At 40.4% G+C, this 144,179-nt stretch overlaps 3 protein-coding genes, 1 long non-coding RNA gene and 1 pseudogene across 5 annotated transcripts; 4 read left to right on the plus strand and 1 right to left on the minus strand.

Annotated features, from left to right (window-relative positions):
• Window positions 1–18,218: 18,218 nt before the first annotated feature.
• LOC104447750 lies at window positions 18,219–19,945 on the minus strand. 2 transcript variants are annotated; one of them, XR_726126.3, is made up of 3 exons: window positions 19,607–19,945; window positions 18,876–18,958; window positions 18,219–18,788 (listed from the first exon to the last, which is right to left on the minus strand). It is a non-coding gene; the product is annotated as an uncharacterized LOC104447750 (long non-coding RNA). The 2 variants fall into 2 exon arrangements; XR_005552083.1 differs by having other exon boundaries at window positions 18,219–18,958.
• Window positions 19,946–47,649: 27,704 nt separating this feature from the next.
• Window positions 47,650–48,180, plus strand: LOC120294878. The gene has a single exon (XM_039315712.1). The coding sequence runs from the start codon at window positions 47,650–47,652 to the stop codon at window positions 48,178–48,180; it is 531 nt and encodes a 176-aa protein (XP_039171646.1).
• A 32,020-nt stretch (window positions 48,181–80,200) lies between these two features.
• LOC104451161 (patatin-like protein 2) lies at window positions 80,201–114,191 on the plus strand. Its single transcript, XM_039315713.1, is given in 9 exon segments — window positions 80,201–80,329; window positions 80,421–80,602; window positions 83,645–83,647; window positions 87,976–88,162; window positions 88,663–88,824; window positions 88,921–89,223; window positions 89,584–89,651; window positions 89,653–89,748; window positions 114,104–114,191. Coding segments are annotated over 9 exon segments (1,218 nt in total).
• Window positions 114,192–117,543: 3,352 nt separating this feature from the next.
• Window positions 117,544–120,184, plus strand: LOC104451160 (patatin-like protein 2). The gene is made up of 7 exons (XM_039316101.1): window positions 117,544–117,752; window positions 118,131–118,312; window positions 118,408–118,594; window positions 118,705–118,866; window positions 119,103–119,402; window positions 119,527–119,702; window positions 119,824–120,184. Exons 1-7 carry the CDS (start codon window positions 117,618–117,620, stop codon window positions 119,900–119,902), a joined length of 1,221 nt encoding a protein of 406 aa, XP_039172035.1. The 5' UTR covers window positions 117,544–117,617; the 3' UTR covers window positions 119,903–120,184.
• A 17,144-nt stretch (window positions 120,185–137,328) lies between these two features.
• Window positions 137,329–144,179, plus strand: part of LOC120294880 — a 7,131-nt pseudogene continuing 280 nt past the window's right edge.

The raw sequence follows: 144,179 nt of genomic DNA on the forward strand, positions 1-144,179 counted from the left end.
GTTTCTTTTAATCAGTGCAGAGCAGAGTGTTCAGAACTTCAGTTGGTTGAGTTGAAGTCAGAGATCATAAAAGTCGCAGGTCCAGAGTTGGTTCAGAAATCAGTGATTCAGTTGCAGTTATCGGTGTCAGATTAGGGACCTCTCAGAGCCGTCGGGAAATTTACGCGGTTAAGCGTCAGAAATTTTTGAATTTTCAGGTTGAGAATCCTGTTTATCCTTGGATGTCGCCTAGAATAGGGACATCTCGAATTGTTAAGAAAGGAGAGCCGGAACTGTTTAAATGGCGGAATAGTTCGAATTTGAGATCAAAGGAGAATTTTGGCTTTAAATGGAAAAAGAAAGCGGTTTGGGACACCTTCGGCGCCTCTAGCCGAGTTGGTATCCGGGTGTGAAGCAAAGGTTCGAAGTCGGGAGTTCGATCCCGACGCGGCGCTTAGCCGCTTTGTGGAAAAATAAAGAAAAAAAAAAAAAAAAAAAAGAACCAAAACTTTTGCAACTTTCATTTTTGCAAAGATGAACAAGTGCTTAGCCTTTTTGGGAATCAAGAATTGGTCTGGTTAACTCGGAAATGTTTCGTCGGCACCGAGGATCTTGGATGGCAAAGACGAAGCGTAATGAAGGAGCGTAATCGATGAGACAACTATACCCCACCTTTTTGTTTAAGAATTGGTAAATGTTTAAATTTCGAGGACGAAATTTTTATAAGAGGGGAAGAGTTGTGACATCCCGATTTTCCGATTCTATTTTCAATAAATTGAGACGGGCATTTCGTTGGCACGCATATAGTTCTTTTCCCTGGAGTTGGCCACTCATGTGGAAACTAGTCTATCGGGTGAAGCCGTTAAGAGTTTCTAATGCATCGACTCGAGAATTTGACCCGTAAGCGACCTTTCGACCGAGCTAGTCCGCAAGGGTCATTACGGCACAATTAAAATCGATTAAAGATTGGAGATAGGTCGACTCGACAGAGGCATGTGATCGTGTGGGTGATTCCACCAGATCGCACAATTTTGTCGATTGGCACCGGACCGACTTTTCTATCGATTAGGTACCCCGTGTTCGTATTTGAAACCTTGAGATTACCTCGACAACCGAAAGTCGCCAATGTTTCAAAGATGTACATTGTGGCTTGAGATGATCAACCACAGGTCAAATGCATAAAAATATCTAAAGGCTACCCGGTAGGTTGGGCCGCGCTAGTATCGTGCCAAAGTGAAATTAACCGTGGAATTAAGATCGAATTCAGTAATTGGAAGTCTGGGTGTGTCACAAATCATTTCAGGGTCATTGAATCATCTTTGGAAGATTTTTCATGTAATCAGAATTTTCAGCAAGTAAATCGTAAAATGGCTAATTGGGCTCGAGAAATTAGTAGGCCCGCTTTTTGGTTGTGCTTTTGGGACTCAAGATGGTCTATGGTCAAGTAATTAGGTGAATTGAAGTGTGGTGACATTGGATTAATTTTATGAACTTCAATTTGATTCAATTGGAAGAGAATCAAGTGGAATTGAAGAATTGGTTGTACAAAATTTTATGCCCCTACGGAAAATGAGATTTGCAACCATTGGAAAAGGTTGTGGGGGATTGGGTGAGTGGAGTGTGATGTCACTCATGAGGTCATGTGGTGGGCCAATTTGTTGGATTAAAGAAAAGGGAAAAAGGAAAAGAAATTGGCCTCCCTTCTTCTCTCTCCTCCCTCTCTTCTTCCTCTCCCGTGCGATTCCTCCATGGTTGGTGTGCGAAGACCAGAAAAATTGCAGAGGAAGAAGCCGAAGCAGCCCCTCGCCGTCCGCCTCCTTCGCCGCTCGTCGCCGGCCGTCCCTCCGCTCGCTCGCCGTCGCAGCCCCGCGAGCCGCTCCGCCCGGCCGTCTCGTCGTCCCCTACCTGCTCCGCGAGTCCAGCAGCGATTCCAGATCTGGGGAAGCTCACCGGAGCCGTCCAGCTCACCTCCGGCCACCGTGAGGCCCCGCCGTTGGCCGTGCAGACCGCCGCAGCTCATCCGCCCGTTCTCGACCTAAGCCGGCGCCGGATTCGCCTCTCTCGCCTCAAACCGCCATGGACAGCAGCTGCAGAAAATGGGTATGGCAGCCCCTTCTTGGCCCGTTTCGCCGCCTTCCCGAGCCCGGATGCTCGGCCCGCTTTGAGGAAAGTCGATCCTCGCGTCGTCCTCGTCGTTTTGGTTCGCTCGGCTCGCTAATCCGGTGAGTTTAACTCACTAAACCTCGCTTAGAGGGTTAATTATGCTTAGGAGGTTTAGTTTATGTCAAGTATTATTAGGTTGTTAGTTTAGGTTAATTAAGAGTAGATTTGATTAAGGTTGTGGTTTAATTTAAAGTGTGCTTAATTAAGGGTAAGTAGGTTTATTTAAAATAAGCCTTGATTTGACTTAAATGAATTTACTTTTGATTTATTTAAATGTCTCGAAATTATTATATAATTTAATAATATATTTTATTCGAAATTAATAAAATATTATTATTTAATTATTTTCGGAATAAATTAAATTATTTATTAAATTCGAAAATTTTGTCGAGACCTTAAATTCTCGAATTTCGTGCCGGTCGTTGCTATGTAGTCGGATTTTGAAATTGATGATTGGATGTTATAAATTGAGCGTGGAAAGTGAAATATATGGATATTATTATTTAATTATTTTTGGGAATAAATTTAATTATTTATTAAATTCGAAAATTTTCATTGGGACCTTATTTGCTCAGAATTTCGTGCCGATCGTTGCTGTGCATTTAGAATTTGAAATTGATGATTGGTTGTGATGAATTGAGTGTGATTGTGATTTATAGGGATTCTTTACGAAATCCTAAGTGTAGAAATTGATGGGAGATTGGCTGAAATACCACCTATTAGAGGTCGTGCCTGTGAGAGGCCGTGATAAACCACCTGTGAAAGGTCGTGCCTGTGAGGCCGTGATAAACCACCCGTGAAAGGTCGTGCCTGGAGAGGCCGTGATAAACCACCTCCGAGAGGTCGTGCCTGAGAGGCCGTGATAAACCACCTCTCGAGAGGTCGTGCCTGTGAGAGGCCGTGATAAACCACCTTGGAAAGGTCGTGCCCGATGAGGCCGTGAAAAACCACCTACAAGAGGTCGTGCCCAGTGGGGCCGTGAATTGCCACCTGTTAAAGGTCGCGCCGAGTGGGGCCGTGATGCCACTGATTTAAATTTGCCGAGTAGGGCCGTAGTTGAGAGCAATGATTGATTTGCTAGAATGACATGAAATCGGCCGAGTCGATTGATCGCTGAGACGATCCAAGTGGTTGAATGGTTTGATGATGTGATTGTGCCATGGTTGTTTGGTTATCATAATTGCACGTGGTTGGTTTATATAAATTGTGCTAACCTGCAGATAAGGGCTGAGGCGAGGTAAGTCTTCCGTGTGATGTGGCTAGGCCACCCGGGCGTATTTTCTTTCTAATAGGGGTTTAGGGGTTGAACTTGCCGAGACATCGTCTCATCCCGGTTGTGGGATTAAAATTTCAGGTCCCCGGTGGACGGAGCGGCCATATAGCTTTGGTTGGCCTTGAGGAGTTGCGAGGTGAAGTCATAAGGGTTGAAGAGCGTGTCCCGCTAGTTGGTTGTAGGATAATCCCTCTTTTGTCGAGCTGGTCTATTTTGTAGAAAGTCCAGTGTTGTATTTAAACCCCTTTTGTGTTTGTAAATGAGTGTTTGGTATTGTGATTGATTGCCTGCTTTTCTATCCCAAGTTAAATGTTGTCAGGGGATTTGTTTCGCTTCCGCATGCGTAAAGAAATGAATGGGTCGGCGACATATCCCGGGATGTTGCATTTTTTGATCGACCGCAGTGGGATGTGCGCGCGGGTCCGGGCGTGACATCCCCGTTTAAGTGGTATCGAGCATGGTCTGTATATGGAGTGATAAGGTGCGATGAGTCTTGGGATAGTTAGTAGGAAAGGCTTTAATATGCTGATGCATGTGGTTGATAGTTGATTGGTAGTATGTTTGTGGGGTCACTCAAATTCTAACCTGGTGTTGGAATTGAAAAACAGCGTCTATATAGAGTCTCGTAGCATGAGTGACTAGGAGTGGAGAACTCCTTGGAGAAGGTTGGTAGGACCTATACCTCGGGGTAGGATGCGACAAGAGTCGGTACTGAGGTAGAGCGCAGCTTAGACCAGCGCGAGTGTGAGAGTACCGCCGCAAGTCGGTGCCGAGAATGTTATAGCACCGAATGATCCTAGGTTTAATAGGATTGTTAAGGCGCTAGTGTTCCTTGGAAGCTCGTTGGGCCGCAAGTTCAGATCGAGCCGCCGCTGTTGCCGCTGTTTCTATTGCTGTCAGTGTTTTGACCGCCGTTGTTATTGTCACGCCTGTTGAGGCCTAAATTGGAGTTGTGATCGAGGATCAAGTCTTCATATCTGAGTCAAGGTTCAGTTTAGACAGAGATGAAAAATCGGTTGGGGGAGAAAGGCCAATGCCAGAAGAAAAGTGCCCTGTTTCACCCAACTGAAAGAGTGGAGTTGGAAAGTCAGAGCTCAACTCGATCGATGCGTGTCGTGTCTCCGTAAGAAAAGACAGGGATATGTTCTGTGCTGTAAGAGAGAAATGACTTGTTACAAAGTCACTAGTAAAGCCATTTGATCAAAGATGGCTCGTATAGATGGATGGAACTATAGCCGTTTCGCACCGCCGTTGATGAGACGAACGAGGAATCATGCTTCGGGACATTTAGTGGGGTACTTAGAACAGACCCTAGTGCAAGGAATGGTGCATGATGTTCCTTGATGGGAAGTAAATGACTCCCTGATTGTGTGCCGAGTCAGTGGAAAAGAGAGTGAGTCAGCCCAATGTCAGGGTAAAAAGAGAGCATGCTTTGAATATGGCCAGCACGATCATTGGGTTAGGAATTGTCCGCGTAAGTCCATGAGAGCGTAAGTACCGTTACTGCATATAGGACGCCACTAGGATGGCTAGAAGAGCATGAATGGGTCGACCATGCATTAGTCAAAGGGAAAATGTTCTTGAGGGAATCTTATCATAGTAGTGCAGCAGAATTTTCGATGAAAGTTGTAGGATCTTTTGTTGTGGTAATAAAGTGATAGAAAGGTGGATCTCTGACTATAGTTGTACCTGATGGGTTTGCTTATGTATGACTTGGAAGTCATTTATGAAAAGGTTTGGCTCGAGGAGCTTTCTTCTGTTATGAATCGTGGCAGTGATATAATTCAGTTTGTTTAGTTAGCGGGTGAAAGTTTTGAATCACTGAAAGTTGAAGAGGAACTTCAATCATTGTTATTCGTCATTGAAGGTGACCTGGTTATGGTTGTTGGTTACCGAATCTACTTGGCAACTATAATGGATGATGGATGTGTCAGTTGAGGAGCCGAATATGGAAAACTTAATCGTGGTACATAAGTTTTCTAAGGTATTTTCTGAAGATTTGTCAAGTTGCTTTGTCGTCGAAAGAGAAATAGAGTTCGCGATTGAATCAAGACCCGGATCGAGCCGCTCCTAAGGCTCCTTACCGGATGGTGTTACCCAAGTTAAAAGGATCAAGGTGTAGATGCAGAAGTGTTGGATAGGGGATTCATACTTTCCAAAGGCATAACCTTGGGAGCACCCGCCTGCTCATGAAGGAGAAATGTGGTTCGTTGTGGTTGTGTATCGATATTCCTCAAGATCGACTTGAGGTCAGGGTATCATCAGTTGAGGATCAGGAAGAAAGACATACCAAAGTTAAGACCTCGCACTCGATACAGTAGTTATGAGTTCACTGTAACGCCGTGTGGTTTGATGGATACCATAGCTATTTATTTGGGTCTGTTGAGCAGAATGTTTAAGGACACTTGAATCAATTGTGATCGTGTCCATTGAAGTTATCCCGGTGTGTTCAAAGAGTGCTGAGGAGCACGAGAGACATTTGGGGATGATACTTCAGACCTTGAGTGCTTTTGGATTTTACAATAAGTTTAGCAAATGCGAGTTTTGGATGACTCGTGTTGTGTTCCTAGGTCATGTGATTTCGGAGAAGGAATCTCCATAGACTTCGTCCAAGATTGAAGCAACGATCGCCTGGCCGATATTGACTATAGTGACAGAGATTAGCAGTTTATGGAGATTAGCGAGGATAGTACATAAGTTTTATGGAAAGGTTTTCTGCGTCGGCGTTGCGGTGATTCGACTACTGAGGAAATAAGAAAAGTTCGTGTGGACGGATAAGTGCGAGCGTAGTTTTCAAAGGCCTAAGAAGAGGCTGACTACCGCACTATGCTGATCATTCCATCTGGTCCTGAAAGTTATGGGATCTGCAGTGATGTGTCGTTTAAAGGATTTAGTTGCTTGTTGATGCAAAGATGATAGAGTTATTGCATACGCGTTCCGTCGCTGAGACCTCAAGAGTTGAATATGAGACAGCGTCGCCGGATGGAACCCCTTAAGGATTATGACTATGATATTTTGTATCACTTTAGAAATGTGAGCAAAGTCACAGTGCATTGAGTCGAGAGTCCTTAGCTGCACAGCTTGGTACTCAAGGAGTGAATATTATTTGAGAAAGTTTGAAATTCAGTTTTCAAATCTAAGGTATGCCACATTTTGAATCTTATGATTGCCCTCAAAATTGAACCGAGAGTACAGATCAGAATCAAAGCGCTTCAGTGGACAGATTTAGAAATTCAAAAGACTCTATAAGAGAATGCATATGAGAGAGAGGTTGATTTTCAGACTCTGATTTCGATTGGTTAAATTGGGCATTTCATCGACGCGATTACGTGTGTTTTCTCTCGAGTTGGCCACTTGCGAGATAACTAGACTAGTTGGGTGAGTTATTAAGGACTTAAGGAAAATAGACTTGACAATTCGACCAGAATCGACTTCGACCGTGCTCATCTCGTAGAGATCAATACGGCACAGTTAACGAATTAAGATCAGAGATAGGTCGGTTTGACTGAGATGAATGACCGATCGTGGGTGACTCCACTAAATTAGAAAACTCTCATCGACTGATACTAATTTGATTTTACTGTCGTTTTGGTACCCTGTGTCCGTATTTGAATCATTGAGATTTTCACGACCCTCGAGAGTCGCCAATGTGTCAAGTGGGTTCATCGTGGCTCGAAGAAAATCGACCACGGGTCATTTGTCCTAAAGAGCTATGAGAACTACCTAATAGCCTAGGTCACACTAAAACCGTGTCGAAGTGAAATTAACCGTCAATCTAAGTTTGATTTCAGAAATTGAAGATTTTGTCTTGTCACAAAGTGGGTATACCGAAGTGTGTGTGCATAAGATAATTCACCGGCATGGAGTGCCGAGATGAATTGTATTTCAAATCTAGATCGATGTTCCAAGTTGGTAGAGCTTTCATATGGTTCTTTCTTAAGCAAAGGCATAGCGTAGAGTGCAGAATTTCAATTGCCGAGATGAAGTCGGGAAAGAAAGATCACAGCCGTGGTCCGTACAAAGGGTCGGATTGCATTTGCCGAGATCGGTCGAGTTATATCGATCTTGACCGAGGTTCCCGCCAGCATCGCTAGATAGTTTCTTTTAATCGGTGCGGAGCAGTGTTCGAACTTCGCTGGTTGAGTTGAAGTCGAGATCATAAAAGTCGCAGTCCGAGTTGGTTCGAAATCGCTGATTCAGCTGCGCTTATCGGTGTCGATTAGGGACCTCTCGAGCCGTCGAAATTTACGCGGTTAAGCGTCGAAATTTTTGAATTTTCAGGTTGAGAATCCTGTTTATCCTTGGATGTCGCCTAGAATAGGGACATCTCGAATTGTTAAGAAAGGAGAGCCGGAACCGTTTTAAATGGCGGAATAGTTCGAATTTGAGATCAAAGGAGAATTTTGGCTTTAAATGGAAAAAGAAAGCGGTTTGGGACACCTTCGGCGCCTCTAGCCGAGTTGGTATCCGGGTGTGAAGCGGTGGTTCGAAGTCGGAGTTCGAATCCCGACGCGGCGCTTAGCCGCTTTGTGGAAAAATAAAGAAAAAAAAAAAAAAAAAAAAAAGAACCAAAACTTTTGCAACTTTCATTTTTGCAAAGATGAACAAGTGCTTAGCCTTTTTGGGAATCAAGAATTGGTCTGGTTAACTCGGAAATGTTTCGTCGGCACCGAGGATCTTGGATGGCAAGATCGGGCGTAATGAAGGAGCAGACGATGAGACAACTATACCCCCACCTTTTGTTTAAGAATTGGTAAATGTTTAAATTTCGAGGACGAAATTTTTATAAGAGGGGAAGAGTTGTGACATCCCGATTTTCCGATTCTATTTTCAATAAATTGAGACGGGCATTTCGTTGGCACGCATATAGTTCTTTTCCGGAGTTGGCCACTCATGTGGAAACTAGTCTATCGGGTGAAGCCGTTAAGAGTTTCTAATGCATCGACTCGAGAATTTGACCGGAAGCGACCTTCGACCGAGCTAGTCCGCAAGGGTCATTACGGCACAATTAAAATCGATTAAAGATTGGAGATAGGTCGACTCGACAGAGGCATGTGATCGTGTGGGGTGATTCCACCGATCGCACAATTCTTGTCGATTGGCACCGGACCGACTTTTCTATCGATTAGGTACCCTGTGTTCGTATTTGAAACCTTGAGATTACCTCGACAACCGAAAGTCGCCAATGTTTCAAAGATGTACATTGTGGCTTGAGATGATCAACCACAGGTCAAATGCATAAAAATATCTAAAGGCTACCCGGTAGGTTGGGCCGCGCTAGTATCGTGCCAAAGTGAAATTAACCGTGGAATTAAGATCGAATTCAGAATTGGAAGTCCGGGTGTGTCACAAATCATTTCAGGGTCATTGAATCATCTTTGGAAGATTTTTCATGTAATCAGAATTTTCAGCAAGTAAATCAGAAAATGGCTAATTGGGCTCGAGAAATTAGTAGGCCCGCTTTTGGTTGTGCTTTTGGGACTCAAGATGGTCTATGGTCAAGTAATTAGGTGAATTGAAGTGTGGTGACATTGGATTAATTTTATGAACTTCAATTTGATTCAATTGGAAGAGAATCAAGTGGAATTGAAGAATTGGTTGTACAAAATTTTATGCCCCGGCGGAAAATGAGATTTGCAACCATTGGAAAAGGTTGTGGGGGATTGGGTGAGTGGAGTGTGATGTCACTCATGAGGTCATGTGGTGGGCCAATTTGTTGGATTAAAGAAAAGGGAAAAAGGAAAAGAAATTGGCCTCCCTTCTTCTCTCTCTCCCTCTCTTCTTCCTCTCCCGTGCGATTCCTCCATGGTTGGTGTGCGAAGACCAGAAAATTGCAGAGGAAGAAGCCGAAGCAGCCCCTCGCCGTCCGCCTCCTTCGCCGCTCGTCGCCGGCCGTCCCTCCGCTCGCCGCCGTCGCAGCCCCGCGAGCCGCTCCGCCCGCCGTCCTCGTCGTCCCTACTGTTCCGCGAGTCCAGCAGCGATTCCAGATCCGGGGAAGCTCAGCGGAGCCGTCCAGCTCACCTCCGGCCACCGTGAGGCCCCGCCGTTGGCCGTGCAAAGACCGCCGCAGCTCATCCGCCCGTTCTCGACCTAAGCCGGCGCCGGATCTGCCCTCTCTCAGCCTCAAACCGCCATGGACAGCAGCTGCAGAAAATGGGTATGGCAGCCCCTTCTTGGCCCGTTTCGGCCGCTCTTCCCGAGCCCGGATGCTCGGCCCGCTTTGAGGAAAGTCGATCCTCGCGTCGTCCTCGTCGTTTTGGTTCGCTCGGCTCGCTAATCCGGTGAGTTTAACTCACTAAACCTCGCTTAGAGGGTTAATTATGCTTAGGGAGGTTTAGTTTATGTCAAGTATTATTAGGTTGTTAGTTTAGGTTAATTAAGAGTAGATTTGATTAAGGTTGTGGTTTAATTTAAAGTGTGCTTAATTAAGGGTAAGTAGGTTTATTTAAAATAAGCCTTGATTTGACTTAAATGAATTTACTTTTGATTTATTTAAATGTCTCGAAATTATTATATAATTTAATAATATATTTTATTCGAAATTAATAAAATATTATTATTTAATTATTTTCGGAATAAATTAAATTATTTATTAAATTCCGAAAATTTTGTCGAGACCTTAAATTCTCAGAATTTCGTGCTTGGGTCGTTGCTATGTAGTCGGATTTTGAAATTGATGATTGGATGTTATAAATTGAGCGTGGAAAGTGAAATATATGGATATTATTATTTAATTATTTTTGGGAATAAATTTAATTATTTATTAAATTCCGAAAATTTTCATTGGGACCTTATTTGCTCGAATTTCGTGCCGATCGTTGCTGTGCATTTAGAATTTGAAATTGATGATTGGTTGTGATGAATTGAGTGTGATTGTGATTTATAGGGATTCTTTACGAAATCCTAAGTGTAGAAATTGATGGGAGATTGGCTGTGAAATACCACCTATTAGAGGTCGTGCCCAGAGAGGCCGTGATAAACCACCTGTGAAAGGTCGTGCCCAGAGAGGCCGTGATAAACCACCTGTGAAAGGTCGTGCCCAGAGAGGCCGTGATAAACCACCTCTGAGAGGTCGTGCCCAGAGAGGCCGTGATAAACCACCTCTGAGAGGTCGTGCCCAGAGAGGCCGTGATAAACCACCTTGGAAAGGTCGTGCCCGATGAGGCCGTGAAAACCACCTACAAGAGGTCGTGCCCGTGGGGCCGTGAATTGCCACCTGTTAAAGGTCGCGCCGAGTGGGGCCGTGATGCCACTGATTTAAATTTGCCGAGTAGGGCCGTAGTTGAGAGCAATGATTGATTTGCTAGAATGACATGAAATCGGCCGAGTCGATTGATCGCTGAGACGATCCAAGTGGTTGAATGGTTTGATGATGTGATTGTGCCATGGTTGTTTGGTTATCATAATTGCACGTGGTTGGTTTATATAAATTGTGCTAACCTGCAGATAAGGGCTGAGGCGAGGTAAGTCTTCTGTGTGATGTGGCTAGGCCACCCGGGGCGTATTTTCTTTCTAATAGGGGTTTAGGGGTTGAACTTGCCGAGACATCGTCTCATCCCGGTTGTGGGATTAAAATTTCAGGTCCCCAGGACGGAGCGGCCATATAGCTTTGGTTGGCCTTGAGGAGTTGCAGAGGTGAAGTCATAAGGGTTGAAGAGCGTGTCCTGCTAGTTGGTTGTAGGATAATCCCCCTTTTGTCGAGCTGGTCTATTTTGTAGAAAGTCCAGTGTTGTATTTAAACCCCTTTTGTGTTTGTAAATGAGTGTTTGGTATTGTGATTGATTGCCTGCTTTTCTATCCCAAGTTAAATGTTGTCAGGGGATTTGTTTCGCTTCCGCATGCGTAAAGAAATGAATGGGTCGGCGACATATCCTGGGATGTTGCATTTTTGATCGACCGCAGTGGGATGTGCGCGCGCTCGGGGTTCGGGGCGTGACAAGAAGGGTCATGAGCATGGGCGGCTCAGAAGTTCTTTTGGAGATGGACCTCCTGTACTTAGATCCTAGGCTTGGCCTCTGTTTGTAAACTAGATTGTGGTTTTTAATAATGTGTTGATTTGAAATTTGTTGTCTTATTTGTCTATCCCATGTTTGTTGTGGTCAGGGGATTAGTAATTCGCTTCCACATGCACATTAAAAGGAATGGGTTGGTGACACGTCCTAGGATGTCGCTATTTAATCGACCATAGAGCGATGGACATGTGCTCGGAGGATCGGGGTGTGACATCCTCGTTTAATGGTATTAGAGTAGGTCGATAGTTAGAGTGATAAGGTGCGACAAGTTTATGGGATAGTTAGTAGGAAATGCCTTTATTTCATGCTGGTGCATGTGATTGATAGTTGGTTGGTAAATTATTTGGTGTGGGTAACTCAAATTCTAATATGGTATTGGAATTAGAAAAACATGTTTCTATAAAGATCATGTAGCATGAGTGATCAAGAGTTGAGGATGCTTAGTAAGAGGGCAGTAGCCCCTGTGATTCGGGGTAGAACGCCAACAAGGATCAGCGCCCAATTTGGTGGTGGTAGAGCACTAGCTTAGGCCAGCGCGAGTGTAAGAGTACCGTTGCAGGCCGGTACTACAAGTGTAGTAGCACCGAGCAATCCTAGGTTCGACGGGATTGTTTAGGTGCTAGTGACCCTAGGGAACTTGTTGGGTCAGTAAGCTCAGGATCGAGCCACCGCTATTGCCATTATAACCATTACCACCAGTGCCGTAACTATTATTGTTGCCGCACCTGCTGAGGCCAAACCTTGGAATTGTGATCGGGGAGCAAGCTATTGCACTTAGGTCAGGTAAAGATGGAAATCGATTTGGGAAAAAGTCAATATCAGGAGAAAAGTATTCTATTCCACCCAACAGGAAAGGTGGGATAGACAAGTCAGCATCGAATCATAATGGAGTATGTCGTTCCTGCGGGAGACGACATGGATTGGCCTCGTGTTTTCCTAGAACAAGAATTTGTTACGGATGTTGCCAACATGGCCACCTGGTCAAGGATTGTCTGCACAAGCCAATGGGACCATAGCTGCTACCGCCGCCGATAGAACATAACAGAGGGAATGTGATTCTAGACATTCGGTGGGGTACTTGGGACAGGACTCCAGTGCAAGGAAGGGCGCATGTTGTCACCTGATAGGAAGCATCGGACTCACCAGACAGGTGCCGAGTTGTAGAAGGAATCATGGGCCAACCTCGTGTCCCGGAATGACTAGAGCGTGCTTTGAATGTGGCCAGCACGGCCATTAGGCGAGGAATTGTCTACGTAGGTCCAAGGGAAATCAAGCACTGCTACCATAGATAGGACACCACTAGGATGGTGAAAGGAATATAAATGAACTGACCATGCACCGATCAAAAGAAGAATGTTTTTGGGGTGATTTTATCAAAGTAGTGCAACAGAGTTTTGGGTTAAGTTTGTAGAATTCCAGTTGTTGTATTAAAGTAGTAGAAGGAAGAATCCCTAACTATAGTTGTACTCAACCGATTTGATTATGTATAACTTTGAAGTCATATGTGAAAAGAGTTGGCTCAAGGAGCCTTCTGTTGTGATGAATTGTTGTCGTGACGTATCCTAGTTTAATCAGTTAGCATATGAAAGTTTTGAGTTACAGGGAGTCGAAGAGGACCCTCAATCCCTGTTATTTTGTCACTTAAGAAGACCAGGATTCTGGATGTGGATTGCAATGTTACTTAACGATTGTCATGGATGTGATAGCTGAGGAATTGAAGATTGAGGACATCTTAGTGGTGCAAGAGTTTCCAAAGGTGTTTCCAAAAGAATTGCCAAGCCTATCGCTAAAGAGAGAAGTAAAATTTGTGATCAAGTTAACACTCGGAACATAGCCAATCTCTAAGACTCCTTACCAGATGTTGTTGTCTAAGTTGAAAGAATTAAAGGTGTAGATGCAAGAATTGTTGAATAAGAAATTTATACATCATAGTGCATCACCTTGGGGAGCACTGATTTTGTTTGTGAAAAAGAAAGATAGTTCATTTCATCTGTATAGCGACTATCGTCAACTCAATCAGGTGGCGATCAAGGATAAGTATCCATTTTAAAGGATCGAATACTTGGTTGACCAGCTAGAAGGAGTGTTGATATTTTCAAAAATCGACTTGGGGACAAAGCATCATTAGTTGAGGATTAGAAAGAATGACATACCAAAGTCAACGTTTAGTACTCGAGATGACCATTATGAGAGTACTGTAATGCCATTTGGTCTAACGAACGCTCTAGCTACTGTCATAGATTTGACAAACCGAGTGTTCAAAGAATATCTAGATCAGTTCGTGATCGTGTCTAGAGATGATATTCTGGTGTATTTGAGAAGTGCTGTGGAGCACGAGAGACATTTGAGAAGAGCACTTTAAACTCTAAAGAATCATGAGTTGTATGCCAAGTTCAGTAAGTGCGAGTTTTGGTTGACTCGAGTAGCATTATTAAGTCACGTGATTTTAGCCGAATGAATCTTCGTGGACCCGTCCAAGATTGAAGCAGTGATCAGTTGGCCAAGATTGACGACCATAATAGAGATTAAAAGTTTTTTGGGTTTGGTAGGATACTACAGACGGTTTGTAGAAGGATTTTCAGCATTAGCATCGCCGTTAACTCGACTTTTGAAGAAGGAAGAAAAGTTTGTATGGACAGACAAGTACGAGTATAATTTCCAAAAGCTTAAGCAGAAGCTAATTACTACACATGTGCTAACCATTCCATCTTGTCCTAGAGGATATGAAATCTATAGTGATGCGTCGGTGAGAGGATTAGGTTGCGTACTGATGCAACATGGTAGGATCGTTGCCTACACATTCTGTCAGTTGAGACCTCACGAGCTGAATTACCTGACGTATACTTATAGCTCGCAACAATCATTTTTGCTTTGAAGATTTAGAAACATTATTTGTGTGAAGAAAGATTCTAGATCTTCACTGACCATCGAAATATCAAGTATCTATTCTCTCAAAATGAAACTTCAAAAGAACTACAATTGTGGTATTCTGTATCACCCTAGAAAAGTGAACAAGATTGCAGATGCTCTGAGTCGGAAGTTCTCAGTTGCATAGTTGATGGTTAAGAAATGGATTTTACTCGAAAAATCTCAAGATTCGGTTTTCAAATTTGAGGTAGGCCACTTTTCGAATCTTATGGCCACCCTGAGAATTGAGCTGGATGTGTAGATTAGAATCAAGACGCTTTAATTGATAGATACATATATTCATAAAATCCTACAAGAGGACACCGATAAGAGAAAGACTGATTTTCAGATTTCTAAGGACAGAACACCAAGGTTCCGAGGACAATTGTGTGTACCTGACGATGCAGAGCTTAAGGAGGAGATCTTATCAGAAGCCCATCGTAGCAGTTACAGCATTCATCCAAGCAGTATGAAAATATATCAGAATCTGCGTCAACACTATTGGTAGTTTGGTATGAAGGCGGACATTGCTAAGCATGTTGCCAAGTGTCTGACATGACAGCAAGTGAAGGCACATCATTGTAAGCTGGGAGGACTTCTGCAACCTCTCGAGATCCTCAAATGGAAATGAGAATATATCACAATGGACTTTGTGATGAGTTTATCGAGGAGTCAGAAAGGTAATGATTCCATTTATGTAGTGGTCGACAGACTAATGAAGTCAGCTCACTTCATTGAATTAAGAAAGAACTTGATTTTGGGCAAGCATGCAAAGTTGTGCGTGCATTAGATCAATCGTCTGCATGAAGTACCGATGACGATTATGTTAAACTGAGACCCAAGATTCACAGCTATCAGCAGAGCATTCATATGGCTCCTTTCGAAGCTTGGTATGGTAGAGCATGCAGAACTTCAGTTTGAGGATAAAGTCAAAGAACGAAAGATCACAAGCCCCGAGCTAGTTCAGTAGTCAGTGGATGCAGTTACCGTTATTAGAGGCATATTAAAGACCATTTAGAGCTGCCAAAAAAGTTACGCTGATAAGCATCAAAGGTCATTAGAATTCCAAGTTGGTGATCACGTCTTTTTGAAGGTGTCGCCAATGAAGGATACTTCGCGCTTCGATAAGAAAGAGAAAGCTGAGTCTGAGGTACGTAGGTCCCTTTGAGATTCTAGAGAGAATCGAGATTCTAATGTATTGTCTAGCATTATCACCAAGGTTGGTGCAAATGCGGTACGTCTTTCACGTGTTGATGTTGAGGACGTATAAGCCTGACCCTGACTTATGTGTTTAATTTTGAGGAATTGAATGTGAATGACAGAGTGTCATACGTGAAAAATCCAGTTCAGATTATGGATCGGAAAGAAAATATTCTACATACCAAGATGAATCTAGTAGTCAAAGTGGTCTAGCAACACCACAGGACTAAATGAGAACTTGGAAAAGTGAAGATTTAAGGAGACGATTGCACCCTCACCTTTTTTTTTTAAGGATTAATAATGGTTTAAATTTTGAGGATGAGATTTTTATAAAAGGAGAAGCGTTGTGACATCCTGATTTTCAGGTTTTGATTTCGATTGGATAAGTTGGGTTTTTTTATCGTGCCTATAGTTCTTTTCTCTGAGTTGGACACTCACGAGATAACTAGCTTATCAAGTGAAACCGTTAAAGGATATAAACACAATAGACTTGAAAATTCGATTAGGAATCAACTACTCGACCGTGCTCATCTGTAGAGATCATTACAATACAGTTAAAAATCGAGCAGAGAGTAGATATAGGTCGATTCAATTCAGATATGTGATCAAAGTGTAGGTGATTCTACTTGATTGCAAAATTCTCGCTAATCAACACTACACCAATTTTTTTGTCATTTTGATATCCTGTGTCTGTATTTGAAACCTTGAGATTTTCACGACAATTGAGAGTTGCCAATGTGTTGAAGATGTACATTGTGACTCAAAAATAATTGACCACGGGTCAAATGCGCTAATGATTCCTAAAAGTTATTAAGTAGGTTAGGTCATGTTAAAATCGCATCAAATTGAAACTAACTGCAAATTTGAACCCGATTTTAAAAATTGAAAGTTTTGTCATGTCACGAATTATTTTAGAAACATCGAATCATCTTCCAAGGAACTTTCGGCAAATTTGTGATTTTTACGGAAAATTGATTTTGACGATTTGAAAAAGAATGGAATTTTTTTTTTTTTTTACTGTAAAAGAACGGAAATTCGGATGGGCCAATTTGATAGGATTTTTGGCCTCCTATGTGATCTACTTTCTGAAAGGAAATTGTGTGGACTTTTTCTTCAACAAAATTGGACATCAATTGGAGATTTTGTTAAGAAATCAGATTCCGGAAAAAATGAAATAGAATTAGGAATTGATGGAAATGACCAATTTTGCGGTCCAAAGTTGGTTATTTGAGGAAATTCGCATATAAGAAAGTAAGTGGGGACCGAGTATATTGACATGGAGATTTTTGTGGGACAAAGATTGGATAAGTATAGGATATCTTGATTTACTTTTCTTCTCCCTCCTTCGGTCTCATTCGCTCACACGTCTCCCCACTTCGGTCTCTCTCTCTCTCTCTCTCTCTCTCGTGCACGCGCTTTCCTCCATCTAACAGCCCCTGCATTAGTCTTCATTTCCTTTTTCTCTCTTTGACCGTGGACTCTCTCTTATCTCCCCCCCTGGTCGACATATTTCTCTCTCTCTCTCCTTTTCCTTTTATTTCCTTGCATGTTTCCCCTCTTGGCCGACAACTCACTGCCCTCTTATCCTTTCCCCTTTCTACTTGCATTGCACCCACGCGACCAAACTCCTCTATTCCCCCCCTTCCTTCTACTAGCGTCTTCATCCCTTTGCCATCTCTACTGAGTTTTCCCTTTCATATTTTGTTCTGTCGAAGACTCCAGCTGCCACCTCACCAGTCTACCTTCCTCCCTCAGCCAACCGATGTTGACACTTGATTTTTAGTGAATGCATTATTAAAAGGTAAAAAAAGAAAAAAAAGAAAAAGAGATTTAAGTTTCTAATTGCGACGGAGACTTATCTCTTGACCAGGAAGTGTTGTTTATTTTTTCATTGTTGTTTTTAAGCAGTTTTTAGCTTGTTTTAAAAAAAAAAAAAAAAAAAAAACCTAAAAAGTCAAACGATTGACTTTTAGGTTGACTTTTTGGTCAACCCTTTGACTAAAAGTCAACTTGAGTCAAAATTGACTTTTTACAAAAAAAAAAAAAAAAAAAAAGAGTTTTAATTTCACTTTTTCAAATCAATTTCTTGAAAATTCAAATATTTGATCAAAAATCAACCTTTTAGGAAAAGTCAACTAAATAATTGACTTTTGATCAAACCTTTGACCCAAAAAAATAAAAAATAAATATATAAATATATAAATATATAAATAGCACAAATACATTTATTTTAATGCCAATTTGACTTTTGCGTTAAAAATTTCACAAAATTCGATTAAAAACCTTGATTTCTGAATTTTTCAGTTTTAGGTTCTAAATCGACCAAAAATAAAATTAATTTTATTTTAGTCATAATTAGATGTAGTTCTGTCTTTGACATTTGGTTTAGGGATTATCTAAAATCTGTTTAAGCATTCAATTTTGCGATTTATCGTAGGGTTGTAAACGGGTCGGGTCGGGTTGGGTCTTGATGTTACCCGACTCGACCCAAAACATACGGGTCACATACTGTGACCCGACTTGACCCGACCCGAAACACATTAAACTCGCATAGGAAATTCGGGTTGGGTTGGGTCGGGTCGGGTTACCGGGTCTTTTTTTTTTTTTTTTGGGTGAGATTGGCCATTACTTGTCCTATAATTGATCCGAGACACCAAAGATACACAAAAATTAACAAAACTAGATTCTCCTCCCAATGTAGTCTTTCACGCAAGAATTTTAAGAAGGCAAACAAAATTCACTTTGTTTGCAAAGACCAGAATCTGAACAACCCTGAAGAACTCAATGTAATGAAGGATAAGGACTACATATCATAAGAACCAAACACCAACCAGCACTGCCCACTATCCAGGAATACCAGAAAATTAATCTCATTCTCAACCTTCCTCACACAAGGGAGAATCCAACTCAGCCCTTAGTCAAGCAAAATCAAAGCTAAAGCAACAACAGAAGTCCCCACCTACCAAAAGCAACAACCCCCTAAAATCTTACCCACCCCAGACTTTAGTTTGACATCCTTGTTCTTCTTGTCGGTGTTCTTAGCTGAAACTCCAGATGCAAGTGCAATTTTTGCCTCTGGAATGTTTTGTTCTTCAACTAGAGCAGAAATTGATTCTGCAAATTTTCTGGAGCACGTCGTGGGGGTTGAACAGTCGATACCATTTAATTCTGAAAGTGCTTCTTTAATTCTACCAATAGACCAAGAAAATTCTAACCCAATGTCCTTGAGATGGAGTTAAGTGTGTCGCTGGGCTCTGCTCAAAAAGACAATATTATATTGTGACCAAAGCCAATAAAAATCTAGTAATAGAACAAAATTCCAACAATAGAACTTAACCTACTCATCCTGTCTCCCTAATGGTTCTATTGATTTCTCTTGCATTTTTGCCTCTGGAATGTTTTGTTCTTCAACTAGAGCCAGAACCTGCATACGGAAATAGATCAAATTCAAAAGTACATGACAGACAACATCATGGGTAGTCGAAGAAGAAATATTCGATGGCGATGCTAGAAACAGAGCACAAAGAAAGATTGAGATATGAAACCAAAACGCATCTAGATTGTCAAGATGAGAACTTTGCCAAAAAGCAGAGGTTGAAATGGAAGCACAAAAAATGAAGCAGAGAAATTTTTCAGAAGAAGGGAACAAGATGGACACAACAAGACACATGCAAGAGGCGAAAAAAGGCATTAACTTCAGCTCTCCCCAACTTCTATCGACCTCTCTGCGGCCATCACCGCCGTATGGGCCAGACACACAAAATCCTCAAAAGGGAATATGAGCCATAATTCGTAGCTCCCCACAAGTAGAACCATTCGCAAAGATTGGCCGAGACCAAGGATTACACATATCGAGTCAAGAACCCAGAAGGCAAAGAGGACATATCTATAAACTCATCTTGAACCTCCCTTCATTCGTTTCAAGCAAGTGAAAAATCAGAACTAAACGCCAACACAGTCCAAGATACAACCACATCTCTCTATCAGGCACCTGATCAAACACTTGACGCGCGCTCATCAAGGAATCAGAGAAGAATGATCCAAACCCACTCCAAAAATCCCAAGAAGTCACATGTCATTGCCAATGCCGAGGTTGTCGCGAGCGTCGTCCTCACCTCGGAGTCCTCCTTCACGAGCAGCCTCACTTGTCCAATCTCCCACAGAACTCGAACCCTAAACGTCAAAATTTCAGCTAGACCCTTAACATGGGAAGGGGAAGGGGAGGGGTTTTCGGCGACGGACGGCGACGATCGACTGATCCGGCAACGGCAGGGTTCTGGCGTTGAGACGAGGGGTGGCGATGGCGACGGTGAGGTAGAGGCGCGTCGATCGGAAATGGAACTTGTTTGGGGGTAAAGATCAGAACGTGTTTTGGTTAGTTAACTTGTTTGGGATTTGGAACTAACGTGCTTCGGGTCAAACAATGTGCGAACTCTGACCCGACCCGAAACATATTTCTTCACTTGTTTTATATGTGTTACCTGAACAAGTTTAAGACCTGAAACACGAATTCAATATGTTTTGTGTTCGGGTCGTGTTCGGGTCGGGTCGGGTCGGGTTTTTTTGACACCCTTAATTTATTGAGTCAAAATACGAATTATTGTTTTGAGTCCTAATTAGGGGACCAAAATCGATCATTCATAACTTGCGCACAGACAATTGCTTCTCACTCATTTTCTTAAGATAAGCCCAAATTTGAGATCGATTTTGCGAAATTCACACAAGAACTCATCAATTTGAAGAATTTTATCTTCAAAAGCATTAGAAAGTCAAGTAATTAAGCTTCAATTGACAAAATTCAAATTGACCCATTCATGACTATGGTTTAATTTCATAAATCTAAGTCCATTTTTAATAGTAGGCTTAGATCTATTTTTGACCTAAGCTTGAGCACTTCAACTCAAGGTCAATTTGAGTGTGGTAAGTGATCTTACTCATGGGTAGCTCATTAGATAGGGTAATTGTGATGCTAATTGAGTTTAATTTTAGTTAATTTGCAATTTTGCCAATTAAATTGCAAATCTTACCATTTTAGCCCTTTAGGCCCAATTCAAAGAACTTATGGTTTCAACTCATTTTTTTTTCATGATAATCATTTAATTAGGTCAATAAAAGACCACCTAGATCACATTCATAAGGTTTGCTTAGCTTAATTGCATCTTAATTGGTCAATTTCTTCATAAAAAGGATAAAATTCCTCTTCAATTAGGTCCTTTAGGGGTCAAATTGCATAAAATTTTGACCCATAAGGGTCCTAAGTGGAAAAATTGGTGGGAACCGGACCAAATTGGTCAAGAGCCGATCATAATCCAGCCGAACCGGACCGAACCAGTCCAGTTGATTTGATCGGCTGCTGGCGGGACTGGCTGGTTCAGGTCTTTTCCGGCCAGTTCTTGGCTTCCAACCACCGGTTCTAGAACCCTCTCAATCCCAATTTCACTTCTACACCTTCAGTTTCCTAAAATTTTACAAATTCGTTCGCGAATTTCGTCAAATTGCGAATTGACCTCTAATTAGACATTTTGACGCAGTTCCCGATTTTGGCTTGGTTTTTTGCAAATCAAACCCACTAGGTTAATTACCAATATCTCGAGATCATAATGAAGCCTTCGAAATGGATTTTTGACTGTTGGATCAAGATTTTGGCTATAGAGTTGAACCGACGGCCAAAATCGCTCAATATGGGACTATATAAGTGAAATTTCTTCAATTTTCAAAATAGAGGCCTCATTTGCACGAATTTCCTCCCTCTTCAAATCCCTCCAAAAACCCTACCAAAACAAATCTCTCTCTCTCTCTATCTCTCTCTAAGTTTTGGTTCATCTCTTGGATCGATTCTTCCTTTTTCTCTTGAGCCGGTGGTTTGATTGATCCTGATCCAAGCCGTAGTGACTCGATCGACATTCTTGGAGTCTCGATCATGATCCAGTGAATAGATTTGACTAATTGCAATTAAAACCGATGAAAACCTCAACAAAGGTAATGATCTGAAACTCGAATTCGATGAAGCGAGATCGAGTTAGTCGATCGAGACTAGGATTCAAGATTAGAAGCTTTTACATGCTTAATATTGATGGTATGGATATTGCAATGAGTTATTGATGATTTGAATGATTATCGTGAGTTTAAGCTTAATCTGTGATTTTTGTATGCCTGTACATAGGTTATTGTTTTGGCAAAACCGAGGTCTAAAATGACCTCATTTCAGCTTGAGTCCTCTTAGGGTTAGATAGTAGATATCCCGAGCTTCAAAACGATAGGTCACACATCCAAAACGGCTATCATATGGCACTCCAAAAACATCTCTGGAGAATAACGATTCTGTAGTAGTTTAGGTTTTTTTTTTTTTTTTCCATTCTAATTTGGTTCCGCCTTTTGACTTTGTTATTTTTGTGCCGATTTTCATGATCATTATTTGATAAAAAAAAATTCATGAGTTTTGTTCCAAATCATGTCATGCATCTTCTGTAATGTTTTCATGATTTTTGGATGTGTCCAACTAGGTCAAAGTTACTTGGATCTAGGCTTAGGTCAATTTGCTCCACATCGATCTCTGTTTTGCTATTTTTTGCTGATTTTTGGGTTAACTTCTGGAACAACTTTCCTTGATAAAAGTTTCTAGTACAAGTGTTGTGCATCTTCTGTATTTTTTTTTTCAAAAATTTTGGACATGATTAGTTAGGTCAAAAGTGCTTAGATCTTGACATAGGTCAATATGTCATGTATTAGTCTGAGATTTGTTTTAATGAATCTCTGTTTTTACTATTTTTGTGCTGATTTTTGTGTTGAATTATGGAACAATTTTCCTTAATGAAAGTTTCTCGTACAAGTGTTGTGCAACTTCTATATTTTAGTCTAAAATTTTTTTCAGACATGTTTAGTTAGGTCAAAATCGCTTAGATCTAAACATAGGTTAGTCTGTCCTATATTAGTCCTAGATTTGTTTTGATGAAATTGAGTCCCTAAATGCACTTATTTGGTCTCAAATCATTCATGAAAGATGAAATACATTATATATATATATATATATATATGTGTGTGTGTGTGTGTGTGTGTGTGTGTGTGTGTGTGTGTGTGTGTGTGTGTGTTCAATTGATGCATGTTTTGCAATATTTTTACTTTGGCAATGTGAATCAATTGCATGCATTAGAGTAAAAAGTACTGCAGCAACAGGTGTTGGACATATAATATGATCTATTTTTTTTTTTTCCATTTTTTCCATGATTCATATGATTTTAATTGAGTTTCAATCTCTTAATAAGAAATCTTCATCACTGTGTGTGCTATATGTGAGATTTTTGGCAAGTTGTTCTAAATGTTTTGACCTTTTGTTATTAAACAACCGGCCTTTTCAAATTGTATCTTTCAAATAATGTTTTGGTAAATGTGATGTTTCTCAAAAACGATCCCTGAAAAGGTTATTCTCTAAAACTCGATTTGGCTTAAGGAAAAATCATGATTTTGACCATATTCAAAATGTCTACGACGTTTGTGACTTCGAATGCAAAGCCCAGGCTAGCCTTAGGAATTGAATGTGTTCCATAGCCTAGATATTCCTTAATCCTAAATATTTTCAAACATTTTAAAAATCTTGTTTTGACAACATGAAAGTCACGATTTGAATTGTATTCAAAATACCTTCGATGCTTATAACTTCTAATGTGAGGCCCAGGCTAGCTTTGGCAATTGAATGACTTTCATAGCAGAGACATCACGTTGTCTCAAAAATTTACATGAATGATTTTGAGATATGGTTTTTTTTTTTTTAAAAATATCACATGTACCCTTCATATATATCATCCCATCATGCATTAAAAATTGCTTGTGTTTGTGATTGGCGCATGCCCATGGTAATAAGTGACCTACCGACGGTTCACTTTCTTGCTTGATTGGTTGAGAAATAAGGTTCAAAAGACCTGCATGCATGTTTACATCTTTGCAATACATGTGATTTTTTAGATGAATGGTAGGATCGATGCATGATATCGAGGGAAAACCCTAGGATCACATGAATCGTTCAATTATGAGACTTATACGCATTATTAGCCATGTGAGAATACAATTGGTCAACGATTGCTATAAGTCACAAAAATAGATTGGGTAGGTGTCTTAGTGGGGCCTTCGCATGAAAGACAAAGGCCGACCCCGAGACCCCAAAATTTGACTTTTGTATTGCACTTCATTTAAATGATTGATTTTAATATGATATTTTTTTTTATTGTTTTGATGTGTATGCTCGTTTCTTTCCATTGTATGCACCTGGTAATAAGTTTTTTATATTAGGATTAGATTAGAACCCCGAAGATGGAGAAAATGCGAAGACGATGGAAGTCCATGTCCATTCCAGCCATTATTATGTACTATTCATTTCCCGACATATGTCTTGGGTTTCATTTGTTATATAAAACCCGACGAGTTGCGACTTTTTCAATTGTGTTTATATATATATATATATATATATATATATATATATATATATATATATATATATATAGGATTGCATGATAGATTTATTACTTTCCTTGATTGTTTACTTACTGTCTTGCAATTTCAATTCCATTAATTACTTTATTTTCTTGTTTTTTCTAGAAATATAATAGAATGAAAATAACCAACCACTCATGATCAAGTAGTTTAGGACAAATGATCCCAAAAATATAAAAAGAAATGCATTGACATGTTAGGAAAAAACAACATACTGTTTAGATATCGAAAATGCGTTAATAGAAATATTAACGTAACCCAAGTCTTCAAACCTAGATATTTGGTTGCGTAGAAATTGAGGGAACACTCCCGACCCTCGATTGGATTTTCTAGCTGACCCCCAAAATAAGGCTAGTGGCGACTCCAGTCTTATTTTTATGTTGTCTTAAACAACTAATCCGTACAAATAATCTGTCATGCGGGGTATGAGTTTCGATAAAACTCACGATGGTTTAGCACACTCGACACGGGAATAACCCAAAGGATGAAGTGATGCCATCCTTATGGGTGAGCCTAGCGAGAGGGCTACCATGGTAAAGGTACCCTTAAATCCAATATCCACACCTGACCCCTTCTTCTAAGGTGTGCCACTCGTGTGGGTATGGATTGCAACACTCCGTTGTCACGCGAGGTACAAGCTTGGGAGAGCTCGTGGTCTTGTGGAGGGAACTCACGAGAGGCTTGATCCAAAAGGCGAGGTGATGACGAATTTTGGAATGCGAGCCGTGAGAGAACTCTCGTGACCAAGTACCCCTAAACCCGACCTTTCTCCCTTTCCTCTCCTCGCAATGATGAGGGATTCGAGGGCAGTGGGATTAGGTCACGACAATTACCAGCCTCTTTTCTTCATGCTGTCCATTTGCTACCAGCAGCGTCCACGCATCCTCTCATTGAATCAATGCCACTCGACCAACGTCCATCTCCACTAAAGCACCCTTGTAGCAGCCCACGAGGTCAGCCCACCTCGTGTCCATTGTGGAACAACCCTGCCATCGGCTGCCATTTCACTTTCGCGGAACTGAAACAACGTGACTAGCAACGCAAGAGTAGAAACCCAGCTCAACTGTGAGCTTTGCTAGGCCGATTTCAGCCTAGTCTGGGCTCTCGTTGGTGCCACCGCTTCAGAGTTCATCGGCTGCTGTCATGTCGCCATCGCCGTGAACCGGTTTTCACATTAATCTGGTGAGTTTACTCAGTTAATCGTTTATGCATGTTAGGTGGTTAGAGTAGTGCAATTAGTAGGTAGATAGGTCATAGTATTTATCTAGATAGGTTTGGAAATTTTCCGAACCCTTCTCGGCTTTTAATTAGGTTTTTCTGACCTAAGTGTGCTTTTTACTATTTATTAGTATTTATTAATTAATTTTCGTAATTGTTTAATTAATTATTATTTTCCAGAAATTAGACTGGGATAGTCGGTGACCGAAATTTTATGTTGATCGCAATGGTATAATGGTTTATTTAATTGAGTGCTAGTTTGTGCAATTTGAGTGTGAATTGTAATTTTGGGATATTTATCCCAAAATTTCATAATTTCGGTATTTAATTAGAAAATCACCAAGCGTCAGTTTACAGCGTCAAAAATGTTTTCATCGATTATATAATTAGTGGGAGTTTTTAAAGTAAAGATATTATATTTTTGGTGGAGGTTGACCGTATACCCACACATGATTATTTTTATTGGGTCTGATAAAAGTGGCAAAATGATTGGTTGGGTAGAATGGTATACTATATTAGCTTGAGGGCTTTGATATATCAGCTTAGAGTGAGCAATATAACCTAAGTATCACACAGTTTCGGTGAGCAATTAAATATCACACAATATCGGTGAGCAATTAAGTATCACACGGTTTTGGTGAGCATTAGTCGTATACTATATCAGCTTGAGGGCTTCGATTTATTAGCTTAAGGTAAGTAGTATACGTTGATATTAGCTCTTGGCGAGCATTTCTATCTATATTCATCTTAGGGTGAGCAGTTCTTGATGTGATAAGACTTTATAGATAGTATTGAATGGGTTGACCAAGAGATGGTCTTGATGACATGGAATCAACTAGGTCAATATTGATTGATGACTCGATTTGATTTGATGCTTTAATGTGTTGAAGTGATTCGTTGAATTTATAAATTATACTAACTTGCAGGAAGGAATAGAGGTAAATGTAAGTTCTCTAACTTGTGCTTGTGTTTAGGCAGCCCTTGAAGAGAATTTTCTTCCTAGTCGGGACTTAAGGGGTGAACTTGCTAAGACGTCATCTCACCCTGTTGTAAGATGACATTTTCAGGTCCCTAGAATGAAGAACTCAGAGCTTGAGGCGGAAAAGTCAGAAGTATTCTTTTGAAGATGGACCTCCTGTACTTAGACCTTAGGCTTGGCCTCTGTTTGTAAACCAGATTGTGGTTTTTAATAATGTGTTGATTTGAAAGTTGTTGCCCTGCTTTTCTATCTCATGTCTGTTGTGGTCAAGGGACTAGTAATTCGCTTCCATATGCGCATTAAAATGAATGAGTCAGCGACGTGTCCTAGGACGTTGTTATTTAATCGACCATAGAGGGATGGGCACACGCTCGAAGGATTGGGGTGTGACAACTTACAAGGCGTACACATGCTCCACTCGTGCACAGAAGTATATAAATATCGATTGTTTATTTCTTCATGTCGGATATGATTTCATATTAATCATTCTAAATTAATCTAACATGACAAATTTATTAAGATGAGCGGTAGTAACAAAGAGTTGAAATTTTGTTTCCAAGAGTTTTTTAATTGCCTAAGTAATATCAAAATCAAGGTGATCATGAGCCTAGTAATTTAGATATCTACAAAATTTATGCCCCAATCTACAATCCATTAGGACTAGAGGTAACAAAATGGGTTGAAAATCCATTTGTTAACTTACATATTATGGGGCCGATCATATATGTGTTAACTAAATTTTGCCAAATGGGTTGATATGCATTTGGCTAGTAAAATCTAATGCAATATGGGTTTTTAATGGGTCTAAAGCCGAAGCCACCTGCCGTCTCTCTTCACTTGTCTTCAAATTTAGGTCGGGGGTTTTCAGGTGAGGCAACTGTTTTTGCAGTTTTATCATTTACTAATAATCTTCTGCCTTTTTTTTTTTTTTCAAAATTAAAGAATAGTAAAAGATTTATGATCTTTCAAGCTTTAAAAAATCGTGAAAATTAGTATATAAGTTTACTTGTCAATATTTATTGACTTATTGTCTTAAGAGATGTTGGATAATTCATTGTGAAACTTGAAAAAATTGTAATAAAAAAAGTCACAAATAAGTTGAAAATCATTCAAAACCTTATATAACTATCAATAGTTTTTGTTTTCATTTACACATTACATGCATAGCATAAAAGTACTTGTTTTTAAATGTCTATGCGTTTTACTAACAAGGGAATACGAGTTGGGTCAAATATGAGTTACTGAATTTGTATTACATATAAATGGATGAAAATTGATTAAATTAGTTGATATTAAACCATTTAATCAATTTTCGACCCAACACAAACCTAACTTGACTCACATTTTAACAGCCCTAATTAGGACCAAAATCCAACTCATCTGGTTTTGACGATCCGATCATTGATTTATTACATAAAAATTAGGGATTAATTTTAATCCCTAAAAAAATAAAAAAAAAATAAAATTCATCAGAGCAAATAAAAGGAAGAAATGGAGAAAATCAATCTGATTGATTATGCATGAAAGTTGGAAATTTCAAATTTTGTTAAATGCGGAAGCAATTAGAAAATCAGGTGATTTTTTTTTTTTTGATTGGAAGAAAATCAAGTGATTAAAGGGCAAAGATTTTGATAAAATGAAAGCAATCGAAACAAGATTAAGCTGATTGCAAAATCGCACTTCAATACACAGCCAAATTGATGCAACAGAAGAATGGAAACTCGAAAAATACTGTAGAAAACGGCTGATTGGAATCACTATAAAAGAGTCACAATTTTTGTGACCAAGGGGTGGAAGAATTGAAAAAGTTTCGGGAGGGAATTCGGAAAAAGAAAAAATCGAGAGGAAATTCGTGTGAGAAAAAGTCTTCGTCAGAGAAAACCATTTCTCTTTTCTTTCTCTGACAAGAAAAAGGAAAAGTGAGAAGCAGAGAGAAGAGACAGAGGGTGACGTGCGACAGATGAGAGAAAAGAAAAAAAGAAAGAAAAAAAGGAAAAAAGGAAACGCTTCGTCTTCTTCAGCGAGCCATCTGCTGCCTTGTCTCTGCCGCTGCCGCTGCTCCGGTGCCCTCCGACGACCGCGCCCGCGCCACCGCACTCGCACCGCCGCGCCTCCACCTCCGCCGCGCCCCGCCTCGTCTGCTGCCCACACCGACCCGCGACGACCCGACGCCGCTCTACCGATCTCGCCTGCGACGCTCGCAGCACTGCCTCTGCGTGCCTGACCACCGAAACCCGCGATCTGCAACTCGCAAGCACCACCGCCGACGCTCCCTACAACCCGCTGATCCAGCCACCATTCGCCTCCGCCCGCGAGCCAGAACTCGAACCCGCTGCAACGCCGGTTTCCCCCTTCGCCGGAGCCCGACGCCACCGCGCCTCAGCCACCACGCCTCCGCCTCTACAGCAACCGACGCCGCCGCGCCTCTGCACCTGCGAGCTCACTCCGACGCTACTGCAATACCAGTCACCGCTGCAACTCCGAGCGCCGACGACCGCGCGTCTCCCTCCGCCCGTACCTCCTGTTGCCGACAACGCTGCACGCTCGCCGACGCCTCCCGTCGCCGACGCCACAGCATCTCTGCCCTTGCCGGAGCTGCGACGCCGGCCATCCGACCTCCTCGTCGCCGCACACAACCCCATTGCGCTGCTGTCCTCCATGCAATACCCCCTTAGGTGGTTTATTTTTCATTTATTTTATTCTATTTTTATTCATTCATTTATTTTAAGTTTTGTTATTGCTTAAGTTAGAACATGATATATCAATGTTAATTATTTGTATAGTTTAGGCATTAACAGCAGGGGTTTTGCCTAAAATTATTGTAATTATTAATTTGATCCGTAAAATGTCGAATCATTTTTTTAATTATATTAATTTTTGAGTATTTTGATAGTATTTTAATTGTTAAATCATTATAGTTATTAATTTGATTCGTAAGATTTCATATTAGATTTTTAATTATTTTGAACCATTTTTGATATGTAGTGATATTTAGGGTTAAAGTAATCTTTAATTTAACCCGTAAGACACCAAGTTTATTTTTTCAATTATTTTAATCATTTATTTGCTTGTTTAGATGTTATGTTCATATGATAATTGCTTGTCTTGGAAAAACACTAAAAAAAAAAAAAAAAAAATCAAATCTTGCATCAAAATATGTTGGTTTCATAAATTAAGGTTGCATTTTAAATTTGCACATTTAGATGATTTTTGAAATAAATTAGGGTCGAATAAAAATAATCTTTTAACATAGGGTCTTAGACAATGTTTGCACATTTTAATAATTTCATCATTTAAAAATAATAATTTTCTAAGATAGAATAGGGTTTAAGTCATATTAATCCCTAAAATAAATTAAAAAATTATTCATTTAGATAGTTTAATTAGGGTTTTTATTAGTCCCGAATTTCAATAAAAATACAAAAAAAAAAATTAGGTGCATGTTAATTAGTTTGCATAATAGGTTCATTTAATTAGGATTTGTTTGTTAGTAAAATTAGGTCGTGTAGTTAAAAATGCATTTTTATAAAAGAATTCTAATTTCCAAGAAAACCCCAAAAAAATTGTTTGCTTTGATGCAATTTATTTTTATTTATTGAATGTTTAATAATGATTAAGTACCCGTGTAGTCATTTTTTAACATGATAGTAATTTAGCTTAAAATAAATCCAAGCTGCTTGGAAAAATATTTAAAAAATAAATAAAAAATTGTACCGAAAGGGCAATAGAGAAATGTAGTGTAACCAAGTCCCTGTACCTATAGTTTCTAGTTCGTAGGTATAATACTCACATTATTTTACTTAGGCGTCTAATCGATCTACCATAAACCGATTAGTGGTGACTTTTAGTTAATAATCTTTTGTATGTTAAATATTTGAACCTTAAGTTGCGAATTGGTAGGGGCTTGGGAAAGTCTGAGGTAAGTTTGAAAACTTAGTAGGCTATTAATCTAGTTTTAAGTAGTGCACTCAAAATTTAGGTCGTGACAATAGTCATAGCTGGACACACTATTCCAACTAAAGAACCAAAGCAAGCACTGACCTTGATTTCGTCTTTCCTTCAAGGACAACCTCTTATCTCCTAGAAAAACATCTGACAATCTATCAAAGGGACAATATGTGTACACTTGGTTGCATTTCTATATGAATGCGGATTTTTCTTGAGAGAAGTGTCAAAAAAAAAATAAATCTAAACTCATTTCATTGGTGCAAATTTAGTCATATTCCTTTTAGGTAGTCTTTGGTGGGCTGGATACAATACCATATGGGATAACTTTGATCATATCTGGTATTTGGAGTGACACACAATCTGTATATAGCCCAAATGTAGTCTAGATTAAAAAAAAATAAAAAGAAAAAACCCACCTAGAGGGAGGGAGAGACTTGGATAGCATATGTGAAATTTAAAAAATTGATAAAAAATAATCATTTCTTTTTCCATTTTTGCGCTCGGGGATCGCCCTTCCTCTCTTTTGTCAAGCACCATAATCATCAAACTTCAATGGCCACCGCTCATCCCACCGGCGATGACCTGGCCCCACCTTCGGCCACCTGGAAAAGCGGTGCTGGAGCTTGTTGGCCCCTCTCTCCATATGCACCAACAAAGCGTCCTCGCAAACTCCCAGTGACCAGCCAGCAATTGTTGACGATAACTGTAGCAACTCCAACAATCTCAGCAAATCAAGCACTTCTTAAGGAGCCCACTACTTTATTTACTCCTTACAAGTTTTCCCGTTGAATTCCCTAGCAACAACACTCTTGCTAGAGTCAATTGTCTCTCCACTATTGTTGAAGAATTCGTTTTGGAAAGCCTCGACCATCTAAATCGATTTTCACTGCATCCGTGCCTTTTGTTCTTGCTGGCTGCGCCTTTCTCGCTGGTGCGTCCTCAAGTTCGATGGCCACACTCTTCATTGCCTCCTATTGTCGCTCAACTCCATCCTGGCAGGGAGTTTCGTGATCCTGATCAAAGCTTGGGGCCTCCTTCACAAGGAAGATGATCCGATGGAGGCAGTAGCTGGCACGACAGAGCTCCTCAACCGCATCACTTGAAGCGGTGAAGTCAGTGGTAGAGCATGGCAAAATCCATTGGGAAGAGATGGTGTCTGACATGGATGGCAGATTGAGGAAGGATGAATAATTTTTTGAACTTTCATGATTTATTTATAAATTTTAATCTTGCAAATCAAATATTCATCTTGATCAACAAACATTAGATGTGATATTTAAAATCATATCCTATCCTTTTCTTATCCAACGTTATCTTATTCAACAAATATCTTTAGATGACCAAACACAATCTTAATGATGCCAATTTAGTCCTAAACGTTTTGACATAATACCATTAGTCCTAAATTTTTTGATCTAATGCAATTTAGTTTTCCCGGCTAATTTTGGTCAAATATTGTAGACATGGACACCAGTCAGCCTATCTGGCACGATTGGCCTTGATGTGAATAAATTTTCATAATATTTCAATATTATTTTAATTATTTATTTCCTTTTTTTTATCTCCCTTTTTTCCTTTCTTTCCTTCTTCCTCCTGGTGACCTAGAGGTGAGGGACCTTGTCACCCTATGGCAATCCTCACTAGCTACTAGCAAGGTTGACCCAACCTCTAGCGAGCTCGCTAGGGGTCACTAAGGTGACCTCACACTCGGCTAGCAAGACTTGCCCTCATCGGATCTAGCAAGGGTCAAGACTTGCTAGATTCATTGGCCATGGGCCAGTCCCAACCTTGCTCGATCCGATGAGGTTGAGCCTTGCTCAGCCACGATGAGGCTTGAGCCCTCACCAAAGGCCAATCTTTGACTTGACGGCCTCTTGCGAGGGCTCAAGCATTGCTAATGGCTGGGCAAGGCTCGAGCCTTGCCAGCCCAATGTGAGACCACCCTTGTGGCCTCTAGCGAGGTTGGGGCTCACTTAGCCATGGCAAGACTTGCTTTCATCGTTGTTGGCTTCACTAGTGGCTGGCAACCCTCTCTAGAGTCCAACCAGGTTGAGGGTGACCTTGCCAACCCTTGCCTTTAACCAATCAACAAGCGACTAGAGGAAAAAGAAAGGTAACTAAAAAAAAGAAAAATAAATATTATTAAAAGTTGTCTAGTCAATGCTGATCGTGCCACATAAGCTTATCAATGTCTACATCAGCAAAATCCAGCCAAAATTAGTTGGAAGAACTGAATTAACACTAGGTCAAAAAGTTTAGGATTAAATTGACATTAATAAAAGGTTTATGATGAAATTTGTACAAATACAATAAGTTTAAAACTTTTTTGATACTTTTCCCAGTCTTTCTTATACTACTGTGAGACATAATTTGTAATTGCATAACCACAGCGACAATAGTGATGAACAAGTTCCAGGGCATCGTGGAGATTGTCCATAAATACTTTAGACCTTCCGGTGAAAGTAATTTAGCATCTGTGGTATTCTAAAAGTGAGCTTAGAAACATAAAAGACTCGACTCCGCTGTTTCAATTGATGATGCACAAGAATTTTGCTGCAGTTCATAATTAGGCAGGTTGGAGTATTTGTGATTGTAATAGAGGAGTATCATAAAAAATAGAGAAGTGCGGACACAGTTCTTGGCTACTAACCTTTGCCAGCATCGACTAAGATTTTAGCCTTCCCTAAATGATCGCTCCCTCTTGGGAAACAATCTTACACTATCGATGCTATGATCTATGTTGATTTGACGCTCACTTCAACACGAATAAGCTTCAATAGTTTTCCACCTGATTGTATATGTATGAACTGTCATGTTAAGTGGGGTGATAGTGCAATTTCAAATATAAATAAAGCTATGAGAATGTCTTTTAGGATCCCTTGACATTATTTCAGACATACGATCCTAGATAGCTGAAAAGACTAGCATATGACATGGTGTTACATGTCATTGTCAATTGTGTCATCATTAGAACATTTTCATTGGTAGACACATTAATTTCCAAGAAAATCGATATCTCCCATCGACTGTACCAAACAAAACATCCTCCCAATTCATAACTTGCAAAAATAGCACAGAAATTATTGCCTTTGTCATGAACCACATAACATTCAAGTTGGGAATGTTGTACTGGTAGGATCATAAGAGTTGCGGTAGTTCAGCACTTTGCTTCCCAATGGCCATGTGGAACTTCAACATCCTCGGTTTAGAAATACACGAAAACCGAGAGATAGGGGCACTAATTAAATTCTAACAATGCTCTCGATACTTTTTAAACGTCACTTGTGCAAAGAAGTTCGATAGCAGAGACAGTGAGAATGAATTGAGCATGTAAGGAAACTATAGGTACTTGAGACCTCTGTAATTGCAGCTGAGTGAATGCGCAAGACGCATAATTACACGAAAAACAACACATGAGAAAAACCCACAGAAGTGCCAAAGAGATTAGAGAACAAAGCCAGAAGGCTGCCTATGTCCAAGTGCCAAAGAAGCACAACAGCATGAATATGCAGTGAGCAAATTGCAGCGGTGCATATTCCAAATAAAACTGTACTTCATTTATGTCCTCTTCCGCATCACCGTGAACGCATTTCGTATGAACAACTTCTTTTCAATTTCATGGTCCATCTAAGTTGTAGCTTGCTGTCGATACATACTTAAGAGGTGGCTTGACTCGATCTCAATCAACTTAGGCACGATCCATGTGGGTTAAATTCCTACGAGGAGTATTCAAGTGTGATCAGTTAAAGCTCCGACTATTTAGGATAATTTAACTTATAAATCCCTTTGCAAGAACTCTACCCTTTGATGTATAACTTAAAGTGTCAAAGATCTATCCTGCGAGAGGCAAACTTCAGCAATTTAAATATATATATATATATATATATATATATATATATATATATATATATATGTTTGTTCGATATTCTTGAATTCATACTCCATCAAGATCTCTAATCGGAAGGATCACGCAATGACATTACAAAGGATAAGTGGTGGGGAAGCTGGGGAAATGTCTCGAGCCATGTATTGATAATATATGGATTTGTTATATACGTCATGTTTTCAACAAAGGCGAGACGAATCACATCCAATATTGCTGACCTAAAAATTCCCAGTCTCCTTTCTTGATCAAATCTGTTTTCTCTCACGATAGAGGCTGATGATGCAAGTGCTTAAGATTCAGCAGATCTTCTTATTGCATCTTTCAAAAACCAGAATCCTTAACATCCAATCGATCCTCATCTCGCCGATCCTCCCACCATCTCGCCAAACCAAATTTTGATACCAGTTGATAGGAAAATAAATTATTAAAAAGAAAAAATAGAGAAGCTGACACACACATATTAATCAGCAAGCGAAAAGTCATGGTGCCACACACTAGGCAATCTCTTCATCATCACTATCGATTTTCAAAGTTACAACTACAAAAGACGTTGCTCAAATATATAGTAGGAGTCTAGGACACTATAATTACGATAGATTTTACATGAATGCCATGAGCAGTAGTGTTATTTTCTCTGCTTTAACATAAAAATTACATGTATGCCATTAGTAGCAAAAAAGGGAAAATTGTCCAAAAATTCCTAAACATATTGTACATTTGTCAATAAATTTTTCAATTTTGTCAATTGAATGATAAATCTTTCAACATTTTGACTATTGAGTCCATTCGGCCAATTTTGACAAGAAATTGCTAACATTGATAAATTTTATTAAAATAATTTTCAATTTAATTATTTTTAATATTATTTTTAATTTCTTTTCTTCTCCTTTTCTTTCTATTTTTCCCCCTTTTCTTCCTCTGGCTAGTGGCCTAGCCTCCGGTGACCCATCAGAGGCTATGACTGACGAGGGTTTGCCTCACTGAGATCTAATGAGGGGCAACCTTGCTAGAGGCTAGTGAGAGTCAACCTTGCCGAAGGCTAGGGAGGGCAAGCCTCGCCCAAAGCTAGCGAGGTTGTCCATTGCCAGATTTTGATGAGGCTAGTGAGGTTGCCCCTCGCTAGATCCCAACGAGGGCGACCCTGCATGAGGTTAGCAAGGCCAACCCTCGCTGATCGTAGTGACCAACCGGGAGGAAGAAAAGGGAAAATAATACAAAAAAGGAAGAAGAAAATGAAATTAAAATAAAAATTAAAAAATTAAAAAAACAATAAATTTTGTCAACAGCAGTGTCAATCGGGCCACGTAAAAAGACTGACATTCATATTAGCAAATTTTGATCAAAGTTGGTCGAATGGACTCAATTGGCAAATGGTGAAACAGTTTAGGACTTGATTGGCAAAATTGAAAAGTTTAAAAGTGAATTGACAAAAGTATAAAAGGTTTAGAATTCTTTAGACAATTTTTCATAGTAAAAAGCTGTCAATTTTAATATTATTTTTCTCTAACGAACTCTTGATCATGAACTGTATGATCCAAGAGAAGATGAAAGATGAATTATCTACTGTCAGGTTCTTCGCACCTGAAACTTTGCTAAGAATGCTTAAATCGTCATCATGGAGTGTCTCCAGCATCAGTAAGAAATTGGTTAAGGACATTAAGTAATCATGAGGGAAACAGTGAATTAGGATTTTAATGCATATGACATTTAATACAACCATTCAAATCTAATGAAACGCCAATATAATTTGCTACGATGTAAATCTAATGAAACGCCGGTATCATTTATTACGATGTATTATAGTAACATGCTATGACAAAATGGATAAATGCTACTTTAAATTGCCTAGATAATTGTGAAATAACCCCATTTTTACATGTATAATTTACTTTTCAATGTGAAAATTGAATCTCTCATATCTTACAACCATTTAAGTTCCTTCAGGAAATCACATATCTCACACAAAATTGTAAGCTCTAGTGTGGGGGGTCCCAATAAAAAAGTCGGATTCACTTACCAGCAACGTCTTTAATGCGATTCGGTTTCTTTTGACTATAATTCGTTGGATCTGATTGCTTAAAATCATTCTATTCCCATTTCCATGCGATGGAATTCCCTGGGATGACTCTATTTATATTCAAGTGACTTAGCAATTTAGATTCCTGTACAGTGTTAGGCATTCCTCAAGGAAAAAACTTCAAGGCACCTGAGCATGAGGAACTCCATCGTCGCCGCAGTGATCTTGTTTGGTTTCGCTCTGATACTTGCTCCTGGTAATCAGCAGATGGTTTCTGCAAAGCCGCCTGCCGGGAGCATGTGCCGTCTGATCTTCCCCGACTCCCCTTGTGACGAGTCCGATTGCGACACCGCGTGCTCGAATATCCCCGAGCAACCAGCTTTGGGACACTGTGTGAACCCAAAAAGATGCGTATGTTTTTTTCATTGTCTCGATGAATAATTTGTTGATGTCCATCTGACGATCGATCATTTCCTTCTATTGGTCCCAATAAGAAGAATAAATTAATTCTCCTTTTGTGTTAACTTTGAAATTTGGACGGGATGCGCGAATAATCAATTGTCCTACTTTTATGCCCATCTAAAGATGAAGCCTTGACAAATACTCTCTCCCCCTTAAATCATGGTCTACAGTTAGCAATCATAGCTACTGAGTTTTGTGGGATTCACGAGAAATTCAAATGAGTTTCCCATAATGAAGGGTCCCGATAGACCCAATCCATGGGGATCCGAATTTAGTCCTGTCCATCTTCCATTGAAGGATGAAACCTGATTTCTTTATTGGAAATTAAAAATGACAAAAGAGGTGAGTTTCTTTCGTTCCATGTCTCAAAATATACCATAAAAACCTTCTCCGTACTTTTTCACATGTTTGACAAAGAAAGTATATCGATACACTTGACAAAGAAAAGAAAAAAAAAAAAAAAACAAAAAACAAAAGGACAAAACATTAGTCTTAGTACTTGATTGTCCATTGAAGTAGTCAAAATAACTCGACCGTAGTAGTTTTTTTTAGAGTGGGAATAAAAAAAAAAAAAACTGGCCAAATATGTTTAGCGATAATCATTGACTTCATTTCCTTACCTTTCTAATTATTTTAGGAATGAATGCTAGATTGTTAGGTGATTCGTTTCAATTCCTAGTATATAAACTTACAGTATTAAGGTTTTCTAGATTTTGATAGTGCATTTGTTCCCTTGTTAGGCAACTTATCTTTGAATTAATAAATTGGAAACATATATGGCCATTTGCAAATGCGAATTGTCAATCAGTGTCCATTATTACGGTTAAGAACTTGTTTTATTTGTAAGAGAGAAGAAAAAGGAAAGAGACAGTTAGGAAATTGAAGAGAGAGAGATAATGAGTGGGGAAGGGAAAGAGGTTGAACAATGTTGTGGCCTGGTGGTGGTGGCTCCCGCAGCAGCCCAGTCGAGCGGAGGCAGTAACTACTTGTGCAAAACGAGAGATATCGGGTCCTTCGTTTATAAAAATGAGTAATTTAAAAATATTTTTCAAAAAATAATTACTTATACCGTATAGAAAAATTAGTTAATGGAAAATATTATTGTTATCAATAACAATTTATGCCTAACTTTTTTCATAGGCAATGAAATTTTTTTCCATTCATTTATTTTTCTAAATGATATAGACAACCATGTTTTAAAAAATATTTTTAAAATACTCATTTTCTGACTATCAAAATAATATCTAGCATCTAATGTTGACAACGTGTTGACACCTCAATTTTAATTAGGTTAATTTTATTTTATTAAGTTTTTATTTTATTTCGGATAAATAAGATAATTAATAAACAAACAAAAAAAAAAAAAAAGCCCGGCCTTTTTTCTTTTCCCTTTCTCTTCCCCCTCCGCGTGGCCCATATGGCCCATTTTACTTCACCCTTGGCCCGGCCCCTTTTCTCTCTTCTTCTTCCTCCTATCTTCTTCTTCCTCAGTCGCTTGCATCTCACGCGCGGTGGCCGGCGACGCGCGCGAAGGACGGCCTACGGCCGAGGGGAGTAGGCCGACGTCGGCCGGAGAGGATAAGATCAGGCGCCATTAATGCCGAGCGAGCTTCGCTAGAAAGCTCGATGGGACACCGGTTCGGCCGAGCGGAACCGGTGGGTAAGCCGGAGGCCGGCGACCGAGCCCCGCCGACCGGAGTTCCTTCGCCTATAAATAGGTGGCCGCAAGCATCGTTGGAGGGCGTGGCGAGCTTGGAGATCCTTCACCGAGAGACATAGGGAAGGGTTGAAGGGCGAGCGCAGAGAGAGCTCGAGTCGCGAGCTCAGCCCACCTTCCACCGAGAGACTTCGGGAAGGCCGGCGGCGAGTGACTTCGAGAAGGTCGATCCGGCCGGTGGAGGCTCGGATCTAGCCTGAGTGAGGAGGAATCAAGGCCGAGGAGGGTTCGGCCGAGTAGATCTGGTTTTTTTTGCTGCTGTTGTTGCCGCCGGACGCCATGCCGCAGCCGTTCGCCTCAGTCCCGACGCCGTTGCTTCGACGGCTTGTTGCCGTGCCCCACTTGCGAAGCCGTTGCCGTGATCGGTCCGCCGACACCGCGCCAGATCGGGAAACCGAGTTGCCCAGCCACCACCATCCGGACGCCATCGCCACGAACAGGTAGTGTTACCGCCACCACCGCCGTTGCCGTCGCCATAGTTTCCCCCTGCAGCCCAACCCTCGTTGCTACCGTCGGCCGCCGCCATTTGCCGCCGCCGTTGCCGTCGTCCCCCTGTTGTGCCTCGGCGCCGCGATTCGGGAACCCTAGGGTTCCCGATTTTCCGGTCGCGACCCGGGTTGTCGGGTTGGACCCGGATCGGGAACCGGGTAGGGATTCCGCAAATTGCGGGCGCGGCGGAAGACCGGGTCGCGATTCGGGTTGGATCCGGGTAGGGTTCGCAAGGAGCCGGGTCACGGAGCGGGTTGTGGACCCGGGTCGTCGGGCCGGGCCGGGCGTCCCCAAACGCCCGGCCACGGCGTCGTTTTAACAAAATAAAAAAAATAAAATAAAAAAGATGAAAAATCCGAGTCGGGCCCGCAACACGGGCCCATTCGTGTTTGGGTCGCCGACTCGGGTCGGACCCAACCCGCGGATCCGACCCGGGTCGGTTTTATTTTATTATTTTAATATAAGATAATAAATATTTTATTTAAAAAAATCAAAAAGTGTTTTATTTTCAAAAAAATATTAAAAAATGTTTTAATTTCCAGAAAATCAAAAAATATTAAAAATTGTTGAAAAATGTTTTATTTTCTAAAAAATCGAGAAAAATCAAAAAATAATTTATTTTCCAAAAATATCAAAAAATATTAAAAAAATTTTTTTCGAAAAATAAAAAAAATCAAAATTTTTTTATATTTTCCAAAAAAGCCAAAATTCAGAAAAAGCCAAAAAGACTTGTATTTTTCCAAAAAATACCAAAAACCCCAAAAAATCCCTTTTGTGTCCAAGGGCATTAAAAAGTGACTCAAAAATGTTTTCCTCCCAAAATGCATGGAAAATCCCTCAAACATCCAAAAAGCCTTAGGGTTTAAACAAGATTAGGTACCGAAAGGGCATTAGTGATTAACTAGTGTAATCAAGTCCCCGATCCTAATTTCTCTGGTTGCGCAGGAGCGAGTATTTCTCCCAATACTTCGCTTGGGTTTCTAATCGACCCACTCCAAATCGATTAGTGGCGACTCCATTTTAAAAATTAATTTATAGGTTAAAAATTCAAACTATTAAAGTCGTGAATTGGTGGACTTGGGAGAGTCTGGGCTTAATAAATTCAGCCGAGCCATTAGCCTCCTTAGGCGCTCGTACCCGATCGCGGGCGCCGAAAAAAGGTCGCGACAGCTTGGCGACTCCGCTGGGGACATTTGAGGACTTAGGCCTTTTTATCTTGTTTAAACCCTTTACTGATTTGTTTTTTTCCTTTATGCAGGGTAATAGCTTAAAGTTTTTTTATTCTGTTAAAATAAAATGTTTTTGTGATTATAAACTGTTGTGCATGCTTTACTGTTTTAAACACTACACATGGCACACACAACCCGGCCGCCGGACATGGGCCGCCATAGGATTTCTAGGATGGTGTTAAGAAAGATACGACCTCGAATGCGAGACTGCGATGTAGAGGTTGCCTTTCTTTTCCCCGAATTTCTTAGCCGAGGTTAAGAGGGTATGCTGCTAACGCGAGACTACGACGGGCGGATATCCTTTTAATCTCACCAAGCCTTCTGAGTTAGAAATCGAGCCACACATCTCACGCGCATGTTGTTGTGCTTGCCATTTTATTTAAAAGCAAAGTGATTTCTTTACTTTTAGTTAGTCTTTTCTGGCTCATGGCGAAATAGGGTCAGGTTGTGTATTTCCCTTCCTTATATGCGATGGGAAGATTTGATATCCGTTCATTCCTACCCCAAAGGGAGAGCTTCTCGGATGGTGGAAGCAGGTTTGATCAACTCGGCCAAGAGTGCGTCAAATCAAGAATCGGTCATCTCCTCCCATTGCTCCAAATCAATATCCACTCTGGGGTCATGCAAGCACTACCACATTTCTGGTGCCCTAAAACATCCACCTTCATGTTCGGCAAATTTGAACCGACTCCGACTTTAGAAGAGTACAGTCTCGCCATAGGAATGCCCCTGGGAAGCGAGCTTGTCAAGCCAATCGGCATTGACCCTGTGCTTAGTCTATCATGGTTTCTAAAAAATCATTCGGTAAGAGAAATTGTTCAAGCCAACAATAATGCTTTTCTACTATCATCTTTAACTGAATGCTTTGAAAAACAGTCAATGACCCAAAAAGCCAAGATCTTCCTCTTAGCATTCTTTGGTTTTATTATCTTTCCCCATCGAAAGAATGCTATAGATCCTTCAATCACATGGGTGATAAATCAAGTCATTTTTGGAGCAGGATATGTGAATATGGTTTTAGCCGTAACGTTTTTATCCCTTAATCGTTTCAAGGACCAAAAAGAAAAAATCATGAGGGCCGCTCTAGAAATTTTACAAATGTGGTTCTTTTCCCATATCAAAGGATTTGGGCACCTCATGCAAATATTTGAAATCAACGAGTTTAAACACCCATTGCAAAAGTTTCAAATCTTGGAAAAATATTCTCCCAATGAAGAGTATTCTCGATGGATTAACTTGCTAAAAACCCGGTCCCCGAGACATTCCTATGGCGAGCTAAATGGTTCATTGCAGGAGAGGCGCGCTTTGCGCTTAATTATTACAACCCCATCCCGTTCTTTGGGCCTCTCCCGAGATACCTCATATTATCCATATAGGGTGGCTCGTCAGTACAGGGTCCTTCAAGAAATTCCGCCACCGCTCAAATCAGGATTGTTCCGAATCTTTTTCACCCGTACGGACTACAACTACTTGGAGGAGATCTGCATAATTCAGAACGCATGGAGTAGATGTCACACTGAAAAGATCGTCGTGCCCAGAAGGTTAAAGGAACAAGAAAAAGTTCATCATGCATCAACATTCTACATCCTCAACCATATAATTCCCAAGGAGTTGCAACCAGTAATCCCCGATGTAGTTGATAAACTTACCACAAGGGCGAATCGAATCTCTTGAAAAGAGCTTGGAGACCAGCAAGAGACACGTATTGAAGTTAGTACGAAGAAGCAAGCGGCTTCACAAGACTGGAGCTTCTCATCGCATATAAAATGGGCAGCGGGACTTTTGATGTGAATATTCCTAATGTTAATATCTAGGGTCGTTTTGACTTGTGTAAAAAGCCCTTTTGGCATTGTATAAATCTCCTGCTAATAAATAAAAATGACGTGACCCTTACCATGGGCCAGTGTTCCATACGTTTCTGGCTTACGTTCTCTCCATTTTCTTTATGCGGTAATCACACTATAGTCGTATTCGCCAAATCCAAAAGATAGAATGGCCGAAGAAAATGTACCAAGCCGTGTCGAGATTATGGAAAGTGAAATGAAGCAAGTCTTCAATGTGCTTCAGCAACTCTCAAAGCAGATAGATTCCATCCAAGGCAAATTGGCTCCCGCCCCAGCCTCAATCGAAGTATTGTTACCGCAATCGTCTACCCGAGGTGATCAAGGAAGAGATATCAATGATAACATGCTTGAATTGGAGGAGGATACGCACCAAATCGTAGTCGAGAAAGCAAAGCCCAACAGTTTGTCTAAGACTGAACATGACAAACGCCTTGAGAAGCTTGAAGAGAGGCTAAAGCAATTGCAGGGCCTTCAAGATCCTACTCCAACAGACCTCTCCATCTACTCTAAGGTCAAAATGCCGGAAAAATTCAAAATGCCTGAGTTCGAGAAGTACGATGGCACGACCTGCCCAAGAGCTCACTTGCAGATGTACTTGGTTCGAATGACCCAGTACGTTAATAATGAACCTTTAATGATCCAGTTGTTCCAATCAAGCCTGATAGGTCCCGCCCTGAGGTGGTACATCAAAAAGAACATAAACCTCATCGAGACATGGAGTGAAGCAAGTGAAGCATTCCTCAAGCAGTACAAATTCATAATGGACATTACCCCTTCTCGTGAGGATCTTGATTGCACGGAGAAGAAAAAGCAGAATCTTTCAAAGAATATGCTATTAGGTGGAGGAATCTCGCCGCCCGATCGATCTGAGCCAACCGACTTTGAATTGAGAAAATGTTCATCAAAACCCTCCCTTTTGAATATCGCAATCGGATGGTGACTACGATCGCTGAATCATTCAATCAACTCATTCCAAAGTGGGAGAGTAGATTGAGACAGGTTTAAGGGACGGCGGGTTCACCGAGCACACTGCGTCGCGAAGGCTCAACATGAAAAAAGATAAAGAATCCTTGATTGATGTCAATGCCACGTACACTGCAAACACCAGTCACCCCCCGACTGTTCAGACGAGCACATGCCAACAACAGACTAATAGCCGTCCACCCCAGCGCTACAATAACCGAAGACAATTCACTCCGCTTCTTGGATCTCCCTCCCAGGTTTTGGCAATCCTTCGAAACAAGAGCCTCCTTTCAACTGAACCAAGACGACCTAACGTTGAAAGCTTCTCCAGCTATGACCCGTCCAAAAAATGTGACTATCACATGGGAGAAGTAGGCCATTCAACTGATGAGTGTTTCGTCCTTAAGCATCGAATCCAGAACCTGCTGGATACTAAGGCCTTCTCATTCCAAACCGCGAAGCCGAATGTCCAAAGCAATCGCTCCCCGATCATGCGACAAAGTAAACATGATATTCGGTTAAAGCCGGTCAAATCAGAAATGTCAATGCACATATGGTCGACATCTATCGAGGGCTAGTAGAAACCGGGTATTATCCGGGCAATGAAATACCGCCTTTCGCAATAATGGAGGAAAGGGTATTAAGAATGATAGAGGCCGGAATAATTGTGTACGCCGGCCACGCCAACATAGTTTCTACCATATCGCAAGTCCTCATCAATTGGGAGGAAGAATTTGCGACGCTAAATGCGGAAAAGGAGAAGAATGATTCTACCTTACCCGAGAGCGTCTTTGAAAGGAAGGGAGCCATTGTTCAAGCATCAACGCGAAAATGAGCTATAGTCATCGAGATTCCCCAACCTTACAAATACAAATACAACAATGCGGTGCCATGGTCTTATGACCTCGATGTTGGTTTGGTCACAAGATCTGGGCGAACCTATGCTCAAGCAAATACTCAGTCTGCTAAGCCCGTCACTGACGAAGAAGCCAAGGAGTTTTTGGCCGTAGTTAAGGCCAGCGAATATAATGTGGTGGAACAGTTACGAAAATCACCGGCACAGATCTCTCTACTGGAATTGCTTCAGACATCTATCAAGCACCATAAATCCCTCATGAAAGTATTAAGTGAAGTACATGTTCCTGAAACGATTGAGCATGACAAACTCGAGGAATTTGTCAGTACCATCCTTCTAAAGGATCAAATGGCATTTTCGATGAAGAAATTCCTGAGGAGGGTAGAGGACACACCAAGGGTCTCTACATATCAGTCAAGTGCAACGCATCTCACGTCGCTCGAGTACTGATTGACAATGGATCTGCTCTTAACATATGTCCACTAGCGACACTCTGTCGTCTTAAAATAGAGAGATCATGGATCCAGGTACCCAAGACTTCTGTTCGAGCATTCGATGGAACAAATAAGGAAACAGTGGGAGAGATCGAGCTTGACATTCAAATTGGCCTAACCATATTCAAAATTTTGTTCCAGGTGATGGATATCCCCACTGCGTTTAATTTCCTCCTAGGGCGCCCATGGATACACGTCGCGGGAGCAAGACCTTGAGCCTCCACCAAAGTGTGAAGTTTGTGGTCGGAGGAAAACCGATCACGGTCCGAGGAGAAGAAGATCACCGCATCTACCACGAGACGGCCATCCCTTATGTTGAACCTAGTGACAAAAGCGAAGCTAGCTATCAATCATTCGAGCTCGTGTCTACTATACACGAAACTCGAGGGACTTTGCCCCTCGTCCCCGAGATATCAAGTGCTACAATCATGGTAGGAAAAATCATGGTAGAACACGGTTTCCTTCCAGGACAAGGGCTTGGTAGGAGAGGCCAGGGCATTCGTCAACCTATTGAAGCTCGGAGAAGACCCTATACTATCGGTTTGGGATATTCCCCAGATAAAAAAGCAAAGAAAAAAGTCGGCCTTGTATATCCCCGTCTCAAGGAAGCTTTCCCAGGCCCAGCCAAGATGATGCATGAGGAAGAGGAAATGGATACTCCAAAATGGTTCAACCCCGAAAGCGTGAAATTGCCCATAATCCAGGAAGACACAACTTGGTCCTCACTTATAAAAAAGGAGGGGCAGATGACATGACCACCATGCTCGATGATATTTTCATAGGTGCCATTGAGGAAGAGCAATTAGAAGAGACATGCGATAACTTCTCGTTCATCCAGCTTCGACACCAAGTCGAAGAACTACGCGAGACTGTACACCATTTGACAGAAAACTTCGCTCAAGCTACCCATGCATTCTGTTCTCGTCACAATGAGGAGCTGGTGATAAATGAAGAGGACTCTACTGACATGACTTGGCGAGGGGCACGGCTACCCTTATCCCCAAGAAGCACACGACCATATTCGCCTCTTCCTAAATCAATGGCCATTATTTTCCCCATCCTCCTAGAGCAAGGGATAATCGGTAGAGAATTGAACCATCCTACCCCCGAGTACTTCATTGATTATGATCCATCCAAGCAATGCGATTACCATTCAGGGGAATTAGGACACTCGCTAGATAATTGCACCATCCTGAGAGACAAGGTCCAAGATCTTTTGGATGCTGGGGTATTCGCCTTCCGCTCTCCATGGCTGTGTTTTGGCAATGATCACCTCCTCGTGGTACCCAGCACCCGTACCATGCTCCCTGAGCATGCTAAGGAGGCACATAAAGGAGAGGCTCATAGACACTTTGGGCCAACCAAGTGGTAAATTTGACTACTATGTCAATTATTCAATTCCCCAAAGTTTCTATGATCATCATCACAACATCGTCCCTGATGGATGGGGAGACGTGGATGATCTGAAATCCACAAAGTCGGGAGCACAAGGAGACGTGGCTGGCAACTGGTATGAAGACTTCTTCGTGGGCGCTATTAACGAAGGACCGTTAGGGGAAATGGGTGCAGACCCGCTCGAGTAGAATCCTTTTAATCCCTCTGCATACTCCCCTACGTGGGAGCTTGTACATATTTTTTAATGTCTGGCTTGATTTCAACAACAGTTCCACTCAAGGAACTATTTTTTGAAACCACCCTGTAAATCCGTCTACTAATAAATAAAGTTGAAAACATTTTGAGGGCATGAGGAGACACACCAAACCGGCCCGTTGATGATAGCCAGCTGTCAAATGAAAGAAGAAATCTGAGGCCCGGGTCTCCTCATGTTTCCTTGTCTTTAATCTTTAAAAGCGATTTATCACCTTTTCAAAAGAAAGAAGCATGCATGCTACTAACCCTATTTGTTCTCTTAGCCTATCTACTCTATGACACATGAATAATATAGCGGCAGGCGAGGGTATGGGAACGGTCCAAACCAGCACCGTAAGTAGCCATGATAGCAATTCTGATGACTCAGATGGTGATTTTGATGATTCCGATGAAATTCAATGGAATTGGAAGCGTCACGAAGAAGTAAAGCCCCCTACTACTGAAGACACCATCATTGTCAATTTAGGCAGCACAGAAGATCCAAGGGAGATAAAGATTGGTGCGAACCTTCTTGAAGGAGAAGCTGCAAGCTTAATTGCCCTCTTAAAGAGATATCAAGATGTATTCGCATGGTCTTATGCCAATATGCCAGGCCTTGATCCAATGATCGTGGAGCATAGCTTGCCAACCAACCCGATGTGGCCCCTAAGAAGCGCGGCTAAGAAGAGCTAAGCTGAATTGTCAAAAAGATTGAAGAAGAAGTAATGAAGCTCTGGCGGTAGGCTTCCTCGAAGTCTCGCAATATCCTAGTTGGGTGGCAAACATTGTACCAAAAAGAAGAAAGATGGTCGAATCCGGTTTGTGTCGACTACCGTGATTTGAACAAAGCAAGCCCAAAGGATGATTTCCCACTACCTCACATAGACGTTCTTATGGATAGTACTGCTGGATTCAAACTTTTCTCTTTCATGGATGGGTTCTCAGGATACAACCAAATAAAAATGAAGGAGGAAGACAAGGAAAAGACGACATTCATTACTCCATGGGGAACTTTTCACTATAAGGTCATGCCTTTTGGCCTGAAAAACGCTGGAGCAACTTATCAACGTGCCATGGTCACCCTTTTCCATGACATGATGCATAAAGAAATTGAAGTATATGTCGATGACATGATCGCCAAAACCAGACATGGAGAAGACCATGTAAAGACCCTGGAAAAATTATTCGATCGACTTCGCCAGTTCAAGTTGCGCTTGAACCCAGCAAAATGTGTGTTCGGGGCGACCTCTGGCAAATTACTTGGATTCATTGTGAGCTGTAAAGGGATAGAAGTGGACCCGTCAAAAACTAAAGCGATATTTGAGATGCCTCCTCCCTCGACTGTAAAAGAAGTCCGGAGCCTCCTGGGAAGATTAAATTACATTGCGCGATTCATTTCCCAACTTTCTGAAACTGCAAAACCTTTCTTTAAACTTCTCAAGAAAGATGCACAAATCGAATGGGATGATGACTGCCGACCGCGTTTGAAAATTTAAAGCGGTACCGATGAAACCCCGGTTTTAGTACCCCGACTCAGGACACCCTTTGACCCTTTACCTTACCATCAACGGTGAATCCCTAGGTGCAATGTTGGCACGAAAAGGACCCCATGATGGGAAGGAACGAGCCATTTACTATTTGAGTAAAAAGTTCACCACATCAGAACAAAACTACTCCAAATCAGAAAAGACCTATGCTGCATTAGTATGGGTGTTGCACAGACTCCGGCAGTATACCTTGCATTACCAGACATTCCTTGTAACTGAGAGAGTGACCCAATCAAGTATTTGCTTGGTTGCCCGGCCTTGGTGGGAAAATTGGCCAAATGGCAAATCCTAATCTCAGAATTCGACATCCAGGTGATGTCGCAAAAATCAGTTAAAGGTCGGTGATTGCTGATATGTTAGCAGATTGCCCTAAAGAAGTACGCGATGATCATTCCCCAGATGACCGAATTTCAACAGTAGAAGAGGACACATGGACTATGTTCTTTGATGGAGCTGTAAATTTGTTAGGTTCAAGCACTGGGGCGGTCTTGATATCCCCAAATGGGCAGCATTATCCTGTGGCTGCAAAATTGATGTTTCCATGCACCAACAATATAGCCGAATATGAAGCATGCATCCTCGGCCTACAAGCGGCTATTGGAATGGAAGTGTCAAAACTAAAAGTGTTCGGTGACTCCGCCTTAATTATCCTCCAGACTGTGGGCGAGTGGGAGACAAGAGACGCCAAACTAGTGCCTTATCATGACTACTTGGAAGAATTGGTAGAAGAATTCCAGGACATCTCATTTGAATACCTACCTAGAATTTGTAACCAGTTTGCTGATGCACTAGCAACACTATCATCCATGTTACAAGTAGCGAAGGGGTTAGAAGTAAAGCCTTTGAAAATTGAAGTCTTGACAAGACAGGCCCACCTTGCATGACTATAACTAAAGAACCCGATGGGAAACCACAGGTATTACGACATCATGAAATACATCCAAAACAGAATTCCCTAAAGAAAGCACTCCCTCGATCGAAAATACCTTATGAAAATGGCTTCGAGGTTCTTCGTCAACGGTGAAAATTTGTACAAAAGATCATATAACTCAGTCCTGCTAGGGTGTGTGGATGCAAACGAAGCCACACAAATAATGCAAGAAATACATGGGGGAGTATGTGGTCCTCACATGAATGGACGTATGTTGGCCAAGAAAATAATGAGATTGGGTTATTACTAGTTCCCCTTAGAGAGCGATTGTGCTCACCATGTGCGAAGCTGTCATCGTTGTCAGATCCACGGGGACAAGATAAATGTCCCTCCAACTGAATTGCATCAGTTATCTGAGCCGTGGCCATTTTCAATGTGGGGCATTGATGTGATTGGCCCAATCAATCCAAAGGCATCAAATGGGCACCGGTTCATTTTGGTCGCAATCGACTACTTCTCAAAATGGATCGAGGCCGCATCCTATGCAAGCGTAACTGCACGAAATGTTATGAAATTCATCAGACGTGACATAATCGCCCGTTATGGCGTACCGGAAGCTATCATCACCGATAATGGGTCGAACTTGAACAACAAGTTGATTGATCAATTGTTTTATAAGTTCAAAATCCAACATCTGAACTCGTCCCCTTATCGTCCACAAATGAATGGAGCCGTGGAAGCCGCCAACAAGAACATCAAGAAAATCCTATCCAAGACAGCTGAAAACTACCGCGACTGGCATGAGGTTACCCTTCGCACTAACAGCATATCGAACTTCAATTCGAACCTCCACTGGGGCAACGCCTTTTTCCCTGGTTTACGGCATGGAGGCGGTTTTGCCTGTGGAAGTAGAAATCCCGTCCTTGCGAATTTTATCCCAAGCAGGATTGTCCAAGGAAGAATGGACGCAACAAAGGCTCGAACAACTGAATATGGTCGATGAAAAACGACTGAAAGCCCTCTGTCATGGTCAGTGTTACCAGCAAAGGGTAGCTCGATCATTCAATCAAAAGGTACGACCCAAGCACTTCGAGGTAAATGAGCTAGTCTTGAGAAAGACGCTGCCAATCTTTCCAAAGCTCGGAGGCAAGTTCGCCCCAAATTACAGGGGTCCTTATGTAATAAAGAAGATACTCCCTGAAGAAGCCTTGATTCTGACTGAAATGGATGGGCGGGAATTCTCCAAACCAGTTAATTCCGATGCTGTAAAAAAGTACTACCCTTGAAAGATGTTTATTGTCTGGCATTGCCAAGCACCTCTCTATCAGAATGAAAATGCTTATGCACCTTTACATATGAGTGATGTATTTACACCATCATGAAAAATGTGTGTTTGACTCAATGGAGAAAAATGAATGGTGATGACTAGTCTTTAAGGAAGTGTCATAAATCAAGAAGCAAACTCGATGGCATAACTTGAACAAATCAACATTACCCAGGCAAACGCATAAGAGTAATCCTTGTCAATTTTGCCCAGCTCGGTGTAAAGGATGTGTCATTTAGGAACCAGTCTGGTTAAAAGAAACCTTCTGTCCCAGTCAACAATCTTAGAATCTGGAAGCCTCACTTCTTGTTCCAGACACATGCTCTTGCAAGAAGTAATTGCCATTAGAGAATTGGAGGTTTTGATTGTCCATCTCAGATTCCATAGAAGCTTGAGGTACATGACTTTGCCTGATCAAAGGCAGAAGGAAAAATTCCATAGAAGGAATGCGTTGAAGATGAATCAACAACCAGCAATCATGCATACATGGTCACAAGTGAGGAAGGCCAATCGAAAGAAATGTCAAACTATGCCAAGACAAAAAGGCTGTCATCGACATTCAAACATCATTAGGAGTAAGCAAATACAAACTTTGGAGAAGAGTAATTTGGTATCGTTTCCAATACTCCCTCTTCTTTGAATTCACTTTTGACATTTTCCCCCTATTGACAGGGATCATCACAACTCAAGAACCAAACTCAACGGTTAGGCAAATCAATATTGGCCAAGCTAGTACGTGGAAATGACCCACATCAAATTCACCTGGCTTCGTGTAAAAAGACATGTCATCCAGGAGCTAATTCAGAGAATAATTGACTTAATGAAGCAAGGGACATAGGACTTCGTGTCCCCCTCTCACTTCAAGTTCACCTAATCATCTACAAACCAGTGAAGGGTAAAGTTGTATCGATTCCAGTTATTCGACTCTTGAAAGAGTTCATGACTAACACATTCCCTCTTGTTTGTTGCAGGATCACCTGACTGACAAAAGCAAGGATAACGAATCAATGAGAAGCATGTCTTGTTTGTTGTAGGATTACCTGACTGTCAAAAACAAAGATAATAAATCAATGAGAGGCATGACAAACTCTCCTAAGCGAAATGGCGTCTTGAGTAATCGCCAAAGCAAATGACAGAAAATCTTCAGGCCTCAACTCACATTTGATTTTGGCTAGACTAATTGATCTACTTGTACATCTTCTCTTCTGCAGGGGCAAAAGCAGAGATGCCCGATCAGATTTCCAACCCCGACTGATCATTCATGTGTCATATTCCTAATCAATAGGGACAACCATCGACATCCATTTGCGAATAACCCTTTTGATGTTCAAAATCTAACATATTTGGAAACACCATTATGTTAGCTCCTAAAGTTGTCAATAAGGTCTTTTGCGAGTCAAAACCATTCACTTGTTTTGAAGAGTTCAAACTCCATCATATTCAAAATGTTGCATGTCATTTCCAGATGAACTCTGCATGATGATTTTGTCTGTCTAAGTCACTGATTCCACTGAGGATTATTAGAATAGACAGCTAAGTGAAGAATACAAGATTAATTGAGCATGCTAGATGAGGTGTGTCAGAATGATGACAGGCAAGCCATATCCTACACACAGTCCCCCCATCTATACACTTGTGAGATGAGTGCATAAGATTCCATGGCTGCAGGGTAAAGAGTTCTCTCGCGAATGGTACGATAACCAAAATAGTGAGAGGCATTCCATCGCTCACCCCATTGAGCCCCATACATTGGTGAAGCTTCTCTCATACCCCCGTCAAGAACAACCCCTACACTGGGGCAGATTAGAAGCGAAGCAGCATCACGAGGTGAGAAGAGAGATAGAAATTTTCTTGCTCGCACTCGCATCAATCTTTGGGTGTCTTTATTGCATATGAACACTCACATTAATTTAAGTGCCCTAGAATGACGAAGAGCAATTCTTTCTTTACGCACTTGTATTCATTGTATAACCCAATTGAGTCTGTAATTTCACCATCACATGGAGGCAAAACAGAAGTTACTGCCATGAATCAGCATAGCCCAGAGCGCCTACTGAAGATGAAGACTCAAGAGTCTAATAACGGTGCTTCGATTGAACTTGCCTAGGCCAGTTCCTCCAACGACAATAATGAAAAAACATGGGCATAAAAAAAAGCAATGTACCTGGTAAAAGCAAGGTCAATGCCCATAAAAGAATAATTGGAATAAAAATAGGGGCATGAAAAAAGCAGTGTGCCTAGTAAAAGCAAGGCCAATGCCCCCCAGTTAAAAATACAGCTAGGAAAAAGTTGCTGTTGTGGTCCATAGAACCTCCATCTGACAAGAAAGACTAGTGACAAATGCCAAGACAGTCACGAACTCTCACCCTCTTACATGTGAGCCAAATCTCCGTTACATTCCCATTGTAAAAGTCTATTCAGACTAGGGGCACTTCAATTAATGTAGGATTTCATATGTCTATAAACATCGCTTGAAGAAGTATGAGCAAGATTACTTTATCTCTTTTCGCAGGGTTCTTGACTTGTAAACCCGAAGATGATCGTGCAACATTTTCGTCCATCAGCTTCAACCTTGATGGTCCCCTTTGATGAGCCGCTGACCAAGACTTCATCACAGTTTTAACAAAGACCTCTCACATTGGTAAAGTCGTACCATTTGCGAGAATACTCGGACCCCTGTGCGACATGATGACAAAGTGAGATAGTGTGGTCCTTATGAATCCTGCATCAATGGTCGGGATAGCCTTTTCCATGAGAGTGAGCGGAAAGTCCTTTCGACCGAAAGTCCCTCATCGGCATGCTCAAGACATCTACATTCTAAATGAAGGTTGTCTTTCAAAATCTTCCCTAGTGGAAATCAAAAGATGCAAAACTGACAAAATTATCATGCATGAATCTCATTTGAACTCATGAATTTACAGCATATACAATCATGTGTGCATATTGTGCAAATAGTAGACATACTCTCAGAAATCAGAGATATTGCCAGGTAAGCATATCCCTATCCCCATTTGTCTTAAAGTACCTATCACTGTCTAGGTACCCCCCTTCTTGACACTCGACCTATTCGAGTTGTCCCTTGAATTTCGATGCTTACTGTTGTCTTAGCATCCCATTGTTTTTAAGTACCGGCCACCGTTCGGATACTCCCTTTTCCTGACACTCGACCTGTTCGAGTTGTCCCTAGAGTATTGATACCTGTGACTGACTAAGTATCTCTTGGAATACCCACTGCTATCTAGGTATCCCCAAATCGTCAAGTACCCACCGTTGTCCAGGTACACCCTCGATATTTCCCAATTGCCAAGAGGTGGGACACCTTCACAAATATCCAAGGTATCTTCCAAAATTGATGCCCTGAGAAAGGTCGGCGCATCCTCCCGAGAAAGGTCGGGTTCCAACTGGTGTCTTCGACAGAAGCCAGACACCCCACAAATCGATGCCTTGAGAAAGGTCGGCGCATCATCCCGAGAAAGGTCGGGTTCCAACTAGTGTCTTTGACAGAAGTCAGACACCCCAGCAAAACAGATGCTCTGAGAAAGGTCAGCTCATCTCCCGAGAAAGGTCGGGTACCAACTAGTGTCCTTGATACAAATCAGGCACCCCCAAATGAGATGCCCTGAGAAAGGTCGGTGCATCTCCCGTCAAGGCGACCGAAGAAAGGTTCGGGTCCTAGACAAATCATTGATTGTTTTAACAGGCGATCGAAGAATGGTTCGGGTCCTGGAGAAGCGACTTCCCATCACGGCGACCGAAGAATGGTTCGGGTCCTGAAGGAGCAATCTCCCGTCAAGGCGACCAAAAAAAGGTTCGGGTCCTAGACAAATCATGGATTGTTTTAACATGCGACCGAAGAATGGTTCGGGTCCTGGAGAAGCGACTTCCCGTCACGGCGATCGAAGAATGGTTCGGGTCTGAGACAAACCACTGATTACTCCAGCAGGCGACCGAAGAATGGTTCGGGTCCTGAAGGAGCAATCTCCCGTCAAGGAGACCGAAAAAAGGTTCGGGTCCTAAACAAATCATTGATTGTTTTAACAGGCGACCGAAGAATGGTTCGAGCCTTGGAAAAGCAACCTCTTCATATCACCAGGTAAGATGACGCCTTGATACTTGCCAAAACTCGGGGTTCGCACCCTATCTCACTCACTCCCGGTAAGTAACTACAGGTATCTTCTTATCTGTCTTAGTATATGTAAAGTTATATTGCTCTTTTCCTACATAGAATAATAGATCCCAAATAAAATATAATCTGCTACGCATGTATGGATAAAATTGAGGCATCAGTCTATCTTTGAATGCAACCTCTGCGAGCTCATCTTCAAAGAGGGGCAGCTGTTGACACCTCAATTTTAATTAGGTTAATTTTATTTTATTAAGTTTTTATTTTATTTCGGATAAATAAGATAATTAATAAACAAACAAAAAAAAAGAAGCAAAAGCCCGGCCTTTTTCTTTTCCTTTCTCTTCCCCCTCCGCGTGGCCCATATGGCCCATTTTCCTTCACCCTTGGCCTGACCCCTTTTCTCTCTTCTTCTTCCTCCTATCTTCTTCTTCCTCAGTCGCTTGCATCTCACGCGCGGTAGCCGGCGACGCGCGAAGGGGCGGCCTACGGCCGAGGGGAGTAGGCCGATGTCGACCGGAGAGGATAAGATCAGGCGCCATTAATGCCGAGCGAGCTTTGCTGGAAAGCTCGATGGGACACCGGTTCGGCCGAGCGGAACCGGTGGGTAAGCCGGAGGCCGGCGACCGAGCCCCTCCATCGACCGGAGTTCCTTCGCCTATAAATAGGTGGCCGCAAGCATCGTCGGAGGGCGTGGCGAGCTCGGAGATCCTTCACTAAGAGACACCAGGAAGGGTTGAAGGGCGAGTGCAGGAGAGAGCTCGAGTCGCGAGCTCAGCCCACCTTCCACCGAGAGACTTCGGGGAAGGCCGGCGGCGAGTGACTTCGAGAAGGTCAGATCCAACCGGTGGAGGCTCGGATCTAGCCTGAGTGAGGAGGAATCAAGGCCGAGGAGGGTCCGGCCGAGTAGATCTGGTTTTTTCTGCTGCTGTTGTTGCCGCCGGACGCCGTGCCGCAGCCATTCGCCTCGGTCCCGACGCCCATTGCTTCGACGGCTTGTTGCCGTGGCCCACCCGCGGCCGTTGCCGTGATCGGTCCGCCGACGCCGCGCCCGGATCGGGAAACCGAGTTGCCCAGCCACCACCATCCGAGACGCCATCGCCACGAACAGGTAGTGTTACCGCCACCGCCGCCGTTCTGTCGCCATAGTTTCCCCCCTCCGCAGTCCAACCCTCGTCGCTACCGTCGTTGTCGCCGCCGTCGCCGTTGCCGCCGCCGTCACTGTCGCCGTCGCCGTCGTCCCCGCTATTGTGCCTCGGCGCCGCGATTCGGGAACCCTAGGGTTCCCGATTTTCAGTCGCGACCGGGTTGTCGGGTCGGACCGGATCGGGAGCCGGGTAGGGATTCTCGCAAATTGCGGGCGCGGCGGAAGACCGGGTCGCGATTCGGGTTGGATCCGGGTAGGGTTTGCAAGGAGCCGGCGGGTCGTGGACCCGGAGTCGTCGGGTTGGGCAGGCGTCCCTAAACGCTCGGCCACGGCGTCGTTTTAACAAAATAAAAAAAATAAATAAAAAAGATGAAAAATCCAGTCGGGCCCGCAACGCGGCCCGTTTGTGTTTGGGTTGCCGGCCGGGTCGGACCCAACTGCGGATCCGACCCGGGTCGGTTTTATTTTATTATTTTAATATAAAATAATAAATATTTTATTTAAAAAAAAATCAAAAAGTGTTTTATTTTCAAAAAATATTAAAAAATGTTTTAATTTCTAGAAAATCGAAAAATATTAAAAAATGTTGAAAAATGTTTTATTTTCTAAAAAATCGAGAAAAATCAAAAAATAATTTATTTTCCAAAAGTATCAAAAAATATTAAAAAATATTTTATTTTTCGAAAAATAAAAAAAATCAAAAATATTTTATATTTTCCAAAAAAAGCCAAAAATTAAGAAAAAGCCAAAAAGACTTGTGTTTTTCCAAAAATACCAAAAAACCCCAAAAAAATCCCTTTTGTGTCCAAGGGCATTAAAAAGTGACTCAAAAAATGTTTTTCCTCCCAAAAATGCATGGAAAATCCCTCAAACATCCAAAAAGCCTTAGGGTTTAAACAAGATTAGGTACCGAAAGGGCATTAGTGATTAACTAGTGTAATTAAGTCCCTGATCCTAATTTCTCTGGTTGCGCAGGAGCGAGTATTTCTCCCGATACTTCGCTTGGGTTTCTAATCGACCCACTCCAAATTGATTAGTGGCGACTCCATTTTAAAAATTAATTTATAGGTTAAAAATTTAAACTATTAAAGTCGTGAATTGGTGGACTTGGGAGAGTCTGGGCTTAATAAATTCAGTCGAGCCATTAGCCTCCTTAGGCGCTCGTACCCGACTGCGGGCGCGGAAAAAAAGAGGTTGCAACACAACGAAGGAGAGTACACCGGCTAATCGAGTACACAAAGCAAGATATAAAAGCCAATAATAATTAATTTTCATTACAGCTAATGCGCTTTACGCAATCATGTTGGTAGGATATGCGAGGTCATTAGAGCATCTACACCACTACAGTGGCCAGACACAGATACAATGGAATAGACATACACGCTTATCTACACGCCTAAAAATATACACGGACGCAAATCATATCTTATCTAAGTGGAAGGACGTGCATATTCAGTATTCCAACTCCTAAGGTTGACAAACGAAGGTGAGCACCTTGCGCAGTCGAGAATCTTCATCTTACAAAGATAATCTATACCATATCATTATCAATTAGTCTATGGATTTGGATCTTGTCCTCCAGGGCCAGTGGAATGACCTGCACCAGGGCTATGACCCGGTTCCGTGGACCACTGATCCTTCCTTTCGCTTGTGATATGTCCTACACCAGGACTGTGACCCGGATCGGTGGATTCAGAATCAGTTTTACTTAGCAAAATGTGGCGATGACCCATGCCAGGAGAGAAACCACCAGTTCCATCGCTTGACTTCACATAGTCTCCCTTCTTTTCCCACTTCCCTGGCCATAAAATCCTTCCTTTGGCAGAATCGACTTCACTCCAAAGGAGTAAAGCAACAAGAAGAAGACCTGGGAAGAAGAATCCACCAGCTTTTGCCACCATAATTTCGAGAGATGAAGGTGCGTTCAAGAGGGAAAGGACCAGAACGTGATTGAATGGAATGCCAATATGATAGCCAGTGAAGCCTCACTAAGGTGTTTATATAGACCCGTGGAAGCTGGGCCTAATGGCACAAAAGTACCCCATAGCTTCAGTTTCAGTCCATCGTATGTGCGGATGGTATAATGCTGGAATACTAAAGTTTATTCTAAAACACTTCCTAAGAAGTGCGATAAAAAGGAGGGTGGGCTACCAATTCAAGTTTTCTTTTTCCCCATCTTGCTTTCCAACTCAAGATTCTCGGTCCTCCGTTGATACCTAGCTAACTACGACACGTGAATATCCTGCGAAGTGCCATGATTATGTTCCCGAAGATTCTCTCGGGTGGAGGTTAGAGGGGACTGTGGGTGGAAGAGGGTATATTCTCTGCTTCGCTATAGTCGGCATGAAAGCTTGTAGAAAAGCTTGCATGTCCCATGAAACTAGACATTTCTCATTGGGGTTGAAGCAACAGCAACTCCCACGTTCAAGGGAGTCGTCGCCAGAACAGGAATGCGGGCGACATTGACGTCTCTCTCAAAGCAATCCCACACCAGTTAGGTTTTCTTTTTCATTTGGGCTTGATAGACGAGACGTTTCCGGTACGAATCCAACAGGTGCCGAGTTTGGTCCTTACAAGTTACAATCTTGATAGCAAGTTGCTCTTCAATGGCTGTGGAATCCCACGTGCTCGTGTTTCCCAGTATAAGCATCTCACCCCGAAACGGGTAGTGTGCGACGAACATGTATGAAATTACCTAGCCACCCAAACTTTTATGAGGACATGTTCACATGGTTTATAGTATATATTAAACCCACAGTACAAATTAGTTTGTTCCAGCTCAAGTCATGTTTAAACAGTCTGCTCCCCATCAGTCTTTCTTTTTCCTTGTTTCTTAAGAATTTCTTAGTTTCATATTGTATTACGAAAGATTTTGAAGACGAGGGTTTACTGCCCCTCGTGTGGGATTGCTTAGCCATACGAGGTACTTCTGAAACGAAAAAGTGAGATTCGACATCTTTCCCTTAAAGTTCGAGCATATAATATAGAAGATGGAAAGTTCATGCTTTGAGGGTGGAATAGTATGTTCACATTTATTCAATGAGATTTGCTAGTGTATTGGTTGAGTGTCCAACGTGTGTAGATAGCTTAATTATTTTGGTGGACAAATCTGTGAAGATCCCCAAAATGACGAATTGTCTACGCTCGATTCAGTAATCGCCACATCACCAAAGGAGAGGTCGGTCCATCTTTGTTTCTTAGACAAAATGGGCGACATTATGTCCATGGTTAGCATTCAAAATGAAACAAGGTTTAATGGAGCACTTTGTAAATGATCTTATTATTCTTATGTTCACTATAAGAGGATCGAATCTTGGCTCAGTGCTCGCCACTGTGTGAAAAGAAAGGTCTTTAGCTTTTAAAGCCCCACAGGAGCATTTTCCTAAATCCAATTGGGTCCCAATTGCTACGGGTATGATAATTTCAACGAAGAAAAAAAAAATCACCTATCTAATCTTTACCTAGGCCCTTCTCGCAGTTTCTTTTTTTTTTGGCTTAAGTAGGGATTTTGTTTTAGTGCGCTATAATGATTGGCAAAGGAAATTTTTGTTACATTTCATAGCAAAATTATTTTCTTGAGGTGAAAATAGGCATAATTAGCTCTGTTTGTTTCATAGAAATATTTTTGCTGGACTATTTTTGTCTCATTTTTTGACCTTTCGATTGCTTAGTAAAAATGATTCAAGGGAAACTTTTTCGTAGTTATCAGAAAACATATGTTTAAATCAAAATAATGATTTTCCTCTTTTAAACATAAATCATTTTTCTTTTTAAAAATAAAACTAAGCATTGGTGCTTGGACTAGAGATCTCGATACCTAGTACGACAAGTCCAACGTTGATGCGTGAGTCCTTGGTAGCCGAGTTTGAGTTGTAGTGGCTAGTGGACCCAAGTTTGGCTCCCTTGAGACTAGGCCGAGATACCCAACTCCCACATCCAAGTTACAAGAGTCTAGACTCAGATCTATAGAGACTAGGTCTAGGTCTCTTGAGGTCGGGCCAAAGACCTTGACAACCATACCCAAGACCCAACTAGCATTGCCAAGACACTTAACTTCCATGCCCAAGTCACCGACGCATGGCCTTGGGTCCATCAAAGTGAGGCTTGGATCCCCAATGCCTATACTCAAGTTCCTAATGGTTGGGCACAAGAAGCCTCAAGTCCTACAACTAGGACCCCAACGTCTAGGCTTGGGGACCCCATCGACCAAACTCTAATCCCTCGAGGCCACAACCTAGTCCCTGATGATAGAGTCGGAGTCCTCAACACTTGAGTCCAAGACTCTAGTGGTTGGGCCAAGCCCAAGACCTCGCGCTTGTGCTCAATGTGTCCAAGTCCTTGAGACCCCAATGGCTGAGCTCAAGCCTCTCTAGGACCCTGGCACCTAAGCCCAAGTACCTAAGTCCGGGCACATAACCTGGGCAGCCTAGCCCAAGTCCCCTAAGAGAAAATATTGAATTGTTTACAATCTATTAAAACGTTTACATTAGGGAAATTTAAGTCGATAACAATTTATCTAAAATTTAATGTATTGATTGTGTGGCCCTTATATCACATGAATAGCGCATGTATATTTAGGAAAACAAAAGTAAATTTTCATTATCAAATAACGAAAAGTAATTCTCAATTCATTTTCATATTTCAGTCAAATACCAAACAAATATTGTCTTTTTTTTTTTTGAATGCAAAATGACCTTTTGGAGAGTATATTCTAAAAATGCCAAATTTTTCGAAAATAAACAGAGTGGAAAAGAAAATTCTACTTCACCCCTCTCCAACACCTAAAACTTTTACTTCTTACACCAAAATAAAAGCACATCAATTCCAAAACTTTAAATGCTTTTGTCTTTAACCCCCTGAAGGCACACTTCTTACACCGTAGATTTCAGTTCGTTCAGCCCGGCGGACCAACAGTGGCTATTCTAAGTGGGGATTAGAAGATCTTGATTACGTTTTCCCTGCACGCCTTCAAGATACTTAGAAACTGAACATCCCAATCAGTGCACTCCGACTAGTCTAAAGTTGGGATTTCCAAGTTTGATCTCTCTTCTCAAGCTCTCATGATGAGAAGTAGAGATTTTCAAACCTCTCTCTCTCTCTCTCTCTCGTGATGAGAAAATGGTTGGCTCCTCAAGCTATGGAAAAGGTGTCAGAAAGCATATCGCCAAAGGCTCCAAGGTGTTGAAAGTCAAAAGGTCAAATTATACCCAACCAACAGTTCGGACAAGAGTAGCCGTCGATTGACAGCCGGTTTGAAGGAAAGAGAATCACTCCAATCTTTCAGAGATACAAAGAATTGATGGAAACTACAGTCATAAATGGGGGGCTTCCACTTTTTTCTCTAACCACTCAACCCAATTTCCTTGTTCCCCCCCCCCCCAAAAAAAAAAAAAAAAATCCCACTTTTATCCTTGGGACAAAAATAACTTCCTTTTTCAAGCAGAAACGCTCCCAAGTTTCGTTATATACGTCTGTTAGTTTCGATGTCAGCATATACCGACGCGGCATCCTAATATCAAGGAAGCTCCATGGCCTCAACTCATGGTCGTCCACAGTGGATCAAACTATGTTAGATCAAGGTCGACGCTAGCAACCTCAACCCGAGGCCATTTGATCTCATGTTGAATGTAACATGCGCGAGAAGTTGCATAGATTATATAGAGAGAAGGAGAAGTGTTGCACTTGGACAAGGAGAGGGAGAGCAAAAGAGGGAGAGAGTAAACCGGAACTAATTGAAATAGTAACTCATTTTCAAACTACCATGTTTGGTATTATTTGAAGATTATAATGCAATGTTCTTGTAGTAAAATATTGTGATTATAATGATAATATATATAAGTAGATAGATCGGATTTATAAACTATACCAAATCAAGTTTCCTGTATACACATAGGTAGTGCCCGAATTCGAAGCGTGACGATTGGTTTATGCACGTCATTACTATTTCGCTATTCACAACCCATCCGGACAGGCCCAAGTGACGTGCTACAACTGGCAGCCACTTATAATTCCTCCCCATTTTGGGCTTCGGAATTATTACCATCTTGGATTCTTTGAGAGCCTCCAATTAGCTCTTACATTGCAACCTTACTTGTCCAGAGATGAAAGTAGATTTTATCAAAGCTGTAAGCTCTGCAAAAATGGCAACATTAGCATGAATCTTAATTTGAGGAGTGTAAATCTAGCTTCAATTTACAGTCAATTTATTTTCTTTGAGATCGTGAGACTTCACCCATCGCAAAGAAATGGCGATGTCTATTGACCTTACAAAGTAAATTTGATCCGACTAATGATGACGACTTTTAGCGTATGAGTTGGCAACAACATAGAAAAATGGTTTTGAATTTTTGTCCTTGAATCAGCAACGCAACATGTAATATAATGAAATATATTGGTACAAATAAAAATACATATTTTTAGACATAAAACGATAAACTTCCACAATTTTCTAAAGTCAAAAGAGGAAAATGGTTATTTATCGCTATGAAGCCAGATTGAGTACAATTTCATACATCTTTTCAAGTAAACTCTTGATCGTGGGCTATGAATACATCTATTATGAACTAATCTGTTATCTCCATTTGAGATTGTGACATGTGTCCACTTTATTCTAGAACTCATCGCATTCAATCCAAATCCCATCTAACCCTAAACTTTTATCTCTTTTCATCCTCCCTTCCTCGGCCCCCTCCAAATCCAACAGCAGCACCTCGGCATGTCGTCGTACTGTTGAAGACATCAATGTTACACCTTAAGACCAGCCATGACTGCATCGTAGGACCCATAGCCGCCGGCTGCTGTCGCTGCTCCGCCTTCTTTGCCAGATCGCCTCGTCCTCTATTCTCTCTCTCTCTCTCTCTCCCCCCCCCCAAAATTTTTTTCTACTTTCGCGTTCAGAACAGCCGTTTGGCTTTGCCGTGGAAATAACACGGCCATAACTAAGAAGGGGCTACTTATCAGTTTAGGCAAATCTTCAATACCCTTATTTTCTTTTCATGAGACTTAATTAAATGTTGGTCTATTCGGATATTGATGTAACATATATCCCAAAACTGAAAAGCTTGATGTGCTGGAGAAAGAATGTGATATGATAAGGATATGCAAATTATGTGGGACATGTTTGGTCACAGTCACTCTAAAAAGCTCACACAAGGTTACTTCGTCATCTGAAAAGACAATGTCCCACCCTCTCTTCCATGGACCGTGTTGATTTCTATAGCGGCTGTGTCTATCTAGATGCTGTGCTCTCGTGATAAGGGGCCCATCAAGATTGAATTTACATCTTTTGTTTGATGGATTCAGGATTTCAATATTTTCTTCTTTAATTAAATTAATTTACCATATTTATTTAGTATGAGAATACTTGAATTTATTGCTTCCATCATTTTACAATTTTTCAATTTGTCAAGACATCTTATCTTTGGCCGGGAAATACCGTGGGATGGGGTATTAGCTGAGGTTTTGTTTTACTATGCTACATCGGAGTAGGGGATTCACACATATGAATTTGCGCTTTATTTTCATGTAACTAAGTTGAGCCTTGCACGTCTACGCTTCAAGCTCGTGTTTTGCGAGTCACGACTCATGGCTACCCGTCTTCGCCACGTCCTCCCGTTCGTTGAACGCGTAAAATGTTGAGTACGAGAAGGAAACTCGCCGAGGACAGAAGGGATAAGACTGAAGGCGAACAATATTCAATTCGTCGAGATCGGCTTTATCCATTTGACCACCGAAAGTTTGGCATGAAAGCAGAATAACGTGGTCACAAGGTCTTCCTTTCATATCTGGGCCGGACCAGGCTCGGCGCGAAAATGATATCCAATGGAGCGCTATCAGATTATCTTTCTATTGTGCGCCAGAGTTGCATACTGATCAGTGGAAAGGTTCTCCTAGGATGTTTGACATTTCTGAAAAATATTTTTTAAGAAGTTATTTCTCAGAAAATTAATAATATTTTCTACAATTTGGCTGAAACTTGAAAATAAGCTAAAAAATATTTTCTGTCATTTGGCATTGAAAAAATGATTAAATTTTCCCAAGAAAAATTATCAAAAACATACGAATTTTGTTATTATCTTTTATTATCCTTTTTCCTTTTTATTTTTCCTTTTTTTTTTAGCTAGGCCCTGGCTATGGCAACTGGCCACAAGGGAGGGACGACCTCACCAGCCTTGGGTGAGGCTCCACCTTGCCAGGCGAGATGGAGCCTCACCCTTCGTGGATGAGTTCAAGCCTTGCTAGCCTTAGGCAAGTTTGTCCCTCGCCTATGGCTAGCTTGCCTAAGGCTAGCTATCGTGGCCAACGATAGGCCGAAGAAAAAGGAAAATATAAATGAAAAGAATAAAAAAAGAAAAGCATTTTAAAAATCAATTTTCTAAACATATTTTTATAAGAATGAAGGTTTCATTGGAACTTGAAGCCAAGCATCGAGGACTTGCACACAGCCTTTTAGACTTAGGCTTATGTGTTGGAGATTGGAGCTCAAGCTCTAGGGCTTGAGCACTATCATTATGGACCCGAGCTTGGGTGCCAAGGCATGGGGTATGAGGACTAGAGCTTTGGGCTTGGCCTTGGCCTTAATGGATCCAGATGTGGCTGCTAGGTGTGTCACGCCTCGAGACCCCGAGCACTCGAACAACCTGCCATGGTCATGCAAATGTGACATTCCTAGGTAGTGTCGCCGATCCCATTCATTTATTATTGCACATGCGAAACACATTATAAAACCCTTGGCAATGAAATATGTGATAGAAAAGCAGGAAGCAATTTCACAACCAATCACATACATAAACCAACGGAGTTTACAAACATAGGTTTACAACCAAAAGTCTATAAAAAGCCGCCTTATAAAAAGGAACCGTCCTACAACCTACAAGTCAAACACGATCTCCAATCCTTCAACTTCACCTTTGTAACTCCACAAGGCCACCATAACGAACCGGCCGCTCCGTCCTCTAAGGACCTAAAAATGTGAGCTCACAAAGGGGTGAGACATTGTCTTAGCAAGTTCACCCCCCCAAAAAAAAAAAAAAAACCCTATTAGAAATAAAATACACCCAAGGGTAGCCTAACCACACCATCACAAACAATGAGACTCACATTTGCCTCGGTTCCTTTATGCAAGTTAGCACGATTCATATCACTCAATCACATGTTCATATCACTTTATCACATATAGTAATATGAACTTAAACAACTGGAATGCATTCACTTTCATATAACTAACAACTACAAGGGTCATAATTATAAGATTAAATCGTTATGACATGTCCCATACCATGTCACACAATTCCGTCCCATAATCCGACACATCAACAACACTCAACATGCATTCCAATTGTTATTCACCACCACACAACGGTATAGCCTACTTGTAGTTCGGCTATCTACTAACATTAATGTTAGACATCACTCCCCACCTTGGAGTTCGGCTTTGTCACTACGTCGACGGTGTTCCAGAAGGAGTATAGGCCCAGAATCAACTGCGACCCGAGCCCTTTGTAAGGGCCTCCCATATAGGGGCAAGTTCAGCTCAAAAGCTTAGGACAATTTCCTCTTAATTAACACACAACAAATTCATATTCGGCCCAAGACAATTTGCATTTTCTTCAATGCTTCCATTTAAAATAGTGATCCCGGCCTCTTTTCTTCATATTAAAAATATCCAAGAAATTACTTACGTGTGTGGGGGCACGTTAAATTCAAACCAGAAAACCGATACCTCACCTTTTCAAGTCCCATCCTTTGATATAATCCTTAAAATCCAATTTTGGTATCAAAACCTGACACCTGAGATTTTATGAATAAAGTCTTTATATTTCACAATCAACACTCAATTTGTAATATCTAACCATCAAGTTCATAATCTAAATACACGTAGTGATCAGCACGAAATTATGAGAATTTAAGGTCCCGACAAAATTTTCAGAATTTAATAAATAATTAAATTTATTCCGAAAATTAATTAAATAATAATATTTTAATAATTTCAAATAATAATATATTATTAAATTATTAAATAATTTTGAAATATTTATTTAATCCAAAAACAAATCAATAATGTCAAATCAAGGCTTATTCTAATATAACTTCCACTTAATCTTAATTAAACACACTTTAAATTAATCAAACTCTTTAATCTAATCCTCAACTAAATAAACTAATCTAACCACCTAAACGTACTTAACTTAAACTAAGAACACCCTAAGCATCATTAACCTTCTAATCAAGGTTTAGGAGGCTAAACTCACTAGAATCGCTTTCCAATGAGTCTCCAGTGAAGACAACGGCGAGGTGGTCGGAAAACCTCCTTAGGGTGGCACCAAAAGAAAACCGGAAGGCGCCTAAACCGGGCCTTGAAGATCCGGATCTAGTTGGAACTTTCAGTTGCTGGTCACGGGTGGAGGAGGGCCAAACGGCGGCTGGTTGGGCATGAAACCAGCAAAGAAGGGCGAAGGGCGGCGGTAGCTCGGGCGGTGCATATGGTGGCTCCGGTGGGTCTTCCGATGACCCAGGGCAACGGCAAGCTGCTGTTGGGTGACAGACGATGATGCTGGACGGTAGACAAAGGTAGAGTAGTAGCTGGCAAGCGGCGAGCTGGCCGGTGAGCAGGCGAAGGAGAAGCAACACCGGCGGCGAGCGACGGCAACCTCAGCTGCCCTGGGGACTGAACGGTGGTGGTTGGTGATGAAGAGCAGCGGTTGGACGAAGGAGAGATGACGGCTAAAGCTCGAGTGGAGACAACGCGACGGCTAGCCGACGAGGCGCGCGCGTGGACGAATGGTGACCGCGACGGTGATGAACGGCGAGTGGTGAAGGAGGCGCACGAAGGGGGCATTGAGGCTAGCTTCCAGTCGGATCCTCTCTCTCTCTCCTCTTTCCAAATTCCAAGAAGCCAAGCTTGAAGATGATGGAGATGGGTTGAAGTGAAATCCCACTTTTTTGGGGGCAATTGTACACCTTCCACTTGTCAAGATCCTAGACACTCAAGCCCCACCATGACATCACTTGATGATGTCACACTCCACTATCTCCAATCTCCCACAACCTTATTCCAATGGGTGCAATTTCTTTTTTTGCGTGGCATGAATTCTCCAAAATCTTATACAACACATTTCATTCAATCCACTTCTAATTGAGCCAAATTGAAGTCCATAAAATTAATCAAATATCACCACATTTCAATTCACAAATTTTACTTAACCATAGAACCATCTTGAGTCCCAAAAGCACGACCAAAAGCAGGCCTACCAATTTCTTGAACCAAATTAACCATATATTGATTCTTCGCTGAAAGTTCGGCTTGCATGAAAAATATTTCAAAGATGAGTCAATGTTCCTAAAATGATTTGTGACATACCGGGACTTTCAATTTCTAAATTCGATTTCAATTTCACAGTTAATTTCACTCTGGCACGATACTAGTGCGTCTCGATCTATCATGTAGCTTTTAGAAATTTTCATGCATTTGACCTGTAGTTGATCAATTCAAACCACAGTATAAATCTTTGACATATTGGCGACTCTCGGTTGTCATGGTAATCTCAAGATTTCAAATACAGACACATGGTACCCAATCGACAAAAAAGCCAATCTAGTGCCGATTGACAACAATTGTGCGATCTAGTGGAATCACCCACATTTGATTATATGCCTCTGTTGAGTCAACCTATCTTTGATCTATAATCAAATTTTAATTGTGTTGTAATGACCCTTGCAGATTAGCTCGGTCGAAATGTCGCTTCCTAGTAAAATTCTCGAGTCTAATGCATTAAAATCTTTTAACGGCTTCACCTGATAGACTAGTTTTCACACGAGTGGCCGACTCAAAGAAAAGAACTATATGCGTGCCAACAAAATGCCCGTCTCAATTTATTGAAAATAGAATTGGAAAATCGGGATGTCATAAGGTGCCTATGCTTAGGTGCTAAAGACCTGGTCTCAGACATGAAGACTCTAGAACTACCGTTGGGGTTCCATTATTGAAGTGTAAAGTTTCGTATTCAAACCCCAATAACTAGTCATATTTTGGCGAACATTTTCCGATTTTTCAAAGAGGAAATCATGTTCTTAAATTTTAGCATAGGTTTTCCATTGATTAGGAAAATATTTTCCGTTAACTTGTTTTCCCAAGTGAACCAAATGTAAAAAAAAGAGTTTCCATGAAACAGAAAGAACCTAAATATCCCCTAAAATTTATGTGTTTTCCATACTTTGTTCAGAAGAAGTGATTTGAGATTTTCATTAATAGGTCTAAAGAAAATATGATAAGAGGACAACCTTTTTCCTTTACATCGAGAGACGAAGGGGAAATTATACAAATGATTCTTGAATTTTAGTCAAATATACAATGTGATCTCTAAACTGTAGTTTAATATGCATTATAGTCCCTAAACTAATAATTTGTTTAACATGGTCCCTGCATTTTTAGTATATGTTCAACTTAGTCCCTAAACTATATGAAAATGTTCAATGTGACCCCGAATTTGAATTAATAAAAGGACAACATTGCACATCTTTGTATAGTTTGGGGACTAAGTTGGATATAAACAAAAAGTTTAGGGACCATATTGAATAATATAAAATTCTAAAGACTATATTCCATATTGGCTTAAAATTCACGGACTATATTAAAAAAATTGAAAGTTCAATGTTCACATTGCATGTTGAGGCAAAGTTCATAAATCATTTGTGTTATTATCTCAAAGAAAAGTTAACTAATGTCTCACATTGGGAAAAGTGTAAAAAAAGTCCTAAACTTTTTCCTTGTGTGCCAATTTAGTTGTAAACCCTTTATTAGTGCCGATTTAGTTCTAAATTTTTTCACTTTGTGCTAATTTAATCCTAAACATTTTTACTTAATGCCAATTAAGTCCTTTCGCCTAATTTTAGTAGGATTTTCTTGACCGGGTGCCTGTTGGCTAACATAACACGATCGTGTAACATGGACAACTTTTAATAATATATATTTTAATATTTTAATTTTAATTTTCCTTTTCCCTTTTATTTTAATTTTAATTTTTCCTTTTCCCTTTTATTTTCCTTTTATTTTTCTTTTTCCTTTCTCCTCCTCCCTCTAGCTAGTTGTCAAACCTTGGCAGGTGGCCAAAGGCGATGGTCACCGAGGTCAACCTCAACCTCGTCGGCCTCTAGCGAGCCTTATAGCCACTGGCGAGGCTCGAGCCCTTGCCAAAAGGACGCGAGGGCTACTTGTACTAGGTAGCGAGGCTTGCCCTCGCTGGATTTGGCGAGGTCGAGCCTCGACCAAGGTTACCCAAGCCGCAACGGTGGCCTTACTGAATCTAGCGAGGTCTAGCCTCACCCATGGCTAGTGAGGCTTGACCTCACTAGATCTTATGAGGAGAGCCTCACCAACTCAGCATGAAGCCACAAGACAAGCTTGGGCGAGGCTTGATCTTGTCGGATCTAGTGAGTTAAGCCTCGCTTGCCATGGGCGAGACTTGACTTCACTAAATCCGGCAAGGGCAAACCTTGTTGCCTAGTGCGAGGAGCCCTCGTAGCCTCTAACGAGGGCTCAAGCCTCACTAGTGGCCATGAGGCTCGCCAAAGGCCGGCGACTTATTGCCAAGGTCTGACGATCGATTGGAGGAAGGAGGCGGAGAAAGAACATAAAATAAAAAGAAGAAGAAAAAGAAACAAAAAAGGAAAAAGAAAAAGAAAAAGAATAAAAAATTTAAAAAATTAAAAAATTATTAAAAATTATCTACATTAACATCGATTGTATCATGTCGGTCGATCGGTGATCAGTCAGCAAAATCTGACCAAAATTAATACGAAGAATTGAATTAGCTTCAAATCAAAATGTTTATGATTAAATTGATATTAATAAAAAAATTTAAGACTAAATGATATAATCACAAAATGTTTATGATTTTTTTGATACTTTTATTGTCTACTGTTTGACTTTAGTATTGTTATTCGTGCAACTATATTGTTTCGATGGCCATTGAGAATGGGGAAGGGAAGCCACATTGAGATGGCCCCAGCAAATTTTATAAACTTAACAATTTTTTTTTGGTTGAATAATGAACTTATCATTGATAGTTCGTTAAAATGGTCGAAATTAAAGTTGACCCCATGGTAATTTTGGGTTTTAGACCCTGCAGGTCTCCATCAATAAACATATTTGTCACGAATGTTTTGATAAAAGTTTAATAAAAGCTGTCATTGCATGTCATTTTTTCATCCGGGATTGCGTGCCACTTTTCCATCACAATCACCATCTCCGTCCCCCACCCGCGAAACCCGGAAAAATGACAGTCCTTTGTCCTCTTTCCTTTCGTCATTCTCCATGAGTACGAATCTAAAAAATTTCTAGTGGGTTCAAAAACAAGAGATGATAAAATTGATATTAATGTGGGTTTTGTTTGTCTATAATAACTGTTGGGAAAATATGACTTTGAATCAAGTAAAATAATAAAGTTAGATCTTTAGAGTAATCAAATCGGACTTTGAAGCATACCGAATACGCCTAATAATCACACACCTGCATGCTGGTATGGTGGAGTTTAGCTCACATCCAATCATTTATTTAGGTACACTAAAAAAAAATTCACACTTACTAATTGGTCAATTTTCTCCCACTTTTCTTATGTGGGACAAGGAAAGATACATTTAATTTGTTTTAAAAACAAACTTCTAACAACAACCACATTCTCATGATTTTAAAATTGCTTATTAATATTTTTTAATCACTTTGTGGGGGCAAAGGAAAATGAAAACAGTTACTGCAGACTTAGTTGCATATCACTACGAAATTTGATGGGTACAAAAACTTATTTTTAGGTCAAAATAGTTTAACATAACTTATAGACTTATAGAATTTTAGAATTTTGAGTTGGAGCAAAATTTTTCAAGATGCTTATGCTTTATACCAAAAGGTTTTGCTTATACCCATTATGATCTAAACACATCTTTACTTATATTGAAGTGCTTACAATTTGTCACTTTTTCATTATAACATTCTGCAAAAGGATCTCTAAAAAGAAAAAGATGTAAAACCATTATAGTTTATCCAAGCTCCTTCGTCCCAAAGTTGGTGGTGTCATTGTATTCATCTGGTGGAGTATTCATTCCAATAATAAATCACCTTTATCATCAAATTTTTCATCGTGGCACAAAACAGAGGACAAAGATCATTTTGATACCTGGTACCGGCCGCCCCATGTGCTGTCGTTTTGTGTTAGGGGCCTGAGTCAAGGAACAAGTCATCTTCTCCACCTTCTTCAGTGTCGCCATGAAAATCTTGCTTTAAACGAGAGGATATGGTGGTCTGTTGGGGCCAGTCACGTGTGGGCATAATAATCTGTTGGGATTAACTGATTCCCCAAAATCGGATTCGACACTAAATCAAACCCCTAAAACGAATGCGGAAGACAAGCCCGGGAAAATCATGTATCACCGATCCTAAAGCACACTACGGATTCGAGCGTACCTTGTTAGTCACAGATTAAACACCAATGCTGAAGATTGAGGAAGAGAAACCGATCATGTTCGATCCGATGACGTCAATTGGCCTTGAAGGGAAGATGGCGTCGCCGTTTGCACTCGTTTTTCTTTTGGAGGGAGAGAGGGAGAGGAACGTATGTTCGTTATGCCAACGGCTACGGATTCGAGCGTACCTTGTTAGTCACAGATTAAACACCAATGCTGAAGATTGAGGAAGAGAAACCGATCATGTTCGATCCGATGACGTCAATTGGCCTTGAAGGGAAGATGGCGTCGCCGTTTGCGCTCGTTTTTCTTTTGGAGGGAGAGAGGGAGAGGAATGTACGTTCGTTATGCCAATGGGTGTCTTCGTCTCTCTCTTTCCTCCCTTATATACGTTCCCTCAAAAATAGAAACGTACCCCTTCATCCATGGGCCCTAATTTTGTGGGCCGGGCTTTTAGGCCCAACATGGGCGGACGGGCCTTAAGCCCATCACATAAAACCATCATCTCCCACTCGCACATGATGGACTGAACAAAATTCTCTTTATCTCTCTTCAACATTCATACTGGTGAATAATCCGTGCGACCAACATATTTTGAGAGCTCGTTGCCATACATCTGTTAGGAATATATAGTAGCTCATAATGGGCATCACATCCTAAGTAGATTTAGTATGCAGTACCCTAGATCGATCGATCACTTTTATATCTCTCTTGATCTCTTTTAAACAATGATATATATATATATATATATATATATATTGTATTCACAATTATGATTATCCCAAAGACAGTCATAATTGGTTAACAAGTGAATACAAAACTACAATGTGATTCTCCAAATTCGATCTTCCTCTTTTCTTCAAACTCTCAATTTTAGTTCAGCTTGCTTTTCTAGAAATGTCCCATTAGGTCGAATCAACATATGACCATTGGCAACATCCTAAGATAGCAAACACTAAATAGAAATCTTGAGAATAAGCAAGAGTCATGAGGGGACTAAAAATTGAGGAACTCTTTTCCTCAAGAGTTTCACACGACATAAAAATTGAGATCAAACTTTTGCCACTATTATTGGTCGTCTCATGCATACGTAGTATGAAATACATATTACGGTAATAAATCCTTTTCCATGGAGCGTATGTCTACACCTTCAATACCGTACAGATGATAGTTCAGACATACCCAATGTCTAACTTGAGTTCACGTATCTACTCATTCACAAAATTCATCAGAACTCACATTTGGCATCATAGACAGATAAAGTAAAATATGTGGGGTATTTTACTTTTGGATATAGTAAGTATTATGTCCTCATCTTAACACCCAGTTAAGGCGACATACGTATTTTAAACTTTAGCTCTCGATTATCACATAGATAATAAGCTTAAAAACAGTCTCATATCTATTTATCACACAGTAAATAGATGCGATTACCCGTGTGAGTGGGCTAATATTATATCTGTCCGACATACTTTCTCAACTTAAAATAATGCACTGAGCATTAAGATGCATAAAGATCAAACAAAGATTCATAAGCATTAATGATGAAAAAGCACAAATTCATCAAATGTGAACACTTCAGGGAAATTACAATCCAGTACATCAGACTCTACGTAATCCTAGAGATTTCATATGGCCACAAAACACATCTCTAGGTATTGGCTTTGTCATAGGATCTGCTACCATTCTATGCGTAGATATGTATTGTAAGTTTGCATCATTTCGTGCAACCATATCTTTGACAAAATTACACTTGGTATATTTATATGTTTGGTCTTGCCATGATATTTTGGATCTTTGGTGTACGCTTTTGTTGCTTGGCTATCATAGTTAACCAACAATGAATCTACAACACTTCCAATAACACCTAAATGATCCAATAATCTCTTAAGCCAAACATCTTCTTATATTGCTGCTGATAATGCCACGAACTCAATTTCCATCATGGACAAGGCTATACACTTTTGTTTCTTACTGCTACAACATATGGTGTCATTATTCGGTAAGAAAACAAATCCAGAGGTAGATTTTCTTTCATCTAAATCTCATCTCCAATCAGCATCAGAATAGCCTTAGAGTCGCAGATCATTTCCATAATAACTTAGCGTATAATCAGCAGTCCCTTTTAGATACCTTAGTATTCATTTAACGGCTTTCCAACGTGCTTGACCCGAATTGGATTGGTATCTACTCACCATTCCAACTGCATAACATATGTCAGGTCTTGTACACATCATAGCATACATCAAGCTCCCAACAGCACTAGCATACGGAACATGTTTCATTTGTTCCTTCTCTTGTGGAATCCTTGGACACAGTCTATGGCTCAATCCTTCACCTTTTGCAATAGGAGTGTCTATGGATTTACAATCCCATATCATTCATCTCAAAGTTGGAAGACAACCAACTTTTGATAGTATTAACAAGCTCCATATTGCTTCCGGCAATTAGTATATCATCAACATATAATGATATGATCACAAATTGATCATTGGATCTTTTCATATATATACAATGATCCCCATCTATTATTGTAAAAATCATATGCCATTATGGCATTATCAAATCGTATATACTATTGTCTTGACGACTGCTTAAAGCCATATATCGACCTCAAAAGTCGACATGCATTTTCTTCTTGGCCTTTCACTATGAAACCAGCATGTTATTCCATATATGTTCCTTCCTCTAATTTTCCATTGAGGAAAGCATTCTTTACATCCATTTGATGTAACTTAAGATCCATACTAACCACTATTGCCAGAATTATGCGAATCGAGGTAAATCTCACTATAAGAGAAAATGTTTCTTCATAATCAATTCCTTCCTGTTGATTATACCCATTCGCCACAAGGCGAGCCTTATGCCTTTATATTGAGCCATCAGCTTTATGCTTTATTTTGAGAACCCACTTGTTCCTAATAGCTTTGCGTCCTATTGGAAGATCAACTAGTTCCAAACTTGGTTTGACTTCATTGACTCCATCTCCTCTTTCATTGCATAAATCCATTTTTCCTTACTAGGGCAATTCAGAGCCTCATTAATATTTCTTGGCTCATCCTCATCTTGCGGAGCAATCATAAAAGTTTCCCCTTCAATGTCAAAATGTCGACGGGGAATACTTTGGCGACTTGTTCGCCATATGGGAGATTGTACACTTTGCACATCATTCCCCATTATGCTCCCACTTGGATTAGATAATGATAACGTTGTCTCATCATGTGGTTGCAATTGAGAATGAGTTGAATTGAATTCATCACTTTTCATATTACTCCCACATGGACGAATTCCACTAATATCATTATCTTGATCCAAGGTTTCAAATAGGGGTAATCCTCCTCTATTTCACCCTTCTTAGGAAATTCATCCTCTAAGAATGTGACATCCTGTGATTAAAATTCAGTTATACTCCCACTTTCCTGCTCACCTATGAACACATACCATTTCGAGTGTTCGGAGTATCTCATTAAAATACTCTACTTTCCTTTAGGACTCAATTTCCCAAACTTGTGAGAGGACTCATGAGTATAGGCAGCATAATCCCATGGCTTAAGAAAACTTAAGTCCGGTTTTCTACCTGTCCATAACTTATATGGAGTGGAACTAACTAATTTGGAAGGCACCCGATTAAGTATATAGGCAACAGTTAACAACGCATCACTCCAAAAAGTGATATGTAAGTTAGCATGCGCTATCATGGACCTAACCATTTCCAGTGGGTTCTGTTTCTTCTCTCCGCAACAACATTTTGTTGAGGAGTATTTGGAATAGACAACTGTCTTTCTATTCCTTTTTCATCACATAATTTTCTGAACTCATCAGATAAATATTATCGACCTCGATCGGATCTCAATGCTTTTATTTTATTGTCTAATTGATTTTCTACCAAGTTCATAAACCTTTTGAAACAACTTAATGCTTCAGATTTATGAGAAATCAAATAAACATATCCGAATCGAGTATAATCATATATAAAAGTGATGAAATAAACAACTCCATGCCTTCCTCTCACATTCATTGAACCACGGACGTCATAATGGATTAAATGCAGAGGAAATTCAGCTCTTTTACATTTTCCAAATGGTTTCCTTGTCGTTTTCCCTACTAGGCAATGCTCATATATGGGCAAATCTACTTTTTCAATGTTGCCCAACAAGCCCTCTTTGGCCAGTCTATTCATACGATGTTAGCTAATATGGTCAAGTCTAGCATGCCACATAATTACATTATTATCATATGAAGTAGAAGACGTGAAACAAGGAAATAACAAATATTGACATCACTACAGTCAACATTTAGTACAATAAAACCATACAGAAAATGACCACAACCATAGTAGTTTGTATCCAAATACAAATCTACACCGCTTTTACGGAAGTTCACACTAAAAACAAGCTTAACCAACACAAAAAAAAAGACACTTAAATTTCGACGAATCTCCGGAGCATATAGAACATCATGTAGCAAGAAGTTGCGTCCACCACGCATGTTCAATTGGCAGGTGCCAATCCCTTTAACTTTAGCTCTGGAGTTGTTTCCCACATAGATCCACTTAGTTCCAGTTGGTATTCGTCGGAATTCCACGAAAGGATCCTCTATCCTTCGCTACATGGTTTGTCGCTCCTGAATCTACAGTCCACAAAGGATTGGATTAAGCCAATAATGCAGAACTTGACACATAAGCAAAGTTCTCAAATATACAAGAGGTGTTTATCTTTTTCGGCTCACAACAATTGCGAGCATAGTGACCCTTCTTGTCACAATTGTAACACCTCACCCTTGACATTTTCCTCACTTGAGGACGTTTTCCTCTCTTGTGTTGGTTAACTCTTGATTTCTTGCAATATGGACTTGATCCTTTGCATTCCCACATATTGAACGAATCAATGCGCTTGCGCTTAGAGCTCAAAGCCCTTTATGAGCTAGAACCTGCATTGCAAATATCTATTTTCGGCTCAAATGCCGTTAAGCGGTCCTCTACTAGCTCAAGGTGGCGCACAACATCCTCAAGATCTTCCATAACATGGTCAAGAGCTTCTAGTGCTTCTTGCTTTTCCAGCACATATTGAATCTTCAAATTCAATATTTCACAATTGTTGTCATTCATATAAGCAATTACGTTCTTAGTTGCTGAAACCATCGATCTGAACACATCAGACATATATGCACGAATAATTAATGCCTATCATTTATGCATCCACTTTGCACTGAGACCCATCATATCAATGAACAATTTCAAGTAAGGTTTCAGAATCAAAAGGTCACTATGTTTCCAATCATCCTCCAAAAATCCTAACTCAAAATTATCATTAATATAATTGTCTTATGCAAAATAAATTCTATGAAGTTACAAAAACTTCTATAAACTACCCATAGCAGTCAACAATAACAGAAAGCAAATAATATCTAACATCCAATAGAATAACAATGCTTTCACATAATACAACTATCCATTACACTAAGCAATATATACAAAGAAAAATATCAACATAGAAAGAGATATTCAACACTTAAAAACATCTCAAACTAATCTAATAAATAAATAGGGAATGACCCTTCTAATCTATCAGTCAAAATATCTGAGAAATTTGAAGGCACATTTACCAACCATGAAATTTTTTTTGGAGAGCTTTCATGTTGCCTCCAAGGTGCATTGACTCTGTGCCATGTGGCGCTCATTCTAAGGGTTGAAGTTTTGGTTAACTCAATCCTATAGTACTCTCTTACAAAAGCTACCACTAGCCTCCTATAACCCGGGACCACGTTGACCTCCCATTACCAATCTAACACTGCTTGCCATTTAGGTGGAAGAGTGTTCATCAAAGCCGGCACCTTCTCAAAATTCGGCATAAGATAACCATTCCAGATGATTTCCTGTATCATTTGATTGACCCTGACCACGTGTGATACTAAATCACCGTCATGCCATCGATAATCAGCTAATTCTGTCATCAGCCTTTTAAGTCTTGCTTTTCCTTCGTTCGTTCTTGGGATTGCAAGTATTCGTGCATAACGCATCATAGTTCCTGCAATAAATGCAGAACTAAAAATGGGTCACTTATAATCCATAATAAACAAAATGGAAAATACATAATTTTCCATGATTCATACAACAAATGCAGAATAAAAAATGGATTACCTCTAACCCACAAAGACATAATTGAAAAAGAAACTTTTTTTTTCCAGGTCAACGGTCATCGTTTGTCGGTCAACGGGTCAACACCGGTCAACGGTCGCCGGTCGTTGGGCTTGTTGGTCGGACCGGACAAACCGGTCGGGCGGTCAGACTGGGTTGGACGAACCGACCAGCACGTGCCGCGCACGTGCGCGGGTTGACATCACGCAGATGTCAATCAGCACGTGCGAGGCACGCCAGGCTCCCACGCATGTCGGGTCGGGTCAGGTTGCCGGTCGGGTCGCCGGCCGGCCAACGGTCATCGGTGATGACGTCATCCCAGCGGTTACCGACCGTTGGGTGACGTCATGGTGACGTCAGCACGTGTTGGTTCGCCGACTGGTGTGTGCCGATTCACCGGCTGGCGGCATCGCACATGTGCCGGTCCGTCACCGGTGCGTGTGGCGCACGCGTTGGCTGAGCCAGCGCTTCAGGCGCGTGGCACCCACTCGCAGTGGCTTTTGGCTGCGCGTGTGGGCACGTGCAGCGTCGCCCGGCGACGGTCGACATGTCGACGGACTCGTCTCGACGAGCCCTTTCACCCTATGCCTTCAAAAATCGATTTCGACTTACAGAAACTCGAAAAAATGGACAACCAGTGCTCGGGTGAATATTTTCGTGAAAATTCAATAAAAAAACATGAAAGGGGTCGGGAAAACATGAACTAGGGCTTTGATACCAATGTTGGGATTAACTGATTCCCCAAAATCGGATTCGACACTAAATCGAACCCCTAAAATGAATGCGGAAGACAAGCCCGGGAAAATCACGTATCACCGATCTTAAAGCACACCACGGATTTGAGCATACCTTGTTAGCCACAGATTACACACCAATGCTAAAGATTGAGGAAGTGAAACCGATCATGTTCGATCCGATGACGTCAATTGGCCTTGAAGGGAAGATGGCGTCGCCGTTTGCGCTCGTTTTTCTTTTGGAGGGAGAGAGGGAGAGGAACGTACGTTCGTTATGCCAACGAGTGTCTTCGTCTCTCTCTTTCCTCCCTTATATATGTTCCCTCAAAAATAGAAACGTACCCATTCATCCATGGGCCCTAATCCTGTGGGCCGGGCTTTTAGGCCCAACATGGGCAACGGGCCTTAAGCCCATCACATAAAACCATCATAATCAAACTTAGGAAATGGGCGGTCACTGTTCTCACTTCGCCTCAGTTAGGTCGAGTGTACTTTGGTCCTCTGTCTTTTCCCTGGTGCACGATGACGCGTGCTTCTCGCGCTCTTCCTAGGGCCATTTGGAATTTCCAAACATTTCCACGGTCCGCCCTTTGATGAGAGAAAGTCATATTCACGACTTCATTTTCATAATCGATTTTGATTCGGTATACAGCTCGGAATTTGCAATCCCTTAAATTACAAAGTGGATCTGTTATTCATAATTAGTTTTGATATATAATCTATATCATGTAATGTAACTTTCATTGTATTGGATTATGTATCTTTTGGGAAAATTGTTCAAAGAGTCCTAAACTTATTGCACTTTTGCCAATTCAGTTGTAAACTTTTTAATTTTGCCAATTGAGTGCTAAACTTTTTCACTTTTTGCTGATTCAGTCTATATAGCCAATTTTGGCCGGAAAATGGTGATGTGGATGCTGGCAGTACCACGTAGGACTGCCGGTGCTTTGCGTGAATAATTTTTAGTAATATTTTAATATTTTTTTGAATTATTATTATTATTTTTCCTGGTTTTTCCTTTTTTTGTTTTTGTTTTTTTTTTTTGCTTTCTTGGCCTTTTCCGGTGGCTGGCCACCGATCACGAGCAACGGCTGGTGGCCGGCCATTGGTGACAGCTAGCCAACGGCCACAACTAGCTAGCTAGCCTTGCCCGCCACAGGCGAGGCCCGACCCGGCGAGGACGAGCCTTGGCGAGGGCAGCCTCACCGGGCGTCAGCTGGGCAATGCCACGTAAGGCCGCCTTGGCCTGGGCGAGGGCTGGCCTCATTAGATCTAGTGAGGGGAGCCCTTGCTGGGGCTCACCCTCACCCAGGCGAGATTTGACCTCGCCAAGACCAAATCTAGCATGGCCGACCCTCGCCCCTGGTCGTGCGATGAGCGAGAGCAAGAATTTGTCCATACTGATCCGATTGTTTCTGGCTCTCCTTTTCCTTGTCGTCTTCTTCTCCTCCTCATCATTCGTGATCGGTGATGTCGCAAATCGTCGCTGTCACCCAGCCAAGGGCGAGGGCCGGCCTCGCTAGATTTGGTCTGGGCGAGGCCAACGCTTGACTAAGCGAGGGCGAGCCTTGGCGGGGTTCTGCCAGATCTGATGAGGCCGGCCTTCACCCAGGCCAGGGTGGCCTTGCTCGGCATTGTTGTTGCCTGGTCGATGCCCGACGAGGCCACCCTGGCTTGGGCAGGGGCTCCCCTCGCCGGGGCTTGTCCTCGCCTGGCTGGGCCTCGCCTGCGGTGGGCGAGGCCTGGCGGCTGGCTGTGGCCGGCCTTTGGTCACCGGAGAAGGCCAAGAAAGTAAAAAAAAAAAGAAGAAGGGAAAAAACAGAAAAAAACAGAAAAAATAATAAAAATAATAAAAATTCAAAAAAATACTAAAATATTATTAAAAATTATCAATGTCAACGCTGACAATTCTACGTAACACCGTCGGCGTCCACGTCGGCATTTTCTGGTCAAATTTGTCCGGATGAACTGAATCAACAAAAAGTGAAAAGGGTTATGACTCAATTGGCAAAGTTAAAATGTTTAAGACTCAATTGGCAAAAGTGTAATACGTTTAAGACTTTTTGGACAATTTTCCCTATATCTTTTATATGATAATTGTAGAATAGTTAATCAAAATTTGTATTTTTTAATGCAATATAGATGAAATGACGTAAAGGTTTGTATATTTTGTCTAAATGTAATTCCCATGCTAATAAAATAAGGAAATTTTTTAAATAAGAGCATGGAGTGCATTTATTTTCTCAAATAAGGGTTTGAAGTGAAAACCATTTCATAAAAATGTTAAAAATACCCTTATTTTTTTTCATAAAGGTCTGAAATAGTTATGATTATTTAAAAAAAAGGGCCTAACCTCACCAGCCAGCAAATTATTCTAACTAATTGGGAGTATTTTGTCCAAACACAATTTTAATTAAATTAGATTAAAAATTGGAAAAAGATAAAAGTTTTTATTTTTAAAGGCAAAAATAAGGACAAGGGCTCCCTTCTACCTGTGGCTTCCATCCCATCACCAATAAAACGGTGGCAATGGTTGACGAGGTCTTTGGCATGTGGCTGAGGGCTACCAAGCCCTCGCCAAGAATGGGAGAGGGTGGCGACCATCTCCCAAATCTTGGCGAGGGTTGCTAGCCCTCACATAGGTCTAGCAGCCCTCGCTCTAGACCAGCATTGATTCTTTATCGATTATTAATAATGCAAAGATATTGATTCATATATATCTCAATTTAAAAATTATGTTATGAGACTTATCTACAAAAATTCCGTGTCCAGTTACTTAATAAGTGCCTGACATATTACTTATCAATGAAATCATTGCTTATATCTCAAGTATTCTCGAAGTGAATTATGAAGAGTTTTGAACTGAGAAGAAATTTAGGACAAAACAAGGTGGGGGGCCTCTCCAACTCCGACCCACAAAACACGAAGACTTGACCAGTACGAGCATTGCTCGTTCTCCGAATTTTCTCATCCAATGGGAACTCGTCTTCAAAATAATGATCTTTGAACCTCATCTCTAGCTTGAACCTCTATATAAGCACGAGACATCGCGAAACATCATCTGACAAGTTTCGCTCATCTTGACTACAACTGAGTATTTCCAATCATACGAAAACATGGCATCGCTCGCCAAAGTCCAGCCTCCTACGTATGGTAACATCATCACGATCCTCAGCATTGATGGAGGTGGAATTAGAGGAATCATCCCCGCCACCATTCTTGCTTTCCCGGAGTCTGAACTCCAGGTAAACATTGGCTTAGCTTTTAGGTCTACCGTATTAAAAAGTCCAGTCCGTTTCGATCTTTCTTCCAAAAGTTATGTTTTATGCCTAACAGGAGCTAGACGGTGAGGATGCTAGACTAGCGGATTACTTCGACGTCATAGCAGGAACGAGCACAAGCGGTCTAGTGACGGCCATGTTGACTGCACCTAATGAGAAGAATCGCTCTCTCTTTGCGGCCAAGGACATTAGGTCCTTTTACCTCGAGCACAGTCCCAAGATTTTCCCACAGAAGAGGTACATCATTCATGACCACAATAATTTCATCAATCTGTTCTTGATTCTGATGGTTTTATATGAGATGGGCTTAAGGCCCGTCCACCCATGTTGCGCCTAAAAGCCTGGCCCACGAAATTAGGGCCCGTGGATGGAGGGTCGTATAAAAGGAGAAAGAGAGAGAGAGGAAGACACCCGTTGGAATAACGCACGTACGTTCCTCTCCCTCTCTCCCTCCAAAAAGAACAGTAAGCAAAAAGTGGCAACGCCATCTTCCCTTCAAGCGAATTGTCGTCATCGGATCGAACATGGCCTATTTCTCTTCCTCACTTCAGCATCGGTGTCTAATCTGTGGCTAACAAGGTACGCTCGAATCCGTGGTGTGCTTTACGATCGGTGAAACGTGTTTTTCTCGGGCTTCGTCTTCCACATTGATTTAGGGGTTCGATTTAGTGTCGAATCCACTTTTCGGGGATCCGTTATTCCCAACATTGGTATCAGAGCCCGAGTTCATGTTTTCCCGACCCTTTTCATGTTTTTTGATTGAATTTTCGCGAAGAAAATCGCCCGGCACGGATCGGGGCGAGAAATCCTGACACCCGAGCACTGTTCATCAATTTTTTCGAGTTTCCGTAAGTCGAAATCAATTTTTGAATGCATGGGGTGAAAGGGTTCATCGAGGCGAGTCCGACGACATGTCGTGCGTCGCCGGAAGACGCCGCACGCGCCCACATGCGTGGCCAGAAGCCGCTGCGCGTGGGTGCGACGTGCCCGAAGCGCTGATATCGGCTAGTGCGTGTGCCCCACGTGCCGGTCGGCGAACCGGCACGTACGCGACGCCAGCGGCGAACCGCACGCGCCGGTCGGCGGACCGACGCATGCTGACGTCAGCATGACGTCATCCAACGGTCGGTAACCGCTGGGATGACGTCATCGCTGACGTCAGCGCCGACGGCGGTTGGCCGGGCAGTCACCGGTCGGCGACCCGACCCGACCCGACCGCGGACGCCTGGCATGCGCGCGGCACGTGCCGGCTGACGTCTGCGTGACGTCAGGCCGCGCACGTGCACGGCACGTGCGGTTGGTTCGTTCGACCCGGTCCGACCGGTCCGACGTCCGACGACCGGCGACCGGCGACCGTTGACCGTTGACCGACGACCGTTGACCGTTGACTTTGACCGTTGACCCGAAAAAAAGAAAAGAAAAAGGAATTTGTTTCTGTTTCAATTATGTCTGTATGGGTTAGAGGTAATCCATTTTTTATTCTACATTTGTTGCATGAATCATGGAAAATTATGTATTTTCCATTTTATTTATTGTGGATTATAAGTGATCCATTTATTGGTTCTGCATTTATTGCAGGAACTATGATACGTTATGCAAGGATACCTGCAATCCTGAGAACGGACGAAGGAAGAGCTAGACTGAAAAGGCTGATGAAAGAGTTAGCTGATTATCGGTGGCTTGATGGTTATTTAGTATCACACATGGTCAGGGTCAATCAAATGATCAGGAGATCATCTGGAATGGTCATCTCATGCCAGATTTTGAGAAGGTGCCAGCTTTAATCAACACTCTTCCACCTAAATGGCAAGTAGTGTTAGATCGGCTATGGGAGGTCAACGTGGTCCTGGATTACAGGGGGCTAGTGGAAGCTTTTGTAAGAGAGTACTATAGGATTGAGTTGGCCAAAACTTCAACCCTTAGATTGAGCGTCACATGGCATAGAGTAAAAGCGCCTTGGTGGCGACATGAAAGCTCTCCAAAAGTTTTTCCATGGTTGGCAAATGTGCCTTCAGTTTTCTCAGATGTTTTGACTGATAGATTAGAATGGTCATTCCCTATTTATTTCTTAGATTAATCATGAGATGTTTTAAGGGTGTAAATATCTCTTTCCATGTTGATATTTTTCTCTGTATATATTGCTTAGTGTAATGTATAGTTGTATTATGTGAAAGCATTGTTATTCTATTGGATGTTAGATATTATCTCGTTGCTTTCATTATTGCTGATTGCTTTGTGGGTAGTTAGTCTGTGGGTAGTTATAGAAGTTTTTGTAACTTCATAGAATTTATTTTGCATAAGACAATTATATTAATGATAGTTTTAAGTTAGGATTTTTTGGATGATGATTGGAAATATAGTGACATTTTGATTCTGAAACCTTACTTGAAATTATTCATTGATATGATGGGTCTGTGCAAAGTGGATGCATAAATGATAGGCATTAATTATTTGTGCATATATGTCTGATGTGTTCAGATTGATGGTTTCAGCAACTAAGAATGTAATTGCTGATATGAACAGCAACAATTGTGAAATATTGAATATGAAGATTCAATATGTGCTGGAAAAGCAAGAAGCACTAGAAGCTCTTGACCATATTATGAAAGATCTAGAGGATGTTGTGCGCCACCTTGAGCTAGCCTATCGGCATTTGAGCCGAAAATAGACATTGGCTATGCTGGTCCTAGCTCAGAAAGGGCTTTGAGCTCTAAGCGCAAGCGTATTGATTCGTTCAATATGTGGGAATGCAAAGGATCAAGTCCTTGTTGTAAGAAATCAAGAGTTAACCAACACAAAAGAGGAAAATGTCCTCAAGTGTGAGGTTTTACAATTGTGACAAGAAAAGGTCACTATGCTCGCAACTATTGTGAGCCGAAAAAGGTAAACATCTCTTGTACATTTGAGAACTTTGATTATATGTCAAGTTCTGAATTATTGGCTGAATCCAATTCTTTGTGGACTGTAGATTCAGGAAAGATATACCATGTAGCGAAGGATAGAGAATCCTTCGTGGAATTCCGACGATACCGACTGGAACTAAGTGGATCTATGTGGGATATAACTCCAGAAATGAAGTTAAAGGGATTGGCACCTGCCAATTGAACATGCGTGGTGGACGCATCTTGTTCCTACATGACGTTCCATATGCTCTAGAGATTCGTCGAAATTTAACGTCTGTTTTGGTGTTGGTTAATTTTGTTTTTTATATGAACTTCCATAAAAGAGGTGTAGATTTGTATTTGGATTCAAACTACTATAGTTGTGGTCACTTTCTAGATGGTTTCATTGTACTAAATGTTGACTGTGGTGATATCAATATTTGTTATTCCCTTGTTTCACGTCTTCTACTTCATATGATAATAATGTGATTATGTGGCATGCTGGACTTGGTTATATTGGCCAACAACGTATAAATAGACTAGCCAAAAATGGCTTGATGGGCAATATTGAAAAAGTCGATTTGCCCATATGTGAGCATTGCCTAGTAGGGAAAATGACAAGGAAACCATTTGGAAAAAGTAAAAGAGCTGAATTTCCTCTGCATTTAATCCATTCTGACGTCTGTGGTTAAATGACTGTGAGAAGAAGGCATTGGGCTGTTTATTTCATCACTTTTATAGATGATTATACTCGATTCGGATATGTCTATTTGATTTCTCATAAATCTGAAGCAATAAGTTGTTTCAAAAGGTTTAATGAACTTGGTAGAAAATCAATTAGACAAGAAAATAAAAGCATTGAGATCCGATCGAGGTCGAGAATATTTATCTGATGAGTTCAGAAAATAATGTGATGAAAATGAATAGAAATACAGTTGTCTATTCCATATACTCATCAACAAAATGGTGTTGTAGAGAGAAGAAGCAGAACCCTACTGGAAATGGTTAGGTCCATGATGGCGCATGCTAACTTACATATCATTTTTTGGAGTGATGCGTTGTTAACTGTTGCCTATATACTTAACCGGGTGCCTTCCAAATCAGTTAGTTCCACTCCATATGAGTTATGGAAAGGTAGAAAACCGGACTTAAGTTTTCTTAAGCTATGGGGTTGTGCTGCTTATACTCATGAGTCCTCTCACAAGTTTGGGAAATTGAGTCCCAGATAAAAGTAGAGTATTTTAATGAGATACTCCGAACACTTGAAAGGGTATGTGTTCATAGGTGAGCAGGAAAGTGGGAGAATAACTGAATTTTGAATCACGGGATGTCACATTTTTAGTGGATGAATTTCCTAAGAAGGGCGAAATAGGGGAAGATTACTTCCTATTTGAAACATTGGATCAAGATAATGATATTAGTGGAGTTGGTCCAAGTGGGAGTAATATGAGAAGTGATGAATTGAATTCAACTCATTCTCAATTACAACCACATGATGAGATGATATCGTCATTATTTAATCCGAGTGGGAGCATAATGGGGAATGATGTGCTAAGTGTACATTCTCCCATATAGCGAACAAGTCGCCAAAGTATTCCCGGTCAACGTTTTGACATTGAAGGGGAAACTTTTATGGTTGCTCCACAAGATGAGGATGAGCTAAGAAATATTAATGAGGCTTTGAATTGCCCTAGTAAGGAAAAATGGATTCATGCAATGAAAGAGGAAATTGAGTCAATGAAGTCAAACCAAGTTTGGAACTGGTTGATCTTCCAATAGGACGCAAAGCTATTGGGAACAAGTGGGTTCTCAAAATACAGCGTAAAGTTGATGGCTCGATATAAAGGCATAAGGCTCGCCTTGTGGCGAAGGGGTATAAACAACATGAAGATATTGATTATGAAGATACATTTTCTCCTGTAGTGAGATTTACCTTGATTCGCATAATTCTGGTAATAGTGTTTAGTATGGATCTTGAGTTACATCAAATGGATGTAAAGACTACTCTCCTCAATGGAGAATTAAAGGAAGGAACATATATGGAACAACCTGCTGGTTTCATAGTGAAAGGCCAAGAAGAAAAGGTATGTCGACTTTTGAGGTCGATATATGGCCTTAAGCAGTCGTCAAGACAATGTTATATACGATTTCAATGCCATAATGGCATATGATTTTACAATGATAGATGAGGATCATTATGTATATATCAAAAGATCCAAGGATCAATTTGTGATTATATCATTATATGTTGATGATATACTAATTGCCAGAAGTAATATGGAGTTTGTTAATAATGTCAAGAGTTGGTTGTCTTCCAACTTTGAGATGAATGATATGGGATTGTAAACCCATAGATACTCATATTACTAAAGGCGAGGGATTGAGCCACGGACTGTGTCAAAGGACTCCACAAGAGAAGGAACAAATGAAACATGTTCCTTATGCTAGTGATGTTGGAAGCTTTATGTACACTGTGATGTGTACAAGACCTGACATATGTTATGCAGTTGGAATGGTGAGTAGATACCAATCCAATCCAGGTCAAGCACGTTGGAAAGCTGTTAAATGAATACTAAGGTATCTAAAGGGGACTGCTGATTATACGTTGAGTTATTATAGAAAGGATCTGCAACTCAAAGGCTATTTTGATGTTGATTGGAGAGGAGTCTCGATTTGTTTTCTTATCGAATAATGACACCATATGTTGGAGTAGTAAGAAACAAACGTGTATAGCCTTGTCCACGATAGAAACTGAGTTCGTGGCATTATCAGCAGTAATAAAAGAAGATGTTTGACTTAAGAGATTTTTTGGATCATTTAGGTGTTATTGGAAGTGCTGCAGATTAATTGTTGGTTAATAGTGATAGCCAAGTAGCAAAAGTGTACACCAAAGATCCAAAATATCATGGCAAGACCAAACCTATAGATACCAAGTATAATCTTGTCAAAGATATGATTGCACGAAAAGATGTGAACTTAGAGTACATACTACGCATAGAATGGTAGCAGATCCTATGGAAAAGCCAATACCTAGAGATGTGTTTTTGTGGCCATATGAAATCTCTAGGATTGTGTAGAGGCTGATGTACTGAATATTGTAATTTCCCTAAATGTTCACATTTGATGAATTTGTGTTTTCATCATTAATGCCTATGAATCTTTGTTTGATCTTTATGCATCTTAATGCTTAGTGTATTATTTTAAGTTGAGAAAGTATGTCGGACAGATATAAGATTAGCCCACTCACACGGGTAATCGCCTCTATTTACTGTGTGATAAATAGAGATTGGACTGTTTTTAAGCTTATTATCTAGGTGATAATCGAGAGCTCAAGCTTAAAATACGTATGTCGTCTTAACTGGGTGTTAAGATGAGGACATAATACTTACTATGTCCGAAAATAAAATACCCCACATATTTTACTTTATCTGTCTATGATGCCAGATGTGAGTTCTAATGAATTTTGTGAATGAATAGATACGTGAACTCAATTAGACATTGGGTATGTCTGAACTATCATCTGTACGGTATTGAAAGGTATAGACATATGTTCCATGGGAAAGGAGTTAATACCGTAATACGTATTTCATACTACGTATGCATGAGCCGACCAATAAGAGTGGCAAAAAGTTTGATCTCAACTTTTATGACGTGTGAGACTCTTGAGGAAAAGAGTTCCTCAATTTTTAGTCCCCTCATGACTCTTACTTATTCTCAAGATTTCTATTTAGTGTTTGCTATCTTAGGATGTTGCCAATGGTCATGAGTTGATTCGATCTAATGGGGCATTTCTAGAAAAGCAAGTTGAACTGAAATTAAGAGTTTGAAGGAAAGAGGAAGATCGAATTTGGAGAATCACATTGTAGTTTTTGTATTCACCGGTTAACCAATTATGACTGTCTTTGTGATAATCATAATTGTGAATATAATATATATATATCATTGTTTAAAAGAGATCAAGAGAGATATAAATATGATCAATCGATCTAGGGTGCTGCATACTAAATCTACTTGGAGTGTGATGCCATTATGAGCTGCTATATATTCCTAACAGATGTATGGCAACGAGCTCTCAAAGTATGCTGGTCGCACGGATTATTCACCGGTATGAATGTTGAAGAGAGGTAAAGAGAATTCTATTCAGCCCACCATGTGCGAGTGGGAGATGATGGTTTTATATGAGATGGGCTTAAGGCTCGTCCGCCCATGTTGGGCCTAAAAGCCTGACCCATGGAATTAGGGCCCGTGGATGGAGGGTAGTATAAAAGGAGAAAGAGAGAGAGAGAGGAAGACACCCGTTGGAATACCGCACGTATGTTCCTCTCCCTCTCTCCCTCCAAAAAGAACAGTAAGCAAAAAGTGGCGACGCCGTCTTCCCTTCAAGCGAATTGTTGTCATCGGATCGAACATGGCCTATTTCTCTTCCTCACTTCAGCATTGGTGTCTAATCTGTGGCTAACAAGGTATGCTCGAATCCGTGGTGTGCTTTACGATCGGTGAAACGTGTTTTTCCCGGGCTTCGTCTTCCGCATTGATTTAGGAGTTCGATTTAGTGTCGAATCCGCTTTTCGGGGATCCGTTATTCCCAACAGATTCTCTGGGCTTCAGTAACTTGGCTTAGTTTATCAATACCCAGTTCTTGTTAACTTACGTTAAGCTAAAGCACCAATATTTCTGTTCATACTTCTTTTTTGACGGTGCAAGTATTGATGAAGCAAATTTGACCAGGGGATTGTGGGGGAGAGTAAGAAACTTGGTGAAGTCATTGACAGGTCCCAAGTATGATGGGAAATATCTTCATGGGCTAATAAGGGAGAAACTTGGAGAGGCTCGTTTGCATGATACATTGACCCATGTCATCATTCCAACCTTCGACGTCGAGCGTCTTCAGCCCACCATTTTCTCCTCCTATGAGGTCTCTCTCTCTCTCTCTCTCTCTCTCTCTCTCTCTCTCTCTCTCAAATCTTAGGTATACTTTGTCTATGAAATTGCGTTTAAAAAAGTTAAGCTTTTGATCATCAAGACCACTCCTTGTTCAGGCAAACATAAGTTGAAATAATGACGAGTCGAGGCTACACCAGTAGTTGAATACTCTATAGTCAGGCATGCTTAATGATAGATGATGCTGCAGAGGGATTGAGCTATATGTGAGACCATCTTGGCCCAAAAATTTGGTTGCCATGGAATGATATTAAGTAAGCCATGCTGAGAGTTTGACAAAATGGCAAATATGCATTTGTATTCAACGAAAGTCCCCCATATATACATTAGAATGTTTACAAAGAGAAGGTCCAATTCAAATTGATTGACAGAATTTAAAGTATAAGAGCATTAGATTCTCTGGGTATTTGAGCATGTCTTGCTACTTAAGGACATGTGCGGAGGTCTAAGAAAACTATCAATCTCGTCCTTCAGGTTGTAAGATCTCCATATCTGGATGCTCGACTCTCGGATATCTGCATTGGGACATCCGCCGCCCCGACTTATCTACCAGCTCACAATTTCAAGAATCAGGACGTTCAAGGATGCACTCGCGAACTCCATCTTATAGATGGTGGTGTCGCTGCAAACAATCCTGTACTTAATCATCACTATTTTCATAGTGGGACACCTTGATCTCGGTATATGATCAATACATCACTTAATTCTTACCATTTGATACTTCCATACTAGGCATTGGTGGCTATAGCCCAGGTGTTTAAGGAGACAGCCAACGCCAGTCCCGATTTCTTCCCGTTTGCAGAGATGAACTATGGACGATTTCTCGTGATCTCAATCGGGACGGGTTCCCCAAAGATAGAGCGAAAGTACAATGCCAAAATGGCCGCGAAATGGGGAACCGTGGACTGGCTTCTTCATGGCGGTTCAGTTCCCTCGGTGGATGTGTTCACTACGGCAAGTGCAGATATGGTGGACTTGCATATTTCTGCAACTTTTCAAGCACTCCATTTTGAAGACAACTACCTCAGAATCCAAGTAAGCTCGGTCAATTAAAATTGAGCTACTATCGCTTATTACGTGATCTCAGAACTAAGTACACCTCACACGCTCACTCGAGAAAATGTGGTAATTCTCACACGTGTGTACTGAAACGTCTCGAGATTACCTACACTTTGTGCTTGATAGAAGATACTAATTCAATCTAAGAAAGAACCATCAATTTGTCAGGTATCAACCTATATGACGCATGAGAAGGGTATGCATGAACAATACGTCCAAGTAGAAAAAGTGCGCATACAAAATACACCAATTAATTTGATATTAATCGAGTTACTATAAGATAAGTATCCGAAAAATGCGCTAACTTTTTTTCTCGTTTTCTTTTTGCAAATGCAGGATGATACATTAACCGGGAAAGATTCATTTGCCGACATCGCTACGAAGGAGAACTTGGAGAATCTTGTGTGGATTGATGAAGAAGCCCGTCTCAAGGGTAAACCTTGAAACGGGGTTATCCGAACCGATCACCGAAGGAACCACCAATGCTGACGCTCTAAAGAGGTGCTCGAACACGTCCATTCATGACAATCAATGAATTAAATTATGATCAATGTTGCATCTACGAGTACGTAAACTTAACTCTATATCTCTGACGCAGGTTTGCTAAAAAACTCTCTGAGGAAAGAAGATTTCGAGAGTCTCGATCTCCCAACACCAATAAAAGCTCACACTAATGAAGACTTCCCTTCAATGTCATTTCCTTAATTCTTCTATTCATTTATATAATTGGTGATTGTCTGCAAAATATTCAGTTGCCTTGCCTATGTAGTACGGATCATTAAACAAAATAAATGGGTTTCTATGTGTCTTTACCGAGTACTTTGCGACATCGTATCAGCATTGGATGCAAAAGTTCTGTTTTAGATGATTGTTGTGCCGCTACATGAAAAGACAGAGTAAACATACGAGAGACATGAATTTCTCCATGCTAATAAGTCTCAATAATTGCTGATAAGTGTTAAAAATTGAAATAAAACTGATTGGCAATTTTTTTTTTCCAGATAACTTGTTGGTATCCTACCAAAACTCTCGAGAAATTACCAACTTTTTTTCCTATAATTTGCTTAGCAAAGTTTTTTACTAACGGTTGACGCCTAAATTATTTGTTTTTAATTAGGTTATTTTATTTTATTTAAAAAAAGATTTTATTTTATTTTATTTTGTCTGTTTCAGAAAAAACGAAAAAACAGAAAAAAGTGGAAAAGTCCTCGCATGGGCCCGTAAGGCCCATTTCCGCCTCGGCCCGGCCTCACCAGGTCATCTCCTTCCTCGCGCCTCTGCAGCGCACGCGTAGGGGGCGCGATGAAGGGGAAGGGAGTGGACAAATAGCGATGGCGCACGTGAAGCAGGGGGGTGGTTGGTGTTGGATGGGACGTCGGTTCGGCCGGCGAGGGTTGTGGCAGCCGCTGGTTGAGCTCTGTTGTCCAGTTGCCCCTCGGCCTATAAATAGGCCCTCATTTCCGTAGTCGGACACAGGCAGAGGGAGGCACGAACAGAGAGAGAGCCGGCGAAGGGTTGAGGACTGCAGATCCTCGAAACCTCCCAACTGAGAGACTTCAGAAAGGGGGGCCAAGGACAAGTAGGCCGAGATCTAGGTCTCGCCGGAGGGAGGAGTAGAGAGAGAGAGAGAGAGAGAGAGAGATGCCATAGAAGTAGAGATTCGCGGGGGTCTCGCTGTCATCGCCGTCCTCATCGCGCCATTGTCACGAGCAGGTATCGCGCCGTCACCGTCGCCGTCGCACCTCCCTCTCCTCGGTCCAGTCATCGCCGCCGTCGCCGCCGTCATCGCTGTTGTCGCCGCTGCACCTCCTCGGCGCCTCGATTTGGAAACCCTAGGGTTCCCGATTTTCCGGGTCATGATCTCGGGTTGTCGGGTCGGACCCGGATCGGGAACCGGGTAGGGATTCCGTAAATCCCGAGGGCGGCGGAGGTCGGGTTGCGAGTCGGGTCGGATCCGGGTAGGATTTTCGCAGGGGAGCTGGGTCGTGAGTCGGGCCGTGGGGCCGGGTTGTCGGGTCGGGCTGGGTGTCCCTAAACACCCGGCCACGACGCCTTTTCATTTAAAGTAAAAAATAAAAAGAAAAAAGATCTGAGTCGGGCCCGTCCGCGTGCGGCTCGCCGGCTTGGTCGAGACCCAACTCGCGGTTCCGACCCGGTTCAGTTTTTATAATATTTTTAAATAAATAATAAATAATAAATAATTTATTTCAAAAAAATAAAAAATAATTTATTTTAGAAAAATATTATAAAACGTTTTAATTTCCGAAAATTGAAAAATATTTAAAAATGTTGAAAAATGTTTTATTTTCTAAAAAATCGAGAAAAATAAAAAATAATTTATTTTCCAAAAATATTTTGAAAAATATTAAAAATATTTTATTTTCCGAAAAATCAAAAAAATAAAAAATATTCCATATTGTCCAAAAATGCCAAAAACCCAAAAAAAAAGCCAAAAATTCATGAAAAAGCCAAAAAAATTCAGAAAAAAAAAGCCAAAAGACTTGTATTTTTCCAAAAATACCAAAAAATCCCTTTTATGTCCAAAAATTAGAAAAAGACTCAAAAATGTTTTTCCTCCCAAAATGCATGGAAAATCCCTCGAACATCCAAAAAACCTCAAGGTTTAAACAAGATTAGGTACCGAAAGGGCATTAGTGATTAACTAGTGTAATCAAGTCCCCGATCCTAATTTTTCTGGTTGCGCAGGAGTGAGTATTTCTCCCGATACTTCACTTGGGTTTCTAATCAACCCACCCCAAATCGATTAGTGGCGACTCGATTTTAAAAATTGATTTACAGGTTAAAAACTTGAACCATTAAGTCATGAATTGGTGGACTTGGGAGAGTCTAGGCTTAATAATTTCAGTCAAGCCATTAGCCTCCTTAGGCGCTCGTACCCGATCGCGACACTAACTTACGAATTTTTATTTGGAACTAATCAAAGCTTCAAATTACTAACTCTTATATCAATTATCAACCAATAGAGTGATTTACATCGTGACCTTCCCAAAGGTGAACCACCTAGGAAAAGCTAATGAATTACTAAGATGATGCTTGGCTTGGACTCTCTTAACCCCTATCAATTGCAACTTGGTACTTGATTCAACATGCAATTTATTTTACCTTTTAGAGCCATCACTAATCTATCATAGGTCGATTAGAAAACCAAGTAAAAAAAGTGAGAGTACATTTTACTTCCGCAAACTAGATATTAATAAATACAAGAACTTTGTTTTTTGGTCAAAATAACTACGAAAATTTGATTACACTAGATTAATCTAATGTCATTTCACAATTTTTTTTTCTTTATTTCAAAACTGTTTTGCAAGTAGTCCTTGCCAATTTTAATCTCAATCCTCTAACATACAACGAATGATCTCTTGAGTATGCAATCAACAATGAAAAATTTAATAATCAAAATAGAAAATAAATTAGTGGAAAGATTAAAAAATCTAAAATGCATGAGAAAACAGAGATGGATCCTTTATTCATCATCTATCGGATAGCTATCGACACTTAAATTTCTACCCAAATATCATTTCTGAAAAATGGGAAATTGTTCTTCCACAAAATTTTTTTGGGTCAAATTATTGCATATAGATTACCTAAGCATTTAGTATAGTTTTTAAATGAATTTATTTTTCTTTTTTTTTTAAAAAGGGAAAAGAAAAGAAGAAGAGAAAGTTGGAGTTGAGGATCTATGTGTGACTAACCAAGCCTTGAGGGATCAAATTGCAATTGAAACAATAAATGAGGGGCCAAAATGCAAATTTCAAAAGCTGAGGGACCAATTTGTAAATTTTACAAAATTCATCCCAAACCCTTAAATCATCATTTTTATCATTTTCCTCCTAATTAATCTTGAAATTGAACTTGGTCTAGGTCAAATTGATCAAATTGGGTCAAAAGGAACAAATTGCATTAAATTAGACATTCTTTAGCAAGACGGTGGACACCTTTGAGGGACGTTTCACAAAATTGGGAAAAAAGAATGGTAAAGTATGGTCGGGGGCTCAAAGAACACTATCTTGCTAATTAACAAAAAATGGCAGCCAAATTGATGGGTTAAGGCACTCAAACTAGCTGCAAAAACCAGTCCATAATTCAGTTTCAATTCAGAGTTGCTGAGTGAGCCACATTACAACCCCACCATATCCAACTCAATTGTCTAATCATCCCGATCTTTGTTTGAGACCATCATTAGGAGTGCAGATGGACAAAAATTGGGCCAAGGATAAACTGTTAGAGGCACATGAAAATCTCATCCAAATTTGCTCACTCAACAGTTGCAAAAGTTTCAAAATTTGATTGAAGTCAGAGAGTTAGTGAAGGAGCTTAGTTGAAAAGCTTGGTAGGTGGGCAAGGACCAATCAAAAGATCATTTAATCTAGTAGATAAGATCTCTTAATGAGACTCTTTTTGGATATAAAATTTTGGAGAGAAGAGACAAAGATAGAGCTCACGGTCGTTCTAAAAAACATACCTCTGCAAGCTTGACCCTTGGAGAGAAAAATGAAATTTTCACAAATTTTCATTCAAAATGAGTCAAAACCTTCAACTAAAGAATGAAATTTCAGTCAAAGATCTTTCCAATCATTGGTCACACATTTCAAATGGAGATAAAAAAAAAGGCCTCCTATAGTCACCTAAAAAAAAATGAAATACCCTCTTGGCGAGCAAGGGAAGTCTAAATTTTTTTTCCTAGTGCTGAGCCCAATCGGTTACGAGTGAGGAAAAGTAAGCGTTTTTTTAGAAAAAGGAGGGACATATGAGGAAAGCCATGATTGTAACATAAACTATGATATATATAGTTGGGTATTTTGTCAAATTGGTTGATGGAAGAGCTCCTGGAGTCTAGTTTTGGAGACCAACAAAAGCCTTCATAGTCGGTTCTTTCTTTGCAAATCTCATTTTTCGGTTTGAAGGAGCCAAATTCTAGACACCTTTAGAAGATAATTTCTTGGTTTCCTCGGCTAATAGCCACATGAAAAAAAAAATTAGGAAGAAAGGTGAGGATCCTAGATATATTTTTGTTAACGTCCAAACATGCGTAGATCATCAAAAATTAAGAGGAAAACCGACTTAGAAATCTGATTTTTGGGGCTGGAATTTTTCTCTAATGTTAAACCTTCTTCAAGAGCCTTGCATTTTTTACTTGCTATTCCCCTTCGCATGTGTGTTTTTTTTTCATGTGCTTGATGAATATTATATGAAATAACAAATGATGCTGAGATTAGCTTGGTTTGGTATTTAAATCCCTATGTGAACCGTGAGGTCATTTAGAATTTGAGCCAAAAACCAAGCTAAGGGCCATGTGTGTATGCTTCTTGAAGAGGTTGTTTCGATGTTCCTAGTTGATAATTTTCCAATATTTGTGTTGCATTTAAAAGTAAATGTTACCCAATTTCATTTTGATCAAATCCGTAGATCTCGCATGTGATAAGTGTTGGGGCTTGAATCTAGACATTCAACTTATTTGCTTGACATGGGTTCTGTAAATGCTAGTACGAGCACCTAGAAGGGATGAATAGGTGCAAAAATAAATTTTTGAGAGATATAGAGTAAAACTTTACTTTTAACCTGAGTCTATTTGACAGAAGACTTTAAAAAGAAAAGAGACTCTAATAATTAAATAAGAACACAAGGTTTATAGTGATTCGGCTTATTCCAAGCCTACGTCTACTCTCTCGCACTAACAGCCCATCGGCTGGATTTCATTATGAATCAAAAGAGTCGTTACAATGTCACGTCCTTGATTCCACAGTATAGAGACTTTGTTACACTTCCTTAAGGTCTCACAAATGTATAAACTCTCTTTTGAGTACAAGTTTACGCTCAACAATTGAATTGGCAAAGAACGAGGAGCTTTAGACTTTGAAATTTATCTATCGTGCACACACTCGAATAACTAGAGCGTCTTCCTTATATACTCCTCCATGCCTTCATAACCGTTGGCACTTTCAAAAGGAGTTCTTACAATCTACCCGTTGGACATAATCAATTAGGGAGATCTCGACTTATTTAAGGAATATGACGATAGCCCACCAATCCTGCTCGCCCATACAATCAGGATCTAGGTTTCTATAAGTAGAACCTTCCAAGTATGTTTCGCCATTCAACAGATCCAAATTATCCGAATTAAATTCAAGAATAATAGATTCCGAGATGTTATCTCTAGTTGTGAGATCTTCTTTAGTCGAATGAATCAAATCCTTAAAGAAATACTTGAATCTAGATAAGACTTCTTCGACGGTCTAGAAACTGTCAATGAGGGCAAACTTTGGGTCTTGAGTCTGGCGGTCTTCAAACTTTGACGAAAGAGTTTGCAAGTCTTCAGACTAGACTGATGGAAACGTTTTGTCAGTTTCAAAACAAATACGAAAGTTTTCTCCAACAATCTCCCACTTTTTGATGGTGACAAAACTTTCTTGCAGATTTGGATATTTTTGACCTGCAAGATAATACTCAAGCAAACAAGAATATTTCACAAAAGATAAAAGGATTAGTAAAGATAGTATTAAATCTACATCCACAGGAGATAAGTTAGTCCTGTAAAAACAACTATCTTTGCCATAAATTCCAACAACGCTTAAGATACGACAAGCATTAAACGATCAAACAATCCAAATCCAAACCAGCCATAACCAAACAACCAAACAAAAGTAAAGTCAATCAAAAGTCAAATCAAACAAGAGTCAAATCTCAAATCTGCACTCCATCTCCCCTTTTTTGTCAGCATTAAAAATGTAGAGATGAAGGGCCTGTTTGGCAATGTGCAAAACAGTGTCTGATTCTGAATTTTTCTTCCCAGAATCAGTTTGGGACGAGAATCGCGTTTGGTAAAATTTTTGTTCCCCGGAACAAATTTGTTCCCGGGAATAGATTGCGAAGAGAATTGAGAGAAAAAGAAATGTGATTCTCCGCCCGAGAATCAAAAAAAGAATCAAAACAGTAAAAGTCTTCTTCTTCCCTTCCGACATCCCGCGATTACTGTCCACCGCCACTTGTCACCCGCCCTTGCTGGTTGCCGGAGGCTCGCCAGGCCAGGGCGAGGTTCGGCAAGATTGCCAGAGGCAAGCCTAGCCACCGACGACGTTGGCCTCGCCCAGCCCCAGTGAGGTCGGCTTGACCATCGGCGGGGTTGGGCGAGCCTCGCCAGATCGAGCAAGGCCGAGCCTCGTCGATGGCCAGGCAAGCTTGCCCAGCCCCGCCGGTGGCTAGGCCGGCCTTGCCCAACCCCGGCGAGGCCGGCCTAGCCATCGGTGAGGCTTGGCCTCACTAGATTTGGGGAGGCCGAGAGCCTTGGCGGGGCTGGGCGAGCCTCGCCGAGGGCTAAGGATGCTTCGGTGAGCGTCGCCAGCCCTCGTCCGGCCGGTCGCCGGATCGGGACCGGCCAAATGAAGAAGAAGAAGAAGAATAGGAGAAAAGGGAAAAAAAAACAAGAAAAGAAAAAAAGGAAGAAAGGAAAAAGAAAAGGAAAAAGTAAAAAAAATATTTAAAAGTATTTAAAAATTATTTAAAAATTTAAAGAAATTAATTTGGAACAGAATCAATTAGCACGGTATCAAACACAATTCTATTCCAGAATAAAAAATTTTGGACTGTTACCAAACGTGTGTTTTTACTCAGAATCAGTTCTCGGGAACTGAATAAAAAATAATCATTTCTAGTCAGAATCAGCTCCCAAGAATAGAATTGTTACCAAACGCGCCCGAAAAGAGAATGGAAGAAAATTAAGATTGCTTTGGAATGCGAACAAGTTGGAAATCTCCCATCGACTAGACAATCCCTTCCAGCTTTTTCAAATCCTCCTTCGGTTGCGCCACTTCTTCACCCTTGGCAATTGCTTGAATTTGAAGATTAAAATCTTGAACTTGATCATGCAAATAAACTATAGAGGCTTGACTGGCATTCTGCATGTTCTGAACTTTGCATCCCAGGGCATAAATCTAGTCTCGCATCTCCATAAGAACATTAAGCAGTCTTTGAAAGTCTGCTGAGTTGTCAGTCTGAGCACTTGCCTCTACATGATTAGTTTGAGGAGTATTGGCATATGATGGCATTTTAGCATGAGCACCCAGATTTGGCGATGAAACCTCATGACCCTCCTCAAGAAATTGAGAGGCATATATATCTTCTGGATCTACAGGAGAACGGCTAACATCTTCACTAGTAAAAGCAATTGAAGAGGTACCTCTTTTCTTAGCAACTCCCCCTGTTTCATTGCCTTCAAGCGGAGAGAAGTACTCTTCATGCTCTGTCTCTTATTGTTCTCCTCTTCCCTCTTCTTCTGCAGTTCTTTCTTCCTCTACTTTTTTCCTCGTTGATTCCCTCTCTTCACTCCTTTTCTCCGTCTCTTCTATGTCTTGATCCTCTCTCTCTTCTGTCTCTGGAACAGAGTATTGTAGGCTTCTTAATGCAAGAGCTGAAATGGTGACTTCTTCCTCATCTTCTTCATCCTATAAGATGAGTGCTCTTCTTTTCTTGGATGGAGTTGTCATGGGCTCCTTCCCTTTTCATTTTGTAGCCATAGAAACTTGATGAGTCTTAACGGGGGTTTTCTCCTTGAATCGCTCCAAAGCCTTGTTTAGCTCTTTCAGACGCATATTGAAAATGATCTTCAGTCCCACCACCATTTGATCATAGGTTTGTACAAACAGAATTTTGGGAGGCTGAATATTCAAATGCCTAAATAACTTAGTAACAAGTGCTGAGTAAGGAAGTTGGCCCTTGTCTTTCACCATCGATCTATACATGTGAAACATGATAGTGTGGGGGTAGAGAGAACTTCTTGCCAGCATTGATAGCATACATCAGCCTTGCTTCTGAGTTTGAGACGTTAGTCTTCGAAGTCGATTTGGGTCTAAGGCAATTGATCACAATCTTGTGAAGCAAAATATTTGAGGCATTCATCCTCAAGTACGAAATTTGTCCTTTCGCCATTCCATCCCGAAGAAGCTCTATTGTCGCACGACCAACAGACACACTAATTGATTGGAATGCCCCTCTCTCTACTCCAATCACATTAGCCAATGTGTCCATATCAACTACATAGTTCTGATCTCGAATACTGAAAGAGAATTTATTCGCATCCAAGAAACTTAGATTAGAATAGAACGTAGTAAGTTCTGGATGAGCCACTGTTGTTTCAGAATAAAATTGTTCAAGTTGAAGTAAGGTGAATTTCTCTCATAGCTTCACATTCAGAGAATCAAGAAAATCAAAGTCTACACTTCTTAGGTTGATCACCTCTCGCTTTAGCAACTTAGAATAAAGTCGCTCGTGTTCGTCAGAGCGAAACAAATATGTCCTTTTGCTTCAAATATTCGCCGCAACACCCATTCTAGGCTTAAAATGAGTGTACATCTTGTCATCATCATTTCCATCTGGCTGACTAAGACCTCCAACATGTGGATCGCTTGGAATATTTGCAAATGCTCTTTCTGCCGACCCCGCATGAGTAACTCCCAATCATTCCATCGTTCACAAAAAATAGGTTTAATTTCGATACCCTTTCTCTTTCAAAAATTCATCAATAAAGTTCAAGGGAGTACCTCCTTCCTTCAAGGCAGAGTAAAACTTAGAGGTAAAGGCAAGCTTTTGAGTTCTTACAGGTTCTGCATCTTCAATGATTTCTTCCTCTGCTTGATGATGAATATCCTGAGGTCTAGCTTGAGGAGATTGACGCAGTTGAAAATGTTGTGAACTCTGTTGCTGTCTTGGAGATTCTTCTTCCTCGGTGAGGTCAAAATGCCTAGGACCCCCATGCATATGATGTGGTTCCCTGTTCGCAAGCCTTGAAGACTTTCTTTGGAAAGACATTCTCATAGTCTTTGAGAGATTCCAAACTCGTTTCGCAAGAAAGATGAAAACTTTGAGGATTAAACTAGAGAGTAAAAGAGAGAAGATGATGTTCTATGCTTTCTAGGGTTTTGTGAGTAAAGCGAAAGAAAACAAACAGTATATAAAGTAATAGAATCGAAGTATGTGGAACGTCGTAAAAGGAAAACTAGAAAATGTCTTTTAAAAAAAAACTGCCTTTTTTGAAAATAGATAACTATAAAAATAACTCATTTTTCGAAAAGGAATGATTACAAAATTTGGAAAGTTAACATCAATTAATTGCATACTAATAAGCATTCAAACCTTTTCGAGATTTTTATCTAAGAGATAAAAAGGAAATAACTTACAGTCGAAAGACTTGATCTTTTGAGTCTAAGTATCCTTAGACTTTTATCCCTTAAGTTTAAGCTTCTTCAGATTTTAAGATATTAAGTCTGGAACGAATGGACTCAAATTGACTTTTCTCCAGTGGCTTTGTAAAAATGTCCGCTAGTTGATACTTTGAATCAATGAATTGAATCAAGACTTCTCCATTTTGAACATGGTCTCTAATAAAATGATGTCGAATCTCTATATGCTTTATTCTTGAATGAAGAATTGGATTCTTGGTCAGATTAATCGCGCTGGTGTTGTCACATTTGATTTTAGTGCATGAGTCTTTGATTCCAAAGCCTCTTAGCTGTTGTTTTATCCACAGGATTTTAGAACAACAACTTCCAAGAGCCACATACTCTGCTTCTACTGTTGAAAAAGCTATTGTACTTTACTTCCTTGAAAACCAAGATACTGTTCTGTTACCAAGTAATTGACAAGTGCCCGAGGTGCTCTTTCTATCAATTTTGTATCCAACTAGGTCTACATCTGAGTATCCAATGAGAGTAAAGTCTCATTCTTTAGGATACTAGAGACCCAAATTAGAGGTTGTTGCAACATATTTGATGATGCGTTTTGCAGTACTTAAATGAGATTCTTTGGGATCTGATTGAAATCTTGCACAAATATAAACACCAAAAAAAATGTCAGGTCTAGAAGCAATAAGATTAAAAAAAAAAATGAACCAATGATACTCCTATATAGCTTCTAGTCAACTTTCTTTCCTCCTTCATCTTTGTCCAACTTCGAGGAACTTGACTTTGGTATATCAGTCTGTTTGCAATTTTCCAAGTCGAACTTTTTAACAAGTTCTTTAGCATATTTTTCTTAGTGAATGAAAGTTCATTCCTTCAATTGTTTTACTTGAAGTTCGAGAAAGAAGGATAATTCACCCATCATGCTCATTTCAAATTCATCCTGCATAGACTTAGAGAATTTCTTGCACAGATCTTCGTTTAGTGATCCAAAAATAATATTATCAACATAGATTTGAACAAGTAAAAAGTTTTTGTTTTCTCTTTTGATAAAAAAGGTAATGTCTACTTTACCTTTAACAAAGCCATTTTGAATTAAAAACTTACTTAACCTATCATACCAAGCTCGAGGAGCTTGCTTTAAACCATATAGTACCTTTTTCAGTCTGAATACAGAGTCTGGTTTCCTTGGGTTTTCAAAATCGGGAGGTTGTTCCACATAGATTTCCTCTTGGATAAATCCATTTAGAAAAGTGCTTTTGACGTCCATTTGGAATAACCTGAAATTCTTATAACAAGGAAAAGCAAGTAATAATCTAATTTCTTCTAACCTTACTACTGGTGCATAGGTCTCATCATAGTCTATCCCCTCTTTTTGCGTATATCCTTTGGCCATGAGTCTTGCTTTGTTCCTTATGACTTTTCCTTTCTCGTTCATCTTGTTCCTAAAAACCCATTTAGCTCCAATAATAGATTTAGCGTTTGGTTTAGGAGTCAATTCCCAGATATCGTTGATACTGAATTGTCTAAGTTCTTCTTGCATAGCTTCAATCCAGCTTTCATTAGTTAAAGCTTCTTCTATGCTTTTGAGTTCTATTTCATAAATAAGAGCCACAACGCTAAACTTTTCTCGCCTTTTGGATTTTGTACGAATCCCTTCATCAATGTCACCAATAATGAGTTCTATGGGATGACTAGACTTGTGCTTCCAGTTGTTGGTTGGTTTGGCAGACTGTTGATGTTTTTCTTCATTTGATTCTACAAGGATCGTTCGTTGTTGATTTTCTGAAGTTTGAGATGTTTCTAGGGATTTAGAATTTATAGAGTCTGGAGCAAATTCAAATTCTTCAGGTTGAGTCTGGATCGAATGATTTTGAATAAAGTCTTGAAATTTGACATTCATCGATTCCTCCACAAATTGAGTCTTTTTGTTGTATACTCTGTAAGTTTTGCTAGTGGTTGAATATTCAAGGAAGATGCCTTTGTTTGATTTTTCTTCAAACTTACCAATTCGATCATTTGCATTTTTCAATATAAAACATTTGCATCAAAATACATGAAAATAGGAAACAATTGGCTTTTTTCCTTTGAACAACTCATAGGGAGTTTTCTCCATAATAGGCCTTAAGAAGACTCTATTAATAATATAACATGCTGTAGAAACTATTTCAGCCCAAAAACGAGAATACATGTTACTTTCAAGAAAAGTGTTCTAGCCATTTCTTGCAACGATCTATTCTTCCTTTCCACAACTCCATTATGCTTTGGAGTGTATGGTGAGGAGAACACATGTTAGAAGCCAGATTCATCATAGAATTTAGCAAAATCTTGATTTTCAAAACTTACCTCCATGGTCTATCCGTATACTTGAAATAACATACCATTTCTCATTTTGAACTTTCTTAGCAAAATTTATAAAATAAGAAAATGTTTCAGATTTACTTGCTAAGAAATATACCCAAGTAAATCGTGAATAATCATCCACTATTACTAGGCAATATTTCTTACTTCTAATACTCTGGGTTCTGGTTGGTCCAAAGAAATCCATATGCAAGAGTTGCAGCACACGATTAGTGGAAACTTGATTTATTGGTTTGAAAGAATTTCTAAGTTGTTTTCCCAATACACATGGTGTGGATAAATAAGATTTTTGGTATGTCAGGTTGGGTAGTCCACGAACAAGCTTTTTTGCAGAGATCTTGGCTATTTGCTTCATGTGGATGTGGCCAAGTTTTCTATGCTAGAGATTAGCTTCCTCTTGAATTGAAATTAAACATTGAGATTTTTCTGGTTTGATATCCAAGAGATATATATTCCCATGTCTTCGCCCCATGAATGTCTAAGAGGAGTCTTTACTAGTTCCTGAACATATTATTCTTGAAAGTTGATTTTGAAACCCGTGTCGCACAATTGGCTGATACTCAGCAAGTTGTAGTTGATTCATTCCACTAAGGAAACGTTACTGATTGTGAGACTTCCAATTTTTCTAGTTCTGTATCCCACAATTCTGTCTTTGCTATTTCAACCAAAAGAAACTTTTTCACCATTAACTTGCATAAACTTTATGAAACAAATTGAGTCTCCTGTCATATGTCTTGAGCATTCACTATCCAAGTACCATTTAACCTTTTTCTTTATAGTGATCTACATTTAAATAAGAAACTTAAGCTTTCTTTGATACCCATACTTTCTTGGGTCCAATGGAGTTAGTGTAATATACGGTCTTTGCCCAAACCTTCTTAACGAGTTTCCAAACCATATGACATTCTTTCTCAAAATGTTCTGAGCTGTTACACTTAGAACATTTAAGAGCACTATGGCCTATAGGTTTTACAAAGACTTTTTGAAAATGATTTCTATAAAATTCTTTTGTAGGTCTTTGTTTAATTTTTTTCTTTACTTTTGGAAAATCAATTAGAGGGATGGTTTCAGCAGTCATTTCCAAGCCTGATTTGTTAAAGTAAAGTCTTTGTACTGAAAGAATATTTTCTAATTTCTCAGAACCTATAGAAAACCTTTTTGAAATACTTGAAATATCATTTTTCAAAAGTGCATTTTATTTTGAAAGAGAGCCTGCATTTTCTTTCAAAATAATAACACTTTTATCTAAATTTTCGAATTTTTCTTTCCAAACAATCTCCTGTTGCTTCAGTGCAGAATTTTCCCTTTTTAGTTTGGAAATTCTTTTGAGAGAGGTTTTGAGACTAAGACACAGTTCATCAATATATTTAGAAACTTTAGTAGGAATTTTTAAATTACTTACCTCGATTTCACTGTCTAAGTCCGAGTCTGTCTCATAGTTTGAATTTGATTCTGATTGTACCATTAGACAAATATTAGCATAATCATAATCACTCTCTTCACATTCGGTATCACTCCAAGTTTCTGCTTTGAGAGCCTTTATGTATTTCTCAGATTTTCCTTTCTTTTTCTTGATGGGACAATTGGGTCCGATGTGTCCCTTCTTCTTGCCTTCAAAACAAATCACATCTTTATTGGATTCATCATCCTCAGCATATTTATTTTGAAACTTTTAAGAACTTTGTTTCTTCCAATTGAATCTTCTTCCCTTTTTGTTCAGTTTTTTTAATCTTCTTATCATGAGAGCAAGCTCTTTATCGTCCATATCGTCTTCAGAATCTATAACATCAAAATCATCATTAGATTTTAATGGGGATAAGTATACTAATGGTGCCATAAGTTGTGTACGGCGCTCACTTTGGTGCCAAAAGTTTTTGTCGGATCATTTAAGCGCCAAAAAATTTGAAAAATGCTCATTTTGGTGCCAACGCCGATCTGATCTGCCGGAAATCTGACATGGCCTTTTTTCATTAATTTCTTATGCTGATGTGCCTCATCGGAGTTTCCATTAGATCACTTAGGCCTTCAAACGACGTCGTTTTGTGTCTTTCCCCCAAATTCAAAACCCTAAATCCCTAAACGACGTTGTTTTGTGTCGTCTTCTTCCCCGAGCATATTCGTCTTCTTCCCCAAACAGATTTAGCAACACCAATAGCACTAAACCAACAACACCAGCAACAGAGAACCAGCAACACCAATAATTTTCTAGAAAAGAAACCACACATTCACCTCCGCCCTCCCCCAGTAGTTTTCCCCCATTTTCAATCATCTTATCGACCTTTCAAATCCCTGAATCTTAGCCTCACCACTGCCTTTTCCCAAGAAATATCGTTAGGTGTAGGGGAAACACGAGCTCGAAGAATCCCTAGAAGCACAAGCAATCGGGCCAATGGTAGCCGCGAAGATCTGGAATGCCACGGAGGTTGTCGACGAAGCCAGCTGCTACGAAGGCGGCGGCCGTGGCCCCACCATCCCCTTCTCCGCCCTTATCGTTGACACCTCTCTCTTTCTTGAGATTTTCTGTTCGTTTTTTTCTCTTTCTTTCTTTTGTCTTGTTGTGGCAAGCAACTACAATGGAGGTTGAGGGATGGCGGCTGAGCGACAGTGGCCGAGGGACAGCGGCCAAGTGACGGTGGCTGAGGGATGGCGGCCGAGCAATGGTGGACGAGCAATGGCGGACAAAAAAACCCTAATTTCAATCTCCAAAGAAGATTAACAAAACAACGTCGTTTTTGTGAGGCTATCCACGTGGGACGGAAAAACGACGTCGTTTTCTTAAGGAAGACGGAAAACGATGTCGTTTAAAAGGCTTCTCGATTTTTTTTTAAAAATATAAAAGCCATGTAATCATTTTGGCCGGAATCTATCGTCAGTGGCACCAAAGTGATCATTTTTCCTCCGATTTGGCACTTAAGTGATCCAACGGAAACTTTTGGCACCAAAGTGAGTACCGTACACAACTTATGGCACCATTAGTGTACTTATCCCGATTTTAATGCAATAGTGGGATCTTCATCTTCATTGATTTGCTCCACTTCATAAGACTGAAGAGTGCCATCCAATTCATCAATAGAGAGTGGCATGATCCTTTGTGTCTCCCTTATTGAGGTCTTTACGTGATTCCAATCTTTGAAAAGTCCACGCAATAATTTGTTAACTTTCATGGGTCCAGAGATTGGTTGACATTGATACTCAAGACCATTCACGATTTCTATAAAATGACTAAACATGTCAGTGATAGATTCTCTTGATTTCATCTTGAATGCTTCATATTGACCGAGCAGAACATTGATTCTGGTTTCTTTCACTCAATTGTTTTCTTTATAGGTGATGTGTAGTCTATCCCAGACTTCTTTAACTGTTTCACAATAAAATATTCTATTACATTCAGTATGAGATAATGCACAATATAAATAATAAGTTGCTTTTGCATCAAGAGCTTGTCTCTTGGTTATCTCTTCTTGAGTTATTTTGCTGGGCTCAACAGCTTCTTTTTCCCTTTCTGAGACTGTTGTAGTTTTAGGAATCATTCCTTTATCTACCATATCCCATTCAAGAGGGTCTTTCGATCTTAGAAATATCTTCATCTTGTTTTTCCATATACTGTATTCCTTCCCATCAAAGTAAGGCGGTCTAGTGTTGCTTTGCCCTTCAACTAAACCTAGAGCCAACATACTAGCCATGGATCTTTAAATCTGAAGTAAAAATACTTCAATTTAAATGAGTACACAGGCTTTGATACCAATTGTAAATGCTAGTACGAGCACCTAGAGCCAACATACTAGGCATGGATCGTTAAATCTGAAGTAAAAATACTTCAATTTAAATGAGTACACAGGCTCTGATACCAATTGTAAATGCTAGTACGAGCACCTAGAGGGGGTGAATATGTGCGAAAATAAAATTTTGAGAGGTATAGAGTAAAACTTTACTTTTAACCTAAGTCTGTTTGACAGAAGACTTTAAAGAAAAAAAAGAGACTCTAACAATTAAATAAAGTTACGAGCAAAGTAAATGAGTTTAGGGAAGAGAATAAGAACACAAGGTATATAGTGGTTCGGCTTATTCCAAGCCTACGTCCACTCTCCCACATTGACAGCCCATCGGCTGGATTTCACTATGAATCAAAAGTGTTGTTACAGTATCATGTCCTTGATTCCATAGTGTAGAGATTTTGCTATACTTCCTCAAGGTCTCACAAATATATAAACTCTCTTTTGAGTACAAGTTTACGCTTAACAATTGAATTGGCAAAGAACAAGGAGTTTCAGACTTTGAAATTTATCTATCGTGCACACACTCGAATAACTAGAGCGTCTTCCTTATAGACTCCTTTATGCCTTCATAACCGTTGGCACTTTCCAAATGAGTTCTTCCAATCTACCCGTTCGACAGAATCAATTAGGGAAATCTCGAGTTATTTAAGGAATATGACGATAGCCCACCAATCATGCTCGCCCATACAATCAAGATTTAGGTTTTCATAAGTAGAACCTTCCAAGTATGTTTCGACATTCAATGTATCCAAATTACCCAAATCAAATTCAAGAATAATAGATTCCGAGATGCTATCTCTAGCAATGAGATCTTCTTTAGTCGATCGAATCAAATCCTTAAAGAAATACTTGAATCTGGATAAGACTTCTTCAACGGTCTGGAAACTGTCAATGAGGGCAAACTTTGAGTCTTGAGTTTGGTGGTCTAGCGGTCTTCAGATTTTGACGAAAGAGTATGCAAGTCTTCAGACTAGACTAATGGAAATGTTTTGTCAGTTTTAAAACAAATACGGAAGTTTTCTCCAACAATCTCCCATTTTTTATGGTGACAAAACTTTCCTACAGATTTGAATATTTTTTATCTGCAAGACAATACTCAAGCAAACAAGAATATCTTACAACAGATAAATGGATTAGTAAAGATAGTATTAAATCTGCATCCACAGGAAATAAGTTAGTCATGTAAAAACAACTATCTTTGCCATGAATACCAACAGCGCTTAAGATACCGCAAGCATTAAATGATCAAACAATTCAAATCCAAACCAGTCACAACCAAACAACCAAATAAAAGTAAAGTCAATTAAAAGTCAAATCAAACAAGAGTCAAATCTCAAATCTGCACTCCATCTCCCCCTTTTTGTGAGCATTAAAAAGGTAGAGACAAAAAGAGAATGGAAGAAAATTAAGATTGCTTTTGAACGCGAACAAGTTGGAAATCTCCCATCGATTGGACAATCCCTTCCAGCTTTTTCAAATCCTTCTTTAGTTGCGCCACTTCTTCACCCTTGGCAGTTGCTTGAATTTGAAGATTAAGGGCCTGAATTTGATCATTCAAAGAAACTGAAGAGGCTTGACTGGCATTCTGCATGTTTTGAACTTTGCATCTCAAGGCATAAATCTAGCCTTGCATCTCCATAAGAACATCAAGCAGTCTTCGAAAGTTTGTTGAGTTGTCAGTTTGAGCGCTTGCCTCTGCATGATCAGTTTGAGGAGTATTGGCAGATGATGGCATTTCAGCATGAACATCCAAATTTGGTGATGAAACCTCATGACCTTCCTCAGGAATTTGAGAGGCATATACATCTTCTAGATCTATAGGAGAACGGTTAACATCTTCACTAGTAAAAACAATTGAAGAGGCACCTCTTTTCTCAGCAACTCCCCCTATTTTATTGCCTTCAGGCGGAGAGAAGTACTCTTCATGCTCTGTCTCTTCTTGTTCTCCTCTGCCCTCTTCTTTTGCAGTTCTTTCTTCCTTTGCTTCTTTCGTCATAGATTCCCTCTCTTCACTCCTTTTCTTTGTCTCTTCTCTATCTTGATCCTCTCTCTCTTCTGTCTTTGGAATAGAGCGTTGTAGGCTTCTTAATGCAAGAGCTGAAATTGTGACTTTTTCCTCATCTTCTTCATCCTACAAGATGAGTGCTCTTCTTTTCTTGGATGGAGTTGTTATGGGCTCCTTCCCTTTTCGTTTTGCAGCCATAGAAACTTGTTGAGTCTCGACGAGGATTTTTTCCTTAAATCACTCCAAAGCCTTGTTCAGCTCTTTCAGACACATTTTGGAAATCATCTTCAGTCCCACCACCATTTGATCACAGGTTTGTACACACAGAATCTTTGGAAGCTGAATCTTCAAATGTCTGAATAACTTAGTAACAAGTGCTGAGTAAGGAAGTTGGCCCTTGTCTTTCACCATCAATCTATACATGTGAAACATGATAGTGTGGGGGTAGAGAAAACTTCTTGCCAGTGTTGTTAGCATACATCAGCCTTGCTTCTGAGTTTGAGACGTCAGTTTTCGAAGTCGATTTGGGTCTAAGGCAATTGATCATGATCTTGTGAAACAAAATATTTGAGACATTCATCCTCAAGTATGAAATTTGTCCTTCCGCCATTCCATCCTGAACAAGCTCTACCGTCGCATGACCAACAGACACACTAATTGATTGGAATGCCCCTCTCTCTACTCCAATCACATTAGCCAATGTGTCCATATCAACTACATTGTCCTGATCTCAAATGGTGTAATCCTTCTGTTAACATCGTCAACATGTGTAATAGAAAATGGTGACGTGGCATTTTTTAATTAATTTATTTTTCCTACATGGCATTTTTTAATTACGTTTTGCTTTAAATTTCAAATAATAGTAAACAAAAAGGAAAAACATTTAAAGAAAGAAAAATGAAAAAAAAAGTACAAGATCATGGCTGGAGGTTGCCACGACCACCTATCGTCGAAGGGTGGCTAGCCATTGACAACCTTGAGTGAGGGCCAACATCGCCTAGCCGAGCCTCATTGGCCCTAGGAAAGGGCCGACGACCCTTGTTATGCTTAAGCAAGGCTCCCCCAAATTTGGGCGAGCCACACTAACCCCAACCAAGGTCTCATCCAGATATGGGCAAGCCTTACTAACCTTGCTTGGGCTAGTAATAGCCTTGCTTGGGCTGACAAGGGCCACCCCTACTTCGTTGCCTGGGGCCAGCAACCTTTGCCGATCCCTCCAGCGATGGGCGACAATGGTAGCCTCTAGCCACAATCTTGCAGTTTTTTTTTCCTATTTCCAACCTTGCGAGCTAGGCCCGCTTTAGAGAAGATTGTTCCCCCTCTTGTCCCCGTCAATTTACACTAATTGGATCGCCAAACAAGTGGGTTTTACTCAGTAAACCTTGCTTAGTAGGCTAATGATGCTTAAGTGTTATTTAGATTTAATTAAGTGTGATTAGGTGGATAGATTAGAGTATAGCAATTAAATTAGTACCTTATCAATGCATGTTAGGCAAATGGTTAGTACATTTAGCGAGTAGACGTGCTTTATTATTTATTGAACGAACCTTGGAATTTTTCCGGATCCGTTTCGGCGTCCAATTAGGCATTATGGGCCTAAGTTAGATTTATTGGCATTTATTTAATATTTTATGTAATTATTTAATAAGTTATTTATTTTCCAGAAATTAGGTTGGGATAGCCGATGATCGGAATTTTATGCTGGTTATTGTGGTGCAATCTATTTATTTATTTGAGCTCTAATTTGTGCTTAATTAAATTAATTGTGATATTAATAAATTAATTAATTTCAGTAATTGATTAGAAAATAACTGAGCGTCGGTTTACAATACTAAAAATATTTTTGTGGACCATATAAAATGGTGAGATTTGTGGAAGTGAAATTATTATATTTTGGCGAAAGCCGATCGTGTACCCACACACGGCTATTTTTATTAGAGATGATAAAAATTGGTGAAATGATTAAATGGTCAAGATAGTATACTATATCATCCTACGGGCTCTGATATACCAAGTTAGCGAGAGTAGTATACTGATGTACTATATCAGCCTGTGGACAATAAGTCAGCTTAGTGCAAGCAGTACACTTTATCAGTTTAGAGTGAGCATCATGAGTATACTATATCAGCCTTCGGGTAATATGTCAGCTTAGCGAGAGCAGTATACCTTAACCCTATCAGCTTAATGCGAGTTATACCATCTATTTATCTGCTTAGAGTAAGCAATCTTGATATGGTTGGACTTTATAGATAGTATTGATTGAATTGACCATGGGATGGTCCAATGACATGTAAACGACTAAGTTGATTGATCGATGATTTGATCTGAGTTCTAAATTGACATGATGACGTGATTCAATGATTGTATAAATTGATTGATTGATGTGATTTGAGGCATCTGTAAATGATATTGATTTGCAGGATAGAATTGAGGCCAAAGTAAGTCCTCTGACTCGTGTTGTGCTTAAGCATCCCTTAGGGCGTATTTCCTTCCTAGTCAAGTCTTAGGGGGTTAAATTTACTAAGAAATCATCTCATTGGATTTTGTATAACCATTTTCAAGTCCTTAGATGGTGTTGGTGAATGACCGGAAGCCCCGGAATCTAGGAAGGTGGAGACTGAAGAATCGGAGAACCGGTTTGACTAGTGGGTTATAGGACAGTTCTCTTTTTGTTGAGCCTATGTTTTGTAAACAGCCTGATGTTGTAAATAAACCTGGTTGTTTATAAGAGGTTTGTTTTGGTTTGAAAAATTGAGGCCCTACTTTCCTATCCCATTGTGTTATTGTTTGTGGATTACTTATCTGCTTCCGAATGCATATTAAAAAGAAAGGGTCAGCGATGCGCCTTAGGACGTTGCTTTTTAATTGACCACAGAGGGATGGGCACACGCTTGGAGGATTGGCGCGTGACATATGAAGCTTGTAATCCAGAGACTAATGAAGAGGCTCTTAAAAGGTATCCAATTGTAAGTTATGTGACATCCTAGATTTTCAATCCTATTTTCTACCGAATAAATTAGGCATTTCATTTACGCGTCTATATGACTATAAGAGCTGATCACTCTTGAGATAACTAGACTATCTGGGGAAGCCATTAATGATTTTAAGGCTAATAGACTTGAGGATTCGACTAGGAATCGGCTAGTCGACTGTGTTCATCTGTCGAGATCGTTACAACACAAACATAAATTGATTAGAAATCAAAGATAGGTCGGTTCGACTAAGATGTGTGGCCGATCGTGAGTGACTCCACTAAATTGGAAAATTCTCGTTGACCAGCACTAATTTGATTTTCTTGTCGTTTTGGTACCTTGTGTCCGTATTTAAATCATTGGAATTTTCACGACAACTGAGAGTCGCCAATGTGTCAAGTAGATTCATTGTGGCTCAAAGAAAATTAACCACAAGTCATTTGCCCTAAAAAGTTTTGAAAACTATTCGGTAGCCTAGGCTACGCTAAAAATGCGTCGAATGGAAATTAACCATCAATTTGAGTATGATTTCATAAATTGAAGATTCTGTCATGTCACAATAAATTCTAGAAACGTCGACTCAGTCTCAGAAGATTTTTCTGACAACCGAGACTTTTTGGGAAAAAGACGGCTTAGGGCCGTTTTTGTATAGAAAAGGCCAGGGATTAATTTTGATTACAAAATTGAGATGCAAGACAGTTTATTGGGTGAGAAAAATTATCGATTGAAGCATTGTGAGGTCAATTGATTTTATGGAGGCTAAATGGGATTTATTTGAGAAGGAATGAGAGACCAATTGAGGCCATCTCTTGCAAAATTCGTAGCTCCCCCTTCCCCCTAGCATTTTGGACCATCTCATGAGTTGTTGGGCATGTATCTGTGGCTCATTTGCAGCCATGGGTTGTTGGCTTCATGGACAAGCAAAGAGGGGGAACAACTTGGTGGAAAAGTTGGCCAAAGGATCCCACCAAGGCCAAGCTTGTTCCACACACCTCCATCTCTCCCTCATCTCTATCCTCTCCCCCTCCCTCTCTCATTTCCACCTTCCAAGACTCTCTCTCTCTCCCTCCAAGCCGTGCAATGCCACTAGCAACTGGAGAAGAAACTGGAGCCACCTGTTGCCGCCTCACATTGCCATGCCATCACTCTGCCTCCACCCACGCCTGCCCGTGTGCCATCACCCTTTAACCGTCTCCCTCTCGCCTTCCAGCAGCTACTTCGAGTCTGTTGCAGCTCACTCAAGGCTGTCATGAGCTTGTTTGACCCTCGTAAGTCCACCTCTAAGCCTAGTTTGGCCTATTCTATCTTTATCGAGCCTCACCACACTAAATCGAGTTGCTTTCTCTCCATTTCCAAAAGCGACCAGCAAGCAGAAAAGTGGGTCTTGCAGCCACTTATAGGCTCATTTTGAGGTGTTTGTAGGTCTCGGTCCCTAGGCCCGCTTTGGAGTAAAACTTCCTTTGCGACGTTCCCAATGTTTCGATCTGAATAGATTGGTAAACGAGTAAGTTTTGCTCACTAATCCCTTATTAGTCGGTTAATGATGCTTAATGGTTGTTTAGATTAACTTAAGTATGGATTAGTGATAAGCTAGGATGGTATAATAGATTAGCCTTAGAGTGGATTAGTGTAACTTAATTAGTGAGATTTGTGCAATTGATGATGGATTAGTCGAATCAATAGAATTCCTGCAGTTTGAATTTCTAGACCCTCTATGTCTGCCCTTTTTGTGGAACGAAATGGGTTATGATTTTGAGGTTGATGTCTTCTTAAGAAATGTTCTAGACATCCTTAACTACAACATATATTTTTCTCAAGATTTTTGGAGACTTTAAAGATGGAGATATCATCTCCGTCATTTGCAAACAGAATCTCAGACTGTGGTGTAACTGGTGACCTTTGAGGATTCTAGGAGTTTTTATCAACTCTTAGGGTTCAAATTTGAAAATGGTTGCTTCAAAAAAGTTGTTTCTCATATCTTTTAGTTTAACATAATCAAATTTCAGATCAAATGGACATGGTTTAGATCTCGAACCAAGCTGATTTCGGAAAACAGACTTTCTGGAAAACAGACACAGCTTTGTACTGGTTTGAGCGATTTATTGGGCCGAATCTAGAAGGATCTGTGTTTAGGTGTTTCATGAAAATTGTTCATTTATGTGTCTATTACAACATATTCAAATTTGGGATTTTTCTGAACTCGTTTGATTAGATTTCTGGATTTAAACTTGGAGGCATGCGAGTGGACCTATTTTACCGATTAGAGTCGATTATGAGTTATGATGGTTCTTGATGCTTTACTTGCTGAAAATTGTACATTTGGTGATGTGGTTACTCTGTGTTATGCCTTGAGGACTATGTGTAATGAGACACAAATGGTTACGTCATGGTTGTGGTGTTGTTGGTGTAATGCTTGCTGGTTTGTGCAAAATTGATGATGTATCGTTGGTTTGTGACATGCCTAGAACTTATACTTGATAATCGTGTGGGCGATACTCCTAAATGGAAAGCTCGTGCTTGTATGGCGATAATCAATTGTGCCTGTGTGGTGTAATATCATGTTTGTGTGGCGTAGAACGTGCCTGTGTGGCGAAAATTGATCGTGCTTGTGTGGCGTAATATCAGGCTTGTATAGTGTAGAACGTGCTTGTGTGGCGTAATACCAAGCTTGTTTGGCTGTATTTTTGTGTGTGTCGGGTATCGTGCCTGTGTGGTCAAAATTAATTGAAAGGCATGAGTTAAGCACATCGTTTATGGCATGCACGCATGAATCGATGACGTGTAGGGTGTGGCAATGGCCAGGTAAGATCGCTTGTGACGTGACTCATGTGTGATTGATGAAATGTATCATCTAATGGCCATGTGCAGTGCGTGTATCATGCTGAATTATAACATGAAAGGTATGGCATACTAGGTAAGGATGTATGCGAATCAACAATTGTTTGTTCAAATTGTGTGATTGTGCTTAGGCAACCCCTAAGGCATATTTTCTTACTAATCGGGTCTTAGGGGGTAGAACTTGCTGAGACATAGTCTCATCCTGGTTGTGGGACAACATTTCAGGTCCCTAGATGCAGCAGACCTGGATTTTGAAGATTTCGAAAGTCCGGTGCAGTCTGTTGAAGACTCCAATTAGAGTGTGGAGGATGATGAAGAGGAGGACGATGACTCGTAGTTTGGGAAACCCTCACCCTTGCTTGTAGACCTTGATTCTGAACTTATTTAAGTTGAATCTGGCATAGTAGTCTGCCATATATATATGTGCACTAGTTTGCAATGTATATAGGTGTGGTTGTTTTTGAAAGTTCGGAATTTAGTCATACTTTCCTATCCCATTGTTTTTATTGTCTAGGGTTTGTATTATATGCTTCTGCATGCGTATTAAAAAGAAAGGATCGGCAATGCGTCCTAGGACGTTGCTATTAATCAACCAAGGTGAGGGATGGGCGCATGCCCGAGGATCGGGGCGAGATAAGCTATGATGTAGTTAAGAAGTTCAAGGGTTACATCCATAGTTCGCGTTACTAAATGCAATTGCTTGTTTTCTCTCAGGTTTATGAAGCTACTCTCAAATGAGAGACAACTTCGTCTTGCAAGGTCACCTCATGGACATAATTCCACAAATTGGAAACAATCGTAGTCATCGAATGCTACAATTTGTACAAACAGCATACTGGAAATTATGAAGATTGAATTATTAGGTGACAAGTCATTCATTCTTTGATTATTTTATTCTTTCCATTATTCCTGTATAAATTACATATGCCAAATTGATGCATTTGATGTAACCTTTTAATCTAATTCTTCCTGAGCATTGTTTTGCATGTATTATATTGCCAGTATGAGCTTGCAAAATACAATCAAGTTATGAATTACAATTTCATTTACTTATCCTATGGTCGGCTATGTTGCAAAAAAGAAGGCGTCAAGCAATGATAAATAGATCAAAGAAATAAATCAAACACTGTGGGTTAGTCGATGTGACTTAACTCCATGAAGCGGGTAACATAGGATTTCATTATATATCAAGCAATATACTAGAGATTACAATCACACTTGAGTTAATAAAACACTCTCACTACATCAAATAACTCGCACAGTAATATCAAAGTAATATTAAAGCGCACAAAATAAAAAGAAAGCAGATAGTTAGAGATTTAGTTTATTTGTGACAAAAAAATAACATTTGTCAGTTTGAAAAACAAAACAAAACACGGGGTAATATTTTTGGCATATGTACAATAGGTTGATGATTATTTTCATAATTTTTCCTATGATTATCCTTCGATCTCTATTGTTTAAAGAGGAAAAATTCATCATATTAAAAAATCCAACCCAACAGGGGAAAAGAAAAAGAAAAATAACCACATAGTGGGATTCAAATGGCTGATGTATTAGAGCTCATATATAACGAATTATCTTTGCCAATTCAATATCTCTTGCCATAAACACAAGCCACGTCCCGACACCGAAAGCCCATTAAGTTTTTACGGGCTATTCTTGTGAATTTACGTGCTAGAATAAAGTCTTGCAATCTTACCAGATTTTTTTGCAATCTTGGCCATCTTACAATTTTCATCGGTAACTTTACTCTTAAGAAAAGAAAAAGGGAAAATGACATAGATTTATGAACTTTGGTCCAATATGCAATGTGGGTCCTGAACTTTTAATTTATTCAATGTGGTTCATAAACTTTTGATATATGTTCAAACTAGTCATCGGACTATATTAAAATATTCATTATTGTCTGTCCATTAATTTAAGTTCATAGATAATGTTGAACATTTTCATATAGTTTAGGTACATTGGATTAAAACTCAAGAATTACATTGAACGACTAAAAAAATAAGAACCATATTGTACCTTTGGCTAAAGTTTATGGATCATTTGTGTCATTCTATCAAAAGAAAAAGATTGTCTACTGTACTTTGACAAAATGGAGGCAGAACTTACATTGACAGAAAGCATTGTGAGAAAATTCTATGTTGTTGAAGCGAGACTTATCAGGTTGAAGAAATTCATGGAGACAGGAAGAAAAGTTTTTCGTTCAAAGCCTTGCCTTTAGCCGTGGAAGATCGTTCTGGAGGGTCGGCTTATCCAAAGTGCGAGGAAGATCTTCCAAACCCTAAAACCAATGGGTCAATCTCTTAGTTTTCCCAGAGATCGACTTGCCTTTTCTCCGGTTCCAGATCGAGAAAAGTCCACCGTCCCAATGAAATGATAGAAATATTATACATGTCGAATCGAAGAAGTCATCGAAGTAATTAAATGGGACACTTATCTAGCCAAATCATTTAAATTGTCATTACTTCTCCTGTCAGTGAAATCATTAAAGCAATGGGTTATATATTATTTGTAAAGCATTACTTATACATAATACAGGTACAGTCAGTGACATTAGATATTGTTATATTTTCTCGTTTGATTGTTTTTTTTTTTTTTGGTCAGATTTCTTGTTTGATTGTTTAACAAGTAGCAAAAGGCACTTTTTAATACACACACATATATATTCCACAATCAAGATTACCGTTCTAAATAAGATTAATTCCATGAGTTTGGGAGTTAAGAAATGATAAATTTGAAGAGGAATTAGTATTTCGAAGTGTTTCCTCTTTTCCTTTGGCAAAGGCCTTTCAAGTCATAACGAGAGGGGATCAGAAAGGGTGTTCATTAATGTTTTAAGTCAGACATCGGGCTCCGTCTCGCATCGTACTGTGTCCATAAGTATAGTGAGATAATTCATGTACCTGATGTTCATTGATCCGCCTAATCTTAGGTCCATATAACAAAAGATACAAAAAAAAAAAAAAAAAAAGCTATTAGCTATTGCACACTGCAAATTAGTTTTATCTATCTTAAAAAAAGTCTATTATGTTTATATGGTTATACGAACTGTCAATATTAATTACAGGTAATCGTCCTTAAGCAATTGTAAGAAGAGTTTTGCAGATTTTCTAGAAAGAAGAATACTGACATATCACTTTGAATAGTTCCATCTTTATAACTTTGACATATTTTTGCCGATAAGCTGCAAGTCCTATAATTAAGGGTCACTACTACAATATGCGAAAGTAGATATTTATCCTGAAATGGACACAAACTAATCAAAAAAAAAAAAAATCGATGCCCCTTCTCTTGATTTTCCTCTCATCTTTAATGTTTACGGAAAATTGAGAACTTGGCTCGCAATTTGATTGGGTCTGACCATTTCTCATCTCTTGAAATTTCCATGACAAACCATTTCAAAGCCGCCTTCATCAATCAATCTCCGGTGGTTTTCCAATTCAGACGGGCGAATTGCGCTCATTAATGGCCCCGGGCCTTCGTTGAAACAACTGCAGATTCGTCTCCTTTTGCGAAACTTTGATTAAATCAAAACCGTAGTACGAGTCGTCTTACCATGTAGTCCGTTTGAGCAATGCACCAATCATTGTTCATGTACCGTCCATTTAATCTTGTGAAGAAGACAAAGCTAACCCCGAGAACAACTTCTTCTTTTTTTTTTTTGGTCCAGGAACAAGTTGTTTAGATAGCGCCAAAAGAAAAAAGAAAATCTAGAATGAATCCTTGGTATATCACACAAAGCCGGTCGCTCGCTAGTCACTATCATGGCCAAGTACGAGTTCACTCCAATATGCGGCTCTCAAGCTGTGTTCAAACCTACGGGTCTCCTAAAAGTCTCACCAGAAATTCTTCGCATATGCATCGGTGACTGAAGGCTGATCACAATGTTGACGAAGCCCTTTTGAATTTGGACTTTTCAATATGGTCTCCGCTGATGAAGAGTCTAGGGTCCAACTTAACCAGTTCCCAGCAACTTCCATCGATTCCGGTCAATTTTGAATCGTAGCATTTCGTAAAACCCAGTGAAAATGAGAGGGAATGAGAGCCTATAAATACGCATGGCTCATGCATTGGAAAGCCATCACGCAAACTAGCTCCTTCTCCCAACTTGATACACTAGCTCAAAACATTTCCTCTTTCTCCTCACTTTGACAGCTCTCAAAGGCACCAAGAGTACATACTTGCAAGTACTTCATTTCGTTTCGTTTGACTCCATTTACAAATGGAAAGAGCAACGAGTTTCCCTCTTCAGCCTCCAACTTATGGAAATTCGATCACCATTTTGAGCATCGATGGTGGTGGGATAAGAGGCCTTATCCCTGGAACCATTCTTCATTTCCTAGAGTCAGAACTTCAGGTGAGCACACTATATACGACTTCTGTTGTATCTATTATCAATATATTTCGCCAATCCTATTAGCATATTAGTAGGCTTCCACAATCTTTACAAATTTCTGCAAAGTAATTTTGTCAACATGAATAATATATATAAATGTGTGTGTGTGTGTGTGAACAAAACTATATTCATTAGATTTATATGCACTTAGACGATTTGCATGTAGTTCTCGTAATGCATGAATGCATGCATGTAAAAGGTTTTATGCATGCTTGTCCTAAGCAAACTTTCAAAGGACAGGACTATTTTCAATATATATAAAGTACATGCAACCAATAATTATGTAACCCATATGTGATACATCGCTCTTGAGCTAAAAATGTTTGACGAATTTTGTAGAAACTAGATGGCGAAGATGCAAGACTTGCAGATTACTTCGACGTTATTTCTGGAACAAGCACTGGCGGCCTTGTCACTGCCATGCTAACCACTCCCAATGAGAACAACCGCCCTGTATTCGCCGCAAAAGACATCAAAGACTTCTACCTCAATCACTGCCCCAAAATCTTCCCCCAAGACAGGTAAAGGAAAAACATGAAGGAGTTGCTAATCTCTCTTCATGGTTTAATTATCACTTAACTGATAGAAATTAATAAATGTCCCTAAAACTATGCAGTTGCTCTTTCAAACTGGTTACGAAGATGATCAAAGCCATGGCGGGACCCAAATACGATGGAAAATACCTTCACAGTGTCGTGAGGGACAAACTTGGAGACAAAAGATTGCACCAAACATTGACAAACGTCGTGATACCGACGTTCGATATCAAGAGCCTTCAGCCAACTATTTTCTCTAGCTACCAGGTCATTCATCTCTTCATATTCTTCTTGAAATTTCTCTATGGTTTTGAGGATATGTAGACAATGAACTCTTACAAGGACAACCAACATTATTCTCATCAAATTGTCGCCAGCTGAAGAAAGATCCGAGCATGGATGCCTTGCTCTCGGACATATGCATTTCGACCTCAGCCGCGCCAACTTATCTCCCAGCCCATAAGTTTGAAACGAAGGACCCCACAGACCAAGTGAGGGAATTCAACCTCATCGATGGTGGCGTAGCCGCAAATAATCCGGTAAAATAATCAAATTGGCCTCCTTGTATATGAAATCTCAAACATGAAATTCCTCCTATGAATAATTCTTAAAAGAAATCAATTTCAATAAACACAGTCAATAATTGCTCGACACGTAACTAGATTGATTCAGTTTATCCTTTATCATCTTTGCACAAAAGTACTTAAATGTCGAGAGTTCGTTCTCAATTAACGTGTGACATAAACTAATTATCTATCATATTCCCATTGTGTAGACATTGGTTGCGATGGGAGAGGTGACCAAGGCAATCATAGGAGGGAATTCAGACTTCTTCCCTATAAAGCCAATGGATTACCGGAGGTTCTTGGTGATTTCACTCGGGACCGGTACCAGGAAGGCTGAGGGGAAATATACGGCACATGAAGCAGCCAAGTGGGGAGTGCTGGGTTGGTTGACCAGCGGTGGCTCCCCACTGATCGACGTCTTCAGTCAAGCCAGCGCGGACATGGTCGACTTCCACATCTCCGCCGTGTTTCAAGCCCTACACCTCCACGACAATTATCTCAGGATCCAGGTATATCTAGTATCCACAGATATTCTCTTCAAAGATTCCTCGACGAGGAGTATTCCCACAAAATATTGTAACACATAGGTCTGTTTTATGCTGATCATTGCATCTTCATGGCTTGATTTTTCAGGATGATACATTAACGGGTGATTTATCATCTGTGGATGTGGCCACGAAAAAGAATCTGAACGACCTAGTAAAAACCGGTGAGGCATTGTTGAAGAAGCCGGTCTCTAGGGTTAACCTGGAGACCGGAGCGTGTGAGCCCACGCCCAACCAAGAGACCAACGAAGAGGCTTTGAGAAGGTATATGCATTAGAAATCACGAACAGTCAATTTCAGGATAAGAAAGACATGACGATTTTACTAGTTTTTGCATTTTTGGGCTGGTTTGACTAATGTAGCTTCCCTTTGATATATACTGCAGGTTTGCTAAATTACTCTCCCAAGAGAGACAGCTTCGCCTTGCAAGGTCGCCTCATGGACATGCCAATACACAGAAGTGATTATAATCGAGGGCCAGCGATCTTCTTGCATAGTTTTGCTGGTTTTGTAATTTCGAGATGGGGACAAACTAGTTATCTTTTTATTAATTTTTTCTCCTCATCATTCTTTTATTATTGAATAATTCCTTTAGTCCTCCGGCTAAGAGTGACTTTTCTACTTTTGAATAATCCCTTGGGAGGCTAGGCCTAAGATTTTCTGCAATTTCTTTCCCTATTGTTCATCATCACTGGACACGAATGATTGTAAGCTAATTTCTATGGAATGAATTCTCATTACTGTCACAGCTTCGTATTATAATTGTTTTGTTGTGGTCAGAGTCATAGACACGTGCATTAAGTCACATATTCTATCTTGTTGTATAAACAAGATGACTATATTTCACTTCACCGCGAATATGCCCCGTAGATAGTGATGTAACTAAAAGAAACCATTCCATAGGTTGACTATAACTTAATTGAAGTGGAAAGATTTTTTTTTACTCGTTTTCTGGCCATTATTGTTCTTCTAAACATGAGTCCAAAAGTATGAGCTAACAATTTTAAAATGCTAATCTATTCTAAAACCAATGAATCTAGTTAACTTTTTTTTTTTTTTTTTTCATGTTAGGATATTAGGATAAATAATTTGATAATTACCCATTGGCTGGGAACTGAAAAAGGACTAGAAGCAAGTCATCAAAAGCATATACAGCTACGTAAGCATTGTATCATTGTTTACTTTTAGTTAACATCTGGCAGAGCCTTTATGCATTGGACAAAATGGAACTTAGTTTTTGATTTTGCTTAGTGCATCAAGGTTTTCTATCTCCTCAAGCATTTATTTTTCACTTTGATAATTGACTATTAAATTATTGCTTAGGCACTTCCATAATCATCTATTGCATATTAGTGGTTTAGGCTTGAAATTGACTCAGATTGATTGCAATTTTAAAATAAAGAGAAAAGATATAAAAAAAAATGTGTTAGATTTATCTAATGTAATCAAATTCCCAGATCCCGAAAATCTCTAGTTCTCAAAGTAAGATGTTCTCCCACATTTTAGTTTTTACTTGGGTTTCTAATAAACCCCTAATAGATTAATGGCAACTCCAAATTGAATTGATTATCGCATTATAAATAATTTAATTGAAACCCCAAAGTTAGGATTGGTATGAGTTTAGAAGAGTTCGCACTAAGCATTTACTTAATTATTCATTAGTTTTCTCTTGACGGTTCACCTCTAGAAAGGTTTCTACAAAGCAAGAGATACATTCCCCATTGCAAGAGGACCAAAATTTTCGTAAGTTTAATATAAGAAAGTTCGCACTTTAGAAGAGTCCGCACTAAGCATCTACTTAATGATTCATTAGTTTTCTCTTGACGGTTCACCTCTAGAAAGGTTTCTACAAAGCAAGAGATACATTCCCCATTGCAAGAGGACAAAAATTTTCGTAAATTTAATATAAGAAAGTTCGCACTTTAGAAGAGTCTGCACTAAGTATTTACTTAATGATTCATTAGTTTTCTCTTGACGGTTCACCTCTAGAAGGTTTCTACAAAGCAAGAGATACATCCCCCATTGCAAGAGGACCAAAATTTTCGTAAATTTAATATAAGAAAGTTCGCACTTTCATTGCACTTAGTTATCAAAAGCACAGTCTTTTAGCTTTCAACGTCCAGCCATCTTTGAATTGCTTTAGAGGTTCGGTCAGAGAGCTTTGCCTATCAAGCCTGCACATGGGATCACCATGTGCAAGTATGCACGTTCAAGCCCCTTAAATTGACCCTCTCATTTCATGAACATCGATCCTGAACTTTTCGAAGTGATAGAATCTGACTTGCCACATCAATCTCCCGTGTCTGCTTTTTTTGCATCTGATTCTCGCTGCCTAACATTATATGCAGGGAAAAGAAAATAGAGATATAGAGTTGTCAAACGTGGGATTCAACTTGAGTGTTTAATAAACGAAGAAAAACTTGCAGCACAGTGGTGAGCTGAGCTTTCGCGGTCAAAAATGGGAAGAGAAAGAACTGCGTTTGGAGCTAGTGCTTCATGGTAGCGCACATGGGAATGATACGGAAGTGATCAAAGCGATGATATGTATATCGCACACTGTCTTTATTTTCCCAGTCACTGTTTTTTTTTTTTTTTTTTGCTTGTGGAAGATAAGTAGTATTGATGGGAACGTAAATTTTATGTGCGACATGAACAAGTATTTTCGGTAATGTGTGAAAAGAATGAGATAAATCTCACATCATATATCAAAATTTTGCTTTCGAAAATTTCAGGAGCAGAAGCAACACAAGATATTGGAAAATATCAGGGCATTAATTTATTCGAAAAATCTAAAGGAGAGTTGGTGAGGCTACTGATCAAAGAATTTTTTCTAAAAAAGAGAAAATTGTCCTTATAAAACTTTTTTTTTGGGTGAAAGCCTTAGAAAACTTTTTATGCCCAAAAAGTAACTTTCATATTCACAATAAAAGCCTTGCCTTGGATTTCATCCCCTTAAAGAAAGGACAGAAAGATCTCACCAACGCATGGCACGACAAAGGTAAGGCCAAGATTAAGAATGGCGGTTAGACACGACATGACAGAAGCTAACGTTAATTTAACTTAGTAGTACTATTCACAAATGGATGATGCTCCACCAATCAATAGATAAGCTGTTTCGGACGCTTTCAGGCACATGATATTTGGGTTACTAGTTGATTGGATGACACATACATATGAAAGGATGAAAAACCAGGACCGTACACTCATCCCCCTTCCTTTCCTTTTATTAATTTTTATCTTTTTCTCTCGCTGTGCACAAATGCCAACGATTTCTGGATATCTTTGCTTTCTTTCAGTACTTTGTGTTGGCTATTATGTCGGATAATTAGGGGTGTGCATGGTCCGGGTGGGCGGTTCCCGACCTAGAATCAGGAACCGCCCACTAAAGACCGGTTCCGAAAAATTAGAACCGGATCCACCCGTCCGGTCCGGTTCCCTGGTGGATCCATGGAACTGATCTTGATGCGAAACAATTTGGTTTTCAACATGAACACTACGTGACATCAAAGCAAGCCAAATAAAGAAAAACCAAATTTAATTATGTGGAGATGCGGACGGCAGGAGAAGTAAACGTAGCGAAATTGCAATAGGATTAGGAGCCGAAAATGAAGGAAGTGAGATGAAATCTAGGGTTTCATTTAGTAATTTTTTTAATATTAAAAAGGTTCCGGTCTGGTCCGAGTGGGCGGGCGGGCTGATCCGCCCATGGAACCGGAAATCAGACCGGTACCCACCGGTTCCCATAAATCGGAACCGGGAACCGGACCGGTTCCCTCAAGAACCGCCGGTTCTGGACGGTTCCAGTCCGGTTCCAGGCGGTCCGGGCGATTCCCGGGTATTTTGCACAACCCTACAGATAATACTCGAAAGGAAGATTTATAGAAGCATCATATTTTCTTTTAAATTGCTTTTTTTTCACAATTAACATGTAATATTGAAAGTGTTTCCGCATCATTGAATTTTCATATTTCAATGGGTCAATTTTGCCTTTTTTTTTTTTTTTTTTTTTTTTTTTTAAGGAATAATTTCGATGTCTTAGGTACATTTAGTTTTTCTCCGCACAATGATTTATATTTTAGGAACAGTTCTTTCAAATTCATGTAATCTCTCTCTCTCCCCCCTCCCTCCCCCTATTTCCCAAGACGAAGTTTTATCATAACATTTCTCTGTGTGGCATACAACATTGTCAATATTGCTACTTTCGTAGAAAGTGACTTCTAGTCTATCTATATCATTCCCATTCTAAATACTTGAGTTGCCCGCGAATGCGCGCTTTGATCTTTTTTTTGCCTTTAGGTTTATCATCCAGGGTAATGCTATTTATGTAGTGATTGAATTGCAGAAGATATAAATAGAAAATAGTATACTGTACGTGCATAGGAAATTAGGGTTTTGCTGCTCCCAAAATGGCCCCGTGCCTTTAGTTTATTGTTCAAACCTACAAGTCTTTTCTTGTGGCGTTGAATGTCTCACCAACAATTCTCCCTTAAAAGACCTCTCATCATCAGCTGGCCATTATGGTTCAGCTCCCTTAAAATTTTGACTTTTCAATCAGTTTCTGGGATTGAAGAATCTCCGGTCAACTTAAACAATTCCGGGCAAGATCGTACGTGGAATTTTGGTCAAAATTTGTGTGAAATGTGAAATGCGACCTGCAAATGCTGGCTTCGTATCCAAGACTAAGGCCAAAAAGCTCTCACCCGACCCATTTGAAGTTCCATCTCTCTCTCTCTCCGAGACACCCAACGCGCTTCTGTTTTGTTCGTATTATTAAGTCCTTCTCGAAAAGTTTGCCGCTCCAGCCTCCAACTTGTGGAGTAAAGTAAACTTCTCAGCAAATTCGACGACCAAGGATAATACTCCGTAATTATAGAAATTAGAGAGAGAGAGCGAGTGTCACGCCCCGATCCTCGAACACGCGTCCATCCCTCATCTGGTCAATTAATAGCGATGTCCCATGACGCATCGCCGACCCTTTTTATTTTAATACACATGTGGAAGCATATAATAATCCACAGACAATAAAATATTTGGGATAGAAAAGCAGAGCTATATTTTTCACATCTGAAAACCCTAACTGCACTTTTATACAAACACACCTCATAGTATATTTTACAATACTATTAACATAGGTCCGATCTAACACCTATCCACAAGTACCCAAAGGTTCACAAAATGGGATGGGATCTCGGTCCTCATCCGGGTCGTACTTCAGGATCATCATCTTGTTCCTCCTCGGATTTCTCTTCACTAAGCTCATTTTCTTCTAGCTCCTCGTCTTCTTCTGGTTCCTCCTCTTCAGGGTTTTCCAACAGGTAATCCTCATCTGGTTCCTCCTCCTTAGGCTCTTCTACCTCTGGCCATTCCCACTCTTGATCCTCCTTCAGTCCCTCCTCTTGCTCGCCATCTCCCCCTTCTTCTGGCATGCTCCAGTTGGAGTCTACTGCGGATGGCTAGAGGGAGTCGTGATCAATCTCAAGCTTAGGTCTTTTGCATCCACTACTGACCTATCCTTATGATTAGTCGTCCCTTCTCCGAACGCTTCCTCTAAAACGTACATCAGCACATCACACTCAGGTATGGGGCCCTCTTCACCCATCGAAGTAATAATAGTACCACGATCGATACTCATGGGGCCTCAAGGCGTCCTGACCAACATCAACCCAAACAGTGGACTTTACTAGCACATACTCTAGTCCTTCCAGGTGAGGGTGTATGTGGAAGTGGTACGCTACCTCGGTGATCTCTTCAGGGATACCGAAATGCATGGGAGGACGAGGAGGTGGAGGTGCGGCCATCTAGGGACCTGAAATGGTTATACGATAACCATTGAGATAACGTCTCAACGAGTTCTACCCCCGAAGACTTGATTAGTAAACCAATACGTCTACCGGGCTACTTGTGCACACACGGATTAGAGGGCATACCTTAGCCTCAGATTCTACCTGCAAATCAACACAATTCAAATAGGCACCCAATCATAATATCACAGATCGATACATCAATCAATTGACCTAGTTGATTACATGTCATCATGACCATCTCTCGGTCATTTCCTTCATACTATACAATTTTCGGTATAATATACCTAGTCACCGAGTCACGTGTATTCTCTAAAGCGACCGATTCGCCAAGGCAACATACTTAGTCACCGAGTCATGTGCATTCTCTAAGGCGTCTTATACGCCAAGGTGACATACTAATCACCGAGCCCCGTGCATTCTCTAAGGCAACTTATTCACCAAGGCGATGTACAAATTACCGAGCGACATGCATTCTTTAAGGCGATATATCAAATCACCAAGCCACGTGCATTCTCTAAGGTGACTTATTCGTCAAGGTATCGTTCTAAACACTGAACCACGTGCTTTTCTTGGTGATATATATACTCCATTATTTACGTGCATTCTCTAAGGCGACCTATTTTCCAAAGCGACCTATCTGGTCACACAACATTTCTTCTTACTTTTATCTTACCCGATAAAATATTGTGCGTGGCACACGGTTGGCCATAGCCAAAATATGATATTTTCTTTTCCATAACTCCCACTATTTTTTGTAGTCCACCAAAAGTTTTTGGCATTAGCAACCGATACACGGTTATTTTTCAATTAATAACCAAAATTATTTAATTTAGGAAATAAATCCTAATTTCACAAATAATTCATTTCAGCACAAAATAAAGCTTAATTAAATAAACGGACTGCACCACGACAATCAGCATAAAATTCCGGTCGTCGGCTAACATTGCCTAATTTCCGATAAATAAATAAATAAATAATTAATTTCAATGATTATTAAATAAATACAATAAATCCAATTTAGGCCCGTAATGCCTAATTGGAAGCTGAGACAAACCGGGAAAAATCTTGAGGTTCGTTCCATAAATAATAGAAGCTCTCTACTTGCTAAATACTAAGTCTAACCACCTAATATGCATCATTTATTTGTTCTAAACTAATCTAACCACATAATCATGCTTAATTAACACTAATCAACTCTTAAGCATCATTAGCAAACTAAGTAAGGATTAGTGAGTTAAACTCACCCGTTTAACAATCCGCTCGGATTGAAACGTCGGAATGTCATAGGAGACGTTTTTCTCCAAACGGGCCTAAGGTCAGGGGCCCACAAGCACCTCAAAACGGGTCTAGAAGTGGCTGTGAAACCCACTTCTCAACTCTCTGCTCTTGCTGCAAAATAGAAGGAAAACAAAGCTAAAGTGGCACCAAAGCTCGGGGATGGACAACGGGTGGTCTCGGTCCAAACCGGTGGCTTGGGACTTCCTCAGCCTTTTGCAATGGCTAAACAAGGCTGGAACGGTAAGAGGGAGCTGCTGGATAGCATGGCTGGGTGGAGAGGAATAGACGGTGCGCAATTGGTGGCACGCGCATGGACAGTGACGGCATGCGACTCCGGTGTTCTAGGTGGCGATGGGCTGCTGTCTTCTTCTCTAGCTACTAGTGGCATTGAGAATGGAGGGAGAGGAGAGGGTTTGGCTGGCTATGGGGTGAGAAAGAGAGAGAGAGAGAGAATAGAGATGAGGGTGGAGGGTCCCTTGGCGAACTTTTTCTACCAAATTGTCCCCTACAAACTTGTCCAAGAAGCAATCCATGGTTGTCATGGAGCCACCCATGCATGCCTAACAACCTCTCAAATGGTCAAAATGGCTAGGGAAATGGGCACACGAATTTGAAGTGAAATGGCTTCATTGGTTGCTTGGTCCACTTCAATTCCACCTCGACGGCCCGGCTATACAAAATCAATTGATACCTCAATGCCTCAATTGATAATTTTCCTCACCCAAGAATCCATCTTGCATCTCAAATTTGAAATCAAAAACACTCCCCAGCCTTTTCTGCACAAAACGGTCTTAAACCAACTTTTTCCCAAAAAGTCTCGGTTGTCAAAAAAAATTTCTAAGATTGAGTCGTGGGTTCTAGAATTTATTGTGACATGACAGAATCTTCAATTTCTAAAATCGGACTTGAATTGGCGTTAATTTCCATTTCGGTGTGTTTTTAGTGAGATCTAAACTATCGGGTAGTTTTCCAACTTTTTAGGGCAAATGACCCGTGGACAATTTTATCGAGCCACAATGAACGCACTTTTCGACACATTAGCGACTCTTGGTTGTCGCGAAAATCTCAATAATTCAATTATGGACACAGGGTACCAAAACGACAAGAAAATCAAATTAGTGCCAATCGACGAGAATTTTCCAATTTAGTGGAGTCACCCATGATCGACCGCACATCTCAGTCGAATTGACTTATCTCTGATCTCAAATCGATTTTTAACTGTGCTGTAATGGCCTCTAAAGATGAGCACGGTCGAGAAATCGATTCCTGGTCAAATTCTCAAGTCTATTACCTTAAAATTCCTTAATGGCTACGGCATCCCAAAATTCATGGCAACCTCCAGATACATTATGGCCTATGAATAGGTGATGGAAGTACCATCAAGTTGTATTGTAGCCATTTGATCCATGATTTGCAATAAGATTTATGGCCAAGCTTTTAAAGGATAATTATTTGATTGGAAAGAAAATTCTATTATTGGCCATGTGTTTTATAAGGTGGAATTTATTGATTTATGATTTCAAGTTTTATAGCCAAGAGAATAAGGTAAATTAAGTATTTATATGATGGGTAATTAGGTGATGATTAAAAGGAAAATTAGAAGAGTGGGTTGAATTTTATTGGCCCAAGATCAACCCCACCATTTGGGCATTTGGGCTTGGCCCACGAAGCCCAAAGGGAGAGGAGCTGCTGTCGACCAAGGCTGGCCCAAGCCCAGCCGGATAGAGCCCATCTTGCATGGAAATTAGCAAGTGTCACTTGCATGCAAAGAAATGATTACAAGCTAATCATGAGGGGGAAGAAAGAAGAAGGGGGTGGATTAAGCGAGGAAAGGGAGAGAGAGGGGGTCGCACAAGAGAAAGAGAAAGAGAGAGAGAGTGGTCGTCCAAGAGAAAGAAATGAAGAGAGAAAGAGAGTGAGCGTGCGAGAGAAGAGGAGGAAGAAGGAGGAGGAGTTCGCGCCTAGTCGCCGCCGTTCGTTCGCCGCCTTGCCAGTCATTTGTCGCTGTGTTCGTGCACGGATTTGAGGCAAGTAGAGTCCAAAATCCTAACCTTTGCTTGCTGTGATAGGTGTTGTAAGGGATAAATAACTTTCGTTGTGGTAGAAGTGAAGAAATTTGAAGCTCTAGGGAGAAATAGGGTAGCCTTGCATTCTGTTTTCTAGGAAGGCAGTCCAACCTTTGATGAAATTGAAAGCTGCATGCGACTTTTTAGTTGGAATATTATTTCGACTCCTTGATGAAAGTTGTATATAACTTCTTGGAGAGTAACATATCAAAATTTCAGAATAAATGAACAAGTATAGACCGGTGAAAATATTTTTCTTTGAAGAAGTCAGATCTGAAAATCGTAATGCTGACTTAGTGTGATTTTGTGAATTTTATAAAATTCTCCGGTTGAAATTTGATTTCGTGTTCTGAATGAAAGTTGAAGATTACATGTTAATGAGTAATATAATAAAATTTTAGAAGAAATTGATGAGTTTAGGTAGTTGAAATGATTTTATTTGAAATGGTCAGATCTGGGAATGTTTGCCGAGGGTTAGAGACGGCTACGGTGATTATAGTTTTTAATCTATCATAAATATGATTTCAAATTCTACATGAAATATTTACTTCTGGACCTTTTATATAACATATAAAAATTTCAGAAGTTTTGGAGCTGATTTAAGATTTTTACCGAATTTGTGAATGAAACTGTGTATGGCAATATTCCGAAATTTTAAGGACTGCGATGCGTGGATTGTATTGATTTGTGTGATGTTATTATGATATGGTGTTCTTCACGGAATACTTTCCTCTAGATTTTTTTTATAACATGCCAAATTTTTAGAATTTAATAAGGCATTTTACTATTTTTTTTAGAATTATGACCAAAGGAGTGCAATCTGTTTTCATCCGAAATTTGGTGTATTTTCAAAAATAAATGAAATTGTTCCATGTGATATGATGTCTTGAGTGGTTGATTATGCTGCATATGTAATGAGATGTGGCATGTTATATGACATCAAATGCTGGTTGAGACCTTTGAAAATTGTCGCATCAAATACCATGTTGAAATTGAGATAATAATAAAACCGTCAGTGGTGTGAGCCAACGATGCCCCGGGAGTATTGGGATGCCCGGAGTGTGTGTGACGGATGTCCTCATGAGTTTCGGGATGCCTGGAGGTGTGTGCCGAGAGCCTCGGAGGTGTGTGCTGGGGGGATACCTCGTGATGCTAGTTGGTACGAGATGCCCGATGTGTGTACCGGATGCCCGGAGGTGTGTGCGCGGAGGTTCCTCGCGATGCTAGGTTGGATGCGAAAGCGATAAATTGAGGGATGCAAACATTGGTCCTTGGAAAGAAAAAAAATGATGTAATCTAATTGAAAGATAAAGATCGAGAATTGAATCATGTGCACGGTATGAACTTCATGGGAAGGCAAGCCTGGAGTGCATGATGATATGTGCACGTTGCATGATGATATATGTATGGCTGCTTGATGATATAGGTACAAGTTGCATGATGATATATGCATGGCTACAAGGTGAGGGTATGCTTGAATGCATGAATGATATGTGTTTTATTCATGATACCTTGATTGTTATGTTTGATGCACTGTGTAGTTTGGTGGATCTTTACTGCTGAGTGGTTTTACTCACCTCTTTTGGGGATTAACATTTCAGATTAGAAAGATACCTCTTTCACCAGCTGTGCGTGGTACCTTCTATGGCATACCTACTGACGTTGAGGTGGAGTGCACCGAGCATTCTTGTATTAGTATACCTGGTCTGGAGTATGTCCGAGTCCGAGTATTGATGATGTACGACGTTGATTCAGTTGATGGCCCTATTGTCCAAGAGTTTTTGTCCATTCACGTTCGACGCAATGGGGTGATGCTAGGGATGCTACCGCCGCCGCCGCCCGATGCACTGGGTTGGGTGTGATGGCACGGATGATTGGTGGGAGCTGACGTTTTCTTTTTGGGGATAGCTGACTTTTGTCAATGGAGGGATATACATGTTTCATATAGGGTCGAGTTCTCTTTTGGGTTATAGCCAAGTATAGTTGAGAATCTTGGCCTTTTTGCTGTATCAAATCGAAATGTCCATCGTGAAAATATAAATAAAAGTGACTTGACTTTGTCTTTTCATTTGGAGCGTAGGTGGTGTGCATTGCATTATGGTTATTGAAGTGAGAAATGGTGAGATACGTTTATGCTTCCTCTCATGAATGAACTATGCTGGGACCTTTACAAAAAATATTAATAAATGGAAAAGTATTCTATTAATCAACCCTATAAACTATGGTTACACTTTTTTTTTTTTTTTAAAAAAATTACCTTTACGGTATGTAGTAGAATGAGTGACAAGCACTGTGGTGACCCTAACGGATCGGGGGTCGGGGGTGCTACAATGGCATACCCAACTAGTTTAGTTATCTCGAGAGTGATCAGCTCGAGAACAACCCTATAGGCGAAATTTCCGATTAATTCAGTAGAAAACGAGTTGAAAATTTAGGATGTCACAACTCTTTCCCTCTTATAAAAAATTCTTCCTCGAAATTTAAACCATTATAGAACCCTCTCAAATAGGTGAGGGTACAACTGTCTCATCGATTCTTCAGTCTCTCATGTTGCTCCTTGATCTTTGTAGTGTTGCTAGACCACTTTGACCAATGGAATGGTCTTTGTATCGCAAAACTTTCTCTTTATGATCCACAATCTGAATCGGGCTTTCAACATATGACACATGGTCATCAACGTCCATTCCTCGAAATTGAGCACGTGGGTTGAGTCAAGCTCATACTTCCTTAAATTGACATGTAAAAGACGTCATGCACTTCCGCTAATTTCAGCAGCAACGCAAGACAATATGCTAGGTTTCCAGTCTTTCAAGAATCTCAAACGAACCTACGTACCTCGGACTTAGTTTCCTTTCTTACCAAAGCGTGAAGTTCCCTCATTAGTGATACCTTTAAGAAAACGTGATCACCAACTTGGAATTCCAAAGACTTTCGACGCTTATCTACGTAGCTTTTGCCTACTCGAGCGGTCTTTGCCGCCTAATCCTCAACTGGTGATATCATATCCTCAAGTCGATCTTCGAGAAAATCGACACTTGAAGCTGATCAGATAAGTTGTCAATCCTCGACAGTGGATACTTATTCTTGATCGTTACCTAATTGAGTTGCTGATAGTCGATGCACAGACGCAACAAACCATCTTTCTTCTTTACAAACAAAACTGGTGCTCCCTAAGGCAATGCACTAGGACGAATAAACCCCTTATCCAATAACTCTTGCATCTGCACCTTCAGTTCTTTCAACTCAAATAATGCCATCCGGTAAAGAGCCTTAAAGATTGGCTCTGTCCCGGGTGCTAACTTCTCTTTCTGGCGGTAGACCTAGGAATTCCTTTGGAAAAACATCCGAAAATTCTTGAACCACAGCAATGTCTTCCATTTTCAATTCTACAACTATCGTATCCACAATAGTTGCCAGGTAACCTTGGCAACCCTCGTCTAACAGATGAGTTGCCTTTGGCGTGAAATCAGGACAATCGAGGGTCCTCCTCGATTCCCTACAACTTCGAAGCTTTTACCCTCTAACGGGTCAAACTGAATCGCTTTTACGATAGTAGACCATTATAGCTCATTGCTTGGTGAGCAGTCCATGCCAATTATCAAATCAAAGTCACACATGGCTAGGACTAACAAGTTTATTTTCTCCACTCGCTCACTAATTGCTAATTTGCAAACTGAACAACCCAAAGCAGTAATAATTTTATTCTTCAACGGTGTAGATATGCAAATTGCTGACTCCAACAATATAGGACTTAATCCTAACAACTTAACATATTGTTCGGCAATGAAGGAATGGGTTGCTCCCGAATCAAACAAAGCATAAGTAGGATGGTCATTGAGGGAAACCATACTGTGATCATGTCGCATAGCTTTTGCACGACCTTGCGTGATTGCATAAATTGTACCTTGCATTGGAGGTCTCAGCTATCCTCCCTGTGGCGTGTTCTGAGGGGCATACACTTTTATCTGTCTCAATGGTGACGATGGTGGTAACTGCAATTGTCCTCTCGGCTTTCTCGGACAATTCCTAGCTATGTGACCCTATTGGCCACATTCGAAACATGCTCCTGTCCTAGCTGGGCATAGAGCTGACCCGTGTCTCCTCCCACAGAAGCAACATGCTTCAATCCTAATAGGCCCTGACCTACCAAATCCACCCTTCTTACTAGGCGAGCCTTGGAATATGTTTCCAGGCATAGGCCTCTTTCCTTGGCGGATACTATCCCTATGGGAGCTAAACCTTGATCCAAATGAGGCGGCCCTTTGTTTTGATCTTTCGATCTTCTAGGCTCTCATATAAATGTCATTGTAAGTCCCCAGGATCCCGAGAGACTAGTATGCTCCTTAAGTCTGGTTTGAACCCATCCCTAAACCTTCTCACTCGGTTCGTCGGGTTTTCTATCAGCGCTGGAGCATATTGCAAAAGTTCGGCGAACTTTGCCTCATATTTGTCAACAGTTAGGGAACCCTGGCAAAGACGTTGAAATTTTTTCATCTTCACCTCTTTAGCCGTCTCAAAGTACTTGTCATTGAAGGCTTCAAGGAAGGTGTTCCAATCCGGTGCGACACCTTCTGGAAATATTTCTCCACGAGTAGTCCTCCACCCCGGTATTTGCAACTCCTTAACGGTGGTAAGTTGCTAGGACTACTTTCTCGGTCTCGTTGCATATTAGCGGTGCAAATGCTTTTTCCAATTTCTGAACCCATAAAGCAGCTTCGGGGTCTCTGTCTTGGTGAACCAAGGTGGGTTCAATTTTAAAAATTGCTCCACTAACTTATGAATTGGCCTTTCAGCGACCACAATCCCTGGCGAAACTTCAACAGGTACGGCGGCAAGTGCAGCAGGAGGGGCAACTTCAGCAACGGTGGCAATTGCAGCAGTGGCAGTAGCTTGAGTGGCGACTTCAACAGCAATGGCTTGGTTCTGCGCTTGCTGATCCATTTCGTTACCCATCACTTCAAGAACATGCATGATCCCATCTATCCTAGGATCATTAGGGTTGCTACCCGGCACCCACTACAGGTGGTGCCACACCATTAGCACTAGCCTCGTGCTTATGCCTTTCCTTTGCCTCGGGTGCGATCCTTGTTGGTGCTCTAACTCGAGCTGAGGGTTTAACGACTTGCTTACTCCAAGTCCTCTCCGCTCTGGCTTGCTCATGGCTCGTCTCAATTGACACCCCGTCTTCCAAATTCACACGAGATTAGAAGATGAGCGACACACACACGGCAAACAATTTTACCAATCATCTAGCATTGACATGCACCGAGACATTAATTTAAATGTCTTTCCTACTACTATCCCATTGGTCATCGCACCTTATCACTCAATTTCCTACAACCATGCTCTAATACCACTTAAAAGGGATGTCACACTCACCTAGTCAATTAATAGCAACGTCCCAAGACACATTGATGACCCTTTTATTTTAATATGCATTCAGAAGCATATAATGATCCCCGAGACAAAAAAACATTTGTGATAGAAAAAGCGGGCTATATTTTTCACATCTGAAAACCATAACCACACTTTATACAAACAAACCTCATAGTATAATTTACAATACTATTAACATAAGTCTGATCTAACACCTATCCACAAGCACATAAGGTTCACAAAACGGGATGGGATCTCAGTCCTCATCCAAGTCGTACTCGAGATCATCATCCCGATCCTCCTCAGATTCCTCTTCACTAAGCTCATTTCTTCCAACTCCTCGTCTTCTTATGGTTCCTCCTCTTCAGGGTTTTCCAACAAGTAATCCTCCTCTCGTTCCTCCTCCTCATGTTCTTCTACCTCTGGCCATTCCCACTCTTGATCCTCTTTCGGTCCCTCCTCTTGCTGTTATTTCCCTTTCTTTTAGCATGCTCCAATTGGAGTCGTGATCAGTCTTGAGCATAGGGTCTTTTGCATCCATTACCGACTCGTCCTTATGATTAGTTGTCCCTTCTTGGAACGTTTCCTTTAGAACGTACATCGACACAACACCCTTAGGTATGGGGCCCTCTCTTTGCCCATCGAAGTAATGATGCTACCACGATCAATACTCATGGGGCCTCAGGCATCCCGACCAACATTAACACAGACAGTGGACTTTACCAGCATGTACTCAAGTCCTTTCGGGTGAGGGTGTATGTGGAAGTGATATGCTACCTCGCAATCTCTTTAGGGATGCCAAACTGCATGGGAGGATGTGGAGGTGGAGGTGCAGCCATTTAGGGACCTGAAATGGTTATACAATAACCATGGAGACAACGTCTCAGTGAATTCTAGCCCCTATGACTCGATTAGTAAACCAATACATCTACCGGGATGCTTATGCACACACGGGTCAGAGGACATACCTTAGCCTTAGATTCCACCTGCAAATCAACACAATTCAAATAGGCACCTAATTGTAATATCACAGATCGATACATCGATCAATCGACCTAGTTGATTACATGTCATCATGACCATCTCTCGGTCATTTCCATTAATACTATAGAATTTTCAGTATAATATACCTAGTCATCGAGCCATGTGCATTCTCTAAGAGGACCGATTTGCCAAGGCGACATACTTAGTCACCGAGCCATGTGCATTTTCTAAGGCATCTTATACGCCAAGGCGACATACTAATCCCGAGCCCCGTGCATTCTCTAAGCGATTTATTCGCCAAGGTGATGTACTAATTACCGAGCCACATGCATTCTTCGAGGCAATATACCAAATCACCGAGCCACGTGCATTCCCTAAGATGACTTATTCGCCAAGGTAGCATTACTAAACATCGAGCCACGTACTTTTCCAGGTGATATATATACTCAACTATTCACGTGCCTTCTCTAAGGTGACCTATTCGCCAAAGCGACCTATTGGTCATCGAGCCACGTCACACAACATTTCTTCTTACTTTTATCTTATTTGATAAAATATCGTGCGTGAGCACACGGTTGGCCTTAGCCAAAATATGATATTTTCATTTCCATAACTCCTACTATTTTCTGTATTCCACAAACATTTTTTGCATTATCAACCGATGCCTGATTATTTTTCAATTAATAACAAAATTATTTAATTTATGAAATAAATCCTAATTTCACAAATAATTCATTTCAGCACAAAATAAAGCTCAATTAAATAAACGGACTGCACCATGACAATCAACATAAAATTCCGATCGTTGGCTATCATTGCCTAATTTCCATCAAATAAATAAAAAAAATAAAAATAAAAATTTTAAAAATTAATAAATAAATACAATAAATCCAATTTAGGCTCCTAATGCCTAATTGGAAGCCAAGACTGTTAATCGGAGAAAACTCTCGTATTTATTTTAAAGCTGACAAAACATTTCTATCGTCTATTCAAAGACTTACGGACTCTTTCATCAAAGTCCGGAGACCAACCACCAAACTCAAGATTCAAAGTCTACCCTCATTGAGTTTCTAGACTTGTCGAAGAAGACTTAACAAGAGTTAAGTATTTCTTTAAGGATTTGATTCTATCGACTGGAGAAGATCTCTTTGGCTGGATATAGCATATTATTCATTTTGATTTTAATTCGATAATTTAGATCCGTTGATTGGCGAAGCATACTTGGAATGTTTTATTTATGGAAACCTAGATCCTAATTGTATGGGCAAGCAAGATTGGTAGGCTATCGTCATATTCCTTAAATAACTCGAGATCTCCTTAATTAATTCTGTCCAACGGGTAGATTGGAAGAGCTCCTTTGGAAAGTGCCAACATTTATGAAGGTATGGAGGAGTATATAAGGAAGATGTTCTAGTTATTCGAGTGTGTGTGCAATAGATAAATTCCAAAGTCTGAAGCTCATTGTTCTTTGCCAATTCAATTGTTGAGCGTAAACTTGTACTCAAAAGAGAGTTTATACATTTGTGAGACCTTAAGGAAGTGTAGCAGAGTCTTTACATTGTGGAATCAATGACGTGATACTATAACGACTCTTTTTATTCATAGTGAAACCCGGCCGGTGGGGCTGTCGGTGTTGGAGAGTGGACGTAGGCTTGGATTAAGCCGAACCACTATAAACCTTGTGTTCTTATTATCTTCCTAAACTTTTTACTTTACTTATAACTTTATTTAATTGTTCGAGTCTCATTTTATTTTAAAGTCTACTATCAAATAGACTTAGGTTAAAAGTAAAGTTTTACACTATATTTTTCAAAATTTTATTTTCACACCTATTCACCCCTTTAGGTGCTCATACTAGCATTAACAGAGACGCAACCGGAAAAATCCCGAGGTACGTTTCATAAATACTAAAGCTCTCTGCTTATTAAAGACTAAGTCTAACCACCTAACATACATCATTAAGTCACTAATTTAATTGTTCTAAACTAATTTAACCACATAATCATGCTTAATTAACACTAATCAACCCTTAAGCATCGTTAGCAAATAAGCAAGGATTAGTGAGCGAAACTCACTCGTTTAACAATCCGCTCGGATTGAAACGTCGGGAACATCGCAGGGGACATTTTTTCTCCAAAGTGGGCCTAAGATCCAGGGGCCCATAAGCACCTCAAAAACGGGCTTAGAAGTGGTTGTGAAACCCACTTCTCAACTCTTTGCTCTTGCTGCAAAACAGAAGGAAAACAAAACTAAAGTGGCGGCAAGGCTCGTGGATGGACAACGAGGTGGTCTCGAGTCCAAACTCGGTAGCTCTAGAGACTTCCTCGGCCCGCTGCGCCGCTGAACAAGGCTAGAACAAAGGAGAGGGAGCTGCTCGATAGCATGGTTGGGTGGAGAGGAACGGACGGCGTGGTTGGTGATGCACGCATGGACGGCGACAACGTGCGGCCCGGCGTTCGGTGCGCCGTCGCTGCTCCCGGGCGGCAACGAGCTACTATCTTCTTCTCCAGCTTGTTGGTGGCATTGAGAATGGAGGAAGAGGAGAGGGTTTGGCTGGTTGTGGGGTGAGAGAAAGAGAGAGAGAGAGAGAGAGAGAGAGAGAGAGAGAGAGAGAGAGAGAGAGGTGGGGATGGAGGTCCCTTGGCAACTTTTTTCTGCCAAATTGTCTCCTACAAACTTATCGAAGAAGCTAGCAATCCATGGTTGTCATGAAGCCACCCATGCATGCCCAACAACCTCAAATGGTCCAAAATGGCTAGGGGGAAGGGGACACGAATTTGAAGTGAAAATGACTTCAATGGTTTCTTGGTTCACTTCAATTCCACCTCATTTGGCCTATACAAAAATCAATTGATACCTCAATGCCTCAATTGATAATTTTCCTCACCCAAGAATCCATCTTGCATCTCAAATTTGAATTCAAAAGCACTCCCGGCCTTTTCGGCACAAAACGATCATAAACCAACTTTTTCAAAAAGTCTCGATTGTTAGAAAAATCTTCCGAGACCGAGTCATGAGTCCTAAAATTTATTATAACATAACAGAATTTTTAATTTCTGAAATTGGACTTGAATTGGCGGTTAATTTTTATTCGGCGTGTTTTTAGCGTGACTTAAATTACTAGGTAGTTTTCAGAACTTTTTAGGGCAAATGGCCCGTGTGGTCAATTTTCTTTGAGCCATAATGAACCCACTTGACATTGGCAACCCTCGGTTGTCGTGAAAATCTCAAGGATTCAATTACGGACACCGGCACAAAACGATAGTAAAATCAAATTAGTGTCAGTCAATGAGAATTTTCCAATTTAGTAGAGTCACTTATGATCGGCCACACACATTTCAGTCGGACCGACCTACTTCTACGATCTCAAATCGATTTTTAACCGTACCGTAATGGCCTCTAAAGATGAGCACGGTCAGAAGTCGATTCTAGTCAAATTCTCAAGCCTATCAGCCTTAAAAATTTTAATGGCTTATCCAACTAGTCTAGTTATCTCGAGAGATCGGCTACCGAGAATAAATTTATAGGTGCGTTGATGAAATGTCCACTAATTCAGTAGAAACGATGGTTGAAAATTCAAGATGTCACAGAGAGAGAGAAATCCATGGACTTCAAGATTGGGACATTTGACCCTCGGTCTTTTCTTTTTGCTTTTCCATGTGATTCTTTTATTCTTGAATAAACCCCTTGTCCCTAGGGCCAAGATAGACTTCTCTATTCTTTTCTAATAATTCTTCGTTCATTAGACACGAATGATTGTAAGCTAATTCTCTATGGAATAAATACATACCGAAAGGCATGTGATGGTTGGAACGTGGTCTTATAAAGAAACCACGCAAGCGTCACAATTCTAGGCGTCTTTTTTAATTGCGGAATCGGGGTTACCAACTGCATTAACCTCACATGTAATCTCGATGTGAGCCACAAAAACGAAGAAAGTAGTATTTTTCCATTCGGCCTCTAGCCATCGGAAGCACATCATTGTTGGAACCACGTGACGCCTCACGTGTTAAGCCATGCATAAACAACCTAGACCGAATTGTAAGAAGTGCTATGTCTTCCTCCCGGGACCCGCGTATTAACTTCTCAAAGCAAAAGATACATTTCCCACTGCAAGTGGACCAGTGGATCCCAAATTTGAAAAAGAACATTGGCACGTTCATTGCATCTTTAATTTATCATTAACATATGATTGCCCCTTTCACCATTCAACGTCCAGCCATCTTTGAATTGCCTTAGAGGTAAACTTAGAGAGTTTTACCCACCAAGCCTCCACCCGTGATTACCACGCACAACAATGCATTGTCAAGCTGGTGATAAACTCGACGACTGATGGATATAGCAAAGATATGATAATGAATATTTTACACAACACCCTTTTAGTTAACCTTCTTGTTTTTGGAAGATCGATCCTGAACTTTTTGGAGCGATATGATCTGACCCGTCACTTCATCTCCTATGGCTGCTTTTTTTGGCATCTCATTTCTCCTTTTGCCTAACATTATACGTGGGAAAAGGAAAACAGAGATATATAGAGTTGCGAATCGGGCAATACACTTTGTTATTTTATGACCCCTAAAAGGCATGCAGCACGGGGATGAGATGAGCTTTAAATTTAAAATGGTCCGTAAATTTTAAAAAAGAACCTTGGCACGTTCATTGCACTTAGTTAACAATAGCATATGATTGCCCTTTTTACCATTCAACGTCCAGCCATCTTTGAATTGCCTTAGGGGCAAACTCTGAGAGTTTTCCCCCACCAAGCCTCCACCTGTGATGACCACGCGCAATTATGCACGGTCAAGTCGGTGATGAACTCAAACGACTTGTGGATATGGCAAACATATGATAATAAATATTTTACACAACACCCTTCAATTGACCCTCTTGTTTCTAGAAGATCGATCTTGAATTCCAGTGATAGGATCTAACCCGTCACTTCAATCTCCTGTGACTGCTTTGTTTGGCATCTCACTTCTCCTTTTGCCTAACATTATATGCGGGAAAAGGAACAGAGATATAGAGTTGCGAGATCGGGCAATACACTTGTGTTATTATAAACCCTAAAAGGCATGCTGCACGGGATGATGAGCCTTAACTGGTCAAAACGATAGAACAAGAACGGCGTTTTAAGTTAGGCTTACGTGCGCTTCATCGTAGCACCATAGGAATGATAGGACGGTGATCAGAGCGAGGATATGTATATAGCACATTGTCTTTTATTAAAAATCAGTCATGTTTCTCTGCGTTTGATGGATAAGTAGTATTGGGGGGGGAAGATTTGTGACATGAATAAGTGTTTTGATGAATTTTGAGAAAAAAAAAGTAGTTTAGTTATCCCCAGTCATCTTATGTGGCATGCTGCCATATTAGTAATCTTAATGAAAATTATCCAGAAAGTATACATTGAAAAATTTATAAAATTTAGGACTGAATTAATATCGGTATAATAAATTTATAACCGATTATCTTATGGAATTTTTAAATGAGATGTCAAATGATTGTTTTTGAAAATTCCAAGAGCAGAAGGAAAACAAGATATTTGAAAGTTTCTAGGCGTGAGTTTATATGGAAAATATAAAGCAGAATTAGTGAGGCCAATAAATCAAAGAAAAAATTAAAAGAGAAAATTGTCGTTAAACAAGTTTTTATGCCTAAAAAGGCACAATTTCACATCACAAAAATATGTTCATATTTATAATAAAAACTTTGCCTTGGATCTTATCCCCTTAAAGAAAGGAGAGAAAGATCCCAACAACTCAAGACAAGACTAACGCAAGGATTTAGAATGGCGATTAGACAACACGATAGAAGCTAAAGTTAAAGAAAGAAGTATTATTCCAAAATGGATGATGCTCCACCATCAAATAGAAAAGCTGTTTGGACACTTTCAAACACATGACATTTGGGTGAAAAGTTGATTAAATGACACATACATTTAAAAGAATGGAAAGTGGAAAAAAAAAAATAGATTGTACAGTCACCCTTTTTTTTTCTCATTCCCTTCAAGCTTAAAATCATGAAATGAACTTATTTGCGGCTGAAAATTCGAGAATTATCATATTTATCTAAAGAACAACAAAAGCACAAATAATAATAGTTTTCAGATATCTTTGTTGTATTTCAACAATTTATATTAACTACCCTCTCGGATAAATCTAGTAAGGAAGATTGATAGAAGCATCATATTTTCTTTTGAAGTGCTTTATTTTCACAGTAAACTTGTAATATTGAAAGGGTTTCCCACATCATCGAATTATGGTATATCGACCGGTCATTTTTACTTCTTTTTATAAAAAATGTATATACACATTGACCCTCTCTTTGTGTATTAATTTACATTTTAGAAGCATTACTCTCTCTCTCTTTACACCCACTTTTTGAGATGAAGTTTTATCATAACATTACTCTATATGCATCGCATAACATTGTCAATATTGCTACTTTCATAGAAAGTAACTGATACTACCTATATCATTCTCATTCTAAATACTTGAGCTACACGCCAACGAGTCCTTTGATCTTTTTGCCTTTAGATTGATCGCCTTGTGTAATGCTATGAATGTAATAATCGAATTAAAGAAGCTACAAATAGAAAAGAGTAGATCTAAGGCGCATTGCGTGAGAAATTAGGGTTTCGTACTCCCGAAATGGCCCCCATGCCATTTGATTAATAGTCAAACCTACAAGTCTCTCTCGAGACGTTGAAAGTCTGACCAAGAAGTCTTCACTTGAAGGGCCACTCGTCATCAGCTAGCCACTACGATTCAGCTTCCCTTTTAAATTTGGACTTTACAAGCAGTTTCTTGGATTGAAGAACCGGTCAACTTAAACCAATGCCGAGATTCAATCAGTTTCTCGGATTGAAGAATTTCGGTCAACTAAACCAAATCCGGAGCAAGATCGATCGTGGGATTTTGGCCAAAGTTTGTGTAGGAAACAAATTTCTAAAAATTGAATTGATACTCAAATGATCAAATACCGAAAAAAAGCGAATGAGGAAACGAGCTCGGAAAACATGTAACACTAATCAAAAGGCATATCATGGAGATTGACTTATCTTGCTTGCCATAGATTAAGTACCATCGCAATTTCAGAAGAATCTTTTTGAAACCTTGGAGTTCCATTCTCAATAGGGTATATACTATTTCAAGGGGAAAAAAAGGATAAGCGTATTTTATCTAAACGCTATAGGTAACACTATCCCATTTTTTTTTATATTGCAGTTATTTTCACTTAGAAAATAACTATATTTTCCTCTTATGGACCCTTTATACGGGCCGGGTTTTGGCCCAACACTGGCAAATGGGCTTAACTTGGCCCATCAACTAAAAACTCATCCGTTTGAACGAAACCAACCTATGGATACTCGCTTTCTGTCAAGACTAAGGCCAAATAGCTCTCCCTCAACACATTTGAAGTTCGATCTCTCCCCTCAAGCGCCCTCCCTCTCTCTCTCTCTCTCTCTCTCTCTCTCTCTCTCTCTCTCTCTCAAACACACGACACGCTTCTATTTTGTTTGAATTATTAAGTACATAAGTACATTATATTTATTTCTTAGCAAAAAAAAAAAAGGGGAAAGTCCGCCGTATCTATGGAAAGGTCTAAGAGTTTGCCGCTCCAGGCCCCAACTTATGAAACCACATTACCATTCTCAGTATCGACGGTGGAGGGATAAGAGGGCTTATCCCAGGAACAATTCTCGCCTTTTTAGAGTCTGGAGCTTCAGGTTGTTATTAATCAGTTTGCTATCTTTTAATGCATGAAGAACAAGTTTCAATGAAGTACCAGGTTTTATCCATGCATGCGCGTTCCAATTTCTGATGACTTTGTGGACTTGTGCAGAAACTAGATGGTGAAGACGCAAGACTCGCAGATTATTTCGATGTCATTGCGGGAACAAGCACAGGTGGTCTCGTCACTGCCATGTTAACTAGCCCCGACGAAAACAATCGTCCCCTATTTGCTGCCAAAGATATTAAGAATTTCTACCTTAATAACTGCCCTAAAATCTTCCCTCAAGACAGGTTAGCCAATTTAACTCATAATTTCTCTAGGCCATATCGGCAGCTCCTCAATGGGCTGTATACTAACATGATATCTCTTTTTATAATTGAAAACCACAGTTGCCCATTTGCTCCTGCTACGAACATGGTTAAGGCGGTGACTGGAGTGAAATATGATGGAAAACACCTTCATAAGCTCGTCAAAGAAAAACTTGGAAACACAAGATTGCGCCAAACATTGACGAATGTGGTGATCCCAACATTCGACATCAGGTGTCTTCAGCCAACCATCTTTTCTATCTACAAGGTTCGTCCTTTTTTCAGTAATTGGAATATAATCCATTCTTTCTTTTGATATTGTCCAAATAACAATAAATCACTGAACATGTTGCTTTTTTGTGGGGGTAATTGATCGTGACCAGGTGAAGAAAAAGCCAAGATCAATGCCTTGCTCTGAGACATATGCATCTCAACCTCTGCAGCAACAACTTATCTCTCAGCTCATTATTTTGAAACCCAGGACTTCACAGGAAAAGTGAGAGAATCTCAACCTCATAGATGGTGGCGGGGCCACAAACAATCGAAGTATGAAGAAAACTGTTTCGTAACAGACCTGACCTGACAAGGGTAATTCTATTATTTCTAACTCTAAATCGTTCATGGTACAGACATTGGTTGCAATGGGAGAAGTGACGAGAAGGAGATCATGGGAGGAAGCTCAGATTTCTTCCCTATAAAGCCAATATGGACTATAGAAAGGTTTCTTCTTGATATCGCTCAGACCAGTTCCAGCAAAAGTTGAAGGAAGTATAATGCAAGTGGAGCGGCTAAATGGGGAGTCCTGCGCTGGTTGTGCGGCAACGGCGGGAGCCCATTGGTCGATGTGTTCATGCAAGCGAGCACAGATATGGTCGACTTCCACCTCTCTGCGGTCTTCCAAGCCCTACATCTAGAGGCCAACTACCTCCGGATTCAGGTAGGCATATATACAATATCAGCCTTATTCATGTCAAAACAAGCCTTGAAGTGATCATTAACTAATTTGCTCGCTAGCTTAATTCGGCAAGCTAATCTCAGCCTTTAAACAAAATTTGCAGGATGACACGTTAAGTGGTGCAGTAGCTTCAGTGGATATCGCAACAAGGAAAATTTGAACGACTTAGTCAGAACCGGTGAAGCGTTGTTGAAGAAGCCATTTCAAGAGTGAACTTGGAGACTGACGGATAC

Source organism: Eucalyptus grandis, chromosome 6 (genome assembly GCF_016545825.1).
Source record: "Eucalyptus grandis isolate ANBG69807.140 chromosome 6, ASM1654582v1, whole genome shotgun sequence".
Lineage (NCBI taxonomy): Eukaryota > Viridiplantae > Streptophyta > Magnoliopsida > Myrtales > Myrtaceae > Eucalyptus > Eucalyptus grandis.

Coding starts and splice junctions, on each gene's coding strand:
- LOC120294878 (XM_039315712.1), top strand. CDS start 47,650: ATGTTAGCAGATTGCCCTAAAGAAGTACGCGATGATCATTCCCCAGAT.
- LOC104451160 (XM_039316101.1), top strand. CDS start 117,618: ATGGAAAGAGCAACGAGTTTCCCTCTTCAGCCTCCAACTTATGGAAAT. Junction 118,313..118,407: donor AAAATCTTCCCCCAAGACAG/GTAAAGGAAAAA, acceptor AAAACTATGCAG/TTGCTCTTTCAAACTGGTTA. Junction 119,403..119,526: donor ACAATTATCTCAGGATCCAG/GTATATCTAGTA, acceptor TTGATTTTTCAG/GATGATACATTAACGGGTGA.